At 44.7% G+C, this 122,406-nt stretch overlaps 2 protein-coding genes across 6 annotated transcripts; both read left to right on the top strand.

Annotated features, from left to right (window-relative positions):
* The first annotated feature begins 2,391 nt into the window (after positions 1-2,391).
* On the top strand, positions 2,392-72,595 carry LOC104675895 (28S ribosomal protein S17, mitochondrial). Of its 5 annotated transcripts, none has more exons than XM_030932171.1 (7): positions 2,392-2,656; positions 21,332-21,460; positions 26,579-27,029; positions 27,608-27,664; positions 36,962-37,088; positions 37,411-37,503; positions 54,169-55,317. In XM_030932171.1, exons 4-7 carry the CDS (start codon positions 27,617-27,619, stop codon positions 55,170-55,172), a joined length of 1,272 nt encoding a protein of 423 aa, XP_030788031.1. In that variant the 5' UTR covers positions 2,392-2,656; positions 21,332-21,460; positions 26,579-27,029; positions 27,608-27,616; the 3' UTR covers positions 55,173-55,317. The 5 variants fall into 5 exon arrangements, with proteins under 5 accessions (XP_030788031.1, XP_010378861.2, XP_030788033.1 ...); XM_010380559.2 differs by having other exon boundaries at positions 27,590-27,664; XM_030932173.1 differs by lacking the exons at positions 2,392-2,656; positions 21,332-21,460; positions 26,579-27,029; ... (1 more) ...; positions 36,962-37,088; positions 54,169-55,317 and adding exons at positions 68,882-69,022; positions 72,169-72,595 and having other exon boundaries at positions 37,485-37,503.
* A 7,303-nt stretch (positions 72,596-79,898) lies between these two features.
* On the top strand, positions 79,899-119,301 carry NIPSNAP2 (nipsnap homolog 2). Its single transcript, XM_030932170.1, has 10 exons — positions 79,899-80,057; positions 93,952-94,091; positions 94,176-94,221; positions 97,607-97,701; positions 98,343-98,413; positions 99,831-99,971; positions 101,252-101,283; positions 113,703-113,797; positions 116,488-116,571; positions 118,130-119,301. The coding sequence occupies exons 1-10, from the start codon at positions 79,966-79,968 to the stop codon at positions 118,192-118,194; spliced, it is 861 nt and encodes a 286-aa protein (XP_030788030.1). The 5' UTR covers positions 79,899-79,965; the 3' UTR covers positions 118,195-119,301.
* Positions 119,302-122,406: the final 3,105 nt, after the last annotated feature.

The raw sequence follows: 122,406 nt of genomic DNA, 5'->3' as shown, positions 1-122,406 counted from the left end.
AACTCCCTCCATAACACCATTAATCCATTAATGAGTGCTTAACCCAGGACCCAATCACCTGTTAAAGGCCCCACCTCCCAACACTGCAGCATTGGGAATTAAGTTTCCAACATGTGAACTTTGGGGGGAACACATTCAAACCACAGTACAACTCAAGTGGAATTTGCTAAGCAGGTACTTTGTGGAAAATATTTGGATCTGCCATAGGCTATTGAACCAACAGAGAGCTCCATTTGCTCTCGTTAACTTAGCCATTGTCAGTTTTAACTTAGCCATTGTCAGTTTCATGAATTATTGTCAGAAATAGAAGCTAAATATCCTGACTTTCGTACCACACAGCAGTTTGATGGCTTGACAGCGGTAAAGATTTATCAAGATGTTTGTTTTTAGCTCAGGGCTGAGATTAAATTTTTTTCTAAATGAAAAGAACCACCCCCAACCACTTGTAAAACACCAAATGGCTTCGGAAATTAGCTTTTGCTGCAGACTTGATAATATTATTTAATGAATTCAAACTAAAATTACAAGGCAAAACCTTGTAACCTATAACTTATACTACCATAAAGTCATTTCAATGACCACATTGAATCACAAGTAATATCAAGCTGCTTTATATACTTTCAGTGCTGTCTAAAGTTAAAACAGGAAGCAAGATCACCACCCCTACTCAAAATTAGCAGTGGCTGTATTTTCCATGCTCAATCTATAGTTCTGGTAGCATTTTTGGACCTCTATGCAAATGCAAAGCACATTTCTATATTTCAATATCCCTGTAACTGTGTAGTTGAGGAGTTCCCACCTAACCTTCAATTGGAAGTGATTAATCTGCCATATAATGACATGCTAAAGTGCAAATTTCAAGAGAAGAATATAACAGAACTCTATAATTGTCTTCCAAGCAATGAATATACTCAAGTTAAATCATATGTTCATGAATGATCAGTATTTGGCAGTATGTATCTATCTTAAAAACATTTTCAAAGATGAAATATGTAAAATCTCATTATAACTGGTATAAACAGATGTACACAATTTTGATGCTGAAGAACACTAACTCTGGGGCCTAGCACAGCACTCACGACTGTAATCCCAGCACCTTGGGGGACCTGAGGAGTAAGAATCCCTTGAGCCCAGGAGTTCTAGACCAGCCTGGACAACATAGTGAGATCCCCATCTTTACAAAAACGTTTTAAAAACTAGCGGGGCACAGTGGCTCAGGGTTGCTGTAGTCCTCGCTACCGAGGAGGCTGAGGCGGGAGGATGCTTGAGCCCAGGAGTTCAAGGCTGCAGCGAGCCATGATGGCACTACTGCCCTCCAGCCTGGACGACAGGACAGGGTCCTGTCTGAAAAACAAAACAAAACAAAACAAAAAAAAATGCCCGGGCGCGGTGGCTCAAGCCTGTAATCCCAGCACTTTGGGAGGCCGAGACGGGTGGATCACGAGGTCAGGAGATCGAGACCATCCTGGCTAACACGGTGAAACCCCGTCTCTACTAAAAAATACAAAAAACTAGCCGGGCGAGGTGGCGGGCGCTTGTAGTCCCAGCTACTCGGGAGGCTGAGGCAGGAGAATGGCGTAAACCCGGGAGGCGGAGCTTGCAGTGAGCTGAGATCCGGCCACTGCACTCCAGCCCGGGCCACGGAGCAAGACTCCGTCTCAAAAAAAAAAAAAAAAAAAAAAAAAAAACAACTCACTAACTCTCAATTCCAATTAAGCAAAATGTTAAGCCTAAAAAAAGAAAAATTCCATCTTTGCATCAGTAGCATTACTATATAATGATATAATGATAACATTATCTTTTTTTTTTTTTTTTTGAGATGGAGTCTTATTCTGTTGCCCAGGCTGGAGTGCAATGATGTGATCTCCGCTCACTGCAACCTCCGCCTCCCAGGTTCAAGCGATTCTTCTGCCTCAGCCTCCCGAATAGCTGGGATTACAGGCGCCCGTCACCACGCCCAGCTAATATTTGTATGTATATTAGAGACGGGGATTTCACCATGTTGGCCAGGCTGGTTTCGAACCTCAAGTGATCCACCAAACTCAGCCTCCTAAAGTGCTGGGATTACACGCGTGAACCACCGCGCCCGGCCAATATCATCATCATTATATTTTGAGTTTTATCAGTATGAAATTGATGGGCAGGAGGAGTGGTTCCAAGACTGAGAGCAAGGCTTGTGTCGTCACCATGGAGACGGACAGTCCAACGCTTCTGATTGGCAGGGACCAAGGGACGGGTCCTCGGCCCGTCCCCCTCGACCCTCTCGGACCGGAAAATCCTGGGAAGGCTCGAGGGCGCAGGGTCGGCACAGCCCGGATGAAAAGCAGACCCGGGGAAGCTAGTGGGAGTCAGGACCCCGGGCGATGAGGGCGGCGATGAGGGAAGGAGGCTCCGGGCGCCGCCGGCGCATGCGTATTGGGGATCTGAGGCCAGTGCCTTGCGCCGCCATTGCGGGGAGGCTGTCGTCAGAGCTGGCCTGGCGCGCGGGCAGCTGGACCGGCCCCAGGAGCCCAGTCACCGGGCGTCATTGGCTCAGGCGGTGGGGCCCTCGGCACCTTCTCCCGCCCGGGTCCACCCTGGCTGCGGCGGCGGCGGCGGCGGCGGCGGCGGCGGCGTCAGGGGGCGGAGCCTGCCGGAGCGCCCTTTGTCTGCGGAGGTGAGTGCGAGCCGGGAGGAGGCGGAGGCTGGAGGTGGGAGGCGACGGGCGGCGGGCGGCCGGCCGGCCGGCGGGCGGGCGGGCGGGGGAGGGGCGGCCGCTGTCCCCACTGTCCCCGTTTCTGTCACCCGCCCCGTGTCCCTTTCGGATTTTTGGTCTTTTATAGGACGGTCTTACCCGTTCCAATATTATAAACACATTGTCCTCTACTATCTGCGAATGCCTCTGAGGCTGAAAAAAAATCTGCAATTTATTTTTGGGCAAGCGTCCATAGGTGTCATTTTGGGGGAAAGTTTTTCCTCATCTCAGGATTATGCAAACGTTCGCCTTTATTTTCTTCTAATACGTTTAAAGAATTGAAAAAATATTTTCTTTTTCTCCTTTTTATCTGTATTTCATTGAGTATGATATTTGTGGTAAGGGGTTAGTTAGGGATTTACCTTTTTCTCTCATTGCCTTGCTGTTATCCGTTGAGTCACTTTTCCACGGAATTGCGGTGACACTTTTATTACATTTTGCAGGCGTGTGTGTACTCAGATGTGTTTCTGTTTATTTATGTTTTTGTTTTGAGACAGGATCTCACTTTATCACCCAGGCTGCCGTACAGTGACACGATCATGGCACACTGCAGCCTCAAACGCCTGGACTCAAGAGCTCCACCTGCCTCAGCCTCCCCAGTAGCTGGGACCACAGGTGCGCACCACCACGCGCGGCTCTTTGTTGTTGTTGTTAGCGACCAGGTCTCACCATGTGTCTCAGGCTGGTCTCGGACTCCTGAGCGCAAGTGATCCTCCCAGCTTGGCCTCTCAAAGTGCTGGGATTCCAGGCGTGAGCCACGGCGTACGGTCAGATGTTTCTGGATTCTTTCACTGCCCTGACAGTTTCTGCACTGAATATATATCCATATATACATACATACATACATTTTTTCATTTAAAATGTTTAGGCCGGTTGCGGTGACTCACGCCTGTAATTGCAGCACTTTGGGAGGCAAAGGCAGGAGGATCACTTGAGCTCATGAGTTCGAGACCAGCCTGGGAAATATGTCAAGAGCCTGTTGCTACAAAAGGAGCTAGAAACATTAACCGGACTTGGTGGTGTGTGCCTGTAGTCCCCAGTTACTCAGGAGGCTGAGGTGGAAAGATGTCTTTGGCCCAGGAGATGAAGGTTGCAGTGAGCCAGCCACTGCACTCCGGCCTGGGCGATAGAACCAGACCTTGTCTCAAAAAATAAATGTTTTAAGCAAATCCCGCTTAATTATGTGCTTTCATATAATGATTTATTTTTTTAGACGGAGTTTTGCTCCTGTTGCCCAGGCTGGAGTGCAATGGTGTGATCTCCGCTCACCGCAACCTCTGCCTCCTGGGTTCAAATGATTCTCCTGTCTCAGCTTCCCGATTAGCTGGGATTACAGGCACATGCCACCACACCTAGCTAATTTTTGTATTTTTAGTAGAGACGGAGTTTTATCATATTGGTCAGGCTGGTCTCAAACTCCTGACCTCAGGTGATCCGCCCACCTCAGCCTCCAAAATGCTGGGATTACAGGCTTGAGCCACCGTGCCCGGCCTGATCTATTTCTTTTAACTTAAATTGTGAGGCATTTGAAAGATACAGAAAAGTAAAATAATAATAATAATAATAATAATAATAATAATAATTTTTTAAAAGGCAGGTTGTAGCACTTAGTAGGTTGTAGCAATTAGTATGTTCTAAATAGATAGCTATTCAGTGATGAATGTTGGTTGAAAGTCACTCTGTTGCTGAAAACTTGCACGTGGCTCCCTGCTGCCATCAGGAAAATGTTCTAGTTCCTCAGTGATGCCCTCAAAGCCCTTTATGATCTTGATATTGCATCTGGCTTTGCCTTACACCCTTGCACTTTTTTTTACCCCAAAAAAGCAGTTTAATTTGAGTGCAGATTTGTATGTGAATTTCATTAGAAAAGAGGACTGTATAAATCTGTATGAGTTATAGTTCTTGTAATATGTTGGTGTCATTTTCATCTGATTGGAAATATCAGCTGTGAAGAGCATGCTTTTAATTTTTACCTTAGAGTATGCATCTTGGGTGACTGACTGTCATAGCCTGCTTAGTCTGCTATACAATACTGCAGACTGAGTGCAAACACAGAAATGTGGTATCTCACAGTTCTAAAGGTGGTAAGTTCAAAATCAAAGTGCGTGCCCTGTTGGTTTCCAGTGAACCTCTCTTCTTGGCTTGCAGAAGGAACTGGCTTTTCTCTGTGTCCTCTTCTGCTGGCCTTTGCACTGTGTGCATGCACTCTTGGTGTCTCTTCGTCTTCTTATGAGGACACTATTGCTATTGGATTAAGACCCCACCTTTATGACCTTATTTAACTTTAATTACAGGCTCACGCCTGTAATCCCAGCACTTTGGGAGGCCAAGGCAGGTGGATCACCTGAGGTCAGGAGTTTGAGACCAACCTGGCCAACATGGTGAAACCCCATCTCTACTAAAAATACAAAAATTAGCAGGGTGTGCAGCACTTTGGGAGGCCGAGGTGGGCGGATCATAAGGTCAGGAGATGGAGACCATCCTGGCTAACATGGTGAAACTCCGTCTCTACAAAAAAAAAAAAAAAAAAAAATTCAGCCGGGCATGGTGGTGGGTACCTGTAGTCCCAACTACTCAGGAGGCTGAGGCAGGAGAGTGGCGTGAACCCAGGAGGCAGAGCTTGCAGTAAGCCGAGATCACGCCACTGCACTCCAGCCTGGGCGACAGAGCGAGACTCTGTCTCGAAAAAAAAAATTAGCCGGGTGTGGTGGTGGGTGCCTATAATCCCAGCAACTTGGGAAGCTGAGGCAGGAGAATTGCTTGAACTCATGAGGTGGAGGTTGCAGTTAGCTGAGATCACGCCATTGCACTCCAGTCTGGGCAAGAGAACGAGACTCTGTCTCCAAAAAAGAATACAACCTTTAAGGCCCTATTTCCAAATAAAGTCACATTGGGGGTTAGGACTTCAACATATTAATTTGGGGGAATATATTATATGGAATTAATTATATGGAATATAATTTAGTCCATAACAGTTACAATATCAAAATGAGTTGAAAATTCTAATCTTCTGTAAGATTAAAACTGCCTCAAATCATTATTACAAGAAGAAAATGTATCCCTTAAGGGAATTCTGTATAAAGATCTAAGAATTGTCCTGGTATCACAGATACACAGGAGAATCAAATATTAAGGAGAGGCTGGATGTGGTGGCTTATGCCTGTAATCCCAGCTACTTGGGAGGCTGAGGCAGGAGAATCGCTTGAACCTGGGAGGTGGAGGTTGCAGTGAGCAGAGATTGCGCCATTGCACTCCAGCCTGGGCAGCAAGAGCGATATTCTGTCTCAAAAACAAAACAAAACAAAAAGAGGAGTTGAAGGGCCCTCACATTTTACTCCATATATTCCCAAGTTTTTTCCCTTGTGAGTTTATATAAAAAATGTGTGGAACTTGAGTTTAAAAAATAATGTGTTTAACTCATATAAAGAATAAAAGAAGAAAACCCTCACGCACGCTTAGGACCTCTACAGAGAGGAAAAACAAATTTTACAATGCAGACCTTTTACAAATTAACTCCTTTTAGAAAGCAGCAAAAATAAAAGACAAATGGTGGAATGGAGACTATATGTGTATGTGTGTTTGACAAGGGAGTCGTTGGTTACTGTCTGTGTTCTTGGGTCCCCAATACCACCCTCTGGTTCAGAGATTTGCTAGAACTCCTAGAATTCAGCAAATACTGTGTTGCATTTATGGTAGAGTGTTAGAGTGAAAGGATGCAGATTAAAAGCCAGCAACATGCTGAGCGTGGTGGCTTACGCCTATAATCTCAGCACTTTGGGAGGCCGAAGTGGGTGGATCACCTAAGGTCAGGAGATCAAGACTAGCCTGGTCAACATTGCGAAACCCCATCTCTACTAAAAATACAAAAATTAGCTGGCCATGGTGGCAGGTGCCTGTAATCCCAGCTACTTGGGAGGCTGAGGCACGAGAATCGCTTGAACCCAGGAGGTGGAGCTTGCAGTGAGCTGAGATTCTGCTACTGCACTCCAGCCTGGGCAACAGAGTGAGACTCAATCTCAAAAAAGAAAACAGCAACAGAAAAAAGCACATAGAGCAAGCTCCAAGGTCCAGGAGAGACCAAGTGCAGGCTTCCCATTGTCCTCTCTCTCTGTGGCATTTTACTGATAACCTTTAAATCTCCCAGGAACAGGCCGGGCGCAGTGGCACTTTGGGAAGCCGAGGCGGGTGGATCACCTGAGGTCGGGAGTTTGGGACCAGCCTGACCAACATGGAGAAACCCTGTCTCTACTGAAAATGCAACATTAGCCGAGCGTGGTGGCGCATGCCTGTAATCCCGGCTGCTCGGGAGGCTGAGGCAGGAGAATCGCTTGAACCCAGGAGGCATGGGTTGCGGTGAGCCGAGTTCACACCATTGCACTCCAGCCTGGGCAACGAGAGCAAAACTGTCTCAAAAAAAAAAAAAAAAAGGAAAGAAAAGAAAAAATCTCCCAGGAACAATGTGTGAGAGATTTGTGTTTGTGCCATACGGAACCAGGGAAGCTCACTCTAGCTTGGTGTTCAGGGTTTTACTTGGGGGCTGGTGTAGGGGTGATCCCGTTTCTCCCTATCATAAGGATCATGACAGAAAACCCTGTAACAAAACACAGGTTAACAAGAGAAAAGCATAGCAAGTTTATTTGGTAATAGTTTTATAACTTCCCCTTTGCCCTCTGAAGGTTTGCTGAAAAGCACTGACATATACGCACACACACAAAAGCAGAATAGCCTGGGCGCGGCGGCTCACGCCTGTAATCCTTGCACTTTGGGAGGCTGAGGTGAGCGGATCACCTGAGGTCGGGAGTTTGAGACCAGCCTGATCAACATAGAGAAACCCCATCTCTCCTGAAGATACAAAATTATCTGGGTGTGGTGGAGGGAGCCTATAATCCCAGCTACTCGGAGGCTGAGGCAGTAGAATTGCTTGAACCTGGGAGGTGAGGTTGCGGTGAGCCAAGATCACGCCATTGCACGCCATTCTGGGCAACAAGAGTGACACTGTTTAAAAAAAAAAAAGCAGAGTAATAGGAGACAAGGCATACAAGTTTATTTGATTATAGAGTTTTTTTGTTTGTTTGTTTTTTGAGACGCAGTCTTGCTCTGTCACCCAGGCTGGAGTGCAGTGCCGCGATCTTGGCTCACTACAAGCTCTGCCTCCTGGGTTCACGCCATTCTCCTGCCTCAGCCTCCCTAGTAGCTTAGACTACAGGTGCCTGCCACCACGCCCGGCTAATTTTTTGTAGTTTTAGTAGAGGCGGGATTTCACTGTGTTAGCCAGGATGGTCTTGATCTCCCGACCTCGTGATCTGCCCGCCTTGGCCTCCCAAAGTGCTGGGATTACAGGTGTGAGCCACCATGCCCGGACTCTTTGATCATAGTTTTATGTGACATGGGAGCCTTCAGACTGAAGACCCAAAGGTATGGGGAAACATAAACATACAGTTTATGTTTAGGTGTGGACATCCGTGTAGAAATATGATTGGACAAAAAGGGTATGATCTCATGCTATAGGTTGAATGGGGAAATGCAGCCAGGCCTGGCTGTTCAGATTCTTCTTGTTCTCTTTGGGAAGTATTCCTTCCTACCCAGTGTGCGGTAGGACCACTCTGGAATGAGGGTCTTATGACCTACAATGAAACAAAGTAGGTCAGATAATTTATTTATAGCCAGTTATGATACAGAAAGCAGGGAATTAGGGTAATATTTTTAGGTTTTATGACTGGCTTTGGAGAAAAAGCGTTCCTGTTTTTTGTTGTTGTTGTTTTGTTTTGTTTTTTGTTTGTTTGTTTTGAGACTGAGTTTTGCTGGTTGCCAAGGCTGGAGTGCAGTGTCACGATCTCGGCTCACTGCAACCTCCGCCTCCCATGTTCAAGCCATTTTCGTGCCTCAGCCTCCCGAGTAGCTGGGATTACAGGCACCTGCCACCACACCTGACTAATTTTTGTATTTTTGGTAGAGACAGGGTTTCACCATGTTGGCCAGGCTGGTCTCAAACTCCTGACCTCAAATGATCTGCCCACCTTGGCCTCCCAAATTGCTGAGATTACAGGCATGAGCCACCACGCTTGACCAAGGGTTGTTGTTTCTATGACCTGCCTTGGGGAAGGGGTATTCTAGTTTCTAAGCCTAGTCTTGGGGGAGAATGAGGGGTGACAGAAAGGAGGGCAGGAGAAGGCCAGAGAGAAATTTGTGCTTTTGAGGCCTTTAATTTGCAGTATCATTTTCTGAGCCCCAACGCTAGTCATATAGGCTTGGCTGACCACCCTTGTGGCTGATCTTCACTCTCCAGCCCTTTCAGAGGAGGAGCTACCACACGGCCTGCGGTTCTCAACATAACAGGGTCCGTTTGTTAGCATTAACATCTGGACATGTCCCATGGCCTCAGGCAAACAAAGACACCCTTAACTGGTAGGATATTCCAGGGCTTTAGAGGTTGTCTCACAAGGAGGCAGGCCAGGGTACCTTTCCTTGAAGTGTTCAGGTTTTGGACCATCCAGTTCTGCTGAGTTAATCCCCTGACTTCATGCTATCTTCTGTCTAAAGACCTCTTGCAAATCAGTAAGAAAAAGACAATAGTGGAAAAACGGACAGATGACACGAAAGGGTAATACATTTAAAAAATAAAGCTAAAAATATAAAAATTTCTGTCTCAGTGTAAATATGTTTATGAATTTCGAAAGAACAAAGCCTGACATGGTTAATGGTCTCATATATCAGTGATGAGTATATAAATTGATACAACCTTCCTGGACAGTGCTTTGCCTTTTCTTTGACCCTACAATGACACTTTTCCTAAGGAACTAATCAGGCAAAATCATTCAAAAACTGTATGTCTAACAAGTGTTTGCTATTGTCTATAAAAGCAAGCAAGCAAGCAAGAAAACAACCCAAAGGTCTATTAATAATGAAATAAATTTTGGTTATTCCATGCAAAGGAATATATTATGAATCTATTAAGAAAATGAATGTTTTCACTTTTGTTTTCTGTCATGAAGTGAGATCCACAATATTGTCAATTAAAATGTAGATTTCTAAAAAGAAAATTATACATTTAATAATATATGCATGTGTATCCTTGTGTGTGTATACATGGAAAAAGCCTGAAAGGATAAATCCTGAAAATAAGGTAACTGGTTATCTCTAGGAGATATTATAGGTGATTTTCATTTTTTTTAATATTTACTAAAATTTGTGTTTTAATATTTGCCAAAAAGTAAAATGAGGATATTTCCATGATAGAGAGGGGTATAGGAAAGATCACTCTGGCTGCAGTATGACGAAAAGGTTAGACTAAAGTCAAGGAGACAACTTAGATGGGAATGGCAGTAATCAAAGTGAGAGATGATGGTGGCTGAACCAACGTACTAGACATGAAGATTAAGACCAGAAACATTCACGAGATACTGAAGGGAATACATATACCAGAATGTGACATTGATTAGATAGAGAGCCTAAGGAAGAACGAGGGAGCTCAGGATGCCATTCAGGTTTCAGGCTTGGTGTTGCTATTCACTGAGATGGGGAATATGATAGAAGAGTTAGAATTAAGATATATCTCTCTATCTACTGCTTGTTATGTGGTGTTATATTCTTTTTTTTTTTGGAGACAGTTTTGCTCTTATTGCCCGGGCTGGAGTGCATTGGCATGGCCTCGGCTCACTGTAACCTCCACCTACTGGGTTCAAGCGATTCTCCTGCCTCAGCCTTCTGAGTAGCTGGGATTACAGGCATGCACCACCACGCCTGGCTAATTTTCTATTTTTAGTAGAGACGGGGTTTCTCCATGTTGGTGAGGCTGGTCTCGAACTCCCGACCTCAGGTGATCCACCTGCCTTGGTCTCCCAAAGTGCTGGGATTACAGGTGTGAGCCATTGCGCCTGGCCTGTGCTGTTATATTCTAAATATTTACACATTTCGCTCTTCCTTAATCCTCACAACAAACCCACGGGTAGATACTATTATTCCTAGTTTTATAGATGAGGAAATGGAAGGCTGGAGAGGTTGAGTAATTTACCCAACCAGACTCATACAGCTAAAGTCATGGAGCTGGGAATCAAACCCATTTGGTTTGGTGTGGAGTCACCATTCTGACCTGCCTTACTGCATGGCACATTAATGGCAAGAGACTTGAGAGACAATGAGTTTTGGATATGTTAGGCTTGAGAAATATGAGGGACATCTACCTGGGGTTGTCCAGGAGGGTGGTTACATTTGTATGTTTTTCTGTAGCTCAGAAAGGATGAGCAGTGAAACCAAGGCAATGAGAGAAACCACCTGAGAATAAATACAATAAAAAATAGAGGAGACTATTAAACACTAATAAATTGGACCTAACTGCATTACAAAGGAAGGATGTAACCACACTGAAAGAGGTGAGGAAGAAAAGAACTAGCCTTAAATAACTTCAGGAAACAGTATCTTAGCTGGGTACTGTAAGGCTAAAGATGAAAAGAATTCCACATAAATGCTGTAATCAAGTCAGTAATTGTGTTTCTCACAAGGGTATGAGTTAGCAACTCTATTATAAAACTATGTTATATGTATATCACAATTGAACAAATAAGTAGATAATGAGAGCCACCAATTTTTTACTGTTGAAGAAGGAAGTTACCAGTAAGGAAAAAGGGAAGACTAAAGTGAACCTTGTGGTATTAGATTGGAATCAGATATCAGTATGAACTCATGGTATTTAATATATATGTATGTGTATATATATACGTATATACACATAAACACACATGTAATCGATGTGTGTATATACATGGTTAGTATGTGCGTGTGTGTGTGTATATATATATATATATATATACATTATATATTTCCTAGCTATGTCTGCTAAGAGGGCCTAGAAGCAATGATACCCCAGTAGCAATAAGCACACCTAGCACCCAAATCTTTGTTTCTAAGTCCTCTTCTCCAGTAAAAGGAACCAGGGCACTTTGGAGAAACGGTTGATTCCAGGGCTGGGCAGGAAAAATGCAAGAGCCTGAAACATCTTACATTGCCAGGAAATGAGAAAGTGCTTAAGAATGGAGAAATCCTGGTTGAAATAACACATGAGTCTCGTAATGGCCAAAGCTGGAACAATTTGTGCAATAAAATAAATAATAAAAGTATTTGACTTTTAACTCATAGAATATAATAAATATTCATGAGTCTCTATAGATATAAACAAATAATCTAATAAACAAATGAATAGGGGATAAGAAGCAGCTTTTCCTTATGGAAAAATTCCAATACTAAATTAGTAAGAGGGAAATAGAAGAACACCATTAGGTAAACACCACATTAATAATTGTTGCAGATGAGATGAGATACACTGATGATGTAATTAATGGGTTTGAGAAGCAAGATGTACACATAATCTTTTTTCTTTCTTTTTTTTTTTTTTTTGAGACAGGGTCTCACTCTTTCACCGAGGGTGGAATGCAGTGGTGTGATCATGGCTCGCTAGAGTGCAGTGGCATGATCACAGCTCACTGTAGCCTCCACCTTCCAGGCTCAAGCAACCCTCTCACCTCAGCCTCCCAAATAGCTGGGACTACAGACACTCACCACCAAACCCAGCTATTTTTTTCTTTTTTTTTTTCATAATGAAGGTCTCACTATGTTGCCTAGGCTGGTCTCAAACTCCTAGGCTCAAGCCATCCTCCCACTTCCACCTCCCAAAGTGTTAGAATTACAGGCATGAGCCGTCCGTCCTGTAGGTAGCCTTAAAGTATCTTCCCCAGGATATTTATTAGCAACAAAAGGAAAGATAGTAACTTTTACCATAGAGAAACCTAGTAGACACCACCTTGACCAAGTGATAATGGTCAATATTACCGTTAATGAGACATATTGCCATTAATGAGCCATATTACCATTAATGAGACATATTGATATTGTGAACATGTTGACATTGTAAACATCGTAGACATATTGACATCGTATAGAGTAGATCTTCATGTCCAGTTCCTGCCGCAGAGCTCCTAAAACCCTCATCATTTTCTGAGTGATAGGGATGATAGAAGCATCTTTTGCTATTCATAACCAATGAGATGACTGGTGACTCCAAGTTCCTACGTAGCTTCAGGATGGAGGCTGGTGGCTAAAGGAACTTACCTTGTAATTAGAGGGTTGAACTTGAAGTCCCAACCCCAAACCCCACCCCACCTCTGAGGAGAAGAGAGGGGTTGAAAAATAGAGTTAATCACCAATGGACAATCAACTCAAAATGGACTAAGGACTTAAACAGAAGACCTGAAGCTATAAAACTACCAGAGAGGAAAATGCTTCATGACATTTGTCTAGACACAGATTTCTTGCGGATATGACCACAAATGCAAAAGTAAACAAATAGGTTTGCGTCAACCTAAAAAGCTTTACACAGCAAAGGAAACAATCAATAAATGAAGAGAAAAACTGAAGATTGGGAGAAAATGTTTGCAAATGATACATCTGATAAGGGACTGTATTAGTCTGTTCTCACACTGCTAATAAAGAACTACCTGAGACTGAGTAATTTATGAAGAAAAGAGGTTTAATTGACTCACAGTTCCATAGGCTGTACAGTAAGCATGACTGGGAGGCCTCAGGAAACTTACAAGCATGGCAGAAGGCCAAGGGGAAGCAAGGACCTTCTTCATGTGGCGGGAGGAGAGAGTGCAAAGTGCCACATGCTTTTAAACCATCAGATCTCATGAGAATTCACTCATCACGAGAACAGCAAGAGGGAAATCCACCCTGTGATCCAGTCGCCTTCCAATTCAACATGAGATTTGGGTGGGGGACACAAATCCAAGCCATATCCGGGACTAATATCCAAAATATATAAGGAACTCAATAACGAGAAAACAAGTAACCCAATTTTAAGATGGACAAATGTCCTGAATAGACATTCTCATTCATAGAAAATTAAATTCAAATTTTCCCATTTATTTCTAAAAAACGACAACATACAAATGGCCATCCGAGATATGAAAAAATGCTTATCACTGATCATGATGGAAATGCAGATTAAAACCACAATAAGAGAGCACTTGCCCCTTTTAGAATGGCTTATTATCAAAAAGACAGAAGATAACAAGTATTGGTGAGAGTGTGGAGAAAAGGGAACACTTATGCACTGTTTGTGGGAATGTAAATTAATACAGCCATCACAGCAAACTACAGGAGTTCCTCAAAAAACAAAAAATCAGAGGCTGAGATGCAGAATTGCTTGAACCAGGTGGTGGAGGTTGCAGTGAGCTGAGATGGCGCCACTGCACTCCCGCCTGGGTGACAGAGCGAGACTCCATCTCAAATAAAAATAAAAGTAAAAACAATCAAACTACCATATGATCCAGCAGTTCCACTTCTGGTTTTTTTTTTTTTTTTTTTTTTTTTTTTGAGACAGAGTATCATTCCATCAGCCAGCCTGGAGTGCAGTGGCACGATTTCAGCTCACTGCAACCTCTGCCTCCCAGGTTCAAGTGATTCTTGTGCCTCAGCCTCTCAAGCACCTGGAATTGCAGACATGCACCACACCACACCCCGCCAATTTTTGTGTTTATATTAGGGATAGGGCTTCACCATGTTGGCCAGGCTGGTCTTGAACTCCTGATCTCAGATGATCCACCCCACCTCAGCCTCCCAAAGTGCTGGGATTACAGGTGTGAGCCACCACACCAGGACCTGAGTATATATTCAAAGGAATTGAAATGGGTATGCCAAAGAGATATCTGTACTCCTATGTTTATTGCAACATTATTCACTGTAGTCAAGATATGGAAGCAACCTAGATGTCCACTGGATGAATGGATTTAAAAAATGTGGTCACCGGACGGGCGCGATGGCTCAAGCCTGTAATCCCAGCACTTTGGGAGGCCGAGACAGGCGGATCACGAGGTCAGGAGATCATAACCATCCTGGCTAACCCGGTGAAACCCCGTGTCTACTAAAAAATACAAAAAACTAGCTGGCGAGGTGGCGGGCGCCTGTAGTCCCAGCTACTCGGGAGGCTCAGGCAGGAGAATGGCGTGAATCTGGGAGGCAGAGCTTGCAGTGAGCTGAGATCCGGCCACTGCACTCCAGCCTGGGCGACAGAGCGAGACTACGACGTGTCAAAAAAAAAAAAAAAAAAAAAAAAAAAGTGGTCACCAGGCACGGTGACTTAGCCCTATAATCCAAGCACTTTGGGAAGCCAAGGTGGGTGGATCACGAGGTCAGGAGTTTGAGATCAACCTGACTAATATGGTGAAACCCCGTCTTTACTAAAAATACAAAAATTAACTGGGCATGGCAGCACATGTCAGTAATCCCTGCTACTCAGGAGGCTGAGGCAGGAGAATTGCTTGCACCTGGGAGGTGGAGGTTGCAGTGAGCCGAGATCGAACCACTGCACTCCAGCCTGGGCAGCAGAGCGAGACTCTGTCTCAAAAAAAAAAAGAATGTGGTATATATACACAATGGAATACTATTCAGCCTTCAAAAAGAGGGAAATTATATTATTCATGACAACATAGATGAACCTAGAGGACATTGTATTAAGTGAAATAAGCCAAGCACAGAAAAACAGAAACTGCATGATCTTACTTAAAACGTGGACTCTAGGCCGGGCGCGGTGGCTCAAGCCTGTAATCCCAGCACTTTTGGAGGCCAAGACGGGTGGATCACGAGGTCAGGAGATCAAGACCATCCTGGCTAACACGGTGAAACCCCGTCTCTACTAAAAATACAAAAACTAGCCGGGCGAGGTGGCGGGCGCCTGTAGTCCCAGCTACTCGGGAGACTGAGGCAGGAGAATGGCGTAAACCTGGGAGGCGGAGCTTGCAGTGAGCTGAGATCCGGCCACTGCACTCCAGTCCGGGCGACAGAGCGAGACTCCGCCTCAAAAAAAAAACAAACAAACAAACAAAAAAAAAAACGTGGACTCTAAGAATGTTGAACTTGTATAGAGTGGAATGGTTGTTACTAGAATCTGGGGCTGTGTGGCAGGGGGCTAGAGAGATGTTGACCAAAGGGTACAAAGTTTCAGTGAGACAGAAGGGATAAGCTTTAGTGATCTATGCCACAGAATGATGACTAAAATAATAAAATAACAATGCATTGTTTTCTTTTCTCTTTCTTTTGGTTTCTTTTGTTTTCTTTTCTTTCTTTTCTTTTCTCTTTGAGATGGGGTTTCAACATGTTGCCCAGGCTGGTCTCAAACTCCTGACCTCAAGTGATCCGCCCACCTCGGCCTCCCAAAGTGCTGGGATTACAGGCCTGAGCCACTGCGTCTGGCTGATAATGCATTGTATATTTCAAAATTACTAAAAGAGTAGATTTTAAATGTTTTCACCACAAATAATTGAAAAGTATATGAGGTGACAGATATGATAATTGGCTGTTCCACAATGTGTATTAGTCTGTTTTCACGCTGCTGATAAAGACATACCCAAGACTGGGCAGTTTACAAAAGAAAGAGGTTTAATGGATTTACAGTTCCAAGTGACTGGGGAGGACTCACAATCATGGTGGAAGGCAAGGAGGAGCAAGTCACATCTTACATGGATGGCAGCAGGCAGAGAGAGAGAGAGAGAGAGAGAGAGAGAGAGAGAGAGAGAGAGAGAGAGAGAGCGCGCGCTTATGCAGAGAAACTCTAGCTTGTAAAGCCATAAGATCTCATGAGACTTATTCACTATCATGAGAACAGTATGGAAAAGACCTGCCCCCATGATTCAGTTACCTCCCACTGGGTCCCTCCCACAACATGTGGGAATTCAAGATGAGATTTGGGTGGGGACACAGCCAAACCACATCAACAATGTAAATATATATTAATGCATCACATTGTACTCTATAAATATATACAATTACTATTTGTCAATTAGAAATTTAAAAAAATATTAAAGTTACCAATGTCCAGTAGTTTAATCAATCTTGACTATATAATGCAGCCTCGATAGAAACACTAAAAAAAGGAGTCTGGAGAACTTCCAGATTGGTGAACACATACAGGTCTGGAGGTTGCCATGCCCAGAGAGGGCATGGAAGCTCTGCACCCACCAACCCTCCACCCCTTGCCCAATTTACCTCTTACATTTGGCTGCTCCTGAGTTAAGTGAACACAAGGGATTTAACCTTCATTAAACAGATCACATATTATGATTTTACTGCAGCCATGGTGCAGCTTATTATCTACAGAGCAAACCTTTGTATCACTTACTAACACATGACATGTAGTTTGCTGCATCAACTGACATGACAATTACGAATGTCAATATGACTGAGCACAGTGGCTCATGCCTGCAATCCCAGCACTTTGGGAGGCCAAGGCAGGCAGATCACCTGAGGTCAGGAGTTCGAGACCAGCCTGGTCAACATGGCAAAACCTCGTCTCTACTAAAAATACAAAAATTAGCCAGGCTTGGTGACGTGTGCCTGTAATCCCAGCTGCTCAGGAGGCTGAGGCAGGAAAATCACTCGAACCTGGGAGGCAGAGGTTGCAGTGAGCTGAGGTTGCACCACTGCACTCTAGCCTGGGTGACAGAGTGAGACTTCATCTCAAAAAAATAAGAATAAAATAAGAATGTCAATATATAAAAAGGAATAGAAAACTGATAGGATTTTACTCTTTTGCTAAAATACATTATATTGTATCTTTGAGATTATTCTAGTACAAAGTGTAGTAAAACTAGGTGTTTATTAAACCATTTAAATCATTGGTAAGTATACAAGGGCACTGAAGCATTTAATAGACAAAGTGTAATGTTAATCTATTGGTTACTTGCTCCTGCATTGTCATGCTGTTATAATTTACTTCATCACCTTGCTATTTGAAACATAAGTGTGTGAATTTCTCTTGTCACCCCAACTATAGACAAATTTTCATCTTACTACACAATCAAAATGGCATTGATGGGAATGAACTCCAGAGCCTGGGCCTGAACAGGGAGGTGGTCTCTCAGGCTTGATGCTCAGGCATATAACCTATATCTCTCCATTTTTGCCCTATCTCTTAAATATATGTAACATCTTAAAATGCTTTTCAATCTTTTTAAAAAGTGTCAAGCTCATGAAAGACAGCCTAAGAAACTATTACAGATTGGAGGAAACTAAGGAAAAATAAAACTGAATGCAGTGTGTATTCTAGATCAGAGAAAGAACATTAGTGGAGAAAGAACGTTAGTGAAATGTGAATAATTTCAGTTAATAATGTTGTACCCGTAGCCAGGTGTGGTGGTGGGTGCCTGTAATCCCAGCTACTTGGAAGGCTGAGGCAGGAGAATCTCTTGAACCAGGGAGATGGAGATTACAGTGAGCCAAGACCGTGCTGTTGCATTCCAGCCTGGACAACAAGAGCAAAACTCCATCTCAAAAAAAAAACAAAGTTCCAGTGTTAATATCCTGGTTTTGCACATGATACTGTGGTTTTGTAAACTGTTAACATTAGGACAAGCAGAGTGAGTGGTATACAGGAACTCCACTATTTTGCAACTTTCCTGTAAGTCTAAAATGGGTTTAAAATTTAAAGTTTTTAAAAAATTAAAAAAAGAAAAGGAAACACCAGAATCCTTTCATTTACAAATGTAGCAAATATTTATTAAGTGCCTTTTATGTGCCAGGCACTGGACACTGAAAATATTAATAGAATAGTTAACCAGATAGACCAGGTTCCTACCGTCATGGGGATTAACAAAACACAGTGGTGAGGTATAAAGATGGGTTATTAGACAAATAATTACAGCGATGAAAAAAAAATGCTACCCATGGCCAGGTGTGGTGGCTCACACCCGTAATCCTAGCACTTTGGGAGGCCAAGGCGGGAGAATCACTTGAGGTCAGGAGTTCAAGACCAGACTGACCAATATGGTGAAACCCTGTCTCTGCTAAAAATACAAAAATTAGCCAGGTGTGGCACACACCTGTAATCCCAGCTACTCGGGAGGCTGAGGCAGGAGAATCGTTTGAACCTAGAGGCAGAGGTTGTAGTGAGCTGAGATTGCACCCCTGCACACTAGCCTGGGCAACAGAGCTGGACTGTGTCTAAAAAAAAGAGAGAGGAAAAAAATGCTACCTGGAAAAGGAATATGTAAATGAGCAACCTCACCTGGTCTATGATGTCAAAATCTTCCCTGAGACCTGAAAAAGAAGTAGATGTTGTCATGGGGGTGGAGGGAGGGCGCATGGCACGTTTCAGCACCTAAAAGCGGGTCAGTGTGAATGAAGCCTCGAGCAAACAGGAGAGTGACTGCAGAGAGCAGAAAGCAGTCAGTCATAGGATTCTTTATGGCTTTCTACTCCAACCTAAGAGTGGCAGGATGCCCTGAATAATTTTAAGTTGTGGGACTGATACAATCAGGTTTTTGTCTTTTTAAGATCCCTGTAAGTCAACTACAGAGAAACAAGAGTAGATCTTGGGAAAACCTAAGAAGCAGCAACACGGAAAAGGCAGGCAAAGGAAAAGAGATTAGATCACAGCTCCCTGAGAGAGACAGTGAAAGTAAAGCAAGAGTCACCAGTCACCAGTATCAGATACTGTCTTGGAAGCAGTAATGAGGTCAGGCCAGGCCTGGTGGCTCACACCTGTAATCCCAGCACCAGGCTGAGGTGGGTGGATCACTTGAGCTAAGGAGTTTGAGACCAGCCTTGGCAACATGATGAAAACTCACCTCTACTAAAATTAGCCAGGTGTGGTAGCATATACCTGTAGTCCCAGCTACTTGGGAGGCTGAAGTGGGAGGATGGCTTGGGTCCAGGAGGCAGAGGTTGAGGCAGAGGTTGCAGCGAGGTAAGATCACACCACTGCACCCTAGGCAGGACAACAGAGCCAGACTCAAAGAAAGAAAGAAAGAGAGAGAGAGAGAGAGAGGGAGGGAGGAAGGGGAGAAAGAGAGAGAAAGAGAGAGAAAGAAAGAAGTAATGAGGTCCATTGCATGAACAACATAAAGGTTTTTGGTGGTCATAACCAGAGCAGTTTCAGCAGAGTACTGAGGGCAGAACAAAAGCCAGATTATAGAGAACTGAGAAATGGGTGATGAGGAAGTAGAGAAAGTATTGACAATTTTTTGAAGAGTTGTGACCTTGAAAAAAAGAGAGGATGGTAGTTGCAAAAGGTGTGTGTGGCCAGTGAGTTTTTAATGTTGGAGAGATTAAATTATTATTATTTTGAGACAGGGTCTCACTCTGTCACCCAGGCTGGAGTGCAGTGGCTTGATCTCTGCTCACTGCAATCTCCACTCCCTCAGCTCAAGCATTTCTTGTGCCTCAGCCTCCTGAGTAGCTGGGATTACAGGCATGCACCACCATACCTGGCTAATTTTTATACTTTTAGTAGGGACGGGGTTTCACCATGTTGATCAGGCCGATCTTGAACTGACCTCAATGATCCGCCCATCTCATCTTCCCAAAGTGCTGGATTACAGGTGTGAGGCACCGCGCCCAGCCTAATTTCTTTCCTTTTAAGCCACTCTTGTCTTCTTTCTTCCCTATCCATCCAGTCTAGATCCCACTGTCTAGTGCTTTCTAAGGTAAGAAAGATTTCAGAAGGGGCGTGACCTCCGAAGTGGGTGACTGAAGTAGAAAGATAGTGAAAAACATTGAGGTTGAGGAAGTCAAGGAAATGAAAGGCTCCAGTAGTTGTTCTGAACTCTGGCTTGGATCAAAATCACTTGTGGGGCATTTAAAAAATATGTAGATGGCAGATTTCACCTCTGCAGATTCTGACTTAAGAGCTCTTGGGTGGAACCTGGACGTCTATGTATTTACATCTGTGTATTTTAAAATCACTGCAAGTGTGTTTAACCCACAGCTCAGACAGAACTACTGCACAGGCAGTGAGCTTCACTGGTATTCCTTAGGCATGGATTTTGGTATCCATGGGGGTTCTGGAACCAATGTAACAGATATAAAATACTAATTTAGCACGCTTTGGGAAAACTACAATTAGATAATCTCTGGAGCCCTCTTCAGTTTGTACTGAAAAGAAAAATGGATCAATCTGAGCTGTTCTGCACCCTGGGTGCAGAACATCGCCCCACTGCACCCATGCAGGGCGCACTTGTTTAGAGTCATTTTGTTCCAAACTCACCCATTATCTTCACATTCCTGGAATTTATGATGTAAAAACAATGTATAGCCAATCAATACCTTATGTGATTTTGATGTAGATTTTTGGTAAACAACTCAGGAACTGCTCGTTATTTTCCTTTAAAAATCCACTTAGGGCCGGGCGCTGTGGCTCATGCCTGTAATCCCAGCACTTTGGGAGTCTGGGACAGGTGGATCACCAGGTCAGGAGTTCAAGACCATCCTGGCCAATATGATGAAACCCCGTCTCTACTAAAAATACAAAAATTAGCCAGGCGCGGTGGTGCATACCTGTAGTCCCTGCTATTCAAGAGGCTGAGGCAGAAAAATCGCTTGAACCTGGGAGGCAGAGGTTACAATGAGCCGAGATCGCACTGCATTCCAGCCTGGGCGACAGAGCGGGACTCCGTCTCAAAAAAAAAAAAAAAAATCATCCACTTATAACTGCTGTTAATCAGAGTGTATATTCATGGCAACTTGAATCTGTGCTCCCAAGTTGAAGTCCTCAAGCTTGGCCCAAATAAGCTGTCTACTTAGATTAACTTTGCCTCAACTTCTTCCTTTTAGGTCAACATACCTGGTGTAAGGAGGCAGGATTGAGAGTGACTCTCACCCACCACTGGTGTTTCTCTTTGAAAGTGGCGCTTGGCACCAGCATGAACTCCCCGCCTTCAGCAGTCCCACCAGGTATTTTTGGTAAGTTCTCCTGAATTCAGACCTCCCACTATTTGGGTGAAGTTGTAGACATTATTTGGGCTGTTTTTCAAATCTTCCCTTTTCCTTAAGAGTGAGGGCTTTGGACAGGAGATTCAGGTCAAGATATCTGCAGAGAACTGCCTTCTTTTTTTTCTGCTTCTGTCACAGCAGAAAGTTTGGGTCAAAGTTTTTCTGCCTCTGCCTCGGGACAGGAGGTTGGAGTAAGGGATTGGCAGTGTGGCACCTATGGTCTCATTTTATAGAGCATGCTTTTAAGATTGCAGCTGTGTTTTATTTTTGGGGATTGGGACTTGGTTTTACATTTGTGACCATCACCAGCTGGGTTTGTGTATGACACTTATGGGGCATCCTCTTGTAAATATCTGGGAAAGTGGACCCACCTAACACGCGGTGGTCATAAGCAGCAGTAGCCAAACCGGGGTCCTTTGAAATGTAAAGTAATTCATTTGCATGCACAATTAGGGGGGAAAAGCTGGTTTTAGAACCAGACAACCTGAAGAGGAGACCTATTTTAGGTTTGTCCCGGCTGAAATCTGCTAAGAGATTTGGAAAGACTTTTTATGTTAGAGCTCTGTGGTCAGAAATCAGCTTAATTAAAAGCCTATATTTAGGTTATCACGTTTTCTGGAGCAAGGAAATCTTCTCCACTTTTTTTCTCTTTTAGATCCTGTTTCTGGGAATTTTTTTAGCCAGCCCTTTTTAAATATGTTCTTTCCCTGTTTGCTTCCTATGTTGGCATTTTTGCTGAGAAAAGTGTAAAACTTCATTGGCCTTTTTGAAAGCGTTTGTAGCAAGGAGCACTGTGGATGCATTGCATAGCCTGGTATTGTGGTGTTTCCTTCTTTTTGGGGACTGGGGATTAAATATAGAAGTGAGATTTTTGATTTTTAAATAACTAGGTATACTGCCTTCCAGTTGTGCCTGCCTTTCATGTATTTAAATATTAGGCCCTGGAAACTGCAGATACTTTCTTTGTCCTGTGTTCATTAAAGGGCTTCATCCTGAAGTCAGTTCATTCATGTTTCTGCAGAAGATATGATTTCATTGTTTTTTGTGGCTGTATGGTATGCCACGTGCAGGTTTGTTACATAGACATGTTGCATAGCGATGAGGTCTGGGTTTCTGATGTACGCATCATTCCAGTAGTGAACATTGCACCTGGTAGGTAATCTTTCAACGGTAACCCCTGTCCCATCCTCCCTCCTTTTGGAGTCCCCAGTGTCTATTGTTCCGCTCTGTATGTCCACATGCACCCGTTGTTTAGCTCCTACTTACAAGTCAGAATGTGCAGTCTTTGATTTTGTGTTTCTGCGTTATTTCACCTAGGATAACGGCCTCCAGCTCCATCCATGTTGCTGCAAAAGGCATGATTTCATTATTTTTTATGACTGCCTAGTATTCCATGTTGTATATATATTACATTTTCTTCATTGAATCATCCATTGGTGGACACTGAGGTTGATTCCATGACTTTGCTGTTGTGAATGGTGCTGTGATAAACATACAAGTACAGGTGTCTTTTTTTATGTAATAATTTATGTATATTTGGATAGGTACCCAATAGTGGGATTGCTGGGTTGAATGGTAATTCTATTTTTAGTTCTTTGAGAAATCTCTGTGCTGTTTTTCATTGAGGTTGTACTAATTTACATTCCCACCAGCAGTGTGTACATGTTCCCACTTCTCTCCATCCTCACAAACATCCTTTTTTTTTTTGAGACGGAGTCTCTCTATGTCGTCAAGGCTGGAGTACAGTATTGCAGTCTCAGCTCACTGCAACCTCCATCTCCCGGGTTCAAGCAATTCTCCTGTCTCAGCCTCCTGAATAGCTGGGATTACAGGCATGCGCCGCCATGCCTGGCTAATTTTTGTATTTTTAGTAGAGACGGGGTTTCACCATGTTGGTCAGGCTGGTCTCGAACTCCTGACCTCATGATCCACCTGCCTTGGCCTCCCAAAGTGCTAGGATTACAGGCGTGAGCCACCATGCCCGGCCAACATCTGTTGTTTTTTGACTTTTTAATCATAGCCATTCTGACTGGTGTGAGATGGTATCTGCTTGTGGTTTGAATTTGCATTTCGCTGTTGATGAGTGATGTTAAGCATTGTCTCATATGTTTGTTGGCTGCTTGTATGTCCCACTTTTTGATGCGATTGTTTTTTTTTTTTTTCTTGTTGAGTTTCTTATAGATTCTAGATATTAGTCCTTTGTCAGATGCATGGTTTGCAAATGTTTTCTCCTGTTGTTTATTGTGTTGAAAATTTCTTTTGCAGTGCAGAAGCTTCTTAATTTAAGTCCCAGTTCTTTATCTTTGCTTTTGTTGCATTTGCTTTTGAGGTCTTAGTCATAAATTCTTTGCCTGGGCCAATGTCCAGAAGAGTTTTTCCTAGGTTTTCTTCCAGGTTTCTTATAGTTTCAGGTCTTATGCTTAGGTCTTAATGTAATACATCTTGAGTTAATTTTTGTAGATGGTAAAAGATAGGGGTCCTGGCTGGCGCGATGGCTCATGCCTGTAATCCCAGCATTTTGGGAGGCTGAGGCGGGTAGATCACGAGGTCAGGAGATTGACACCATCCTGGCCAACATGGTGAAACCCTGTCTCTACTAAAAAATACAAAAAAATTAGCTGGGCATGGTGGCATGTGCCTGTAATCCCAGTTACTCGGGAGGCTGAGGCAGGATAAATCGCTTGAACCAGGGAGTCGGAGGTTGCAGTGAGCCGAGATCACGCCACTGCACTTCAGCCTGGTCAACAGAGCAAGACTCCGTCTTAGGAAAAAAAAAAAAAAAAAAAGATAGGGATCCAGTATCATTCTTCTACATGTGGATATCCGAGTTTTCCCGCACCATTTATTGAATAGGATGTCCTTTCCCCATGTATATTTTTGTTAACTTTGTCAAAGACCAGTTGATTGTAGGTACGTGGCTTTACTTATGGTTTATCTATTCTTTTCTGTTGATCTGTGTGTCAATTTTTGTACCAGTACCGTGCTGCTTTGTTTACTGTAGCCTTGTAGTATAATTTGAAGTCACATAATGTGATGCCTCTAACTTTGTTCTTTTTGCTTACGATTGCTTTGATTATTCAGGTTCTTTTTTGGTTCCCTATGAATTTTAGGATTGTTTTTTCTAATTCTGTGAAAAATGACATCGGTAATTCGATAGGAATTGTGTTGAATCTGTAGATTGCTTTGAACAGTGTGGCCGTTTTAATGATATTGATTCTTCAAATCCATGAGCATAGAATGTTTTTTCATTTGTTTGTGTCATCTACCATTTCTTTCATCAGTGTTTTGTAATTCTCCTTATAGAGATCTTTCACATCTTTGGTTAAATGTATTCCTAGGTAATTTTGTGTGGCTATTGTAAATGGGATTGCCTTCTTGGTTTGGTTCTCAGCTTGAACGTTATAAGTATATTGAAATATTACTGATTTTTTTACATTAATTTTTTTCTTATTTTTCAAATATATATATGTATGTGTGTATATATGTGTATGTATTTTTTTAAACAGAGACAGGGTGTCGTCATGTTGCCCAAGCTGGTCTTGAACTCCCAGGCTCAAGCTATCCTCCCACTTCAGCCTCCCAAAATGCTGGGATTATAGGCATGAGCCACTGTACACTCATTTGTATCTTGAAACTTCTACTGAAGTCATTTATCAAATCTTTAGGGTTTTCTAGGTATAAGATCATGTCATCAGCAAACAGAGATCATTTAACTTACTCTTTTCCAGTGTGAATGTCCTTTATTTCTTTCTCTTGCCTGATAGCTGTGGCCAGGACTTCCATTACTATGTTGAATAGGAGTGGTGAGAATGTGCATCCTTGTCTTGTTCCAGTTCTTAGGGGAATGCTTTCAACCTTTCCCCATTCAATATGATGTTGGCTGTGGGTTTGTCATATATGGCTTTTATTATTTTGAGGTATGTTCCTTTGATGCCTGGTTTGTTGAGGGTTTTTCAGTTTTGTTTTTGTTTTTTAAGACAGGGTCTTACTCTGTCGCCCAGGCTTCAGTACAGTGGCATGATCTTGGTTCACTGCAACCTCTGCCTCACAGGCTCAAGCGATCCTCCCACCTCAGCCTCCCAAGTAGCTGGGACTACAGGTGCAAACCACCACACCCAGCTAATTTTTGTATTTTTTGTAGAGACAGGGCTTCATCATGTTGCCCTAGCTGGTCTCAAACTCCTGGCCTCACGTGATCTGCCTGCCTCGGCCTCCCAAAGTGCTGGGATTACAGGCATGAGCCACCACGCCTGGCTCCACTGTGCCCCAGATTCTACCCGTGGGTTCTCTGACAGGTTCCAGCACTCTTCCCTCGGCCTTCCCCTCCAGCCACAGTCATTCTCACCTGTAACTTTGGTTCTTTCTACAGACAACTGGCTCTGCCATCTCTAGTCGCCCATCTTGGGGGAAAACCCGTCTGCTTCTCCTGACTGTGGGGCTTCTTCCAAGCTTATGCTTGGGGAATGAAGAACCTATTTCTTAAAGTGCTTTTAAATCACTCCTGAAAGGTCTGCCTCTTAATGAAGGGGTTTTGAAATGTTAGATTCCTGCCATGCTTGGGCCATGAATGGCTGCCTCATCTCACAGGACCATTTCACTGGAACTGCAGTTTTCTCTTTTAAAACATTGCTCCTCAGAATGGCTTCTTTCTTTATTTCCATCATTCAACATTTTAAAATAGATTTCTCAGGTCAACCTTTGCGAACAGAAAAAGAATGATTCCTTCATGATTGTTAGCAAATAATAATACAATCTTACTCTGTTGTTGAAACACATGATTTTCCATCTTTCTAAAGAAAACAGTCACTGTTTTTCAAGGCAGGGAGCATGTGTTCTCTGTTCTGGAAAAGGTTAGGAAAAAGGACTGAGGCTGAATTTGTTGTCATTGACACATGTACACATCTCTGCCTTTTGTAATGTGTGAATCTGAGAAATTCTAAAAGTGCTTTTTGATTAAAGAAAATGCCACACCTAACTGTGCTCTGTCTGTGTGAAGAATAGTTTGTATGTCTCTTTACAGACTGTGTAAGCCCCTAGGTGGTGAGACTGCTGGATTTCTTCTGCTGACCCTGGTGCATCTCATTACAGGTCTTCAACCCAAAATTCTATCTTGCAAGATCCCTGCCAGGATACAGATTTGAATACCATAGTGAAGTCTGTACATGAGGAAGTGATGCCTTTAGGGAGGGGAAAAAACGGTAATAACAACCTTCAAGAGCCCCTACATCTCAACTCGGCATAAACAAGGCAAGATTCTGAGAGTGGCCACCCCTGGAAGCAGAAATCATTCTTGTGCCTATCCATTGGCTCCTGAGGCTCTCATCAGAGATGGGGCACCTTTAGTACCAGGGAGTGGCTGTTCCCCATAAGGTACTGGAAATCAACTTTCAAGAGCAGCCCCAGCTGCTGAAGCTACTGGTCCTGGTGCGTCTCCTGACTGTCATGTAGAAGATAGCAGAGCTTTGGCAACTTTACAACTAAGAACTGCAGAGAGGTGTAATCCCAGTGGAAGACTGAATCCAGAGACTCAAAAAGGAAGGTAAACACGTGGAAAAATGAGAATAGTGACGTCTCCTTTGTATATTGGAAGGACCACCTTAGGGGAGAGGAGAGGCAGATCTCTGGAGTGTTCGCTTTGGGGTGAATTCATTCCTTGTGGGGGTAAAGAGTAAGAATGGGCCCTCACCCATGACCTCTCCATCGCCTCATCCTACTAGTTCTCATATACACTTAGAGTCACTTGGAGACTTTACAATTTAAAATGCTGTTGCTCAGACCCACCCTAGATCAATTAAATCCATATCTCTGAGTGTAGGGCTTCTTTTCAAGTTGCCACCAGTATTTAGCCAGGGCTGAAAGCCCCTGAGCTCCCCTATGCCACAACACAAGGAGTTGCACCCCAGAAGAGAGACAGTTCTGCATTGAATTCCCCCATGTCATAGAGAAGTAGAGACGTCACAGCCTTTAGGCTTATGTCTTAGAGGGCTTCTCAGTACTGTCTGCCATACCTACACAAAGCAGAATCTCCAGGATTAAATTTAGCCTTCATGTCATGTATTAACAAGATGCTTCTTTTTTTTCTTGGTTATGCCTTCTCAGAATGCTGTTTTTTCTCAGGAGGGGAACATGGAGGAGAAAGAAATGAATGATGGCTCACAGATGGTGAGATCCCAGGTAAGTTCGGTTTTCCTCTCCTCTGAAATTCCATTGCAGTTCTCAGAATGTGGGCACTTTTACTTTTTCACTTCTCAGAAGTACTGCGTCCCAAAAATCCAGAGCCCGGGAGATTCATGTGACAGATGATACACTCTCCACAGCACGTTTTCCATTCACCTGTGTAGCTCTTTCTAGCTCTTCCCTCCTTCCAGCATTTTCACCAGACTCAATTTCATGGATTCGTGCCTGTGCTGGACGTTGTGAAGAAAACAAAAGAAAACAATGGACTGTCTTTTAATCATCGTTAAATAGCTCACTAAAATTTAAACAATGCTTGCATTCTCTCTGTAAACACAGTGACTGATGCCCAGGCCCCTAGGACTGCTTGGAGCTAATGGGATTAATAAGTATGCCTGAGGGTAACATCAATCACAAATTAATGTTTCTCAAGCCTCTGTTGTAACCCTTCCAAAACCTGTTTAAGTCTGTTATGATTCCTGTTTTTTTTTTTTTTTTTTGAGACGAAGTCTCACTCTGTTGCCCAGGCTAGAGTGCAGTGGTGTGATCTTGGCTCACTGCAACCTCCGCCTCCTGAGTTTAAATGATTCTCCTGCCTCAGCCTCCCAAGTAGCTGGGACTACAGGCGCCCGCCGCTACACCCGGCTAATTTTTTGTATTTTTAGTAGAGACAGGGCTTTCACTGAGTTAGCCAGGATGGTCTCGATCTCCTGACCTCGTTATCCACCCACCTCAGCCTCCCAAAGAGCTGGGGTTACAGGCGTGAGCCACCACGCCCGGCCTAAATCTGTTATGATTCTATAATCTGATTGGGTATTATGTAAACTGATGAGTATGAGTGCAACAAGAATTGTTTCTATGAAAATTAGTCTAATGCTTTGGAAGGAATTGATAAATGCTGTCACTTTTGAAAAATTGCTTTCAAATTAGGTGTTAGCAATACTACATCACTGAAGAAAAATCATAAAACTCTCAGGATTCCTCCACAAGTATCATTTCCCATGTGTCAGTTGCTTATTCCAACTTCATGAAACAAACTGTTTCTTTATAGATATGAGTACCCAGTCTTTAAAATCACGCATAGAAAAGGCTTAGCTGACTGAGTGCAGTGGCTCATGCCTGTAATCTCAGCACTTTGGGAGCCCGCGGCAGGCAGATCACAAGGTCAGGAGTTCCAAGACCAGCCTAATATGGTGAAACCCCATCTCTACTAAAAATACAAAAATTAGCCAGGCATGGTGGTGAGTGCCTGCCGTCCCAGCTACTCGGGAGGCTGAGGCAGGAGAACCGCTTGAACCCGGGAGCCAGAGGTTGCAGTGAGCTGAGATCATGCCACTGCACTCCAGCCTGGGCAACAGAGCAAGACTCCATCTCAAAAAAAAAAAAAAAAAAAAAAAAAGGCTTAGTTTTATTTCCAAAGATTTTGAGAAAATGAATGCACATTTATATGTTTTAAATTAAAATAAAATGTTTAAGATCTATTTTATGGATTGCTAATTTAGCCATCTTTTTAAATTAACACATCAGATACCAGTCTCAATTGCTTCAGATAGGATTTCTATCATTCCAATAATGTGTGATACCATTATTCTTATGTAGCCAATAAACTCATTGAAGGGGATTTTTTTGGTTTGTTTTTTGTTTTTTGTAGAGACAAGCTTTCACTATGTTGCCCAAGCTGCTCTTAAACTCCTGGGCTCAAGCCATCCTCATACCTCTCCCTGCCGAAGTGCTGGAATTGCAGGTGTGAGCCGCCACACGCAGCATGGCGGGGCTTGTTAAAACCCACATCATACAACTAATACTCAGAAATGCATGATGTTGGATGCTGCTGTGAATGCAAAAGAAAACAAATACAACAGGTGCTGGGAGAAGGGAGAAGTCTGAGACTGTAGGGATGAGGGAAGACTTCATGAAAAAGGCAGAGTTTGAATTTGTGCCAATACCAGCAGGTAGGGTTTGAAGATTAGAGAAAATGGGGTACCACTGCAGACAGGAAATAAAACTTGAGCGAGAGCAGGGACAATAAGGAGACTGCCAGCTAGAGCTGAGCTTTTATTTGGTGTATATTAGTGCTTTGGGGTCTTTGGGTTTCAAGGGATAGATTCATTTGGTTTATTCTTTTTTTTTTTTTTTTTTTTTGAGACAGAGACTTACTGTGTCACCGAGGCTGGGGTGCAGTGGCACAATATTGGCTCACTGCAACCTCTGCCTCCCAGGTTCAAGTGATTCTCCTGCCTCAGCCTCCCAAGTAGCTGGGATTATAGGCACACGCCACCACGCCCAGCTAATTTTTGTATTTTAGTAGAGAGGGGATTTCGCCATGTTGACCAGGCTGGTCCACCCACCTCAGCCTCCCAAAGTATTGGGATTACAGGCATGAGCCACCGCACCTGGCCCATTTGGTTTATTCTTAATTAACTGTAAGACTCCCCAAAGACAGGAATAGAAAGACATTTAGAACTAAGATGGTATGTCTGCTTTTCCATATTCTAGCCCAAGGAGTTAGTTTTAATTTTCTGGAACCATTTATTATGTTTAGAAGGAAGATGATTCATTCAATGAATATTTTTTGAGCAGCTAGTATGTAACAGAAATTTTGTTTCTTTTCCTTTTTTCTTCTTATGGTCTACTGGTTATTTCATATGTGACAAAAATTACGCTTTTTGGCAGGTAGACATCACTGAGAAAAAGAGACCTGACCCCAAACCCACGGAGCTTATGGAAAGACATTTAGCAACTATACTAATAAATTGCAAAAGAGATGTTTTTTAAACAAAATGAAAACAAGGTGCTATGAATACACATTAGGGAATCAGGGAAAAACTGTGGGGAAGTGAAATTTAAGATGAGAAAGAAAAGATACGTAGAACCTACAAAAAGTAAGTGGAAAAGAGCATTTTGGACATATGCTAAAAATCACCTGCAAAAAACATGGGTATATTTGAGAAATTAAAAGAAGGCCACTGTGGTTGGCGTGGAAGGAGGGAGAGAATGACTTGAAGTGAGCTTGGAGAAGTGAGCAGGGATTAAATACACAAAGCCTGTGGCCATGAAAACAGATCTGACTTTTACTCTGAGTGCACTGGAAAGCCTTTGGGGGAATTTAAGCAGAAAGATAACATAATAAGTAATCCAGTTCTACATTAAAAATCATCCTGGTGCTATATATCTTAACTGAATTTGTGAGAGGCAGAAGTTGAAAGGGGAAAAACCAGTTAAGCTACTGTAGCATTCTCAATGATAGAAAATAGTATAGTCATTGGAGGAAAGGAGGGAGATTTGAGTGCTTTCCTTTAGAAACAGCAGAGGTTAGCTAAGGGGTAAAAACAAAGGAAGAAAAAAGATGACTTCTAAGAATGGAACCCAGGAAATGGCACTATTGGTAATGGTAAATCAGATCATGTCATTCCTCTGCTTAAAGCACATGGCTCCCATTTCACTCAGAGTAAAACCCAAAGTCCTTATGATGGCCTAAGCAGTCCTGTAGAATCTGGCCCTGTTACCTGTCGAATTTCATTATTTACTTTTCTTCCCCTTACTCCATTCTGGCCATCCTGGCCTCATTCTTCTTCCTTAAACTTGGCCCTGGGGCCTTTGCACTGTTAACCTGTCAAGCTTCTTTCTCAAATGTCACCTCTGCAGTGCCATCTTTCCTGACCACCCTATTTAAATTTGTAACTGCCCCATACCCACATTCTCAAACCGTTACCCTACTTTACTTTTATCTTCTGACATACTATATAATTTACCCAGTTATGCTGTTTGTTGTCTTACTTTCTTTTCTAGAATATAAGCTTCATAAAGGCAGGGAGTTTTTGTCTCTTTTGTTCACTGGTACATCCCAAGCACCATGCCTGGCATATATATAGGAAGCACTGAATAACCATTCATTAAACACATGGGGAATTTAGCATATGATAAAGGTAACATCTCAAACCAGTGATAAAAAGCTGCTTTGTTCAATAATTGATGTTGGGATTTCTGGGGAAACATTTGGAAAAAGATAAAGTTGGATCTCTACCTCATACTTTACATCAGAATAGTCTTCAAATGGATCAAAGATTTAAATATGAAAAATGAAACCACAAAAAGTTATGCAAGAAAAAAATGGGAGAATTCCTTTATAACTTTCACCAAAGAAAAACTTTCTAATTACAACTGAGAATCCAGAAGCCATAATTAAAAACACCAAAAGTGGCCGGGTGCGATGGCTCATGTCTGTAATCCCAGCACTTTGGGAGCCCGAGGCGGACAGATCACAAGGTCAGGAGATCAAGACCATCCTGGCTAACACAGTGAAACTCCTTCTCTACTAAAAATACAAAAAATAGCCATGCGTGGTGGCAGGCGCCTGTAGTCCCAGCTACTTGGGAGGCTGAGGCAGGAGAATGGCGTGAACCCGGGAGGCGGAGCTTGCAGTGAGCCGAGATCACACCACTGCACTCCAGCCTGGGTGACAGAGTGAGACTCCGTCTTAAAAAAAAAAAAGCATCTGCATGGAAAAAAATTTAAAAACTATAAGCAAAGTAAAAACACGTGTCAAATAGAAAAAAATATTTTGCCACTCAAATCACAGTGGTCTAATCTTTCTAACATATAAAATACTTCTCTAAATCAGCAAGAGATTAGGAATCCAACAGAAAAAGGTACAAAAGGCCAGGGACAGTGGCTCATGCCTGTAATCCCAGCACTTTGGGAGGCTGAGGTGGGCTGATCACTTGAGGTCAGGAGTTTGAGACAAGTCTGACCAACATGGTGAAACTTCATCTCTACCAAAAATACAAAAATTAGCTGGGGACTAGTGGTGGTGTGTGCCTGTAGTCTCAGCTACACAGTAGGCTGAGGTCAGAAGATACTTGAACCCAGGAGGTGAAGGTTGCAGTGAGTCGTGTTTGTACCGCTGCACTCCAGCCTGGGTGACAGTGAGACCCTGTCTCAAAAAAAAAAAAGAAAAAATTTTGTAAAAAGACAGTTCACAGCAAATAAAGTTCAAATGGATCTTAAACACTGGAAAAGTGTTCATCTGTACTGAAAACAAGAGGAAATTTGTATTAAAACTAGAGAAAGCTGGATATTTTATCGTCAGGCTTGATATTTGCCATGAGTTTCATATTTTCCGCAAGTGTAACATATTCTGTTAGCAAAGCTGTGAGGAAACAGACACTCTTACACTGCTGGTGTGAATGTGACCGATTGCATTTTCAGAAAAATGGCCAAAATACCTCCCATCCCAAATGCTTTCTTTGCAAGTGACTTTGACACTCATCCCATTATAGATATGGAGGTCTGTGTGCCCTCCATTGGATCTCAGCAAGGCTATGACTGGAAGATGCAAAGCTTTGTGACTTTCAAGGCAGATCATAAATGGCAGTAAGACTTCTACCTCATTCTGTTGGGATGTTTACTCTAAACCTGGCCACCTTGTTAGGAGGAAACCCGGACAGCCCATGGAGAAGCCCATATGGAGAGAAGCCAAGGCCTACAGCCCTAGCTGAGCTCCCAGCTGAAAGCCAGCACCAATTTGCCAGCCTTGTGAGTAAGCCATCTTGAAAGTGAATCCTCCAGTCCCCAGTCAAACCTTCCCACCTGGTCCTGCCCAAATTGCAGATTTATGAGTAAAGTAAATGATACTTGCTATTTTAATCCCCCAAGTTTTCGGATGGTTTGGTATGCAGCAAGATAATTATTAGGGATTTTAGTACCTGAAAGTGGAGTGCTGCAAAAACAAAAACCTAAACCATAGGGCACTAGCTTTGGAACTGAGCACTGGGCAGAAGGTAAAAAACGAGTGGAATCATAAAGGGCCTCAAGGAGAGTTAATGGAAGCCCGAAGGGCCTTTGTCAAAACTCAAAGGATAGTAAGGAGAATGTTATTAGAAGCTGGAGGATAGAAGACCCTCAAAGAAGAAACGTTGGATAACATTGTTACCTTCCGTAACAAGGAAAACAGAGGCCAGGCACGGTGGCTCACACCTGTCATCCCAGCACTTTGGGAGGCTAAGGCGGGTGGATCGCTTGAGGTCGGGAGTTTGAGACTAGCCTGGCCGACACCGTGAAACCCCGTCTCTACTAAAAATACAAAAATTAGCCGGGCATGGTGGCTTGCACCTGTAAGCCCAGCTACTCGGGAAGCTGAGACAGGAGAATCACCTGAACCTGGGAGGCAGAGGTTGCAGTGAGCCAAGATTGCACCACTGCACTCCAGCCTGGGTGACAGAAACTCTGCCTCAAAAAAAAAAAAAAAGGAAAATAGAGAATATAGTTAATGAACTCAATGATCTACTAAGGAGATTCTCAAGTAGAAGATTGAAAGTGCCAACTGGCAGTTTCTGGCTGCCTGAAGTAAAATGTGAGGAAAAAAGATAAACTCAATGAAGAACTGGTAAATATAAGTGAACAATGAACTTCTGAGTTTGGAAAGAAAACTTTCTCATTCACATCTGTCCAAGCAGCAAATAATAACCAAATTCAGAAAGGGATTCACACCAAAGATCTAATCCAGGGTGGACTATAACACCCTGTGTCACAACTTCAGAAGGATCCAGGGCAGTGCCTCAGAGGACCTGTCCTCTCTTAAACACAAGGTTTCTAAGAATGGTTAAGGTGACGTGCCACTGCAGTCTCACAGGGAACCCAAAGGAGAGAATGGCTGATCTCAAAGAGATTTATGGGTGTGGTATTTGTATTGTAGTGTAGCTGGATTATAAATTGGTAAACACTCCAGTTTGGTTTTTGTTTTGTTTTGTTCTGTTTTGTTTTTTTGAGATGGAATCTTGCTCTGTCACCATATAGGTCTGTGCCACCATGCCTGGCCAATTTTTTAAAAAAATTTTTACACTTTTTATTGAAGTAAAGGAACATACAAAAATACACATACTATGTGTTAAAAACTCAATTATCACCAAGTGAATTCATCCGTGCAATCTTCATCCAGATCAAGAAACAGAACATTACCAGTATCCCAGAAGATCCTTCTGTGTGCTCTCTCCTCAAGTGTATTATTATTATTTTTTAATTATAGTTAATTATACTTTAAGTTCTGGGGTATGTGTACAGAAGGTGCAAGTTTGTTACACGGGGACACATGCTATGAACAGTACTCATATAAAACAGCAACCTTAATTGATAAATGTTGTGTGTTCTGACTGCTCCACCATCCGTCTGTTCCTCCATCTCCCTCTCCCCCAGCTTCCCTATTCCCTGAGACACAGCAATATTGAAATTAGGCCAAGTAATAACCCTACAGTAGCCTCTGAGCATTCAAGTGAAAGGAAGAATCACATTCTTCACTAAAAGGAACCAGGGATTTTTTGCCAGTTATGGATGAGCAAAGAAAGTGGTTTCTTTTTTTTTTTTTTTTTTTTGAGACGGAGTCTTGCTCTGTCACCCAGGCTGGAGTGCAGTGGCTGGATCTCCGCTCACTGCAAGCTCCGCCTCCCGGGTTTACGCCATTCTCCTGCCTCAGCCTCCCAAGTAGCTGGGACTATAGGCGCCCACCACCTCGCCCGGCTAGTTTTTTGTATTTTTTAGTAGAGACGGGGTTTCACCATGTTAGCCAGGATGGTCTCGATCTCCTGACCTTGTGATCCGCCCGTCTCGGCCTCCCAAAGTGCTGGGATTACAGGCTTGAGCCACCGCGCCCGGCCGAAAGTGGTTTCTTGAGATGGAATCTACTCCTGGTGAAGATGCTTTGGACATTGTTGGAATGACAGTCAAAAGCTGAAAATGATTAAGATTAATGAGAAGAGCATGTCAAATGTATTTGAAATAGGCCAAAAGCTTGACCTCTTGGGCCAAACAGCCAAGTCATGTGTACAAAGGAAAAGCTATTGAAAAAAATTAAAACTGCTACTCCAGTGAACACGCGAATGATAAGAAAGCAAAACAGCTGTGTTGCAGATATGGAGAAGGTTTTAATGGATTGGATAGAAGATCAAACCAGCCACAACATTCCCTTAAGCCAAAGCCTAATCCAGAACAAGGCCCTACCTCTCTTCAATTCTCTGAAGGCTGAAAGAGGTGAGGAAGCTGCAGAAGAAAAGTTGGAAGCTATAAGAGGTTTAAGGAAAGAAGCTGTCTCAGTAACATAAAAGTGCTAAGTGAAGCAGCAAGTGCTGATATAGTAGCTGTGGCAAGTTATCCAGAAGACCTAGCTAGGATCACTGATGAAGGTGGCTATACTAAACAACAGAGTTTCAGTGCAGATGAAATAGCCCTATATTGGAAGAAGATGCCATCTAGGACTTTATTTATTTATTCATTCCTTTTATTTATCAGTAGAGACGGGGTTTCACTGTGTTGGCTAGGTTGGTCTCGAACTCCTGACCTCAAGTGATCCTCCTGCCTGTGCCTCCCATAGTGCTGGGATTACAGGCATGAGCCACCGTGCCCAGCCCAATCTAGGATTTTAATAGCTAGAAGGAGAAGTCAATGCATGGCTTCAAAAGACAGGCTGACTCTTGTTAAGGGATAATGCACCTGGTGACTTTAAGATGGAGCCAATGTTCATACTATTCTAAAAATCCTAGGTTCCTTAAGAATTATGCTAAGTCTACTTTGCCTGTGTGCTAGAAATGGATCAACAAAGCCTGCATGACAGCAAATCTGTTTACTGCATGGTTTACTGAATATTTTAAACCCACCGTTAAGAACCACTGCTCAGGAAAAAAAAAAAAAAATCCCTTTAAAAATTACTGCTCATTGACAATGCACCTGGTTACCCAGGAGCTCTACTGGAGATGTACAAGAAGACTAATGCTGTTTTCATGCCCACTAACACACCAACCATTCTGCAGCCCACAGATCAAGGAGTAATTTTGACTTTCAAGTCTTTTTGTTTGTTTATTTTTGAGACGGAGTCTTGCTCTGTCGCCCAGGCTGGAGGGCAGTGGCATGATCCCAGCTCACTGCAAGCCCTGCCTCCCTGGTTCATGCCATTCTTCTGCCTCAGCCTCCCAAGTAGCTGGGATTACAGGCACCTGCCTCCACGCCCAGCTAACTTTTTTTTTTTTTTTTTTTAGTAGAGATGGGGTTTCACCGTGTTCTCCAGGATGGTCTCGATCTCCTGACCTCGTGATCCGCCCACCTCGGCCTCCCAAAGTGCTAGGATTACAGGCGTGAGCCACCATGCCCGGCCCTAATTTTTTTAAAAGAAAAGTTTGACTTGAATGACTCAGAGTCCTGAAGACTATCAGCACAACAGCTTAGATATCCTGGTGCTACACTTTCACCCTCTCCCCGAGGGTCCCTGTAAGAACCGTTTTTGCCTGAGCAGGGATGTGCTTGATGTTTCAGGAATCACTGACGTTTCAGGATGTGGCCGTGGACTTCACCAAAGAGGAGTGGGACCAGCTGTACCCTGCCCAAAAGAACCTCTATCGAGACGTGATGCTGGAGAACTACAGGAATCTGGTTGCACTGGGTGAGGATGGCATCCCTGTGAAACTGGAAGCCATTCATGTGGGTTTATTTCCTGAACTAGTGGAAGCCTCCAAAGCTTTTGTGAATATAGTTTAGGCTGGGACAGAAGAACACTAAGCAGTTTTGGAGTCAGAGACTTTTGTTTTCTGCTCTTTCTCCTCTGATGGAACGTCTTGATTGAGTTTGAGATGGGTAGCTTTATTTTGCTGCCTCTGAAGTCTCCCCTCCAGAGGCTCTAAAGACTGAAAAGGTTGGGAATGTGTCTGAGAGAGAATTTTGTTCCCAGTACAAACTCATAAGATGTATGTTACTCCCATGAATAGGGTATCAGCTTTATAAGCCAGAGGTAATCGCACAGTTGGAGCTAGAGGAAGAGTGGGTGATAGAAAGAGACAGCCTGCTGGACACTCATCCAGGTAAGTGCACGCTCTTGGGCACTGCTGCTTAATAAGGGAAAACAGCCACTTCTGAACCACTCAGTGGAGTGCTCCAAAAATCTGCCCTGGGATTTAAGGAATACTAAGCCTTTTGAAAAGAATCAGTTCATATTTGATATTTTTCTGAAGTTGAAATGGCTGCCTTATTTTTTCTCATTGAACAGATAATATATACTTAATTGTTTTAAAAATGCACACAAAACAGAGGTTATTTTGAAGGTATCCATTTAAACACCCATAAATACCTTGATATTGCAGATATCCACACAGCACTTTCTTCATATTTTTTATTTACACATCCCCTCTCAGTATTCTTTAAATCTTTCTTTTCTATGAGAAGTAATCCAAGAATAAATTTTTTAAAAAGCTTTCTTTTCCATGTCAAAAATCTTCTGCCATTTTAATCTATTTTTCATCTTTTCTTTTTCCTTTTATCATCAAACTCTTGACACTTGTCTATAACCCACAGCCTAATTTCCAATTCTCTTGCTCTCCTTTGTGATACTACCCTGATTCCTACCTCTGCTACTACCATTGTTTTCTTGGAGATTACCACTAATTTCCTTCCAGTCAAATCCAGTGGCTACAAAGCCAGTTAGAATTGTGTTGACTTTCCCTTCTTGAAATGTTCTTCCACCCTGGCTTGTGATGCACACGATTCGTGTCTCTTCCAGCCTCTCTCTGTATCTCCCCCTGCCCCTTTTCTGCATTTTCTTCCTCCTTACTCTCCTAAAGATATGTATCCCTATGGACTGGCTGTTCCACTCTGCAGTAAAATGCTTTTAAGTAGCCCTTTTGTATCATTTTTCCATTTCTCCATTTCTAGTCCCAGTATTTCATCCACATTCTCCTGTCAGAATTGAGATTATGACTGGGCGCGGTGGCTCATGCCTGTAATCCTAGCACTTTGGGAGGCCTAGGCAGATGGATCACCTGAGGTCAGGAGTACGAGACCAGCCTGGCCAACATGGTGAAACCCACTCTCTACTAAAAATACAAAAATTAGCCAGGTGTGGTGGCCTCGCCTGTAGGCCCAGCTACTCGGGAGGCTGAGGCAAGAGAATTGCTTAAACCTGGAAGCGGAGGTTGCAGTGAGCCAAGATCGTGCCACTGCACTCCAGCCTGGGTAACAGAGCAAGTCTCCATCTCAAAAATAAAAAACAATTTAGATTATATTTTTGTTTATTAGTGTCATGCTGTCATTTTACTTAAATATTTCTTTTTTTGTTTTTTTTTTTTTCCTGAGATGGAGTCTCGCTCTGTCGCCCGGGGTGGAATGCAGTGGCGCGATATTGGCTCACTGCAAGCTCCACCTCCTGGGTTCACGCCATTCTCTTGCCTCAGCCTCCTAAGTAGCTGGGACTACAGGCGCCGGCCACCACACCCAGCTAATTTTTTGTATTTTTAGTAGAGACAGGGTTTCGCCGTGTTAGCCAGGATGATCTCGATCTCCTGACCTCGTGATTCGCCCGCCTCGGCCTCCCAAAGTGCTGGGATTACAGGCATGAGCCACCGTGCCCAGCCTACTTAAATATTTCGAAACCTGGATCTGTTGGCTTTATACTGTCTTCTTTAAATCATTCCCTTAAATATGGGATTTCTTGACCAAAAAAAAAAAAAAAAAATCCCAACCACGTTAGTTTCTTATTGCTGGCATACCACCTACAATGTTCTGCTTGACTGTTTTAACAAGGAGTGGACTGCTGACTGTACACGAGATGCTGAGTTAGGTAGTTTCTACTCTGGTCCATGACACCAGGTGAACCTACCCCATCTCTGTGAGTTCCCACTCTGGCTCTTTGCTCTGGTATCTGGCTTCATCATTTGGACTTGGTTTTCTGTCATTCAGACTCTTTGGCTTTTCCAAGTTGACTTTGACTTGGCTGTCCTTCTTGCTTTTAATGCTCTAAGTGATCTTAGGTAGAAAACCTTGTTTCTGGCTGGGCACAGTGGCTCACGCCTGTAATCTCAACACCTTGGGAGGCTGAGGCGGGCAGATCATGAGGTCAAGAGATTGAGACCATCCTGGCCAACATGGTGAAACCCCGTCTCTACTAAAAATACAAAAATTAGCTGGGCGTGGTGATGTGTGCCTGTAGTCCCAGCTACTTAGGAGGCCGAGGCAAGATAATCGCTTGAACCCAGGAGGCAGAGGTTGCAGTGAGCCGAGATCGCACCACTGCACTCCAGCTTGGCAACAGAGTGAGACTCCATCTCAAAAAAAAAAAAGAAAAAGAAAAGAAAACCTTGTTCCTGTTTCACCCTCTCTGGGATCTCTCAGCCCCACTGAACCAGAATTTTCACCTAACCAGTGCTCACATTCCATGAATAGAACTGGTAATTAAGACATTTTGTCAAGAAGCCCGGGCCCCTTCCCTGACAATGCTGAGACATATTTCTACAGCCTTCCACATCCCCAAACCTGGGGAGTAGGAAACTAAAGGAACAAATTAGAGAACTCCCTTTTCAGGTAAATTTCCAGGACAGGGACCTACAGCAGAGAGCAGAGCTATTCCTTCCCCCAGGCACATATGCTGTCATCAGTAGGACCCACACTATCTCCTATTGTGTCCCTCTCCACAGACCCCTAACTCGAAAAAATAATTGCTAACTTAGGAAAACTTCCAGATTTTGGCCAGGCGCAGTGGCTCATGGCTATAATCCTAGCACTTTGGGAGGCCGAGATGGACCATCACTTGAGATCAGGAGTTCAAGACAAGCCTGGCCAATATGGTGAAACCCCATCTTTACTAAAAATACAAAAATTAGGCACATGTGGTGGCATGTGCCTGGAATCCCAGCTACTCAGGAGATGGAGGTAGGAAAATCGTTTGAATCTGGGAGGCAGAGGTTGCAGTGAGCCAAGATTGCGCCACTGCACTCCCGCCTGGACAACAGAGTGAGACTTTGTCTCCAAACAAATAAGCAGAAAACTTCGAAATTTCACTGTGCACCTATATGTGGATGCCCAACGATCTTGGTTCACAGATAAGCTTGAGCAAGTGTTTTTTTTTTTCACATCTCTTATCAGGGACAGGCTGCCTAACCTCTTCTCTAAAGAGACTGCTTGCATTTCTTCAGTATCCTGTGAAACAAAGTCAGTGGTTCCCCTGAGAGGATGTAGTAAAACATTTGTTTGTCAGGAGGCTAAGAGAATGACAGAGCTTATGCAGCCTAATTCTGCACGCCCACTAGGGTACTGCATGCCTCAATGTTATTGACATTTGCTGGTGCTTATTTATCTAAAATCTTTTCTTAAGCTGAGACCTGGAAAATACCCAGTAGATTTAGCAGCAAGAAGATTGGGAATTATATTATTGAGAGAAGTGACGGGGTATGATTAGAAAAACAGTTAGTTTGTACATTGTTGCATGAACAACAGGGGGAGGTTTAAAAAGAAAAAATTAGAGCTAGCAAGTGTGTAATATTCTTATAAGCAGCTAGAGTGAGAGCTGGGCACAGTGGCTCATGGCTCACACCTATAATCCCAGCACTTTGGGAAGCCAGAGCACATGGATCACAAGGTCAGGAGTTTGAGACCAGCCTGAGGTTCACCAACATGGTGAAACCCCATCTGTACTAAAAATATAAAACTTAGCCAGGCGTGGTGGTAGGTGCCTGTAATCACAGCTACTTGGGAGGCGGAGGCTGAAGAATCTCTTGAACCTGGGAGGCAGAGGTTGCAGTGAGCTGAGATTGCGCCACTGCACTCCAGCCTGGATGACATAGTTAGACTCTGTCTCAAACAAACAAACAAAAAAGAAGCAGCAGCTAGCTAGAGTGAGGAGTGGGAAGGGGAAATAATAAAGAGGGTATTAGCAGCCAGAATAAAAGGTAGTGTCAAAACAGGATTGTTCTAGGCCAGGCTCAGTGGCTCATGCCTAGCACTTTGGGAGACTGTGGAAGGATCCCTTGAGCCCAGGAGTTCAAGACCAGGCTGGACAACATAATGAGACCCCTGTCTCTACAAAAAATTTAAAAGTTAGCGGGATGTGGAGGTATGAGCCTGTAGTCTCCACTACTTGGGAGGCTGAGGTGGGAGGATCATGAGCCTAGGAGGTCGAGGCTGCAGTAAGTTATGATGGCATCACTGTACTCTAGCCTGGGCAATAGAGCGAGACCTTGTCTGGAAAAAACACAAGAATTGTTCTAAGGAACAATTTTACTTGTTTATAATGCTGACGGGAAAGAACCAGTAGAGAGGATAAGTTAAAAATAGATACAGCTGGGTGCGATGGCTCACACCTGTAATCCCAGCACTTTGGGAGGCCAAGATGGACAGATCACTTGAGGTCAGGAGTTCAAGACCAGCCTGGCCAACATGGTGAAACCCCGTCTCTACTACAGGTACAAAAATTAGCTGCATGTGGTGGTGTGTACCTGTAATCCCAGCTACTCGGGAAGCTGAGGCACTCAAATCACTTGAACCTGGGAGACGGAGGTTGCAGTGACCCAAGATTGCACCACTGTACTCCAGCCTGGGTGACAGAGCAAGACTCTGTCTCAAAAAAAAAAAAAAAAAAAAAAAAAAAAAAAGCTACAAGAGATGGAGCAAGGTTCTAGAAGAGACGGGAGTGGGATTAGCGGGAAGGACTTTAGGGTGACTATATATATCAGTAAATTTGTCGATGGAAGATTTGGGGGAGCTCACACATGATGACTTCTGTTTTCTTGGCAAATTAGGAAGCAGTGTCCTTTGTTGAGTGTAGGGGAATTGGGAAGGCAGGTAGAGGACTCATGGTGCATTTGCTGAAGCTTAAAAGGGTCAATGGAAGCTGACCAAAGACAAGCAGAGGCAGCAGTGAGCAGCGATGAAGGCCCCAGTGAGACTCTGCCCCATACAGCTGGGGTTTCTAATTTGCATGAGTATGCTCTTTCTCCTGTTTTATTTAGCACTGGAAAGGGTTTATAGGACAGGGGCTGAGGGTGTTAGATTTTGGGGACTACTGGAGGAAAACTGTGTAAAACTGTATGAGAGTTAATTCAAGTGATTTGACAAGTCTAAGAAGTGACAGGAAGTAGAGTGAGGCCTGAAGAAGACTTAAAACTAGAAGACCAAGAGAGTCAAAGAAATGGAGATGTAGAAGAGGTCAGAAAGAGGCAGAATGTGAGTAAGGCAGGAGAGTGTTACAATGAGTTGGATATTTCTTACATGGAGCAGGCAAGGTCCACAATATGAATGTATTGCCATATAAGTAGACTGTTGAAGGTGGAACAAAGGTGAAGGCCCAAACAACTACCAGTTAGATTACAAGATGGGGGCTGGGCGCGGTGGCTCAAACCTGTAATCCCAGCACTTTGGGAGGCCGAGACGGGTGGATCACGAGGTCAGGAGATCGAGACCATCCTGGCTAACCCGGTGAAACCCCGTCTCTACTAAAAAATACAAAAAACTAGCCGGGCGAGGTGGCGGGCACCTGTAGTCCCAGCTACCCAGAGGCTGAGGCAGGAGGCGTAAACCCAGGAGGCAGAGCTTGCAGTGAGCTGAGATCCGGCCACTGCACTCCAGCCTGGGCGACAGAGCGAGACTCTATCTCAAAAAAAAAAAAGATTACAAGATGGAAGAGAAGCACCCATGTAACAGCAACTGAAAAAACACCTGGGAATAAACTTCAACAAGAGATAGGCAATACCTTCATAGAAGAAACTTAAATACTTCTGACAGACACAAAAATAAACTTGAATAAATAGGCATGCCAAGATGGCAGTGTCCCTACTATACATGTAATACAATTCCATAAAAAGTGCCTGCAGGCTGCGTGCTAGGGTTCACACCTGTAATCCCAGCACTTTGGGAGACCGAGGCAGGTGGATTGCTTGAGTCCAAGAGTTTGAGACCAGCCTGGGCAACAAGGTTGAGAGCCCATTTCTACCAAAAAAAAAAAAAAATTAGCCAGGTGTGGTAACGCACGCTGGTAGTCCCAGCTACTCAAAAGGCTGAGGCAGGAGGATCAACTGAGCCCTGGAGGTCGAGGCTGCAGTGAGCTATGATTGCACCACTGCACTCCAGCCTGGGCAACAGCATGAGTCCATATCAAAAATAAACATGCCTACAAGAGTTTGAGAGGAAAGCTAGGTAAGCTTATCTAAAGTTCATGTGGAAAATCCAAAGCACAAAAATTATTAAGAAAATTCTGAAAAGGAAAATCAATAAGGGAGATTATTCCTACTAGATATTTAAAATATACAGTAAAATTTCATTAATGAAGTCAGACCAACTGAACAGAATAGACAAGTCAGAAGTAAACCCAAATACTTGTGGGCATTTAATAAAAAGGCATTATTTTAAATAATGGCATCATTTCAAATTAGGAGGTGAAAAGTGGGCATTGTAGTAAAGTGTTGAGACAACTTATGCTTTTGAAATGTGCACCTCTTCATATATGGTAGGTAGCCATCTAGAGAGAGACAAAATTGGATCTATAGCTTACCCCTTGAGCCAAGATAAGCTCCAAAGGAAACAGATTTTACACATAAAACATGAAACTATAAGAGATCTGGAAGAGGCTGGGTGCAGTGGCACACACCTGTAGTCCCAGCTATTCAGGAGGCTAAGGCATGAGAACCACTTTAGCCTGGAAGATGGAGGTCACAGTGAACTGAGACTGTGCCACTGCACTCCAGCCCGGGTAAGAGAACAAGACTCTCTCAAAAAAAGAGAGAGACCTGGAAGAAAACATGGGAGAAATCTTTTATAACCTTGAAATGGGGGAGTTTTTTCTGTCTATGATTTAAAATCCAGAAGCCATTAAAGAGGAGATTCATATATATTCAATACACACAAATCCAAAAATTCTGCATGGTATAAAATAATAATTCTGGATGAGGTAAAATAATAAACTAAGTAAAAATATAAACAACAATGGAGGAAAATATTTTCAACTTATGTCAAAAGAGCTGATCATCCATTAATGTTATAAAATGCTCCTCTAAATTAATAAGAGGCCAACAGCCCAATAAAAATAATATGAACAGTTATTTTTCTTTTTTTGAGACGGAGTCTCACTCTGTTGCCCAAGCTGGAGTGCAGTGACATGATCTCCGCTCACTGCAACCTCTGCCTCCCAGGTTATGAACAGTTCTTAAAGGAATTCAAATACATTTAACATATGAAAAAATGTTCAGGGCCAGGCGTGGTGGCTCAAGCCTGTAATCCCAGCACTTTGGGAGGCCGAGACGGGTGGATCACGAGGTCAGGAGATCAAGACCATCCTGGCTAACACGGTGAAACCCCGTCTCTATTAAAAAATACAAAAAACTAGCCGGGCGAGGTGGTGGGCGCCTGTAGTCCCAGCTACTCGGGAGGCTGAGGCAGGAGAATGGCATAAACCTGGGAGGCGGAACTTGCAGTGAGCTGAGATCCGGCCACTGCACTCCAGCCTGGGCGACAGAGCGAGGCTCCCTCTCAAAAAACAACAACAACAACAACAACAAAAAAACATTTTTCTTGCCATCCATAAGATCTGTATAATCTATGAAATCGAGGCCTGGCGCAGTGATGCATGCTTGTAATCCCAGCACTTTGGGAGATGAGGCAGGTGGATCACCTGAGGTCAGGAGTTTGAAACTAGCCTGACCAACATGATGAAACCCTGTCTCTACTAAAAATACAAAAATTAGCTGGGTGTGGTGGCAGGCACCTGTAATCCCAGCTACTTGGGAGGCTGAGGCAGGGAATCACTTGAACCTGAGAGGTGAAGGTTGCAGTGAGCCAAGATGGCGCCATTGCACTCCAGCCTGGGCAACAAGAGCAAAACTCTGTCTCAAAAAAAAAAATTGAAACAGAAGTGTTACCCAACAGTATTTATCCTTATCACTGTGTCTGATGAACACTAACATTTTCTGTCCTTTTTTAGCATATTCTTTTTGTTTCTAATTTGAATTTACTAAAGTCATAGCCCACTATAAATTGTGACACATTTTTAAATTAATAAGAGAACCAAAAATATGATGATGCTTTACATGTAAAAAGGATTAATATTTTTTCAAAAAAATTGTTTTCCCCCTTCCCTTTCTCCCTAATTCTCTCCTTCCTTTCCCTCTCTCCTTCTCTCCCTCCTTCTTTCCCTCTCTCCTTCTTTCCCTTCTTACTTCCTTGTTTCCTTCCTTCCTGTTTCCTAAACAATTTAGTTCAAAAGGCATGGATGGGCCTGAGCAGGGAAAACATCTGCTCAGCAAGGCATGCCCTGGTGCGGAGGCCCTGCAAGATGTTTTTCAGGTTGCCCAGTTGTCCCGACCTGCAGGACAGTCGAACAGACCCTGGAAGGGGGAGTGGGAATGGAGGAGACAAGAAAACACGAGAAATGGAGACAAGACAAATAGCCTGATCAAGTCTCGTTTAATGGTGGCAGTGCAATGCCTTACATAGGCTGGCAGAGGAAGAGGTTGGGCCAGGGCGGTGACAGGAGGCTGGGCTTACTCAAATTACAATCGCGCATGCGCCGTGGGTTTGTACTTTTCCCGGGCGCGGGATCGCGCCTGCGCCCTAGGCTGCATATCTTCCTGAACGGGAAAATGTTTGCGCTCGCGGGAAAGGTTGGCGCGCGCAGGAACAGTTTAGGCGCGCGCGGGAAAAACTTAGGCTCGCGCGGGAAAAGCTTTGGGCGCGCGCCGGAACAGTTTAGGCGCGCGCGGGAAGGGTCCGCAATAAAGAACCCGGAAATATGCCGTCTTGTCTCCGCTTTGCGGAGATCAAGCAACAGAGGTCGGCTAATTCCGGGCCTCATGGCTCCGGACACCCAGTGGCATCACAGCATGCTCATACTGACCACAGGCCTGTCTAGAAGGTATCCATTCTTAGATACAAAGGAGGTCATAGGTGCCCCAGACATCTGATTTTACTAAAGACTCATACCCCTAAAGTGGATCCAGGGAATATAGAGTCAGTGGGGACAGATAACGGGCAAAAATAGTAGAGACATTGAGACTACAGTAATCTGTGCCAATCCCCAGTTTTTTGTTATTTTTTTATAAAGAGCCCTCAGGCACGATTAATGGAAGCCCGATGAACACCTGCCATAAGCCAGAGGGCCTTAGTCTGTAGCTATGCCCGAGGTCTTACAATCACTTAACTTGGGATTTGGACACAAGTTAGATTTCATGTCATTCTCACTGTGGGCAAGGGAAGTTCCTCTGCTTCCACGTCTGAAAACAGTTTCTTCCCAAAGAGCACTTTGTCTATAATCTTAGACAACAGGCAGGTAGGTAGCATGAGATCTGATAGCAGACTTAGGTGAAAGTACAAAGAAGGGCTTGGAGGTTTCAGTGAATGATTGGGCCTCTAGCCAGGTGAGGCCAAACCAGGAAGGAAGTAGACAGTGGATAATGAGTGACCAGTATTTCTGCATGCTCCCTTATGCATGGGTTGGTGGGGGCTTTATCCTCCTCAATGCCCACCTTCCTTTTGAAAGCAGTTATAATCGGGGAGCTAACACAGGGGACCTAGATTAGCTGAAGAACTGGGGCAAATAGAATACAGTTTGTTCCTCAAAGCTGCCTAAAAGCCCAAGGCAGTCTTTGCCTCAATCTGCAATTTGGTGCTGGGATGTAGATGGGCCGCCCTTTGATTAAAGATGTGAGTATGCCTTGGGACCGTCCTCAGTGAGTGATCAGCATCTCTACAGTGCATGCACAGGCTCTCCTGGTATCATAGATAGCAAGTGTGTCAGGCAGCTGCAGGAGTTTTTCCATTTCCCTCACAGAGGCAAGATGTGGAAGGAAGGAAATCAGCAAAAGTGGCCATGATCATGGTGATACAGCTGCCATGTTTCCAGGGATAAACTAAAGTTCTGGAAGCTAGAGCTTAGGCAATGAATGCCTTGAACTCCAGGCTCCTGGGCAGTAGGAGCCTAGAGGACCATACCTCCCTGTGGGTTCAGGAGCCAGGTCCACAGGCTACAGATTCAGTGCTAAGAGACCATGAGAGGTAGTCTGTAGAGCTCCAGCCATCATTTCAAACACTCAGGAGTCAAAGTCCATGTGCAAACAAGCCTTTTGGCTGAAAAGAAAGTGTTCCAGTTGATAGTTTGGTTGAAATAATACATTGGTTTAAAATTAATCTTCTCAATCAGGTATAACTGTAATCACATGTACTTTTAATTTTTCCACATGTAATTTAATCTTAGACCATAGTCATTTGTATATATTTTGTACATCTATTAATCTGTTTTCCATAACTTTTTGACTTGGACTTTTTTTTTTTCTTTTAAAAATTTGTGGCCAGGCACAGTGGCTCACACCTGTAATCCCAGCACTTTGGGAGGCCAAGGCAGAAGGATCACTTGCGCTCAGGAGTTTGAGACCAACCTGGGCAACGTAGGGAGACTTCGTCTCTACCAAAAAAAAAAAAAAAAAAAAAAAAAGCTGGGTATTATGGCACGTGCCTGTGGTCCCACCTACTCTGGAGGCTGAGGCAAAAGGATCACTTGAGCCCAGGAAGTCAAAGCTGATGTGAGCTATGATCACACCACTGCACTCCAGCCTGGGTGACAAAGCAAGACCCTGTCTTAAAAAAAAAAAAAAAAAAATCTAATATATGTTTGGCCAACTAACTACTCTTGCTGTGCTATTTGTAATAACAAGAAACTACAACCTAAATGTGAATCGGTTAAAAATACTTTGGTACTGACGGGGCGCGGTGGCTCACGCCTATAATCCCAGCACTTTGGGAGGTCGAGGCGGGTGAATCACAAGGTCAGGAGTTCAAGACCAGCCTGACTAACATGGTGAAACCCCATCCCTACTAAAAATACAGGAAATTAGCTGGGTGTGGTGGCAAGCGCCTGTAATACCAGCTACTTGGGAGACAGAGGTCGCAATGAGCTGAGATTGCACCACTGCACTCCAGCCTGGGTGAAAGAGTAAGACCCTGTCTCAAAAAAAAAAAAAAAAAAAAAAAAAAATTCACACATAAGATCTTAAGTTCTACTTTTACTCCTATAATTTTTGTTTGTTTGTTTGTTTGTGATAGAGTTTCACTCTTTTTGCCCAGGCTGGAGTGCAATGGCACGATCTTGGCTCACTGCAGCCTCCGCCTCCTGAGTTCAAGTGATTCTCCTGCCTCAGCCTCCTGAGTAGCTGGGATTCTTGGCTAATTTTTTGTAATTTTAGTAGAGACAGGGTTTCACAGTGTTGGCCAGGCTGGTCTCAAACACCTCAGGTGATCTGCCCGCTTCAGCCCCCCAAAGTGCTTGGGATTACAGACATGAGCCACTGCGCCCGGCCTCTTACTATAATTTTATGCTTGAATTTACTTATTTGACTTTACTGTATTAAATGAGTAGGAATAATTTGTTGGCCATGCATAATCTAATTTTTGTTTTGTTTTGTTTTTGTCATTGTTGTTTGTGAGACAGGGTCTCACTTTGTCACCCAGGCTGAAGTGCAGTGGCACAATCACAGCTCACGGCAACTTCTGCCTCCCAGGCCCAAGCAATTCTCCCACCTCAGCCTCCCCAGTAGCTGGGGCTGTAGGTGCGCACCACCACACCCGGATAATTTTTGCATCTTTTTGTAGAGACAGGGTTTTGCCATGTTGCCCAGGCTGGTTTTGAGCTCCTGGGCTCAAGCATTTGCCCACCTTGGCCTCCCAGAGTGCTGGGTTTACAGGAAAGAGCCACTTTACCGAGCCTAATTTTTTGTTAAGGATAATTTAAAAGGGTTGGGGCTACCAGATTTTGTGTGGGTGAACATGATGAAATCAATGACTTAGGAAGAATAATTTGGTTTTATTATGCTGAATAATGAAATAGGAGGAAAGACTGTTGGCAAAGAGACTAGGATATCCTTAAAACAGAGGCTCTTAAACTTTTTTTGAATCTTGAACCCCTTTGAAAATCTAATGAAAGTTATGGTTCTCACTCTAGAAAAATATATGTAGGTACTTGCCCACAAAACTTTGTGTTCAATTTTAGCAGGTCTACAGATCCCCAGTACTACCAAAACATTCACAAAAGAAATAAACCAGCCCATAAATATATGGGGAAATGTTCAAGCTAACATAATGAAATAAATAAAAATTAAAGCATGGATGAGGTACCATTTTTCACCCATCAAATTGGCAAAATCAAAATGTTATCACATCCTATGTTGGGAATGATGTGGGTGAAATGAGTTACATTTCACGCTGTTAGGTACATTTGGTAGAGCCTTATGTGTGTTTGGTCACCCAGGCTCAGGTGCAGTGGCACAATCATGACTCGCTGCAGCTCTAGCCTCCCTGGGCTCAGTGGTCCTCTCACCTCAGCCTCCCTAGTAGCTAGGATGGCAAGCGCATGCCACCACACCTGGCTATGTTTTTTGTATTTTTTTGTAGACACGATTTCGCTGTGTTGTCCAGGTTGGTCTTGAACTCCTGGCCTCAAGCAATCTGCCTGCTTTGGCCTCCCAAAATGCTAGGATTACAGGCGTGAGCCCCTGTACCCAGTCATGGTAGAGACTTTTAAGAGAACAATTTGACAGAATTTATCAAAATGTATACTGTGCAAACCCTATGATCTGGCATTGCTTTTTTTTTTTCTGAGATGGAGTCTTGCTCTGTTGCTCAGACTGGAGTGCAGTGGCGCGATCTTGGCTCACTGCAACCTCCGCCTCCCAGGTTCAAGTGATTCTCCTGCCTCAGCCTCCCGAGTAGCTGGGATTACAGATATACACCACCACACCTGGCTAATTTTTTGTTTGTTTGTTTTTTGAGATGGAGTCTCGCTCTGTCGCCCAGGCTGGAGTGCAGTGGCGTGATCTTGGCTCACTGCAAGCTCTGCCTCCCAGGTTCACGCCGTTCTCCTGCCTTAGTCTCCCGAGTAGCTATGACTACAGATGCCAGCTCCTATGCCTGGCTAATTTTTTTTTTTTTTTTTTTGTATTTTTTGTACAGACAGGGTTTCACCGTGTTAACCAGGATGTTCTCAATTTCCTGACCTCGTGATCCGCCCGTCTCGGCCTCCCAAAGTGCTGGGATTACAGGCATGAGCCACCACGCCCAGCCTAATTTTTGTATTTTTTTAGTAGAGGTGGGGTTTCACCATGTTGGCAAGGCTGGTCTTGAACTCCTGACCTTGCGATCCACCTGCCTCGGCCTCCCAAAGTGCTGAGATTACAGGCATGAGCCACTGCACCTGGCCTGGCATTGCATATTGTCTGTCATATTGAAATACTAACTTAGGTCCATAAGATGTTTGTGTAAGGATGTTCATTGCATTACTGTATGAAATAGCAAAGAAAATTGGAAACCTAAAACTTAACAGCAGGAGAAAAGAGTTTTTAAAAGTAGGATATGCCCTTTAAAAAGAATGAAGTAGATATATATATATATATATACACACACACACACACACACACATATATACACACACTCATTTAGAAAGAATATTGTTGAGTAACAAAGTTACATAGGCAATACATACATTATCCTGTTTTGGTTTAAAAATAAATTAAAACTATGTATGTATAAATACATACATATAGTTACTCATATATATGTGTGTGTTAGAAGGGACTCTTCCTCCCTGAGAGTTGACAGACGATACCTGCGTACCAAAGTAGGTGTAGGAACCCTCACCCACATCTCCATGAGCATAGTAAATGACTTCATGAACCTCATCCCTCGGCCAGCCAGAGCAAGGCTATAAGAAAGATCTGAGAGAGGCCAGGCATGGTCGCTCACACTTGTAATCCCAGCACTTTGGGAGGACGAGGCAGGCAGATCATTTAAGGTCAGGAGTTCAAGACCAACTTGGCCAACATGGTGAAACCCTGTCTCTACTAAAAATATAAAAATTAGCCAGGCATGATGGTGTGGACCTGTAGTCCCAGCTACTCGGGAGGCTGAGGTGGGAGAATCACTTGAACCTGGGAGGCAGAGGTTGCAGTGAGCTGAGATCACACCACTGCACTCCAGCCTGGGCAACAGAGTGAGGCTCTGTCTCAAAAAAAAAAAAAAAAAAAAGAGAGATCTGAGAGGGACTTCTGTGAGGAGACTGGGTAAAGAGTAGAAAACCATGTTGTGAGTTCCTAACCCCCTTTTGAGGGAAGAGGTAGAAGGATGCATATTAAGGGCTGAGCCAAGGTGGAATGGTTAGAATTTTCCCTACCCAGTTTCCCATGACAGTTCCTGCAGAACTAGTGATGATACTGCCATCAAGTGTCCCAATTAAGACAACAATTATCTGGTTACCCAGGTTCAAGGGGACCACTCTGGCAGCTGTAATGTCTGTTCTCTATGGTTGGAAGGTGAAGACTGGTGTGGACCTCATGTCTAAGAAAGCTGAAGCTGACCCGCTCAGAAAGTCCAAGACCAGGAAGAGATGACTTAAATGGCCTTTGTGGGTTAGCCAGGAGAAGCTGCTGAATTGGGATGAGTCTGTACTGCCCAGCTTTGTTGGGGCAAGGTATCATCAGTGTTTCCTGTGGGTCAGCCAGCGTGGTCTTGGATCTTGTCAAGTAGGGTACATGCCCAAAGTAGAGATCTATCTGTCTAGGTTATGGAAATGACAAGGGGTGAGGGGAAGATGTCTAGCAAGAGCCTCCCAAAAGTGGTAAAACTTCTCCAAAATGAAGCCATTTTAACCATCTGCCAAGCTGAGAATGTGAAGCCACTCAGCCATACAAAAACAAGCCATTCTCTTAATCTCTTCTCCCTCCACACAGTCCCTAATCCCTAACTCTTGTTAGAAACTAAACTACAGTGAGTGGGCTGAGTGCGGTGGCTCATGCTTGTAATCCCAGCACTTGGGGAGGCCAAGGCGGGCGGATTACCTGAGCTTGGGAATTCGAGACCAGCCTGACCAACGTGGCAAAACCTTGTCTCTACTAAAAATATGAAAGATTAACCAGGTGTGGTGGTGCATGCCTGTGGTCCCAGCTACTTGGGAAGCTGAGGCACGAGAATCGTTTGAACCCAGAAGGCAGAGGTTGCAGGGAGCCTATAGCACACCACTGCACTCCAGCCTGGCCACAGAGCAAGACTGTCTCCAAAGAAAATTTAAATTTAAATTTAAAAAACTACAGTGAGAGAGTGAGGACAGGGGTGAGCAGGGAAGTAGTAAAGTGGGGAAAGAAGCAAGAGAGTAAAGGCAAAGAGACTCATGGGGAGATGGTAGAGTGGGGGAGCAACTCAAGTAGGGAGAAAGATAGAACATGACCCTTTCTATAACCCATCCAGGGGAAGGGAAAGGAATTACTTTTGGGGTTTTGACTATTACCCAGGACTGATCATTTTAATTATTGCGTAGATACTGTGTTTGTGACAATGTAACAGTAGGAACATCTGTTACCTAAGAATTAAGGGGAGGCTAGCAGCAGTGGCTCACACCTGTAATCCCAGTACTTTGGGAAGCCCAGGCAGGAGGATTGCTTGAGGCCAAGAGTTCCAGACCAGCCTGGGAAACAGTGAGACCCTGTCTCTAAAAAAAAAAAAAAATCAAAATATTAGTCAGGCATGGTGGTACACACCTGTAGTCCTAGCTACTTGGGAAGCTGAGGTGGGAGTATTGCTTGAGCCCAGGACGTGGCTGCAGGGAGCTATGATCATGCCACTACACTCCAGCCTAGGTGACAGAGTGAGATACTTTCTCAAAAAATAAGAATTAAGAGGCCGGGTGCGGTGGCTCATGCCTGTAATCCCAGCACTTTGGGAGGCTGAGGCAGTCAGATCATCTGAGGTCAAGAGTTCGAGATCGGCCTGGCCAACATGGTGAAACCCCGTCTGTACTAAAAATACAAAAATTAGCTGGGCGTGGTGGTGCACGCCTGTAATCCCAGCTCCTCGGGAGGCTGAGGCAGGAGAATTGCTTGAACCCAGGAGGTGGAAGTTGTGGTGAGCCAATATCGCGCCCGTGCACTCCAGCCTGGGTGATAGAGTGAGACTCCCATCTCAAAAAAAAAAGGAAGGGAAAGCCATGGGACCTGTTGAAGTCTTCATCTAGAAGCAGAGGAAGAATACCTCCACTAAGTAAAGTTTAAAGAAGTTGTGGGAGACTAAAATGAAATTTAAAAATCATAATCCATAGGTCATGCTTGTCCAAAATATGGTTTTCATATATACCTGTGTGAACATAGGGAAAATCTGACAAGACAGGCTCCGAACTATTAACAAGGATTTCCTTTAATGGATGAGATTCTTTCTTTACACTTTACACATTCTCACATTATTTGAATATGTGTCTATCAGCAAGTATTAGTTTTATCATTTTAAACAAAAGATAAAAATAGGAAGAAATACTGTTTAAATGAACAAGTAGCTGGCATTACAATCAAGTTCATCTGCATACGAGATTTATAAAGGCCTGGCCTCAGATCAGCCTTCTCTAATTAATCATTCCTCTGTCTCCCACCACTGATCAGAGACTTTTCCCTGATACACCTTATTCTTGTGTCCATCTGCTTTCAAGCATGGATACTCCTGGATGATCTCTTCTTTCTATGATTACTGCACATGTTTAAAAATTCCCTCTGCTCCTTGCTTCTTGTGACTTCTCATAGTCTTTCCCTTTGTGACGTGGCGACATTGGAAAACTTTCAATGCCACGTATGCCTTGTACACATTACTGTCAGTTTTATTTGGTAATTTGCTGTGCAATAATTTCTTCTTGCAATCATAGATAACATGAGAACATCGGGAAGTATTTGTATGTTCTGAATTTCTTTTAGATGGAGAAAACAGGCCGGAGATCAAAAAGTCAACCACAAGCCAGAATATTTCTGATGAAAATCAAACCCATGAGATGATAATGGAGAGACTCTCTGGAGACTGCTTCTGGTACTCCATCCTAGGAGGACTCTGGGATTTTGATTACCATCCGGAGTTTAACCAAGAAAACCACAAGAGATATTTAGGACAAGTAACTTTGACCCACAGAAAGATCACACAGGAGAGAAGCCTTGAGTGTAATAAATTTACAGAAAACTGTAATCTGAACTCAAACCTTATGCATCAGAGAATTCCTTCTATTAAAATACCCCTGAATTCTGACACACAGGGAAACAGCATCAAACATAATTCAGACTTGGTTTACTCTCAGGGAAATTATGTAAGAGAGACACCCTATGAATACAGTGAGTGTGGAAAAATCTTCAATCAACATATTCTTCTTACTGATCATATTCATACCACAGAGAAACCCAACCACAACTCATCTTTTACCCAGCCTCAGATGGTGCTTACAGGAGAGAAACCCTATAAGTGTGATGAATGTGGAAAAAGATTCAGCCAGAGGATACATCTCATTCAACATCAGAGAATTCACACGGGAGAAAAGCCTTTTATATGCAATGGATGTGGGAAAGCCTTCCGTCAGCATTCATCCTTTACTCAGCATCTGAGGATTCATACTGGAGAAAAGCCCTATAAATGTAATCAATGTGGTAAAGCTTTTAGCCGCATCACATCCCTTACTGAACATCATAGACTTCATACTGGAGAGAAACCTTACGAATGTGGTTTCTGTGGCAAAGCCTTCAGTCAGAGGACACATCTGAATCAACATGAAAGAACTCATACAGGAGAGAAACCCTATAAATGTAATGAATGCGGGAAAGCCTTTAGCCAGAGCGCGCACCTTAATCAACACAGGAAAATCCATACTCGGGAGAAACTATGTGAATATAAATGTGAGCAAACAGTTTGCCACAGTCCTTCACTTAGCAGCACATAACTTGTGGTGGGGGAAATAGATAAATAAATAAATGTAGGAGATTTTTTGGTCAGACCTTTTTATCCCATTCAATATAAAATTATTCATAGTGGAGAGAAAGCTTATACATAAACTTTCTTTCTTTCTTTCTTTTTTTTTTTTTTGAGACAGAGTCTCACTCTGTCACCTAGGCTGAAGTGCAGTGGTGCAATCTCGGCTCACTGCAACCTCCACCTCCTGGGTTCAAGCAATTCTCCTGCCTCAGCCTCCTGAGTAGCTGGGACGACAGGTACGCACCACCACACCCAGCTAAGTTTTTGTATTTTTAGTAGAGACGGGGTTTTGCCGTGTTGGCCAGGCTGGTCTCGAACTCCTAACCTCAGGTGATCTACCCACCTCAGCCTCCCAAAGTGCTGGAATTACAGGCGTGAGCCACTGCACCCGGCCATAAACTTTCAATGCATAGAAACCAAATTAATTTAAACCTTAAACGAGCAGCATATTACATTCCCAGGAGGGGTTATAAAAAGGAAAAATAATTTATTTTACAAATGAGATTATATTTGGAGTCATGTTCCAAATCTGATATAAAACTTTTTTAAAAATCAGAATTCCGGCCGGGCGCGGTGGCTCAAGCCTGTAATCCCAGCACTTTGGGAGGCCGAGACGGGCGGATCACGAGGTCAGGAGATCGAGACCATCCTGGCTAACACGGTGAAACCCTGTCTCTACTAAAAAATACAAAAAACTAGCCGGGCGAGGTGGTGGGCGCCTATAGTCCCAGCTACTTGGGAGGCTGAGGCAGGAGAATGGCGTGAACCCGGGGCGGAGCTTGCAGTGAGCTGAGATCCAGCCACTGCACCCCAGCCTGGGCGACAGAGTGAGACTCCGTCTCAAAAAAAAAAAAAAAAAAATCAGAATTCCTTATCCAGGCATGGTGGTGCACAACTGCAATCCCAGCTACTCTGGAGACTGAGGCATGAGAATGACTTGAACATGGGAGGTGAAGGTTGCAGTGAGCTGAGATCATGCCACTGCACTCCAGCCTGGGCAACAGAGCAAGACTCTGTTTAAAAAAAAAGAAAGAAAGAAAAAAAGAAATCCTATAGGCAACAACTTGTAATTACTCACCTGTAAGTTTTATGGTATAAATCTTTTTTTTTTTTTTTTTTTTTTTTGTGAGACGGAATCTTGCTCTGTCACCCAGGCTGGAGTGCAATGGCCCAATCTTGGCTCACTGCAACCTCCGCCTCCCAGCTTCCAGCGATTCTCCTTCTTCAGCCTTACAGGTGCGTGCCACCATGCCCGGCTGACATTTTTTTTCTAATTTTTAGTAGAGACAGGGTTTCATCATATTGACTAGGCTGGTCTCGAACTCCTGACTTTGTGATCCACCTGCCTCAGCCTCCCAAAGTGCTGGGATTACAGGTGTGAGCCACTGCACCTGGCAGTTTATGGTATAAAACTTTTAAATCTGAAATTTTGATTAATTAAAGACAGTGCTGGCTGGGGGCGGTGGTCCATGCCTATAATCCCAACACTTTGGGAGGCCGAGGTGGGGTGATCACCTAAGGTCAGGAGTTTGAGACCAGCCTGGCCAACATAGTAAAAACCCCATCTCTACTAAAAATACAAAAATTAGCTGGGTGTGGTGGTGCACACTTGCACCACCTCCCAGCAGCTTGGGAGGCTGAGGCAGGAGAATTGCTTGAACCTGGTAGGCGGAGGTTGCAGCGAGCCAGGACCGCGCCAGTGTACTCCAGCCTGGGCGACAGTGAGACTCTGTCTCAAAAAAAAAAAAAGTTGGCCAGGCGCGGTGGCTCAAGCCTGTAATCCCAGCACTTTGGGAGGCCGAGACGGGCGGATCACGAGGTCAGGAGATTGAGACCATCCTGGCTAACACGGTGAAACCTCATCTCTACTAAAAATACAAAAACTAGCCGGGCGAGGTGGCAGGTGCCTGTAGTCCCAGCTACTCAGGAGGCTGAGGCAGGAGAATGGTGTAAACCCAGGAGGCGGAGCTTGCAGTGAGCTGAGATCTGGCCACTGCACTCCAGTCCGGGCGACAGAGCGAGACTCCACCTCAAAAAAGAAAAAAAAAAAAAAAAGTAAAATTTAAAAATAAAGGCAATGCTGTAGTGCAACCAGTCACATTAACTTGAAATAAACATAAAAGAGCAGTATTTCACAAACATCAGTTATTTGTATGCTCTCTTTACAGTTTTTACCATATCTACTATTTACCTAATATTCTTTATAAAGGGATGCAAAATTTTTAGCCTTCTCTTAGGAAATACTATTTAGCATATAAAACTAATAAGTTATATGCTAGTTTTATATGCTAATTAAATTTATTCTACTCTTCATCAAAATAGATACATAACCTTGAAATTAAAAATATTCATTGATGTACCACCCAAAATCTTGTGTGCCATTGTTTGAGAAACAGTGTGATAGTTTGTGGCAATATCCTGTGATGATTCTTTTTGCAATCTTGACATTATTTTCATCAAATGAATCCTAGGAACACTTTGAGAAGAACCTTGAGGGAGACTTGAGGGTGCTATTGATGAACTTTGAAATACTGATTCAGAGAAGTCTGCTTTTCTATTTTGTTTTAGCTTTAAATTTCTCTGTGGCAAGTCTAGATTTTTTCAGTTAAAATTATTTCTGCTGTATTTGTAGGATAAAAGTTTTGGGTTTTTGTAAAATAATGACCAGAGGCTAAGAATCCCATGCCACCCTGTATCACTGTGGAAGATGCAGAAGTGAGGAACTGTATCTGCGGGTGAGCCCTGGTGCCATGTTGAGGGTGGGAATCAGGGGAGAGCTGCAGTGGCTTATATAAACACCTAAAGAAGTAGTCTAATTGGCTTAATCATTTATTTTATTTATTGAAATATATATCTGGGCCGGGCGCAGTGGCTCACGTCTGTAATCGCAGCACTTTGGGAGGCTGAGGCAGGTGGATCACTTGAGGTTAGGTGTTCAAGACCAGCCTGGCCAACATGGTAAAACCGAGTCTCTACTAACAATACAAAAATTAGCTGGGCGTGATGGTGTGCACCTGTAACCCCAGCTAGTTGGGAGGCTGAGGCACGAGAATTGCTTGAACCTGGGAGGCGGAGGTTGCAGTGAGCCGAGATTGTGCCACTGCACTCCAGCCTGGGCAATAGAGTGAGACTCCATCTCAAAAAAAAAAAAAAGAAAAAGAAAAAAAATATATGTATCTGTAACACTTTTTTCCAAAAATAATTCCTATTAGTTTGTTTGCATTGCTATAAAGGAATACCTGAAACTGGGTAGTTTATAAAGAAAAGAAGCTTTATTTGGCTTATAGTTCTGCAGGCTGTCCAGGAAGTATGGTGCTGGTGTCTGCTTCTGTTGACGGCCTCAGAACGCTTCCAATTATGGCGGAAGGTCAATGGGAGCCAGCATATTACATGACAAGAGAGGGGTCAAGAGAGATGGGGGAGGTTGCAAGCTCTTAAACACTCAGCTGTCACATGAACTACCAGAGTGAGAACTCATTCAATAACACAGGGAGGACACCAAGCCATTCATGGGGGATCCACCCCCATGCCCCAAACACCTCCCACCAGGCCCCACCTCCAACATTGGGGATCACATTTCAACCTGAGATTGGAAGGGACAAATATCCAAAGTATAATATATCAGAATTTAAGGCGATTTCATTCAGCCTCCCAAGTATCTGGGATTACAGGTGCGCATCACCACATCCGGCTAATTGTTGTATTTATAGTAGAGACAGGGTTTCACTGTATTGGTCAGGCTGGTCTCGAACATTTAATCTCAGGTGATCCACCCGCTTCAGCCTCCCAAAGAGTTGAGATTACAGGCGTGAGCCACTGCGCCCAGCCCCACATTTGATGTTTTAAAGCATTGAAAATGTAAACGGTCATAAACCATGAATGACTGCAAGTATAGGGACACTTCAGTTTCCTGGTTTTCAGGTTTCCTCTGTCTTCTCAGGCATGGTTGAAAAAACCATAAGGTTAAGGCAGGAGTGCAGTCTGCTTGCTTTCTCACCTTTCTTCTAACTTGAGCCTGGCTCAAGACTTCCCTGATTTCTTCTCCCCAAGAAAGGACTAGATTTTATAGGCCCTGAATCAAAGCTGAAATGATTTAAAGACTTTAAAAAATGAAAACACTGGCCGGGTGCGGTGGCTCAAGCCTGTAATCCCAGCACTTTGGGAGGCTGAGACAGGCGGATCATGAGGTCAGGAGATCGAGACCATCCTGGCTAACACGGTGAAACCCCGTCTCTACTAAAAAATACAAAAAACTAGCCGGGCGAGGTGGTGGGCGCCTGTAGTCCCAGCTACTCGGGAGGCTGAGGCAGGAGAATGGCGTAAACCCAGGAGGCGGAGCTTGCAGTGAGCTGAAATCCAGCCACTGCACTCCAGCCTGGGTGACAGAGCGAGACTCCGTCTCAAAAAAAAAAAAAAAAAAAAAAAAAAAAAAAAAAAAAAACGAAGACACTAAAACCCCCCAAAAACCTCATTTCATTGTAGAAATTAAACTTTTCAAAAGCATTTTTGTCCCATGCAACAGTAGGTATGAAATAGTTAATGAAACCTTGAGTTGTTGTAGTCAGGGAGGATTTCTAATAGTATTTTGTCCAAACATCTGTGCAGTGGCAATGCATTTTCAGGGCAACTCAATTCTGGAAGCATCCTCGCCCCAAAAAAGCCACATTTAACATTCATTTGCCATAATGAGGCAGGATATAAGGCACTCAGATTTCAGGAAGGGAGAGAGTGAGCAAAGGTGAAGTCTCAGCAGAGGTATGTACTTTTTTTCTTTTTCTTTTCTTTTTTTTTTTTTTTTGAGACTGAGTCTCGCACTGTCTCCTGAGCTGGAATGCAGTGGCACTATCTTGGTTCACTGCAATCTCCGCCTCCTGGGATTCAAGCCATTCCCCTGCCTCAACCTCCTGAGTAGCTGGGATTACAGGCGCCTGCCACCACACCCAGCTAATTTTTTGTGTTTTTAGTAATGACGGGATTTCACTATGTTGGCCAGGCTGGTCTTAAACTCCTGACCTCATGATCTGCCTGCCCTCGGCCTCCCAAAGTGCTGAGATTACAGGCGTGAGCCACCGTGCCCAGCCACGTATGTTCTTTTTAAAAGTAATCATGCCTGTCATCCCAGCACTTTGGGAGGCTGAGGCGGGCGGATCACGAGGTCAGGAGATCGAGACCATCCTGGCTAATTTGGTGAAACCCTGTCTCTACTAAAAATACAAAAACTTAGCTAGGCGTGGTGGTGGGCGCCTGTAGTCCCAGCTACTCGGGAGGCTGAGGCAGGAGAATGGCGTGGACCCAAGAGGCGGAGCTTGCAGTGAGCCGAAATCATGCCACTGCACTCCAGCCTGGGCACAGAGTAAGACTCCATCTCAAAAATAAAAATAAAAAATAAAGTAATGGTTAAGGCCGGGTGTGGTGGCTCATGCCTGTAATCCCAGCACTTTGGGAGGCCGAGGCGGGTGGATCACGAGGTCAGGAGATCGAGACCATCCTGGCTAACATGGTGAAACCCTGTTTCTACTAAAAACACAAAAAATTAGCCAGGCGTGGTGGCGGGCGCCTGTAGTCCCAGCTACTTGGGAGGCTGAGGCAGGAGAATGGCATGAACCTGGGAGGCGGAGCTTGCAGTGAACTGAGATTACCCCATTGCACTCCAGCCTGGGCAACAGAGCGAGTCTCAAAACAAAAAAGGTTAATTACTCTTGGTAAAATCTTTGATCAAAGCTTGATTTTGTGGCTGGGCGCAGTGACTCATGCCTATAATCCCAGCACTTTGGGAGGCCAAGGCGGGCAGATCATGAGGTGAGGAGTTCGAGACCAGCCTTGCCAGTATGGTGAAACTGTCTCTACTAAAAATACAAAAATTAGCTAGGTGTGGTGGCACACACCTGTAGTCCCAGCTACTGGGGAGGCTGAGGCAGAAGAATCACTTGAACCCGGGAGGCGGAGGTTGCAGTGAGCCAAGATCATGCCACTGCACTCCAGCTTGGGTGACAGAGTGAGACTCCGTCTCAAAAAAAAAAAAAAAGAAGGTTTACTTTTGAAACCAGGAAAAAAAAATTTTTTGCAAAGAGTTCTAAAGGCTCCAGTACAAGGCAGTGTATCTGTATCACAGCACAGGTGAAAAACAGGAACAAGATGGAATTCTCAGTAGAGGATGAGCAGAACTTGGACATCCCAGAAAAAAAAGGTGTCTGGACTGAACCCAACCACAGTTGGCCAAGGACTTTCACCAATTCTTCATACATAGGAATTGTTCATTAGAATCCTATTATATATTCCTTAGGGTCATAAATGATTCTGTTTATGTTAATTATACAGTAAACTTGGTGCAGATTCATTCTCATGTTGTCCTTTGTTCTCTTCAAAATGTTCCAAGTTAAGGAGTGAAGCCTAAATATGAATACTGGTACTCCCAGTATACTGGAACCAGAGGTGTACACATTTCAGTACTTGTTTGTTATGACTTGTTTCTATCTAGGAGAGTAATATATTACCGTTTCACATGTATTAGTTTCTTTGGTCTATCCAACCAAGTGTTGTTGTCCTTTTTCTATGAGAAGAAATACTTAAGCTACACATAGTAGTAGATGACTTATTATTCAGGGTTTCTCTGACTGAAATGTCACTATAACATCAGTCATTTTACTCCTAATCCTGTAGATACAAACAGTGCCTGGAACAGTCTTTTATAACACTCTGAAAACATTTGGTAAATATATGAACTTTAATAAAAGGAAAGATTGCTGCTCAACACCAAAATCTGTGTGACTATTTCTCATAACCTCAGAGTATTAGTAAAGAATTGTCCTGTTGATTGGTTCTTTTATGTCCAAAGAGCTTGTTAGCATGGAGAAAAATACTGATATGATTTGGCTTTGTGTCCCCACCCAAATCTCATCTCAAATTGTAAATGCCAGCATGGGCATTTTCCCCCATGCTGTTCTTGTGATAGTGAGTGAGTTCTCATGAGATCTGATGGTTTTATAAGGGACTCTTCCCGCTTTGCTCACTCACACTCTCTCTTGCCTGCTGCCATGTAAGACATGCCTGCTTCCCCTTTTGCCATGATTGTAAGTTTCCCGAGGCCTCCCCAGCCATGTGTAACTGTGAGTCAATTAAACCTCTTTCCTTTATAAATTACCCAATCTTGGGTATTTCTTTATAGCAGTGTGAAAACTGACTAATACAAATACTCATTAGAATTTGTATTTTGATTAATGTTTGATGTATTTTTTTTTTAGACAAGAGTGTCACTCTGTCGCCCAGGATGGAGTGCAGTGGCACAATCTCAGCTCACTGCAGGCTCCACCTCCCCTCCCGGGTTCACGGTATTCTCGTGCCTCAGCCTCCCAAGTAGCTGTGACTACAGGCGCCCACCACCACATCCGGCTAATTTTTTGTATTTTTAGTAGAGACGAGGGTGTTAGCCAGGATGGTCTCGATCTCCTGACCTCGTGATCCACCTGTTTTAGTGTCCCAAAGTGCTGGGATTACAGGCATCAGCCACCGCACCTGGCCTTTTTTGTTCTTTTTTTTTTTTAGAGACAGAGTCTCATGCCCAGGCTGGTCTTGAACTCCTAGGCTCAAGTGATCCTCCTGCCTCAGCCTCCCAAAGTGCTGGGATTACAGGCATGAGCCACCGCACCTGGCCTTTTTTGTTCTTTTTTTTTTTTAAAGACAGAGTCTCATGCCCAGGCTGGTCTTGAACTCCTAGGCTCAAGTGATCCTCCTGCCTCAGCCTCCCAAAGTGCTGGGATTACACGCATGAGGTATGACACCTAACCCCGTGTATTTATTTAAGAAACCAGTTGACATTCTTTAAACAGTCAGCATTCCTCTACTTATTTGGACATTTGCAACTAATAAATAAAAAATTAAGAATTTCTAAAATTAGATATGCCCACTCTTTTAAACATTAACTTCAGATTTAAACAGATCTTAATGTTTCATTATATCCAAACCTAAACTGTCAGATTCTATTAAATGCTTTAAACACTTTAAGAAACAGAAAAGATACAACCAGAATGTCACAATCATTATACCAAAACCAGTTATAAAAATGTTAACTGTGTAGATTTCATTTTTTTTCTTACCTTTATTTGAACACTGTACCAGGGTTCCAGTTTTCCATATATTTCTAGGTTTATGTTATTCTTTTTTTGTTTTTTTTTTTTTGACAGAGTCTCGCTCTGTTGCCCAGGCTGGAGTGCAATGGTGTGATCTCGGCTCACTGCAATCTCCACCTCCTGGGTTCAAGCAATTCTCCTGCCTCAGCCTCCCAAGGAGCTGGGATTACAGGTGCCCACCACCATGCCCAGCTAATTTTGTGTATTTTTAGTACAGATGGGGTCTCACCATTTTTGGCCAGGCTGGTCTCGAACTCCTGACCTCAGGTGATCCACCTGCTTCGGCCTCCCAAAGTGCTGGGATTACAGGCATGAACTACTGCATCCGACCTTTTTTTTTTTTTTTTTTTGAGACAGAGTCTTGCTCTGTTGCCCAGGCTGGAGTGCAGTGGCATGATCTCAACTCACTGCAACCTCCGCCTCCTAGGTTCAAGCAATTCTCCTGCCTCAGCCTCCCTAGTAGCTGGGATTACAGGCATGAACCACCAAGCCCAGCTAATTTTTTTTTTTTTTTTAGTAGAGATGGAGTTTCACCATATTGGCCAGGCTGGTCTCCAACTCCCGACCTTGTGATCCGCCTGCCAATCTTACCAGACCCAAAATAATTATACTCTCTCAAACTAAATTGTAGCATATGCATTAGCAATGCCTCATCCTTGGTCACGTCGTCATAAGACCTTGTATGGATGAAATAACTCTTCTTCGGTCTCATTTTGTAACAAAATGTCACTTGTAATGTTGTGGGACATTTTAAGACCTTTTGTATAAACTTTAAGTTTTTGAGACTTGAACTTTCCCAAAAGCATCTAGCCATTGTCCGGTCATTTTTATGACAGGACATAATGATATTTTTAGCTAGCATTATTCCAAAGCCTTTATATTCCTTATTTGTATAATTAAAAGGCCATCCAGCTCCTTCTTCATGAAGAATGCAGTTTTTGTAGTCAGCTTTTCATTGTAGAACATTTGGCTGCTTAATCATTTTGAAACACACTGTTGAATCCTGCTTCTCCTTGGTTATTATTGTATGTAATCATTAGAGCTGATTAACTGTTAGATCCTCTTTCTACTTTATTGAAGTAACTATTTTAACCGTTAGAACATCTTTCTACTTTGTTGAAGTAACTTTTTCCAAGATTACTGGACTTGCCTAGCACCCCTGTGTTTATTATTTCCTGATTAAACAGGAACAAATTTATATACACATACATATATGTGTGTGTGTACATATGCTCGTACCTAGTAAGAAAAAATAGATATTTTTTAGGCCAATAATGAATGAGGCTGGGTGCGGTGGCTCACACCTGTAATCCCAGCACCCAGGGCAATCACCTGAGGACAGGAGTTCAAGACCAGCCTGGCCAACAAGTTGAAACCCCGTCTCTACTAAAAATACAAAAATTAGCCGGGTATGGGAGCACACGCCTGTAATCCCAGCTACTCAGGAGGCTGAGGCAGGAGAATGGCTTGAACCCGGGAGGCAGAGGTTGCAGTGAGCTGAGAGTGTACCATTGCACTCCAGCCTGGGCAACAAAGCAAAAACTCCATCTTAATAATAGGCCAGGTGCAGTGGCTTACGCCTGTAATCCCAACACTTTCGGAGGCTGAGGCGGGCGGATCACCTGAGGTCGGGAGTTCCAGACCAACCTGACCAACATGGAGAAACCTCATCTCTACTAAAGTACAGAAATTAGCCAGGCAAGGTGGCCCATGCCTGTAATTCCAGCTACTCGGGAGGCTGAGGCAGGAGAATCCCTTGAACCAGGGAGGCAGAGGTTGCAGTGAACCGAGATTGTGCCATTGCACTCCAGCCTGGGCAACAAGAGCAAAACTCCGTCTCAAAAAATAAAAAATAAAAATAATAATAATAATAATAGGCCAGGTACGGTGGCTCTCACCTGTAATCCCAACACTTTGGGAAGCCAAGGCGGGCAGATCACCTGAGGTCAGGAGTTTGATATCAGCCTGGTCAATGTGGTAAAACTCCATCTCGACTAAAAATACAAAAATTAGCCGGATGTGGTGGCAGGCGCCTGTAACTCCAGCCACTCGGGAGGCTGAGACAGGACAATTGCTTGAACCCGTAAGGTGGAGGTTGAGGTGAGCTAGGATCGCACCACTGCAGTTCAGCCTGGGTGACAGCCTGAGACTCAAAAAAAAACACACACAATAATAATATCTGCCAATGAGTACCAAAATGTTTCCAGATAGATCTCAACCTCCCAGTATGCTAATAAAGATGGATATTTCTTAGGTCCGTGTGTGGTACTTTTATATTCAGGATCAGATAATTAGGTGAACACCTACCTACATTACATAATTCTAACATTTCAGCTAGGGAGAAATGTGAAAACAAAACTTTTTTTTTTTTTTTTTTTTTTTTTTTTTTTTTTTTTTTGAGACGAGTCTCGCTCTGTGGCCCAAGCTGGAGTGCAGTGGCACGATCTCGGCTCACTGCAGGCTCCGCCTCCCGGGTTCACACCATTCTCCAGCCTCAGCCTCCCGAGTAGCTGGGACTACAGGCGCCTGCCACCACGCCCAGCTAATTTTTTTGTATTTTTAGTAGAGACGGGGTTTCACCGTGTTAGCCAGGATGCTCTCAATCTCCTGACCTCGCGATCCATCTGCCTCGGCCTCCCAAAATGTTGAGATTACAGGTGTTAGCCACTGCACCTGGCCCAACATTTTTTTATTTTTTGAGACAGAGTCTCACTGTGTTACCCAGGCTGGAGTGCAGTGGCATGAGCATGGTGCTCACTGCAGCCTCAACCTTCTGGGCTCAAGCGATCCTCCTACCTCAGCCTCCTGAGTAGCTGAAACTACAGGCATGTGCCACCACCAACCCTGGATAATTTTTTTTTTTCTTTTTTGTGGTTAAAATGGAGTCTCACTCTGTCGCCCAGGCTGGAGTGCAGTGGTGCGATCTCGGCTCACTACAACCTCTGCCTTCTGTCCTGGTTCAAAAGATTCTCCTGCCTCAGTCTCCCGAGTAGCTGGGACTACAGGCGCACACCACCATGCCTGGCTAATTTTTGCATTTTTTTTTAGTAGAGACAGGGTCTCGCCATGTTGGCCAGGCTGGTCTCGAACTCCTGTCCTCAGGTGATCCACCCACCTCAGCCTCCCAAAGTGCTGGGATCACAGGCGTGAGCCACTGCGCCCGGCCTAATTTTTATATTTTTGTGTATGTTTCACCATGTTGCCCAGGTTGGTATGGAACTCCTGAGCTCAAGCAATCCACTCACCTCAGCCTCCCAAAGTAGAGCTAAACATTTTAATAAAAAAGGGAACAAAATTTTTCATTCAAAGACATCATCCATAGAAAATAAAATAAACAGCTGGGCACAGTGGCTCCTGCCTGTAATCCCAGCACTTCGGGAGTCTGAAGTGGGGTGGACTGCTTGAGGCCAGGAGTTCGAGACCCGCCTGGCCAACATGGTAAAATCCCATTTCTACTAAAAATGCAAAAATTAGCTGGGCATGGTGACCCACACCTATAATCCCAGCTACTCAAAATAATAATAATAATAATATAAAATAAAATTTTAAAAAAGATTTCCAGAATGAAATAATTACAGAATACAATAGAGAAGAGAGGAGAGACAATAAATTAAAGGACGGAAAGGAGAAAGGAGGCAGGAAAGGAAGGTAAGATAGAAATTTATCTGCACTGGCTGGGCAGGGTGGCTCACACCTGTAATCCCAGCACTTTGGGAGGCCAAGACAGGCAGATCACTTGAAATCGGGAGTTCAGACCATCCTGGAGAACATAGCGAGATCCTATCTACAAAAAATGCAAATACTGGCCAGACATGGTGGCGCGCCTATGGTCCCAGATACTCGGGAGGCTGAGGTAGAAGGATCGCTTGAGTCCAGGAGGTCAAGTTGCAGTAAGCCACGATCACACCGCCACTGCACTCCAGCCTGTGCAACCGGGCAAGACACTATCTTAACAACAACAACGAAGAAAAAAAATGAGGCCAGGCGTGGTGGCTCAGCCTGTAATCCCAGCACTTTGCGGGGAGAGTCGGGCGGATCACCTGAGCTCAGGAGTTCGAGACCAGCCTGGCCAACAAGGCGGAACCCCGTCCCTACTAAAAATACAAAAATTAGCTGGGCGTGGTGGCGCGTGCCTGTAATCTGTAATCCCAGCTACTTGGGAGGCTGAAGCAGGCGAATCGCTTGAACCCGGGAGGCGGAGGGTGCAGTAAGCAGAGATGGCCCCACTGCACACCGACCTGGGCGACAGAGCGAGACTCCGTCTCAAAAATAAAAAAAAGAAAGAGAAAAAGAAAGAAAAGAAAGAAAGAAAGAGAAAACAAAAGAATGAAAAAGAAAAGTCCGAAACCTCCTGCTCCACTGTCCGCTCGATAGGCGCGTTAGAAAAGGAGAGGTCAGCGAGCCCCGCACGGCTACCGCCCCGGGTCCCTTTAAGGGAGAGTTCCGGAGGGGCGGGTCCTGCCTTTAACTCCGTCCGCGGCTAAGGAGACGCCCGGCCTATGAGAGGGGCGGTGTGGGGCGGAGCCAATGCGCACGGCGTGACGCCATCCCGCTGCGACCGGCGCTATCCAGGGCAGGTGGCTGCATAGTAGTGGCTGAGGTGAGCTGGGGATCCGGGGTGTTGCTGCTGGGGGAGGAGTTGCTGGGGACCCTCGCGTGAGAGCCCTGCGAGGGAATGGCGTCGTCTGACCTCCGGGTTGTCTGGGGCGAAGGGATGAATCACCCCAACCTTTCCGAAGCCCGGTGGAATGGACTCATTATGAACTGATCCCAAAAGCAGCCCAAGTCATCCATCGCTGGGGCGGGGAGAGGGATACCGCGGCGGCTCCTCCGAGTGCTACCCGGTCAGTGAGCCTGTCGGGAGAGGAGGCCCAGCGGGGTGGAGAGAGATAAGGGACCAGTAACGGCCAGCGTTTATCCGTGGTATTGAGCGTTCTGTGGGTCAAAATTCTCAAAGCACTCCTGCGAAATAGGCCCGCCCATTTTGCAAAAGGTGAACGTGAGGCTTCGCGAAGTTACCGCTTTGTAAGCGCTATAAAGACGAGAGGTTGGGTAGTGGGGAACATGTAAGCATCTCTAAAATGGTGATTCAAGCCGGCGCGGTGGCTCACGCCTCTTAATCCCAGCACTTTGGGAGGCTGAGGCGGGCGGATCACCTGAGGTCAGGAGTTCGAGACCAGTCTGGCCAACATGGCGAAACCCGGTCTTTACTAAAAATACAAAAATTAGCGGGGCGTGGTGGCGCAGGCCTGTAGTCCCGGCTACTCGGGAGGCTGACGGAGGAGAATCCCTTGAACTCGGAAGGCGGAGGTTGCAGTGAGGCGAGATCGGGCCACTTCACTCCATCCTGGGCGAAAGAACGAAACTCTATCTCAATAAAAATAAATAATAAAATGGTGATTCAAGAACGCTAAGAAAAAAGCTGTTTCTGGGTGGAGGGGGGAACCAAAAAGAAAAAAACTGTTTCTGGACTAACTTCGACAGTTCTTGTGAAAAAATTCATTTGGCATCATAACCACCAGAATATGAGACTTTGGAATTTGCTTTTCAGGTGACCAAAGCCACAGTAATGTCTGTAGCTCGTTCATCCGTCCATGCCAAATGGATTGTGGGGAAGGTAATTGGGACAAAAATGCAAAAGACTGCCAAAGTGAGAGTGACCAGGCTTGTTCTGGATCCCTATTTATTAAAGGTGAGAAACATTCTTGTTTCCGGGTGGCTTTGGTAAATCACCAATATGTCCTTGGTCCTGAGCAAAAAAACATTTCTCTCTCACTAAAGATGTCTTGTCTCTCATCTGCTTTGAGCTAGGCATTCTGCTGGTCTGTGGGTATAACATGGTTCACACATTCCAAGAAAACAGAGTTAATGTCAATCCACTCTAACTGTTGTAGTCATTCTGTATGCAAAGTACTGGCCGGATGAGGTGACTCACACCTGTAATCCCAGCACTTTGGGAGGCTGACGCAGGTGGATCACCTGAGATCACGAGTTCGAGACCAGCCTGGCCAACATGGTGAAACCCCATCTCTACTAAAAATACAAAAATTAGCTGGGCATGGTGGAGCACACCTGTAATCCCAGCTACTCTGGAGGCTTAGGCAGGAGAATCGCTTGAACCCAGGAGGCCGAGGTTTCAGTGAGCCATGATTGTACCATTGCACTCCATCCTGGACAAGAGCGAAACTCCGCCTTAAAAAAAAAAAAAAACAGTACTGTGGGAGCAGAGAACAGAGCATCTCGTTCTTCTATGAGTGCTGTAGGAAAGCAACCTTGATTAAGGGACATTTTAGCTGAATCTCAAAAAGGATTTTATCCAGCCGGGCAGTGGCTCACACTTGTAATCCCAGCACTTTGGGAGGCTAAGGCAGGCAGATCACCTGAGGTCAGGAGTTCAGGACCAGCCTGGCAGCCTGTCCAACATGGCAAAACCCTGTCTCTGCTAAAAATATAAAAAGTAGACTGACGTGGTACCAGGTGCCTGTAATCCCAGCTACTCAGGAGGCCGAGGCAGGAGAATCACTTGAACTTGGGAGGCAGAGGTTGCAGTGAGCTGAGATCATGCTATTGCACTCCAGCCTGGGTGACAAGAGTGAAACTCCATCTCAAAAAAAAAAAAAAAAAAAAAATATTTCATCCAAAGGACTGGGTGGGGGGAAGTCATTTCAGCTATGATTGGTTTGTGGAAGTTCATTTAGCCATGATAGGGCATGACATTATACGGGAACATAGTGGTTTGGCAACATTGAGCCTAGAGCTTGGCATTTAGTAGGCATTCTTAAATGAATGACAATGACAGTTGGGCTAGACTATGAAGGGTCTTTTGTGTTTTAGATTTTATCCTTATTTTTTTCTTGAGACGGGGTCTTGCTCTGTCACCCAGGCTGGAGTTCAGTGGTGCCATCTCAGCTCACTGCAACTTCCTGGTTCAACCAATTCTTATGCATCAGCTTCCTGAGTAGCTAGATTTCATCCTTTAAGCCAGCAGTCCTCAACCTTTTTGGCACCAGGGACCAGTTTCATGGAAGACAGTTTTTCCACAGAGGCAGGGTGAGGGGAGGATGAAACTGTTCCACTTCAGATCATCAGGAGTTAGTTAGATTCTCATAAGGCGTGCACAACCTAGACCCCTCCCATGCACAGTTCACAATAGGGTTTGTGCTCCTATGGGAATGTAATGCTGCTGCTGATCTGACAGGAGGCGGAGCGCAGGTGGTAATACTCATGCTGGCTCAATGCCGCTCACCTCCTGCTGTGCGGCCCTGTTCCTCACAGGCCACTGAATGGTATCAGTCTGCTGTCCTGGGGGTTGGGGATCCCTGCTTGAACCCAAAGAAAGACAGACTTGGAAACACGGGTAGGGATGAAGACTGGAGGAAAGGGAATGGGCAAAGAGGCTGCTGCAAAAGTCTAGGATGGAAATAAGGACCTGAACTAAAGTTGATGTAGTGGGGATGGAGTGGAAAAAATATTTCAGGAAGAAAGGACAGAGTCATTGATTTGTTTGCTGTGCCAGGGGGCGAATAGGTGCCGAGATGGTTTCACATCCAAAGTTCGGCACACAGGTGGGTAGAAATGCTGTTCATTATCAGGGATTAGAAACACAGGAGTAAGCTGAAGAATGACTGCGTGATCCTTGACCTTTGGGAGACCTTAGTTTGAATACTGACTCTTGTTTACCAGCTACACACATTGCTTAACCTCCCTGAACTTGTTTTCCTCGTATGTAAAATGGGAATACCTGCTGCAGCAGGGTTGTTATAAAGAATAGGGGGCGCAGTGGCTCATGCCTGTAATCCCAGCACTTCAGGAGGCCGAGGCAGGTGGATCACCTGAGGTCAGGAGTTAGGGACCAGCCTGGCCAACATGGTGAAACCCCATCTCTACTAAAAAAAAAAAAACCCAAAAAATTAGCTGGGCATGGTGGCAGGCACCTGTAATTCTAGCTACTTGGGAGGCTGAGGCAGGAGAATCTCATGAACCTGGGAGGCGGAGGTTGCAGTGAGCCGAGATCGTGCCATTGCACTCCAGCCTGGGCAACAAGAGCAAAACTCTGTCAATGAATCAGTCAATCAATATAATAGGTGATTCTAGTTACCATTTGTAGTTTATTTGCAATACTTTGAGCTAAGCATAGAGCTAAGTGCTTGATGTATATTATAACGTTGAATTGTCTTGATAACTTTAGAGGTACAGGTATTATAGCCTCATTTTATCGTGGAAAACACTGAGCTTGGAGTGGTTAAGTGACTCACAGCTAGTGGTGAGGGTAGCATGCTTATAGGCTAGAGGGAAGGCTCCAGTGGGAAGGAAGAATATAAACAATATAGGAAGAGATGGTAACTGATAGAGCAAGGGTACTGAAGGGAATGACCTGGAGTGCTTAGTGAGAAGATCAACTCTGGAAATGTCAATGTTTTCCAAAATTAAGCATTAAGCATAACATTTTCCAAATGTTTTCCAAAAATTAAGCAGCTAATTTTGTGGGGTTTGTTTTTGACACAGGATAACTGTCACCCAGGCTGGAGTACAGTGGCATGATTCTAGCTCACTGCATCCTCAAACTCCTGGGCTCAAGCGGTCCTCCTGTCAGCCTCCTAGGAGGCCGGTGCTAGAGGCATGTCACCATGCCTGGCAGTTTTTTTTTTTTTTTTTTTGGTAGAGAAGGGGTGTCACTGTATCACTCAGGCTCTAATTTTTACACTGGAAGACTCCTTAAGTATCTTATCTTTTCCTAAGTCCTGGCTTGTTTTCCGTGCATTACTTTTTCATATTACATATTACATTACCAGGTCACAGATGGGAACTACTGATTTGCTTCTCTCCCTCTCTCAACAGTATTTTAATAAGCGGAAAACCTACTTTGCTCATGATGCCCTTCAGCAGTGCACTGTTGGGGATATTGTGCTTCTCAGAGCTTTACCTGTTCCACGAGCAAAGCATGTGAAACATGAACTGGCCGAGATCGTTTTCAAAGTTGGAAAAGTCATAGATCCAGTGACAGGAAAGCCCTGTGCAGGAACTACCTACCTGGAGAGTCCGTTGAGTTCGGAAACCACCCAGCTAAGCAAAAATCTGGAAGAACTCAATATCTCTTCAGCACAGTGAAGGGGGAGTGGAAGAAGGAGCTAAAGGGAAAAATTGACATGTTTATGTTATGGAAAAAGAAATTTTTCTAAGTTTCATCACAAACTGTCCATTTTCTCTGTGGTGTTCGTGAAATAGCTAAAAGCAAATGAAGTAAAGGGCATATTATGGTTTTTCATAAAAGTTTATGGTCATGTTTCAGATTTTCATTTCAGTGAACATACTTCCACATTACACTAAGTGTGCCTAGCAGTCTGTTGCATTTTGTGAGCTCACTGTTATAGAAGGTTTTGTTTTTGTTTTTTGAGACAGGGTCTCGCTTTGTTGCCCGGTCTGGAGTACAGTGGTATGATCTTGGCTCACTGCAGCCTCGACCTCCCTGGCTCTAGCATCTTTCTACCCCAGCCTTCTGAGTAGCTGGGAACACAGGAGCATGCCATTACACCTGGCTGATTTTTTGTAAATTTTGTAGAGACAAGGTCTCCCTGTGTTGCCCAGGCTGGTCTCGGAACCCTGGGAGCGATCTGCCCATCTTGGCCTACAAAAGTGCTGAGATTACAGGCCTGAGCCAGTGTGCCCAGCCGGTTTCCTTATTTTCATTCAAAGGAATTTTGAATTTATCTTAGAACCTTTATTTTGAAGGAAGGAAGGAAGAAAGTTTGTTTGTTTGTTTGAGATGGAGTTTCGCTGTTGTTGTCCAGGCTGGAGTGCAGTGGCATGATCTTGGCCCACCACAATCTCCGCCTCCCAGGTTCAAGTAATTCTGGGATTACAGGCATGTGCCACCATGCCTGGCTAATTTTGTATTTTTGGTAGAGACGGAGTTTCTCCATGTTGATCAGGCGGGTCTTGAATTCCCAACCTCAGGTGATCCACCTGCCTTGGGCCTCAAAGTTCTGGGACTACAGGCATGAGCCACTGCACCCGGCCAGAAGAAAGCCTCTTGATACAAACAGATGAGACCACATTAAGTGATTATTGTTGATCCTATGTAGGCAAAATAAATATTTTATTTTTCTGATTTCACCAGTTCCAAAGAGAAATAACATGCTTATGGTCAGAATTCTTTCAATCAAGCTGTGTTAGTAAGAATGTTGATGTGTGGAAAATAAAATTTTACAATTCTGTGTCACTTTTCTTATATCCTACGCTAGATTAAATAGGTATAAATTCTTAAAATCTGACAGATTAAGTTGTAGGACTTCTCCCACATGCATTTGAGATGGAGAGTGAGTTTTGTTGCTATTCATTAATGCACCGCGATAACTTACATTTGCCCAGGCTGGAGTACAGTGGCACAATCTTGGCTCACTGCAACCTCCACCTCCTGGGTTCAAGCAATTCTGCCTCAGCCTTCTCAAGTAGCTGGGACTACAGGAGTGCACCACCACGCCCAGCTAATTTTTTTTGTATTTTTAGTAGAAACGAGGTTTCACCATATTGGCCAGGCTGGTCTCGAACTCTTGACCTCAGGTGATCTGCCCAACTCAGCCTCCCAAAGTGTTGGGATTACAGGCATGAGCTGCTGCGACCAGCCAAAAGGGGAATATTTAAATCTTAGCTGATACATGTTTGTTTGTTTTGAGATGGAATCTTCGCTGTTGCCCAGGCTGGAGCACAATGGCATGATCTCGGCTCACTGCAACCTCTGCCTCCTGGGTTCAAGCGCTTCTCCTGCCTTTGCCTCCTGGGTTCAAGCGCTTCTCCTGCCTCAGCCTCCCAAGTAGCTGGGATTACAGCCACCTGCCACCATGCCCAGCTCATTTTGTATTTTTAGTAGAGATGGGGTTTCAGCATGTTGGACAGGCTGGTCTTAAACTCCTGACCTCAAGTGATCTGTCCGCCTCAGCCTGCCAAAGTGCTGGGATTACAGGCGTGATAAACTCCTGACCTCAGGTGATCGTCTGCCTCAACCTGCCAAAGTGCTGAGATTACAGGCGTGAGCCACCGTGCCCAGTCTTGATACATGTATTGTGTCAGCACAGGGTTTCCAGGATAATCACAGGCCTTCCCCGCCTCAGGGATCAATCTAGTTGGGGAAGTATGCACAGGTGCCTCCATGGCAAACAGGATATGGGTGAGGGTGAATTGAAGGTCACTTCCCAGGAGAGATGAGTTGGTGCTAGAAGTAAGCGTTGAAGCAAGAGTCTGCAGGACAGAGATGATGGGGTGGAAAGGGCATTTGAGGCAGAGGAAAGGGAATGTAAAATCCACAAAGTGAATGAAAGTATAACCAGGGCTTCTGGAAGCAGATAATTGCTACGACATTTTCAGCAGTGGTGGAACTCAGAAATAGGTGAAAGTAACTGTAAGTAATAGTGGTTGAACGTTTTAAAGAATGATAAAATTGCATTTGCATTTTAATAAAAGTGCATGATTGTAGAGAACGGACTGGAAGGGGACATGTTAGAGATGGGGAGGCTGCAGTTCAAAGACTGGTCCTAAGACCCAAACTGAGTTGTGCAGGGAAGGACTGAATAACAGCAGTGAGGGACTGAATAACAGGTTCCAAGGTAGAAATGGTGCCAGGGTAGGTGAGTGAAAGGGAAGCATCTTAGACTGTCCAGATCTCCAGCAGGTGGGGCTGTGGGACTGCTTAGCCCGGAAGGGTACAGGGAAAGTATCAGGTATCTCCCACAAAAAAGAATGAGTTTGGCTGGGCACGGTGGCTCATGCCTGTAGTCCCAGCACTTTGGGAGGCCGAGGCGAGCAGGCCATAAGGTCAGGAGTTCGAGACCAGCCTGATCAACATGGTGAAATCCCGTCTCGACTAAAAATACAAAAATTAGCTAGGCATGGTGGTGGGCGCCTGTAATCCCAGCTACTCTGGAGGCTGAGGCAGGAGAATCACTTGAACCTGGGAGGTGGAGGTTGCAGTGAGCATTGCACTCCAGCCTGGGCAAAAAAAAAAAAAAAGGCCGGGTGTGGTGGCTCACGCCTGTAATCTCAGCACTTTGGGAGGCCGAGGCGGGCGGATCATAAGGTCAGGAGTCGGAGACCAGCTTAACCAACATGGTGAAACCCCGTTTCTACTAAAAATACAAAAGTTAGCCGGGCATGGTGGTACACGCATGTAATCCCGGCTACTCAGGAGACTGAGGCAGGAAAATCGCTTGAACCTGGGAGGCAGAAGTTGCAGTCAGCCGAGATCGCACCACTGCACTCTAGCCTGGGTGACAGAGCGAGACTCGGTCTCAAAAAAATAAAAATTAAAATAAAATAAAATATAAATGATGTATAAGCACCATTGAAGTATTAAAATAGTACCATTGAAGCATTAAAATATAAGTGATACCTAAGTGTCATTGAAGTATTAAAATAGAAATGATACTTAAGTACCATTGAAGTGTTAACATATAAAGGATACTTGTTTATATTTTAACATATACTTTTTCCTGAGAGTCTTTGTATAAAACTTATGCTCCAGGAAGACTTGCTATGTTTATTCTATGGCTTCAAATATCTGAAGCCACACAGCTGTGAAATTGGAGTACCCTCCTTTTCCCCAGTGAAAAGTCCTGAATGAATGGAACTCCACAGCAAAATGATAGTGGAGAAAAGCAATGCAGCCTAAGCAGCCTAATACTAAACGCAAAAGCAAGGTCAGCAAAGAAGTGTCTAGCTACACTATATTTCAGAATAAATTTAAAAGCAGGTGTCTCACGAAACAGAGCTGAGAAAATGGGGGCATGTGTGACAGTCACAGGAGCTCATCCACCCTTAAAGAGGCCTGGCCTCCTGCTCTGTAGGGCTGGGCCAAGTCCTTGATACCCTGGAGAGAGCTCACTTCTGCCTCTCCTTGGAGTGTGAGAAACACACTCACCCATCCAAACCCAAAGAATGGACTTAGAGGCATGAAGAACAGTGAAAGTGAGACTTTTTTTTTTTTTGAGACAGAGTTTCCTTCTTGTTGCCCAGGCAGGAGTGCAATGGCACGATCTCAGCTTACCACAACTTCTGCCTCCGGGGTTCAAGCAATTGCCCTGCCTCAGCCTCCCAAGTAGCTGGGACTACAGGCATGCGCTTATCACGCCTGGCTAATTTTGTATTTTTAGTAGAGACAGGGTTTCTCCACGTTGGTCAGGCTTGTCTTGAACTTCCGACCTCAGGTGATCTACCCGCCTCGGCCTCCCAAAGTGCTGGGATTACAGGCGTGAGCCACCGTGCCTGGCTGAGCCTTTTTTTTTTGAGACTTAGTCTTGATCTGTCACTGAGGCTGGATGGAGTGCAACGGTGCGATCTCAGCTCACTGCAACCTCCGCCTCCCAGGTTCAAGTGATTCTCCCGCCTCAGCCTCCCGAGTAGCTAGGATTATAGGCATGCGCCACCACGCCCGGCTGATTTTTGTATTTTTAGTAGAGATGGGGTTTCACCATGTTGGCCAGGCTGGTCTTGAATTTCTGGCCCCAGGTGATGCACCCGCCTCGGTCCCCCAAAATGCTGGGATTATGGGCAAGAGCCGCCGCACCTGGACAAAAGTGAGACTTTTTATTAAGGGTCTTGCCAGATTGGATGTGTGATGGGCAGGCCCACCCAGTGCAGTTTCAACAAGCAATTTATCCCCTAGAGCACAGGTCCCTCCCCCGGTTCCTCACAGGCTGAGTAACATGGGGTTGCAGTCTTCCTGGACATCACCTAAGTTTCATTATCCCCTTATTAGGTTATATCTTGTCCCCTTCCCTACTTGAAGTTTCGATTTCCCAGTGGCGAAGCTTTCTTTCCTTTTATGGATTAGCCACCCCCGCCACTTTTCTCCCTCCCCTCTGACTTCTGTGAGTTTTATTACTCTTCCCAGATGTCTGTACCGTGCGGCTCATCACATCCGAAAGGCAGCTGCCCAGACTTGCCCGCCTGTTTTTTGAAAATGGACCACTTAAAAAGTACTCCTTACGCCGGGCGCGGTGGCTCAAGCCTGTAATCCCAGCACTTTGGGAGGCCGAGACGGGCGGATCCGAGGTCAGGAGATCGAGACCATCCTGGCTAACACGGTGAAACCCCGTCTCTACTAAAAAATGCAAAAAACTAGCCGGGCGAGGTGGCGGGCGCCTGTAGTCCCAGCTACTCGGGAAGCTGAGGCAGGAGAATGGCGTAAACCCGGGAGGCGGAGCTTGCAGTGAGCTGAGATCCGGCCACTGCACTCCAGCCCGGGCGACAGAGCGAGACTCCGTCTCAAAAAAAAAAAAAAAAAAGTACTTCTTACAGAGTTCTCCACCGTTCTACTAAGCATACACTAGTTGAGGCCAGGAGGTCCTCAGCCACACAGCCTCTGGCCTCCTATCCCTGTGTTCCTTGGCCTCCATCCCACTGGCCTCCAAGGGACAGGTGCCTCTCCCTGCTCTGGGACAAAGCCCTCCTACATCCACAGGGTCCACCTCTGTCCTCCCTGGTGGCTCCTGACCATATTGACATGTTCAAATTCTACCCCAGTCAGAAAACTGCACCCCTTGAACCCTGATGCTCCCTTGGCCACCAAGATTACCAGCTTCAGGGAACCTCCCAGTTCCTACCCACCTTATGACCTCCAAACAACCCAGTCCTGAGGGCACTTTCCTCTCTGCCTCTGCAGCCCCGCACGGGCCTGGAAATGGCTCCCTTTGGTGGCCAGAGCCCCTATTCCTCCTGGGTTCTCCCCCACCCCCAGGGTCCAGCCCCCTTCCTCCTGCCCTCGCCTTGGTTGCAGTATTCATGGTTATATTTGTGGCTTTTTTCTTTATCTTTTTCTTTTTTGAGATGGAGTCTCACTCTGTGGCCCAGGATGGAGTGCAGTGGCGCCATCTCGGCTCACTGCACCCTCCACCTCCCAGGTTCAAGCGATTCTCCCACTTCAGCCTCCTGAGTAGCTGGGATTACAGGCACCCAACATCATGCCTAATTTTTGTACTTTTGTAGAGATGGGATTTCACCGTGTTGGCCAGGCTGGTCTCAAACTCCTGACCTCAGGTGATCCGCCTGCCTCCTCGACCCAAGCACCCAAGGTGCTGGGATTACAGACATGAGCCACCGGGCCCGGCTACATTTGTAGCTTTTTTTTTTTTTTTTTTGTCTTCCTGGAGGATACATTTTTCCCTCTACAGTGTCAGCCACCCAGATCCACAGGTTTGTTTAAGTTATTTCCTCAGCCAGGAATGCCCTCCCTTCTTTCCCTGGGACTGATATGTCCTGCCAGCTCCTTGGGGAACTTTTCCCCGTCTATCCTCTAATTCACAGCCACCCCCAGTTACATGCTCTCTTTTCGTGCCTCTTTCACGTCTCATGAACCTGTCCATCTTGATACTTACAACACACTCGGTCCAATCATCATTGTCATTCTGTCACCACTAGACCCGGACAGCCTTGAGGGTAGGTACCAAGGACTCCCATGGCCAGTGCCCACCGGTGCTGAAATGAATGGGAATGATGCTGTCCCAAGACCTAAAGAGAACCCTCCCAGTCCTTTCTCCTTAATTTTTTTTTTGTGTGTGTATGTGTGTGGTGGTTTTTAAATTTTTTCCTCACTTTAAGGAAGGAGACCACTACTACTGCTGCTGCCCTCCTCCCCCCACCTTGCCTAGTTCACAAGACAGGAGGAAAGAGAGAAAGAAACAAAAGATAAATAGCCAGACAACCTTGACACCACCACCCAGCCCTAGGAGTTAAAAAAAAGTAATACTAATAACATCAGCCCCTGACCTAAACTACTTGTGTTATCTGTAAATTCCAGACACTGTATGAAAAAAGCATTGTAAAACTTTTTGTTCTGTTAGCTGATTCATGTAGGCCCCAGTCACGTTTTCCACGCTTGCGCTATTTATCACGAACCTTTCATATAGACCCCTTAAAGTTGTAAGCCTTTAAAAAGGCCAAGTATTTCTTTATCGGGGAGCTCCCCTCTTAAGACGTGAGTCTGCCGAGGTTCCCGGCCGAATAAAAAACCTCTTCCTTCTTTAATCTGGTGTCTAAGGAGCTTTGTCTGTGGCTCCTCCTGCTACACTTTCTTTTCTTTTTGCTTTCTCCTTCCCTTTCCTTCCTTCCTTCCCTCCCTTCCTTCTGTCTTTCTCTCTCTCTCTCTCTTTTTTTTTTTTTTTTTGTGACAGGATGTCCCTGTGTTGCTCACGCTGGAGCGTTGTGGGGCTTTTTGAAATGACAACATATTCATATACTACAAAATTTAAAAGATATTGGCGGGGTGGTGTGGGGGGGAATTCCACTGCCCTTGCCCCGCCCCAGGACCTGGATTCCCCTAGGCACAGTGTTACTCTTTCCTTGTGGAGTTTTCCCTGATCACTGAAGCTATGCCCTTGTCCCTTCTGCACCCGCGCTTCTGAGCACCGAGCTCCTCTCGCTGGAAGTGATCGGCTTGCACTGACCGCTTGGGCTTCGCGCTTTCCCGCAGTGGCCGGACCTCGGCGCCGGGACAACCAACCGACCCCCGCGGCCGGGCGCCCTGCTCCCCCTGGCGGCCGCGCCCCGCACTGCAGTGGCCGCGTCGGGGCCCGGCCGGGGGAGGGGTCGCGCGGCGGCGGCGTCAGCGGCGGCGCCCGGGTGGTGGGAGCCGAGGCGCCGAGCAAGATGGCGGTGCGAGTGCTGCGCGCTCGCGGAGCGGCCTGGGCCGGTGGCCTCCTACGGCGGGCGGCCCCCTGCAGCCTCCTGCCCAGGCTCCGGTGAGCAGCGCCGCCCTTTCCGGGAGCTGTCGGGGAGGGGCCGCCGGGAGGCGGAGGGCGCGGGGTTCCCCGGCGCGGGTCTCCGCCCTGGCCCTGTCCCCACCGCGGGTGGCCGCCCGGTCTCGGGACGGTGGGGCCAGACCTAGGGCCGGGTCGGGGCGCCCTCGGGCTCAAGGTCACGGCGGGGACGGGCCGCGCTGCGGCTCCGCCCTCGCCCGAGAAGGCTCCCGAGGCTCGGCGCGGAGGCCACGTCCTCCCCGCGGCGCTGGCCTGGCCTGCAGGGCCCTGACCGGCGCAACCCGGGGCCGGGGACAGGGACAAGGCGCGCCTGAGGCCGCAGGCCCCAGACGCCGCCTGCTGGGTCCCCGCCGAAGGCTGCTCCAAGCCTGGGTGACCGCCTCTGCTGAGGACGTTGGTGACCCTGGCCTCTGAGGTGCTGTGAGTAGGAAATAAAAGCTTAAAGCATCGTCCCGGGCCAGCCCTACGCGGAGGGTGGAGGAAGTCAACGCTTGGAGGAGGTCAAAGCACTCAGGTCTTTGACTTGAAATTTAAAGCCGGCCGTGGATCTAAAAGTACTTAGAGTTACCAGCACTGAGTGTTCAGGCGTGGGGCTCTTGTGTAAACTTTTTTTTTTCTCCTAACTTCAGTGGATTGGACGTTTGGTTGTCCAAATTCATCACCTTGACGTTTGCGTGTGCTGTTTTCCACATTCAAACAGCAAAGCCTATCCTAACTTACCCAGAGTTGCTTTCTCATATTCATTGCTTTGGGTAGTTTAAATTACCAAAGGAACTGTGTGTTAAACTTGCCATGGGCCAGGGAGCTTTCAATAACATGGTTTATTTATTTATTTATTTTTTTGAGACGGAGTTTTGCTCTTGTTGCCCAGGCTGGAGTGCAATGGCACGGTCTTGTCTCTCTGCAACCTCCGCCGGGTTCAAGTGATACTCCTGCCTCGGCCTCCCAAGTAGCTAGGATTACAGGCATGCACCACTACAGCCGGCTAATTTTTGTGTATTTAGTAGAGACGGGATTTCACCATGTTGGTCAGGCTGGTCTCGAACTTATGACCTCAGGTGATCCACCTGTCACGGCCTCCCAAAGTGCTGGGATTACAGTCGTGAGTCACCATGCCAAGCCTGATCTTTTTTAAATGATGAGTCTGACGTGGGAGAGGGGGCAGAATTAAGGGTCGTGGCCAGCTGAATGGACGCTGGCACTGAGAGTTGAGAGTTTGCTGAGAGTTGTTTGTTCTGCCAAAATATGAGTGCCTGCCATGTGCCAGGCACTGTTGACAGTTGAGAGACGTCAGTGAATAAGGCATGCAAGACCATCCGGGAGCTTACTAGTAATTCAGGAGCGCTGGGGAAGAAGAATTCAGAGCAGTTTAAGACCTGGTAAAGTTTGTGAAGGCTGTGTGCTATTCAAGTGGAAAAGCAAGCAGACAGTTGGCTGTATGACTCCTCAAAGGAGGTGTCTGGGCTACAGGTTACATTTGGGAGCTGTCAGTATATAGGAATGCTAAATGTTAATAGACACATGGATTTCATTATACTGTTTCATATTTGGTTTACATTTTTCACAATAAAGGCTGGGCGCGGTGACTCACACTTGTAATCCCAGCACTTTGGGAGGTTGAGGCAGGAGGATTGCTTGAGCCCAGGAGTTTGAGACCAGCCTGGGCAACATAGTGGAACTCTGTCCCTAATAATAAATAAGTACATAAATAAAAATTTGTATAATGAAACTTTTTTTAAACCATAGGAAGTCAGGTGCAGTGGCTCAGGCTGTAATCCCGGCACTTTGGGAGGCCGAACTGGACTGATCGCTTGAGCTCAGGAGTTCAACACCATCCCTGGCAACATGACAAAACACATCTCTACAAAAAATACAAAAATTAGCCTGGCATGGTGGCACGCGCCTGTAGTCCCAGCTACTTGGGAGGCTGAGGTGGGAGTATAGCTTGAACCTAGGAGGTGGAGGTTGCAGTGAGCTGATCATGCCACTGCATTCCAGCCTAGGTGACAGAGCCAGACCGTCTCTAAAATAAAATAAAAAACCATCAGAATGTGTGAGATTGCTTGAGGCGTGAGTGTGGCGAGTGAAGGGCTGCAAAGCAAGCCCTGGGACTTGCAACATATACAGGTTGAATGTAGGAGGGGGAACTGGCTAGGTCATTGTTATGTGACAGTGGCCAGGAGGAGGGAGGGAGTGCCATCTGCTGCCAAAAGGTTAGGTAAAATGATGGAAGAAAACAGAATTTGCCAACAGGGGTGTTGTGGGTGACCTTGCCGGATCAGTTTCAGCAAGCAAGAGGGGCATCCTACCGGGAGCCTCATCCCTGCCTATACATTAGCCAGCATATTTCACTTAGCGCTGCTTAGCAGCAAACTTGGAATCCCTAGCCGCTTCCTGGACATTGAATGTCTCACAGGTGCTCAGAACACTACTGTACCCAGGATTTAACTCCTCTTCCTTCCACGAAGTCTGCTTCTTTTGGATACTTTTTCTTCAGTCATGAAACATTTTCCATGTGGTGGCCCAGGCCGGAAACCAGACTCTCTTCCCCAAGCCCATCCATCTTTTTCCTCCCCATCTATCATTTACCAAATCTGTCAGTTCTGCCTCTAGTATGTCTTGAATCCACCCTCTCCGTCGCCACTGCCCTAGCTCAACCCTCAGCAATACACGTCTGGATTCCTACGAAGAATGTGGGCTCGGACCTGTTAGTGAAGGGGACGACTAAAGAATTTTTTTTTTCCTTAGATGTAGAGTCTTGCCCTTTGCCAAGGTTGGAGTTTAATGGCATGATCATGGCTCACTGCAGCCTTGACCTTCTAGGCTCAAGGGATCTTCCCACTTCAGCCTCCCAAGTAGCAGGGACTACAGGCCCACACCACCATGCCCAGCTATTATTTATTTATTTATTTATTTGAGACAGTGTCAGTCTGTTGCCCAGGCTGGAGTGCAGTGGTGCGATCTCGGCTCACTGCAGCCTCCACCTCCTAGGTTCAAGCAATTCTCCTGCCTCAGTCACCCGAATAGCTGGGACTTACAGGTGTGCACCACCATGTCTGGATAATTTTTGCATTTTTAGTAGAGATGGGGTTTCTCCGTGTTGCCCAGGCTGGTCTCAAACTCCTGACCTCAAGTGATCCTCTCACCTCAGCCTCCCAAAGTGCTGGCATTAGAGGGATGAATCACCACACCTGGCTAAGTTTTTTGTAGTGGGGAGGTCTTGCTCTGTTCTCCAGGCTAGTCTCGAACTCCTGGCCTCAAGCAGTCCTCCCACACTTCGCCTCCCAAAGTGCTGGGATTATAGGTGTGAGCCATTGTGTCCAGCCACACGTCTAAAGAATTCTATCATTGTCTTCATTTTCTTAATAGAAAGAGCTCTGTAACACAAACCTTGACTGGATCCTAATCCCTCCCTGTTTGCCCTCATTCCCCTACCCAAAAGAACAATGAAAGACATTTTGGGGAGAACTGGGGACATTTTAATAGGGAGTGGATATTAGATATGATGGAATAATTGTTTTTCTCAGATGTGATGATAGCATTGTGGTTCTGTCATTGTGTTTTGGAGATGCATGCTGAAGGATTTACGGGAGAAGTATCATCATGTCCAAACTCTACTTTTTTGTTTTTTGTTTTTTTCCTGAGACAGAGTCTTACTCTGTCATCCAGGCTGGGCGATCTCGGCTCACTGCAACCTCTGCCCTCGGGTTCAAGCGATTCTCCTGTCTCAGCCTCCTGAGTAGCTGGGACTACAGGTGTGCGCCACCACAACCAGCTAATTTTTTTGTATTTTTAATAGAGATGGGGTTTCACCATGTTGGCCAGGATGGTCTTGATCTCCTGACCTCGTGATCTGCCCGCCTTGGCCTCCCAAAATGCTGGGATTACAGGCGTGAGCCACTGCGACTGGCCTAAAACTCTACTTTCAGTTGGTTCAGTAGAAATTAAAACCAAATATAGGGCCGGGTGCGGTGGTTCACACCTGTAATCGCAGCACTGTGGGAGGCCAAGACTGACGGATCACATGAGGCCAGAAGCTCAAGACCAGCTTGGACAACATGGTGAAACCCTGTCTTTTCTACAACTACAAAATTTAGCTGGGCGTGATGGTGCAGGGCTGTAGTCTCAGCTCTACAGGTGGCTGAAGCAAGAGAATTGCTTGAGCCCACGAGATGGAGGCTGAAGTGAGCCAAGATCACGCCACTGCACTCCAGTTGATGCGAGAGAACAATGCCCTGTCTGAAAAAAAAAAAAGAAAAAGAAAAAAATTAAAAAGCAAATATATATAGAGAGACAGAGAGAAAAAAAAACTTTTAATGGTAAAATGTTCATTTTTAAAATCTAGATGCAGGGCAGAAAAGTCTTCATTGTCGTGGTTAAACTCTGGGTTTGAAGTTTCTGGAAATGAAAGGTGTGGGAACAGGTCTCTGGAGCAGCAGTGTGGAAGACAGGGGTACTAGGGCTGGAGGGAGTGTGGTGGTGGGGAGGGGAGTCAGGGAGCTGCTGCTTTAAGGCAGGACTCTTCTTGGCATGGGTCTGTCAACCTCCTTTCTCCCCCAGGCCTGTGCTTCCAAATGCTGGTGCTATTTGCACACTTGTGGTTTTGTGGTCACTGGTTCTGCTTAGAATCTCCTTTCTTCCATGGGTATCCACCTGACCATCTGTTCCTCTTCTTTCCAGTCTTCCACTGAACTCATACTTCGTTAGTACTGGTCGCCAGGCTGCCCTTACCCCTGCCACAACAGCTACCTACTACCTTGTGTCACCATTAAAGAGCTTGTCTCTGTTTGGGTTGTGATCGTTCATGTTTGTCTGTCTGCCCTCACCAGCAAACTGAGCTCCTGTGAAGTCAGGGCCAGGTTCATCTGTGCATCATCAGTAGCTGACAGGTGTAGTGCACAGTCTGTAAATAACAATGATCGTATGAATGAAGTGCAGCGTGCTCCTGCTGCCTCATCCTGTGGTCTCAGCATTAAGTCCCTTCCCTTCTTCAGTTTCCTCTTCCCTGCCTGATGGGTACCCACGAGCTTCTTTGGAATACGCTCCTTTCTCTTCATCCCCAGTGCCATCTTAACCCCATACCATCCAGTGAGTGTTTATTGAGTGCCTTCTGGATACCTGGTGCTGCTGGGCATGGCAGCCAGGGCACCCAGGAAGCATGTTCCTGGCCTTTGTTGCTGCAGCCATATACCACGCCCCTGCCAGGCTGCTTTTGACACTTAGATTTTTTTTTTTTTTTTTTTTTTTGAGACAGAATCTCGCGCTGTTGCCCAGGCTGGAGTGCAGTGGCGTGATCCTGGCTCACTGCAACCTCCACCTCCCGGGTTCAAGTGATTCTCCTGCCTCAGCCTCCCGAGTAGCTGGGACTATAGGATGTCCACCACCACACCCGGCCAATTTTTTTGTATTTTTTTAGTAGAGACAGGGTTTGGCCATTTTGCCCAGGCTGGTCTTGAACTCCTGACCTCAGATGATCTGCCTGCCTCAGCCTCTCAAAGTGCTGGGATTACAGGCATGAGGCACTGCGCTCATCCAAAACTTAGATTTTTTTTGAAAACTTGACAGCATCTCACCCTGCATGGGATAAAGTTGCCCTTGTGTTGCCCTCCAGTTGTATCTCGCTGTCCTCCCACACGCCCTTCTGCCTTGCTAAACAACTTGCCATTCCAGACATGCCATTCAGTATCATGACTCCATGTCCCTGTACATGTTGTTCCCATTGACTGGAATTAGCACCTGCCTTGTCCACCTGTCTTGCTTGCCCTCTAAACAGAGCCAGAATGCCCCTACTGGAGTCCCTGCAGCACCTCCCAGGCCAAGCTGATGGTGGGTTCACTTGAGCTCCTGCATTGTATTTTTAAGTTTACAGCATCCGTGGCTACTCTGACTGTTTACCGATAGGTTTTTCCTGTGAGACTGAACAGGCTTGGCGTCTGGTTTATCTTTGTATCCGTAGAGCCCGGCATAGAATGCTGACTCGATTTCAAGTCTAGTGTTTTGCATAGTGCATCCTTCCTTATCCTCTGGAAAGTGCCCCCTAACATCTTGGCGATGGTCACTGTCAGTTAAGAACCCAGCCCCAAGCCAGATCGTATCATTTGGGCAGCCGCTGGCATAGCTGCAACTCGAAAGACTAGATGGGCTGGGTGTATTCGGCAGCTTTGATCACCTGACACTCAAAGATTTCAGTCTGATGGTTGGAGTAGTTCTGGGCCGGCTTGTTTTTCATTTGTCAAGACGATTGCTGCCCAAGTTCACAAGCAGATGCCACTCAGGTTCTCGTGTGTGTGCTGTGTTGATTTAGTCTCACCCCCTGCTCTGCATTTTTCTATTACAAAGCATTTTCACATCCGTTACCTCGTTGTACCCACCCAAAGGGGAATCTCCCCTTTGGTATTATTATTTGTTTGTTTGTTTATTTTAGAGGCAGGGTCTTGCTCTGTTGCCCAGGCTGGAGTACAGTGCACGATCATAGCTCACTGCAGCACTGAACTCATGGGCTCAAGCGATCCTCCTGCCTCAGGCTCCTGAGTAGCTAGGACTATAGGCATGAGCCACCATGCCCAGCTACTCTTTTCTTTTTTTTTTTTTTGTAGAGACAGGGTCTTGCTATGCTTCCCAGGCTGACTTTGGTGTTACTGAAATATGAAATAAATGCTCAACTGGGGAGATTTCTATTTCAAAGGCATCCTTTATTATTGAAAATATTATCTGTCTGTCTATAAATATACATAATTATGTTTGCTTCTGTATTTCTGGAAGGATATAATTAGAACTATTAGTAGTCATTGCTTTAGTATTTCTTATTTTATTTTATTTTATTTTATTTTTTTTTTTTTGAGGCGGAGTCTTGCTCTGTCGCCCAGGCTGGAGTGCAGTGGCCGGATCTCAGCTCACTGCAAGCTCCGCCTCCCGGGTTTACGCCATTCTCCTGCCTCAGCCTCCCAAGTAGCTGGGACTACAGACGCCCGCCACCTCGCCCGGCTAGTTTTTGTATTTTTTAGTAGAGACGGGGTTTCACCGTGTTCGCCAGGATGGTCTCGATCTCCTGACCTCGTGATCCGCCCGTCTCGGCCTCCCAAAGTGCTGGGATTACAGGCTTGAGCCACCGCGCCCGGCCAGTATTTCTTATTTTAAATGAAACTCCCTAGTCAGTAGTTTTAGAAACTTTTTATTATATCCCTTTCTTAATTGTTCATAATTATTATTCCTAAGCTTTTACAATTTATTTAACAAAAAAAATTGTAGACACAATTTCTGTTTAATGAACTTAAAATCTAAAGTAAACACAGGAATTGACTGGGCACAGTGAGTGGCTTACGCCTGTAATTCCAGCACTTTGGGAGGCTGAGGCAGGCAGATCACCTGAGGTCAGGGGTTCAAGACCAGCCTGGCCAACATGGTGAAAACCTACCTCTACTAAAAATACAAAAATTAGCTGGGTGTGCTGGTGGGCGCTGGTAGTCCCAACTGCTTAGGAAGCTGAGGCAGGAGAATCGCTTGAACCCAGTAGGTGGAGGTTGCAGTGAGCTGAGATTGTGCCATTATTGCACTCCAGCGTGGGCAATGAAGCAAGACTCTGTCTCAAAAAAAAAAAAAAAAAAAACCGCAGAAATTATACATAGTCCCATAAACAAATCTTAAAACTTTCTACTTAGTATATCACTGATTGTATATGATTGCCTTAAAGTAATGGGTAAGTTTCTTTTTTCTTCTTTGAGACAGAGTTTCGCTCTTGTTGCCCAGGCTGGAGTGCAGTGGCATGATCTTGGCTCACCACAACCTCCACCTCCCAGGTTCAAGCGATTCTCCTGCCTCGGCCTCCTGAGTAGCTGGCATTACAGGCATGCGCCACCACACCTGGCTAATTTTATATTTTTAGTGGAGACGGGGTTTCTCCATGTTGGTCAGGCTGGTCTCAAACTCCTGACCTCAGGTGATCCACCCACCTCGGCCTCCCAAAGTGCTGGGATTACAGGCATGAGCCACTGTGCCCAGCCCATGATATTGTTAAACAGATAACTCTAAATGTAGTATATGTAAAACACTTCAAACTGACGAAATGTGCTTTCATTTTTATTGAAATGTGGCTGGGTGTGGTGGTTCACGCCTGTAATCGCAGGACTTTGGGAGGCTGAGGCAGGCAGATCACTTGAGCTCAGAAGTTCAAAACCAACCTGGGCAGCATGGTGAAACCCTGTCTCTACAAAAAAACACAAAAATTAGTAGGGTGTGGTGCTGGGCACCTGTAGTCCCAGCTACTTGGGAGGGGTTGAGACAGGAGCATAGCTTGAACCCAGGAGGTTGAGGCTACAGTGAGCCAAAATCACGCCACTGCACTCCAGCCTGGGTGACAAAGTGAGGCCCTGTCTCAAGAAAAAAAAAATACAGAAGAGAAAAGCACAATATAGACATTATATGGAGAAAGCTGTGTGTCTTTCCCCTCTATCCCTTTAAACCCTCTATCATTGTCTTAGGGAAACCACTGTTAATGCTTTCTTAATTTTTAGGAATTTTATTATATAGTAAACGCAAAATGGAAGCATCTTCAACTTACATCTGCAAATGCCACTTAATACTATATGTTTTTATCTTATGCACTTTCAAGGAAAATTGCATTTACTGGTATTGTTATTTTTCTTGTTTAGAGTGAGTTTGCTTCTTTTTAATCTTTGAAGGATGTGAAAAAGTGCTTTTATGTTTCTTTATCATTATTTATAGAGTATGCTTTATTAATTTCTTTTTCTTTTTCTTTTTTCTTTCTTTTTTTTTTTTTTTTTTTTGAGATTGAGTCTTGCTGTGTTGCCCAGGCTGGAGTAGAGTGGCGTGATCTTGGCTCACTGCAATCTCCACCTCCTGGGTTCAAGCGATTCTCCTGCCTCAGCCTCCTGAGGAGCTGGGATCACAGGCATGTGCCACCACACCCAGCTTTTTTTTTTTTTTCTTTTTTTGTATTGTTAGTAGAGACATGGTTTCACCATGTTGGCCAGGCTGGTCTTGAACTCCTGAACTCAGATGATCCGCCTGCCTCGGCCTTCCAGAGAGTTGGGATTTACAGGCATGAGCCACCACTCCTGGCCAATATATTTGTATTTTTTATGTTTGTAAGTTCACGTCATTCAAAAATCTTGATATCCGGTTTCTACCTATTTGAGATCATATCCTATGAATTGGTTTTTAAATTAAAAAAAAAATCATATTGGGGAGAAAATTGTTCTGTAATGTTTGTTCAAGAAAGCAGCAAACTAGACTGGGCACAGCGGCTCACGCCTGCAGTCTCAGCACTCTGGGAGGCTGAGGCTGGCGGATCACTTAAGGCCAGGAGTTCAAGACCAACCTGGCCAACATGACAAAACCCCGTCTCTACTAAAAATACAAAGATTAGCCGGATATGGTGTCGTGCACCTGTAGTCCCAGATGCTCAGGAGGCTGAGGTGGGAGAATCGCTGGAACCTGGGAGGCAGAGGTTGCAGTGAGCTGAGATTGCACCACTGCACTCCAGCAAATGCAGTGAGACCCTGCCTCAAAAATAAACAAGTAAAGCAGCAAACTGATTTTTTTAAGCAAAAAAAAAAAAAAAAAGAAAAGAAAAAGGCTGCCAGTATCATGTGAAATTTAGAGCCCTACTTCTAAAATACCGTTGCTGCATAAGGATAGGAGTTTGTATTATTGTATTATGAAATCCATATGTTCATTTCATGAAGTACTGGGGAATTTGCTCTCATGAGAGTTTCTCTTGTCCCTTGTTTAAATTCCTGGTCCCCCCCCTCTTTTAATACTTAGAGTTGCTCTCTGTTTTCCTCTTAATGTTTACCTGGTGGTATCTGGGTCCTTAAGCAAGTCTGCCAAGCAGATTAGAAATACTGTTGTAGGAAATCATCTAGTTTTTCTAAAGAGATCCCCAAGAATAGGTTCACACTAGCCCATCAGCATCTGGACCTTTATGTCCAGAAGCACTAAGATTCTGGGCATTTATGCTAGCCATTTGGAATCCCAGCACATTACTGATCTCAGAGAAGGCAAAAAAGATCTATGTGTAGGTCAGTTAGAGAGCAAAAGTAGCTGGGCACGGTGGCTCACGCTTGAAATCTCAGCACTGGCCGGGCGCAGTGGCTCACGCTTGTAATCCCAGCACTTTGGGAGACTGAGGCGGGCGGATCACGAGGTCAGGAGGTCGAGACCATCCTGGCTAACACGGTGAAACCCCGTCTCTATTAAAATACAAAAAATTAGCCGGGCGTGGTGGCGGGTGCCTGTAGTCCCAGCTACTCGGGAGGCTGAGGCAGAAGAATGGCGTGAACCCGGGAGGCGGAGCTTGCAGTGAGCCGAGATCGCGCCCCTGCACTCCAGCCTGGGCCACAGAGCGAGACTCCATCTCAAAAAAAAAAAAAAAAAAAGAAATCTTAGCACTTCATGAGGCCAAGGCGGGAGGATCACTTGAGGCCAGGGGTTCAAGGCCAGCCTGGGCAACATGGCAAAACCTATTCTCTGCAGAAAATACAAAAATTAACCAGTTATGGTGGTGTGCATATGTGGTCCCAGCTAATCTGGAGGCTGAGGTGGGGGAATCGTTAGAGTTCTGGGGGTCAAGGCTGCAGTGAGCGGTGAATTTGAGGCTACCGTGAGCTCTCCAGCCTGGGCAACAGAGTGAGACCCTGTCTCAAAAATAAAAAGAGAACAAAAGTATAAAGGGTATGCTGTGATAGAACTGGCCAGAGGTAAGATAACCAGTTATAAAAGGGATTGTGCAGAAAGAAGGGACAGGAATTCAAAAGGCTACCTTCTGTATGATTCCATACATACGATGTTCTAGAAAAGGCAGAACTGAGGGACAAGGAACACAGCAGTGGTTGCTAGAGGTGGGGAGAGCGGTTGATTATAAAAGGAGGAACTTCAAGGGGTGAAGAAACTGTTGTGGTGGTGGTTACATGACTTTAGGCATTTATCAAAACTCATAATACTGTCTGCCAAAAAAGTACATTTTATTGTACATAGATGTGAACAAAAACCAAGAAGATGAAGGAAATGCAGTTTGTCATTTGATAATGGTTACATAAAGCTCAGAAGAGGGCTGAGCGCAATGGCTCACACCTGTAATCCCACCACTTTGGGAGACCAAGGCAGGCAAATCACTTGAGGTCAGGAATTCAAAACCAGCCTGGCCAACATGGTGAAACCTCATCTCTACTAAAAATACAAAAAATTAGCTGGGTATTGTGGTGTGCGCCTGTTGTCTCAGCTACTAGAGAGGCTGAGGCAGGAGAATTGCTTGAACCCAGAAGGCAGAGGTTGCAGTGAGCCGGGATTGCACCACTAAACTCCAGCCTGGGCAACACAGTGAGGCTCTGTCTCAAAAAAAAAAAAAAAAAAGTTGAGAAGAGAATGAGTCTCATCCAGGTTCTGTTCTTTAAAATCTTATTTTCAGTGGTTATAGGGAATTACTTTACCTGTAGAGGGATAGTAAAACATGCACTTTTAGATATTTTGGCTGTTTTTCAAATATAAAAATAGGCCAGGTACAGTGGCTCACACCTGTAATCCCAGCACTTTGGGAGGCCAAGGTGGGCAGATCACTTGAGGTCAGGGGTTCAAGACCAGCCTGGCCAACATGGCGAAACCCTGTCTCTACTAAAAATACAAAAATTAACCATGCATAGTGGCACACCGTGTAGTCCCAGCTACTCAGGAGGCTGAGGCAGGAGAGTCACTTGAACCTGGGAGGTGGAGGTTGCAGTCAGCCGAAATGGTGCCACTGCACTCCAGCCTGCGTGACAGAGTGAGACTTTCTCAAAAAAGTGTGTGTGTGTAGAAATTGTTCAGATAGTTCAGAAGGTTATACAATGAAAAGAAAAAACCTTTACTCCCACCCAGGTCCAGTCATGTTCCCCAGATGTCATCATTCTTTAACCGCTCCCTCTGTATACGTATATATAGTGCTGTTCTGTGCCGGCTTTTTTTACAGAATTTATCTCGGAGATGTCAGTACATCAGTGCATGTAAATCTACCTCATTCTTTTTATTGAGTGCATATTTTCTGACGTGGAGTATTTCCTAATTTATGTGAGCAATCTGCGTTAATGGCTATTCGAATGGCCTATGCCAGGAGAAAACTGAAAACAAGACAGCAATGAATATTTGTGTGCATTCAACTTTGTGCACCTGTCTAAATATAGCTGGCCATAGGACATAACTGCAAGTGTCATTATTGGGCTGAAGTCATACACGGTTTCCATTTTGATATGGATGATGCCATACTGCCCTCTAGGGAGGTCAACAAATTTGTATTCCTATTAGCTGGCATATGGGAGTTCAACATGCTCATAGAAATTTGTGAGAAGGGCCAGTTGCAGTGGCTTACACCTATAATCCCAGCACTTTGAGAGGCTGAAGTGGGAGCATTGCTTGAGGCCAGGAGTTTCAGACCAACTTGGGCAACATAGCAAGACTCCATCTCTACAAAAAATTTTAAAAAATTAACCGTGCAAGATGATGTATGCCTCTAGTCCCAGCTTCTTAGGAGGCTGAGGTGGGACAATCACTTGAGCCCAGGAATTTGAGGCTACCGTGAGCTCTCGCACCACCACACTCCAGCCTGGGTGACAGGATGAGACCCAGTCTCAAAAAAAGAAAGAAAAAAATTCATGAGTAAAGTATAGTTTGTGACTTGAGTCAAATTTATCCTCACTTTCTGAAAGCATTCACAATAGAAATTTAATTGTAAGATGAAAATTAGCAAATTATGTGTTAATAAAGTTGGTATTCTGAGGTTTGTGGGGGCAGCTAAAAAAATCTTGATTTTTAAAGTTAATTTTTACAAATCTTGATTTTTTTTTTTTTTTTTTTTTTTTTTTTTTTTTTTGAGACGGAGTCTCGCTCTGTCGCCCAGGCTGGAGTCTGGAGTGCAGTGGCCGGATCTCAGCTCACTGCAAGCTCCGCCTCCCGGGTTCACGCCATTCTCCTGCCTCAGCCTCCCGAGTAGCTGGGACTACAGGCGCCCGCCACCGCGCCCAGCTAGTTTTTTGTATTTTTTTAGTAGAGATGGGGTTTCACCGTATTAGCCAGGATGGTCTCGATCTCCTGACCTCGTGATCCGCCCGTCTCGGCCTCCCAAAGTGCTGGGATTACAGGCTTGAGCCACCGCGCCCGGCCACAAATCTTGATTTTTAATTTACTTGAGGAGTAAAATTTTTTTAAAGAAGTTATTTCATTTTCCCTGTATTTTTTAATATTTTTATTGTGGTAAAACATGTAAAAATATACATAAAATTTGCCATTTAAACCATCTTAAGTGCATAATTCAGTGGCATTATATTCACAATGTTGTACAATCATCACCACTATCTGTTTCCAAATCAAGCAATATTTTTTAAATTATGGCAAAATGTGCATAACATAAAACTAACCATTTTAACCATTTTTAAGCATACAGTTCACTGGCATTAAGTATATTCACATTTTGGGAAAACATCACTACCATTCATCTTGAGAATTTCTTCATCTTCCCAAACTGAAACTCCTTACCCCAACCTCCCCTTTCCTCACCTCCTGGCAACCTCCATTCTGCTTTCTGTCTCTGTGGTTTTATCTACTTTAGGTATCCATGTATATTTTTTCTATGTCAAAAATTGCTTTGAAAAACACATAGCACAGATTGCAAAGATAAATGTGGGCTCTCTTACAGGAATGCCACAAATTTTGCATTTTTCTTTGCTTCTGCTTCTTGGAGTGCATGCTGTTGTCATGGAAAGCAGACGTTCTGTGGTAGCCCAGGTTCTGGAACAGAACCTAGAATAGCTGCTCACCGTGTGTTTGCCAGGTGAACTGATGGATATATGAAGACAGTGTACTGTGTGACAACACTTTTGTTATTCCATAGGACGTGGACATCTTCCAGCAATAGATCTCGAGAAGACAGCTGGCTAAAATCCTTATTTGTCCGGAAAGTTGATCCAAGAAAAGATGCCCACTCCAATCTCCTAGCCAAAAAGGAAACAAGCAATCTATACAAATTACAGTGTGAGTGACAGGTTTGCTATCTTCATAGTTGACTTTTTTTTCCGTTTGTTCCTAAGTTTATCGTCGAATTTTCTTTTGTTTCAGTTCACAATGTTAAACCGGAATGCCTAGAAGCATACAACAAAATTTGGTGTGTATACCAAACTCTCCTTTCCTTGGGGAAAATAATGACTTTATTTGTGAGTTAATTCCACTAACACTTGATAGAATAGAGAGAGATCTTTTCATCTCTCTCTTTTGAAGTTGAACATCAGAGGCTCTTGAACTGAGCTTCGTGTGGGATTGCCAAAGGCATTTTGATTTTAAGCACTCACACAGCTAAATCATCACATAGGCTGTCAGACTTTAGAATGTTACCAGACTCTTATGTTTGGAGGAACTTTGCTAGGCTGTCTAGTCCATCTGCTTATCCAATGCTGGAGTCCTTTCCGCAGACCTTCCTCACTGCCTGTCCTAAAGTAAGTTCCATCTCTGGACAGCTCTGAGTGTTAGGGATAAGAATTCACATCTCTGAGTCCTGCATTGATTCCCCTTAGTAAAACTGCCCTGTGAGAGTACTGTGTGTATTTGAACATAGCTGCCATTTCTTCCCAACTCCTCTGTTCTCCAGGATCCAAGTCCCTTCTGCTGATTCTCCTATGATTTGAGATCTAAACCTGCTTACAGAATTTGTAAACTTAAGACGAAAGGGAGAACTAAGCTTACTGGCTTTTAAGTTAACAGAAATAGTATTTTAATGATCCATTGGGAGCAAATGTGAAGAAAAAGGTTTTTTGGTTTTTTTTTTTTTAACCTTTAATATCTACTACTTTCATAAGAAAGCAAACAATTTTGTCCCTATAATTAGCATACTTTTTAGAAGAAAAACCTTTTGTTGTTTATTGTTTGTTTTTGAAGATAGCTTATGAAATGTAATAATAGTATTGAATTTCTTACTCATTCCAGCACCTCTTTATTAAAAAATACCCTTAAAGCAGATGTTTATTTCTAAGTCTTTTCTCATAAAATGGAATTTTTCCCTGTGCTGATGTTTTCCTGGATTTTACCTTTTCTGTCCTGTTTTATCACTTCATCTCCTGTCTTGGATTTCTGGCTGTCTGTTCATATTTCTATTTGATGTCGTGCTCTCACTTCACACTCAGCACATGGAATCATCTTGCTCTTCCAACTTCCCTGTCTGTGCCACTCACCTTGTTTTACTCAGCCCGTTCCTTAGTTCTCTGTGTTGAGTCTGTCACCTAGAGCCGTGCATTCTTCATCGGACATGTATTTTGGTTCTCTTGTTTCCTTCTCCATCTCCCTCTCCAAGCCTCTCGAGCCCCATTCTCAAGTGCCTTTTTTCTGACTACCTTTCTGGGCTCCAAGCTATACCTGTATCTCTTCCCTGCCCTGCAATACATTACCCCAAAGTTTGTCAGATTGATCTGCTTGAGTTCCGCTTTCTTTTTTCATCACATTTTTTTTTTCTCTGAAACTTTCAGCAGCTCCCTGTTTCCAGAACATAAAGACTTAACTCCTGCCTGGTTTTTAGGGGTCCCAATAATGGGATTCTGCCCAACCCATCCAGTTCTGGGTACAAGTACTGCCTGCCTTACAATCTCCATTCAGGTAAGGCCAGGACTCCCAAGAGCAGGTTTGGGGTCCCCAGCAAAGAGGAGTGGCTTCAAATCCATGTGTAACTTTGTGTTGGTGAAAAACCTAGGCCCCGTTGCCAGACCCCTCTCTAGACCCCACCTGAGTCATGTGTACTGGGCTTCCTTCCTGGGCACTGCCTCCAATGCAGGGTTGTCTCTTCCTGCTCATGTCATGCGACCAAAGGGAAATGTTGGACGTACATTGCCCTAGCAGAATCCCTCTTTCCCTGTCTTCGATTTTCATGGATCCCATGTTATTTCTTTTTTTTTTTTTTTTTCTTTGAGATGGAGTCTCGCTCTGTCGCCCAGGCTGGAGTGCAGTGGCGTGATCTCAGCTCATTGCAAGCTCTGCCTCCCAGGTTCACACCATTCTCCTGCCTCAGCCTCCCGTGTAGCTGGGACTACAGGCACCCGCCACCACGCCCGGCTAATTTCTTTTTGTATTTTTAATAGAGACAGGGTTTCACCATGTTAGCCAGGATGGTCTCAATCTCCTGACCTCGTGATCCGCCCGCCTCAGCCTCCGAAAGTGCTGGGATTACAGGCATGAGCCACCGTGCCCGGCCGATCCCATGTTATTTCTGAACATTCATGAGTCATGCATCAGATACATTTAATATCAGATCCTAATTTAAAAAGTAAAATGCTACTCTTCCAAAAGTACACATGATGTGGTCACTATACTGGGTCATAAAGATGTATGGGTTTTCAGTTAGTTAGACGTAGACCATTTGGAACTTTTCTCTGTTAACCATTTATATATCCCTGGTCCTACGGAGGTCTAGTGGCGCAGTCGGTTAGCACGTGGTACTTATATACTCTCGGTCCTGTAGCCCCAGCGTCTGGTGGTGATCACTAGCTAAATATCAGTGTCAGCATATAATGTGAACAGGTTCCATTTCTTGCCCTTGATCCCCTTTTGCATCCATTGTTGAATTTGTATGATACTTTTTCATCATAATTTTTCTATTCAAAAAGTGTGCAGGTTTTAGCTTTTCTCTTGGTATAAATCAGTTACACTCTTCCCTTTGCCTTTCCCTGTACATTAGAGTCTATACCATAAGAAAGCTTCTGTGGAACCAAGCTCCACTCTGATACCCTTGTTAAATTCATACACTGCCGTGACCTGTCATGGCTTTGCCCCTGTCCCTGCACAATGAGTGGGAATGAGTTCGTGTGTTTGGTGCGAGACTATGTGACACTCCACCCATCTCCTTGGCCCATTGAATTGAGCAGAACGTAATTTATGCTTCGCGTTGTATCTTTAATTTTTATTCTTCTGCCATGTTGATGCCCTTGGGGACTGTTGGAGGTTAGGGTCGCTTCCAGACTGTTGTGTTCCAGCTCTGTCTTCTTGCTCCTTCCTGAAGGCCAGCTTGTTTTCTGCTCTTGTTACCTCTGCCTGCTGATGCTGCTTGTGTTGTCTGCCTCTGTCTTGAACATTACTTTCTTCCCTTTCCATCTTTCTTATTTCTTCCGTGTTCTTTTCTACTATTTCCCTCTCATTCTTCCTGTCTTTGGAACCAACAGAATTTTTTTTAGTGATGTTGTTTTTTTTTCCCCCTCAAATGGAAAATAGTAGCCACGTAACTCCCAAAATCCTGGGACCTTTGGTTTTTCTTTATCATCTTTATACTGGTTCAGCAACTCTTCTAGATAGTTGGGGTATCAGAAACCCAAGCTTCTGATCAGCAGGGTGTTGGAGTACAACAGAATTCAGCCAAAAGGTTAATTCCACATGCCGTTTTATCATGAGGATGTGCTAAGGTCAGTTGTTAGAACACAGAGTAGGTGATCTTTTTCCTGTTACTGATCAGGTGCTGTCCACCTGGTCAAATTTTGCTGGTTGTTTAATTAGTGTTGCTGTTTCTTCTCTTTAAGTCAAGAGGTGTTGCCAAAGATTCACGAAGATAAACACTACCCTTGTACTTTGGTGGGGACTTGGAACACGTGGTATGGCGAGCAGGACCAAGCTGGTAGGAAGCGAAGTCTTTGGAATAAACACTTCTTAAGCCTTATGTAACACTTAAGTAATTTTCTAATTTAATGCTTGTTCTTATCATCAAAGCTTTCCAAGTCTCAGTCTAATTTTATGATTAAAGTAGTTTCTTCAACAATTCATTGCAAAAACAGTTTTAAAATTGTTTTTAATGTTTGAATCTATTATTGAGTCATTATGATGTAACTCATAGGCCAAACATGGGGTATTACAGTTTTTTTGGTTTTTTTGTTTTTTGAGATGGAGTCTCGCTCTGTTGCCCAGGCTGGAGCGCAGTAATATGTATCTAGGCTCACTGCAACCTCTGCCTCCTGGGTTTAAGCGATTCTCCTGCCTTAGCCTCCCAAGTAGCTGGAATTACAGGTGCCCACTACCACACCCAGCTAATTTTTGTATTTTTAGTAGAGACAGGGTTTCACCTTGTTGGCCAGGCTGGTCTGGAACTTCTGACCTCAAGTGATCTGCCTGCCTCAGCCTCCCAAAGTGCTGGGATTATAGGTGTGAGCCACTGCACCCAGCCTACCGTTCTGTGCTGTGTTAACATTATACCTATCTAGAACATTTTCAAGTAGTATCATGAAATTCTAAATGTATACTATCTTTTAAAATGCATTTCAGTCCACCTCTGGAGGTATGAAGGAGGCTATCCAGCCCTCACAGAAGTCATGAGTAAACTCAGAGAAAATAAGGTAATGATTTTGAAAAATGTTTACAGACTAATGATATATAGATGTTAGTATGGAATTAAATGACTTTTCTGTCTTCAGTTTTTGTTAATAAACTTTTTGTAACAGAAATTTTATTGTTTGGACTCCTGAAGTTGTATTTAAACATAAACAGTTGTAATACTATTCAAATAACAATTCTGGCTGGGCGCGCTGGCCCACGTCTGTAATCCCAACACTTTGGGAGGTCAAGGCAGGCAGATCACAAGATCAGGAGATGGAGGCCATCCTGGCTAACACAGTGAAACTCCGTCTCTACTAAAAAAATACAAAAAAATTAGCCGGGCATGATGGTGGGTGCCTGTGGTCCCAGCTACTCAGGAGGCTGAGGCAGGAGAATGGCGTGAACCCGGGAGGCAGAGCTTGCAGTCAGCCTAGATTGAGCCACTGCACTCCAGCCTGGGCGACGGAGTGAGACTCCGTCTCAAAAAAAAAAAAAAAACTTATTGTTCTTATTATAAAAGTCAATTATACTTTGAAACTGATAAGGTGGTACTTTGAAACTGGTGACTGGGCTGGGTGCGGTAGCTCACGCCTGTAATCCCAGCCCTTTGGGAGGCCAAGGCAGGCATATCAGTTGAGGCCAGGAGTTCGATACCAGCCTGGACAACATGGCAAAACCTATCTCTACTAAAAATACAAAAAGTAGCCAAGCGTGGTGGTGCACACCTGTAATCCCAGCCACTCGGGAGGCTGAGGCACAAGAATTGCTTGAACCCAGGAGGCACAGGTTGCAGTGAGCCGAGATCACACCACTGCACTACAGCCTAGGCAACAGAGTGAGAATCTGCCTCAAAAAAAACAAAAAAACTAGTAACTGGTGTATCAGTCAGCATGGGAGACACAATTAGCCCTGGATGACCTAAAACTGTCTACTTCAGGAACTGTCTATCACACACATAGAGTTTATCTTGGACTGACTTTGCTTTCCACCCACCCTTCACTAGCAGGTGCTTGTCAGTAGGGAGAAATTTAAAAGCCACACATCATTAAGAAAGAAAATCTTTTGTATAGATTCCCAGACAAATATAAATAGCTTTTGAATTATCTGCTCTTTTGTAGTCTGCATGCCACTTCTATTGATGTGCCATCAAACACTGTTAGAAGAATCTAAAAATATAGCAAGTTACATTTGTTTGCATTGCCACCTAAATCATTAGGATGACCAAGTAATTTGTCATCTAAACCTGGACACTTTTGAGAATGAAAAGGAATGCTGTTAATGATTATGCAAGTTCAACAGATATAAACTGGGACTGTCTCAGGCCATCTGGGACCTGTTGATTACCCAATTATAGTATTCTGTAGGAACATAAATGTTACTGAAATGGATTTACGTAAGTATCAGAAGATTTCATGAGCATATTTTTTTCACTCAAAGGAATTTTTGGAATTTCGTAAGGCAAGAAGTGACATGCTTCTCTCCAGGAAGAATCAGCTCCTGTTGGAGTTCAGTTTCTGGAATGAGCCTGTCCCACGATCAGGCCCTAATATATATGAACTCAGGTCTTACCAACTCCGAGTAAGTACACAAATAGAAGTTTTTCCTTTTGCTTTTCTGTGAAGAAGCACAAGCACTTTGTAAGGCTGACAACAGAACTTGTGTGTACATTCTGTGATGTGTGTTTAGCATTCTATATATATATATTTTTTTAAGACTGGTCTCACACTGTCACCAAGGCTAAGCTCTTTTGCTTTTTATGGCCTTACACATAATGCTTATTATTTGAGATTTTTCTAAATAACATTTCTGTTTTTAAGAAGAAGAACTGGCCGGGTGCAGTGGCTCACACCTGTAATCCCAGCACTTTGGGAGGCCGAGGCGGGCGGATCACGAGGTCAGGAGATCGAGACCATCCTGGCTAACACGGTGAAACCCGTCTCTACTAAAAATACAAAAAATTAGCCAGGCGTGGTGGCGAGCACCGTGTAGTCCCAGCTACTCGGGAGGCTGAGGCAGGAGAATGGCGTGAACCCGGGAGGCGGAGCTTGCAGTGAACCGAGATTGCGCCACTGCACTCCAGCCTGGGCGATGAGCAAGACTCTGTCTCAAAAAAAAAAAAAAAAGAAGAAGGACCTAAAGTGCAGGATAAGGTACAATATGTAACATCTATTGTGGTTAAATGAGAGCAGCTAATAAACACTGTGACTGTTGAACAAATTATACAACATGGTAAGAGTAAAAGGCAATAATGTTTTATAACACTTTCTAGAAATTTTCGTACTGAGAGCTGGAAGGAAAGCCCCAGGTAGCAGCATTATTAAAGTGGCCAATGCCTGTAATCCCAGCACTTTGGGAGGCCAAGGTTGGAGGATTGCTTGAGCCAGGAAGTTTGAGACCAGCCTGAACAACATAGTGAGACCCTGTCTCTGTTAAATTAAAAAGTAAAGGTTTGGCTGGGTGCGGTGGCTCACGCCTGTAATCCCAGCACTTTGGGAAGTCAAGGCAGGTGGGTGACTTGAAGTCAGGAATTTGAGACTAGCCTGGCCAACATGGTGAAACCCCATCTCTTACTAAAAATACAAAAAATTAGCCAGGCCTGGTGACGGGTGCCTGTAATCTCAGCTACTCGGGAGGCTGAGGCAGGAGAATTGCTTGAACCTAGGAGGTGGAGGTTGCAGGAGCTGAGACTGAGCCACTGCACTCCAGCCTGGGCAACAGAGCAAGATTCTGTCTCAAAAAAAAAAAAAAGAGTTTTTGAAGTTAGTTTTGTCACTTAATGTTTTTTCTACTGCAGTTTGCTATTTCTGTATTTTTTTTTCACAGAAGAACTAACAAACCAAATCTAAATCTGTTTTCAGCCAGGAACCATGATTGAATGGGGCAATTACTGGTGAGTATATTACTGAATGGTGACTTTTTAAGTCTTGTGAATAGATTAGTTTAGGCCATAGTGTTAATTCTAGGGAAAAAAATCTGAGGATGATACCATGACTTGACAGTACACTAATGTTTTGTTGGATGTTTTTATTATGAGATTTTTCAAACATACAAAACAAGAGAGAATAATGGGGCTCCCCTTCCACATCCATTGCTTAGCTTCAGTAGTTAACACATGGCCAATCTCGTTTAGGCCTAACTCTTTCAACCCAGATTGTTTGGAGTTAAATCCCAGACAGCAATCTGTTTATTTCATAAATATTTCAGTACTGTATTTATTTCTAAAAGGTAAGCACCTTTTTTTAAAAGCAAAACCAATATTGCATAAAGTTAGTTTACATACTTATTGGATATCATCTTTTCTGAAACATTACTTTTGTCACAAATACATACCACATCAGTAATAGTTTCTTTTTTTTCCTTGCTAGTTTGAGTAGAAAAATAGCAATTTTTCCACAAGTCGATCTGTAGATTCAACAGAATCCCTATCAAAGTCCCAGCAGGCTTTAGAAATGCAAAAGACTAGTCAGGTGCAGTGTGGCTCATGCCTGTAATCCCAGCACTTTGGGAAGCCAAGGCAGGAGAATCACTTGAGTCCAGGAGTTCAAGACAATCCTGGGCAACATAGCAAGACCCCACCGCCTCTACCAAAATAAATAAATAAATTAAACTAGCCAGGTGTGATGCCACATGCCTGAGGTCCCAGCTATTTGGGAGGCTGAGTGGGAGAATTGCTTAAGCCCAGAAGATGGAGTTTGCAGTGAGCCAAGATTGCACCACTGCACTCCAACCTGGACAACAGAGTGAGACCCTGTCTCAAAAAATAATAATAATAATAATCCAGGCATGTTGGCTCACACCTGTAATGTCAGCACATTGGGAGGCTGAGGTGGGCAGATCACCTGAAGTTAGGAGTTCGAGACCAGCCTCACCAACATTGCGAAACCCCATCTCTACTAAAAATACAAAAATTAGCCAAGCATGGCAGTGCACTCCTGTAATCCCAGCTACTTGGGAGGCTGAGGCAGGAGAATTGCTTGAACCCAGGAGGCAGGGTTGCAGTGAACTAAGATCGCACTACTGTGTTCCAGCCTAGGTGACAGAGTGAGACTCTTTTTCAAAAACATAAAACTAAAAAGGCTGGGCATGATGGCTCATGCCTGTAATTCCAGCACTTTGGGGAGACTGAGGGAGGAGGATTGCTTCAGCCCAGATGTTTGAGACTTTGAGACCAGCCTGGACAACATGACGAAACCCTGACTCTACAAAAAAAATACAAAAAGTAACCAGGCATGGTGGCGCACACTTGTAGTCCCAGCTCCTCAGGAGGCTGAGGTGGAAGGATCACCTGAGCCTGAAAGGTCAAGGCTGCAGTGAGCCATAATTGTGCTAGTACTTTCCAGCAGGGAGAGAATAAGACTCTGTCTCAAAAAAAATAAAAAATTAAGGCAGGGATGGTGGCTTACACCTGTAATCCCAGCAGTTTGGGAGGCCAAGGTGGAAAGATCACTTGAGGTCAGGAGGTTGAGACCAGCCTGACCAACTTGGTGAAACCCTGTCTCTACTAAAAATACAAAAATTAGCCAGGTATGGTGGTGTGCACCTGTAGTTCCAGCTACTCAGGAGGCTGAGGCAGGAGAATCACTTGAACCTGGGAGACACAGGTTGTAGTGAGCCGAGATCACCCCATTGCACTATCGCCTGGGTGACAGCAAGACTGTCTCAAAACAGCACAAAACAAAAAATGCCTTACTCTCAGTGATACAAAAAAACTTTTTTTTAATTAAAAACACAGGCCAGGCATGGTGGCTCACACCTGTAATCCCAGCACTTTGGGAGGCCAAGGCAGGCGGATCACAAGGTCAGGAGATCAAGACCATCCTGGCTAACACAGTGGAAACCCCATCTCTACTAAAAAATAAGCTGGGCGTGGTGGTGGGTGCCTGTAATCCCAGTTACTTGGGAGGCTGAGGCTGGAAAATGGTGTGAACCCGGGAGGCAGAGCTTGCAGTGAGCCGAGATCGTGCCACTGTACTCCAGCCTGGGTGACAGACCAAGACTCCATCTCAAAAAAAAAAAAAAAAAAAAAAAAGACAAGTCATATGCTGGAATAAAATATTTGCAAATCATATCTCTGATAAGCAAATTAAATTCAGAATATATAAAGAATTCTTACAACTCAAGAATATAGATAACCCAATTAAAAATGGGTAAAGAACTTGAAAAGACAGTGGCTGAGTGTGGTGGCTCACACCTGTAATCCTAGCACTTTGGGAGACCAAGGCAGGAGGATCTCTTGATCCTGGGAGTTGGTGACCAGCCTGGGCAACATGGCAAAACCCTGTCAAAAAAAAAAAGAAAAAAAAAAAACTTGACGGGCGTGGTGGTGGCACATGCCTATAGTCTCAGCTATTCAGGAGGCTGAGGTTGGAGGATTGCTTGAGCCTGGGAAAGTGGAGACTGCAGTGAGCCATGATCATGCCACTGCACTCCCAGTGAGACCCTATCTCACAAAAATAAATACATAAATAAATTGAAAATAGAACCAGGCGTGGTGGCTCACGCCTGTAATCTCAGCACCTTGGGAGGCAGAGGTGGGCGGATCACAAGGTCAGGAGAGTGAGTCGAGACCATCCTGGCTAACATGGTGAAACCCCGTCTCTACTAAAAATACAAAAAAAAAAATTAGTCGGGCGTGGTGGCAGGCGCCTGTAGTCCCAGCTACTCGGGAGGCTGAGGTAGGAGAATGGTGTGAACCCAGGAGGCAGAGCTTGCATTGAGCCGAGATCGCGCTACTGCACTCCAGCCTGGGCGACAGAGTGAGACTCCGTCTCAAAGGAGATAAATAAAATAAAATAAAATAATAAAAATAAATAAATTGAAAATGGAATTCAGTGTGATTCAGCAGTCCCACTTCTGGGTATATATCTAAACGAATTCAAAGCAGATCTCAAAAAGATTTGCATACCCATGTTTATCATAGCTTTATTTGCAGTAGCCAAGAGGTGCAAGCAACCGACATATCTATCAATAGATGATAAAGAAATTGTGGGCTGGATGCGATGGCTCCTGTAATCCCAGCCTGTAATCCCAGCACTTTACACCTGTAATCCCAGCACTTTGGGAGGCCGAGGTGGGCTGATCACCCAAGCTCAGGAGTTTGAGACCAGCCTGGCCAACATGGTAAAAGCCCATCTCTACTAAAAATTAAAAAATGAGCCGGGTCTGGTGGCATGTGCCTGTATTCCCAGCTACTTGAGAGGCTGAGGCAGGAGAATCGCTTGAACCTGGGAGGCGGAGGTTGCAGCAAGCTGAGATCATGCCACTGTACTCCAGCCTGGGTGACAGAGAAACCCTGTCTCAAAAAAAAAAATAAAAAGAAAGGGAAGTGTGGTCTGTACATAGAATATTACACATCCTTAAAACAGAAAGAAGTCTTAGATCGGGCGCAGTGGCTCACGCCTGTAATCCCAGCACTTTAGGAAGCCAAGGCAGGCAGATCACAAGGTCAAGAGATCGAGACCATCCTGGCCAATGTGGTGAAACCCCGTCTCTATTAAAATACAAAAATTAGCTGGGCCTGGTAGCGTGTGCCTGTATTCCCAGCTACTTGGCAGGCTGAGACAGGAGAATCACTTGAACCCGGGAGGCGGAGGTTGCAGTGAGCCGAGATCATGCCACTGCACTCCAACCTGGTGACTCCATCCCCGCAAAAAAACAAGGAAGTCCTGTCATGTGCTGCAATATGGTGAACCTTGAGGAGGATGTGATGCTAAGTGAAATAAGAGGACAAGTAGTCTATCATTCTCCTTATGCGAAGTATCTAGTGTCGTCAAAATCATAGAAACAGAAAGTGGAAAGGTGGTTGCCAGGAGCTGGGCAGAGAGGGAGTACGGAATTGGTGTTTAGTGAGTATAGAGTTTCAGTTTTACAAAATGTTTTGGAGATGTGTGGTGTAACAGTGTAAATATACTGGACACTACATAAAAATGGGTAAGATGGTAAATTCAATGTTATGTGTTTTTTACCACGATAAATATGTTTAAAAAATTTTTAGGCCAGGTTGCTCACAGCTACTTTGGGAGGCTGAGGTGGGCAGATCACCTGCGATCAGAAGTTTGAGACCAGCCTGGGCAACATGGTGAAACCCTGTCTCCACAAAAAATACAAAAATTAACCAGGTGTCGTGGTACATGCCTGTAATCTCAGCTGCTCGGGAGGCTGAGGCACGAGAATCACGAACCTGGAAGGCAGAGGTTGCAGTGAGCTGAGATTGTGCCACCGCACTTCAGCCTGGGCTACAGACCCTGTATCAAAAAAAAAAAAAAAAAAAATCATAAAATAAATTTAAAAAATGTTTAACAGGCAAAGGATTTGAATGGGCATTTCACCAAAGAAAATACATGAATGCCCATAAGCTTATGAAAAGGGACTCAACCTCCTTCGTCATTATGGAAATGCAAAGTGAAACTACAATGAGATACCAGTTCCTGCCCAGTGGGACAGCTATAACTTAAAAGAGAGAGATAATAACGTGTTAGTGAGGTGAGGAAAAAGTGGACCCTTCCGATATTGCCGATGGGAATGTGAAATGGTGCGGTCACTTTGGAAACAGTCTAGTAGTCCCTCAAAATGGTAAACATGAAATTACGTGTGGGCCAGACGCAGTGGCTCACGCCTGTAATTCCAGCACTTCATGAGGCTGAGGGGGCGGATCACCTGAGGTCAGGAATTCGAGACCAGCCTGACCAATATGACAAGACCCCATCTGTGCTAAAAAATACCAAAAACGGGCCGGGCGCGGTGGCTCAAGCCTGTAATCCCAGCACTTTGAGAGGCCGAGACAGGCGGATCACGAGGTCAGGAGATCGAGACCATCCTGGCTAACACGGTGAAACCCCGTCTCTACTAAAAAAGCTACAGAAAACTAGCCAGGCGAGGTGGCGGGCGCCTGTAGTCCCAGCTACCCAGGAGGCTGAGGCAGGAGAATGGCATGAACCCGGGAGGCGGAGCTTGCAGTGAACTGAGATCCGGCCACAGCACTCCAGCCTGGGTGACAGAGCGAGACTCCGTCTCAGGAAAAAAAAAAAAATACCAAAAACGTAGCCGGGCATGGTGATGGGCACCTGTAATCCCAGCTACTCAGGAGGCTGAGGCAGGAGAATCGCTTGAACCCAGGAGGTGGAGGTTGCAGTGAGCCAAGATCGTGCCTCTGCACTCCAGCCCGGGTGACAGAGCAAGACTCCATCTCAAAGAAAAAAAAATTACATATGACCCAACAATTTCATTCCTGGGTGTCTACCCAAAAGATATCATCCACATAAACACTTACACATATGTGTATAAGTGAATTTTTCCTTCTCGGATCATCAAAGGCTAAATAATGCAAGTTAGAAAGCAAACATCCATGTAAACACTTACATAAGTGACCATAGCAGCATGTTTTATAATATCCTGCAAGTAGAAACAACTTTGCCCATCAACAGAGGGTGGGATTAGCCAGACGGCCAGTTTACTAGCCCTGATTTAAATGATAAAGCTCTCCATGTCCTCCCAGCAGCTACCTTAAATTCAAACACGAGACACACAAGAAGCATGCTGATTACAATTATAACAAAATACCACCTTTCACCATTATGATTTAATACTGTTTTTGGAAATCCTGACTATTATGAGAAAAGACAGAGACATACAAAGCCTCAATAGGCCGGGTGCTGTGGCTCACACCTCTACTCCCAACACTTTGGGCGGCTGAGGTGGGAGGATCCCCTGAGTCCAGGAGTTCAAGACCAACCTTGGCAACATGGTGAAAACTCATCTCTACAAAAAATACTAAATTAGCCAGGTGTGGTGGTGCTCCTGCCTGTAGTCCCAGCTACTCTGGAGGCTGAGCAGGAAGATCACTTGAGCCCTCGCTGTTGAGGCTGCAGTGAGCCATGATCATGCCACTCCAGCCTGGGCAACAGAGCAAGACCCTGTCTCAAAAAAGCCTGAATAATTAAGAGGGATGCAAGAATAAATTATTGGCCATTGGTTAGCTGGTTAGTGCCTGGGACAGGAAATGGAAAGAAAAATGCTAGTGACATTTAGGGTTCTGTGATGGTGAGATTGTTGGTGTTTTCTTTTTACCAGTTTCCATACTTTCTTCATTATGGGATTTCTTTGGAAGCTAAAAGTATTGCCTGGGCATGGTGGCTCACGCCTGTAATCCCAGCACTTTGGAAGGCTGAGGCAGACAGATCACTTGAGGTCAGGAGTTTGAGACCAGCCTGGACAACATGGTGAAGCCCTGTCTACTAAAAATACAAAAAAGAAAAAAAAATTAGCTGGGTATGGTGGCGGGCACCTGTAGTCCCAGCTACTCAGGAGATGAAGGCTGCAGTGAGCCAAAATGGCACTGCTGCACTCCAGCCTGGGTGACAGTGAGACTCCATCTCAAAATACATATATGTAATTTTGAAACATTGGGATAGTTTCCTAAAATAATCTGAAGCATACATCTATATCTAATTAAACAAAAATATTTTGAGCATTTTTTTCTTTGAAATGACGTATTTCTGTACCTTAAGTTTTGCTGTTTTTCTTCCTTTCTTTTTTTTTTGAGACGGAGTCTTGCTCTGTCACCCAGGCTGGAGTGCAGTGGCACGAACTCGGCTCACTGCAAGCTTCGCCTACCGGGTTCTCGTCATTCTCCTGCCTCCGTCTCCTGAGTAGCTGGGACTACGGGCGCCCGCCATCACGCCCAGCTAATTTTTTTTTTTTTTCTAGTAGAGATGGGATTTCACCGTGTTAGCCAGGATAGTCTTGATCTCCTGCCCTCGTGATCCACCTGCCTCGGCCTCCCAAAGTGCTGGGATTACAGGTGTGAGCCACTGCGCTCGGCCTTCTTTTCTTTTTCGCGGGGAGGTGTTTGTGTATATTTCTTTTAAGTAATTACGTGAACTCCTACTTTTCTTTGGCAACTTGCTATTTCTGTTTCCTAAGCTGACATTTCATAACTATTTACCCACAAAGGGGAGGCCACATGGTGCTGAGAAAAAGCTCTGGGTTTGAGTTACTTGACAACTCTCACCTTTAAAAGAGGACTTGTACCTTTGTGCCTTTTTTTTTTTTTTTTAACTTCAGCTTATATCTTCTTTCTTTTCCTTTTTCTTTCTTTCTTTCTTTCTTTCTTTCTTTCTTTCTTTCTTTCTTTCTTTCTTTCTTTCTTTCTTTTCTTTCTTTTCTTTCTTTCTTTCTTTCTTTCTTTCTTTCTTTTCTTTCTTTTCTTTCTTTTCTTTCTTTTCTTTCTTTTCTCTTTCTTTTTTTTTTTTTTTTTTGAGACAGAGTCTTGCTCTGTCGCCCAGGCTGGAGTGCAGTGGCGCAGTCTCGGCTTACTCCAATCTCTGCCTCCTGGGTTCAAGTGATTCGCCTGCCTCAACCTCCCGAGTAGTTGGGATTACAGGCGTGCACTGCCACACCCAGCCATTTTTTTGTTTTTAGTAGAGACAGGGTTTCGCCATGTTGGCCAGGCTAATCTGGAACTCCTGACTTCAAGTAATCTGCCTGCCTCAGCCTCCCAAAGTGCTGGGATTACAGGCGTGAGCCACCGCGCTCGGCCCCCGTTTTTCTCTTTTTTCGGTTATGAAATTTCCTGCTGTGGCCGGGCGCGGTGGCTCAAGCCTGTAATCCCAGCACTTTGGGAGGCCGAGACGGGCGGATCATGAGGTCAGGAGATCGAGACCATCCTGGCTAACACGGTGAAACCCCGTTTCTACTAAAAAATACAAAAAACTAGCCGGGCGTAAACTAACCGGGCGTGGTGGCGGGCGCCTGTAGTCCCAGCTACTCGGGAGGCTGAGGCAGGAGAATGGCGTGAACCCGGGAGGCGGAGCTTGCAGTGAGCTGAGATCTGGCCACTGCACTCCAGTCTGGGCGACAGAGCAAGACTCCGTCTCAAAAAAAAAAAAAAAAAAGAAAGAAATTTCCTGCTGTGCATGAAATAATTTCTAAGATCCCTTCTAGCTCCAACAGATAGTTCTGTGATCTTTATTTCTAATGAATTCTTTCCTCCTCAGATCATCAAAGTCTAAATAATGCAAGTTAGAATTTCTTTTCATTTGAAAACTAAGAAATACATATTTGGTTGTATGCTGCTATTATATACAATTTTTGCTCTTTTGTTTTTGGACTATTGCTGTTAATCATGTAGCTATTCACAGAATAGGATCACTCACTAGTTCAATTTTTGCACATTACTGATCAAGACTCGCTTGCTGTGGAATCCACAGGGACATACTGGGGTTATTCAGTTATTTAAAAAATTATTTGGCTGGGCGCAGTGGCTCACACCTGTAATCCCAGCACATTGGAAGGCCAAAATGGGCAGATCACCTGAGGTCAGAAGTTCGAGACCAGCCTGACCAACATGGAGAAACCCCGTCTCTACTAAAAATACAAAAATTAGCCGGGTGTGGTGGCACATGCCTGTAATTCCAGCTACTTGGGAGGCTGAGGCAGGAGAATTGCTTGAACCTGGGAGGCGGAGGTTGCAGTGAGCCAAGATCGCACCATTGTAATCCACCCTGGGCAACAAGAGTAAAACTCCTTCTCAAAAAAAAAAAAAAAAAAAAAAAAAAACATTGTTTATAAAGCCAGTTTAGCATTCAATTTATATTTTGGCACATAGGTAACTAAGATGGTGACCACCTCGTCTGTACAGGCTTCTGATTGTTACCAGGCTCAGGCAAGTATGTTTTCTTTGCCTACCATAACTAAATTACAAAAATTCAGAATGAAATGAATAATCTGGAATATTTACCACTATCAATAAAAGTCAGGTTTTTTTTCTTCCAAATAGAGTTAGAGTGCACGTTGAAGTGATTTGCTTAATTTCAATAATCAGATTTGTAATTTCTGTGAAGATACTGATCACTTTATTCTCAATGTAAAGATTAAAGATGTCACCTTATTTGTGGATAATCCATGGGGGCAATAGCAAGAAGTCCCTTTTTCACCATAAAGAAACCCAAGCACTTGGGTAAGGTCCCCATCGTGGCATTGAGACCATGGTGGATTAGAGCAGAGGTGCAGAGTGAGTTTAAGGACACTGGATTGCTTGAGCCCAGGAGTTTGAAACCAGCCCAAGCAATATAGCAAGGCCCCGTCTCTTAAAAAAAAAAAAAAAAAAAAAAAAAAAAAATTGGCTGTGCTTAGTGGCGCAAGCCTGTAGTTCCAGCTACTCAGGAGGCTGGGGCAGGAGGCTCCCTTGAGCCCAAGAGTTCCAGGCTGCAGTCAGCTAAGATCATGCCACTGTACTCCAACCTGGGTGACAGAGTCTCCGTCTTAAAAAAGGAGACTGGCTTCATCACTCACAGGAAATCACTCTTACTTGGATTTTTTCCCCCTTTTGAGTTATCATTCAGTATATATGAGGTTTGCCTCCAGGAAGAGAATGCTCAGCCAAGCCAACTCAAGCATCTTGTGCCTTGAGTGTGACATCTTTCACTGTCACTATTAGTAGGTTGCTATCCTTGTTTGTATGCTGCCAGCTCTTTTGAATGAATTAGAATGAATCTGTCTTCCCAAGTCTTGTCAACTGTGGGAACCTGATGTGACTGAGACTTCAGGCTAGAGCCTGGGCGGTGTGGTATGGATTTACTGGGTAACACATGGTGTGTCATCTCCTGATCTCCTGATAGACCTTAACTGTGCATCTTCTGCTGACCTCCCTACATCATTTGAAGCCCCTTCCTTTTCACCTTTGATTCCAGAAGACTGCTTTTGAAAAAATAGGCACATTTTAAAACATTTTAAGGAATTCAGATGCATCACTAATTTTTTTTTTTTTTTTTTTTTTTTTTTGAGTCGGAGTCTCGCTCTGTCGCCCAGGCTGGAGTGCAGTGGCCGGATCTCAGCTCACTGCAAGCTCCGCCTCCTGGGTTCACGCCATTCTCCTGCCTCAGCCTCCCGAGTAGCTGGGACTACAGGCGCCCGCCACCTCGCCCGGCTAGTTTTTTGTATTTTTTAGTAGAGACGGGGTTTCACCGTGTTAGCCAGGATGGTCTCGATCTCCTGACCTTGTGATCTGCCCGTCTCGGCCTCCCAAAGTGCTGGGATTACAGGCTTGAGCCACCGCGCCCGGCCCACTAAATATTTTTTTAAAGTGTCTGGTGCAAGTATGAAAGGTGCTTAAATTAAAGGACTCTGAGCTGGGTGCAGTGGCTCACACCTGTAATCCCAGCACTTAGGTAGGCTGGAGTGGACAGATCACTTGAGGTCAGGAGTTCAAGACCAGCCTGGCCAATGTGGTGAAATCCCATCTCTACTGAAAATACAAAAATTAGCTGGGCGTGGTGGTCCACACCTCTAATCCCAGCTATACAGGAAGCAGAGGCAGGAGAATAGCTTGAACCTGGGAGGCAGAGGTTGCAATAAGCCGAGATCCCGCCACTGCACTCCTGGATAGCAGAGGAAGACTCCATCTAAAAAAATTAAAGGGCTGTAGGCTGGCCTGGTGGCTCATGCCTGTAATCCCAGCACTTTGGGAGGCCAAGGCGGGGCAGATCGAGACCAGCCTGGCCAACATGGTGAAACCTCATGCCTACCAAAAACACAAAAAATTAGCCAGACGTCATGGTGGGCGCCTGTAATCCCACCTACTCGGGAGGTTGAGCAGGAGAATCGCTTGAACCCAGAAGGTGGAGGTTGCAGTGAGCCAAGATTGCACCACTGCACTCCAACCTGGGCAACAGAGCGAGACTCCATCTAAAAAAAAAAAAAAGCAGGGCATGGTTGCACATGCCCGTAACCCCAAGTACTCAGGACGCTGAGGCACAAGAATAGCCTGAACCTAGGAGATGGAGATTGCAGTGAGCTGAGATCGCACCATTGCACTCCAGCCTGGGAGACAGAGGAATACTCCGTTTCAAAAAAAATTAAAGAGCTGATACCTTTTGCAGTGGGAAATTCTTAAAAAGGAAAGTTTTAAGCCAAATGCCAATTTTTAATTGATCACAATGTGATGTTGTCCATGGAGGCACAATGTATATTAGTACTTTCTTCCATATTTAGTACATAATGAATGCCTTTGGTACTCATTTTCTGAATGGTTTGCTCTGGTAAGAAAGAAAAAAAAGCAAGAGGCAGCTTTGCCTGCACTAGTGATGGCAGCGAGGTTGTACCACCAAAAAGCTTCATTCCCATGGTTCCTCCCTCTGGCATCCAAGAAGTTGCAGAGTGCCTTGTGTAGTTCAGAGAGCAGGGGTGTTTCTCAGGATCTCAGAGTCATCAGCTGCTTTGAAGGTGTGCTTCCTTCACCTGTGTTTTAACGCCCTGCCCCAGGGTGGTCCCTGTCTCCCTTGGGTACAGTGCCCTGTGGCACCTTGGGTGCTCTAGTTCCAGGTTTGCCTCGCTTCCCCTCTCGGTGTTCTGGAGAAACAATGCTTTTTAAGTTGACGGGTCCCATCCTCTGCCAGTTCTAGATTTTATTTCAAGAATCACCAGTGCAACTATATATACATTCTTAGATTGCTGTTTTTATTTTTAATAAGTATCATTAAATACTGTACATTTTCTCACAGAAATTAGTATAGCTACAGAAAAGTACGCTTACATTTCATATACATTAAAATGACTTTTAGACCAGGTGTGGTGGCTCACGCCTATAATCCCAGCACTTTGGGAGGCTGAGGCGGGCAGATTACTTGAGGTCAGGAGTTTGAGACAAGCCTGGTCAACATAGGGAAATCTTGTCTCTACTGAAATTACAAAAATTAGCTGGGCATGATGGTGGCTGCCTGTAATTCCAGCTACTCAGGAGGTTGAGGCAGGAGGATGACTTGAACCCGAGAGGTAGAGGTTGCAGTGAGCTGAGATCCCACCAGTGCACTCCAACCTGGGTGATAGAGTGAGACTCTGTCTCAAAAATAGGCCAGGTGCAGTGGCTCACGCCTGTAATCCCAGCACTTTGGGAGGCTGAGGTGGGCAGATAACCTGAGGTCAGGAGTTCGAGACCAGCCTGGCCAGCATGATGAAACCCCATCTCTACTAAAAACACAAAAATTAGCCGGGTATGGTGGCGGGCGCCTGTAATCCCAGCTACTTAGGAGGCTGAGGCAAGAGAATCGCTTGAACCCAGGAGGTGGAGGTTGCACTGAGCTGAGATTGTGTCACTGCACTCCAGCTTGGGTGACAGAATGAGATTCCGTCTCAAATAATAATAAAGTAAATAAAATAACTTTTGATTTGCATTAGATAACTTGATACTAATTTGATAAACAATTAAGTCTTCATTTTAAACAGCCTGCCCTGAGTATGGCAAAGATTTAGTCTACTGATTCTCGTTGGTGTATCTAATTCAGTGTCTTAAACAAACATCACCTACTCTTACAGGGCTCGTGCGATCCGCTTCAGACAGGATGGTAATGAAGCCGTTGGAGGATTCTTCTCTCAGATTGGGCAGCTGTACATGGTGCACCATCTTTGGGGTATCTGTTTTTTCCTTTTTGAGTTACTGGGATTTAAGAGTTCATTACTAAGTTGTATTGGGCAGTAGAGCACATCTTGAGTCAGTAACCTTAACCACTACAGCAAATCCAGACGTCACACAGGGACAGTCTGTACGGGGCTGTTCGGAACTAGCGAGGTCAACAGTACAAGTCCATAGATTGATGGCGTTAGTGAGCTGAAAGTGAGTGGGGATGATGGGGAAAGGAATAAGGGGTGAAGCAAGCACCCCTGGAAGAAGGAGGCCAGGGAAGTCAGAGTGCCTTCCACAGAGTGGTCCCAGCCTTTCTTTGTAGACTGACTTCTTAATTCCTTGGCAGAGGCAGGCCTGCATTTTACCCAGAGCGGCAGCTTCCTGCACATACTCACTGCCTGCCTTTGTAGACGTTCCACTGTCTCAGGACATGGACTCCCTCACCTTTTCCATCCCCACCCACTTTTGTTTGGCACCATCTTTGGTGTCTTTCCCGTCCTGCCCTAGATGTCACCCCTCCCCAGTAGTGAACATCATCACTCCTCCTGAGCCCCCAGAGCCCTGTGTGGTGCTGGTTATTACTGTTGCACTGTGTATGGTGTGCAACCCTCTCAGGCATCCCCATCTATGAACAAGCACAGGTGCTAGAAGGGCCGGATTGGATGAAGTTTCCATCCCTTTGGCTGTTGGGCCGAGGTCAAGCCAGGTGCATGCTCCATTCACATCAGCACCTGTAGCTGCTCGCAGAGGGCCTCCCAGATGCAGGATCCTGGAATTGCAAACAGGCAGGCACCAGAGTGTGAATGGCAGAGCTATCACAGAGGCTGTGGGGAACACAGGGCAGACCTCCTGTCTGCCCTGTGGGGAGGACTCAAGGCTTCACAGAGCAACAGCAGGATGAAGAGGATTGCTTGAGGCCAGGAGTTTGAGGCAGCAGTGAGCTATGACTGTGCCACTGCACTCCAGCCTGGGCAATACAGCAAGACCCTGTCTCAAAAAAAAGGTAATGAAGAAGATATTGGCTGGGCACAGTGGCTCATGCCTATAATCCCAGCACTTTGGGAGGCCAAGACAGGTGGATCACCTGAGGTCAGGAGTTAAGAGACCAGCCTGGCCAACATGGTGAAACCTCATCTCTACTAAAAATACAGAAAATTAGGCATGGTGGTGCATGCCTGTAATCCCAGGTACACAGGAGGCTGAGGCAGAAGAATCGGTTGAACTCAAGAGGTGGAGTGAGCTGAGATCATGCTACTGCACTCCAGCTCGGGAAACAGAGCGAGACTCCGTCTCAAAAAAAATAAAAAGCCGGGCGCGGTGGCTCAAGCCTGTAATCCCAGCACTTTGGGAGGCCGAGACGGGTGGATCACGAGGTCAGGAGATCGAGACCCTCCTGGCTAACACGGTGAAACCCCGTCTCTACTAAAAATACAAAAAACTAGCCGGGCGAGGTGGCGGGCGCCTGTAGTCCCAGCTACTCGGAGGCTGAGGCGGGAGAATGGCGGGAACCCGGGAGGCGGAGCTTGCAGTGAGCTGAGATCCGGCCACTGCACTCCAGCCTGGGCGACACAGCGAGACTCCGTCTCAAAAAAAAAAAAAAAAATAAATAAATAAATAAATAAATAAAAGGAAAGTAAAAAAGAAAGAAGGCATCTGGATGAGATACGTGTGAATTGTACCACGACACAGGTGATCCCCCTCCACCTGAAGCGCCTTTCTTCCCATTCCTACGTCAGTGATGTCCTTTTCAACTTCAACACCCACCTGGTCAACTTGCACCTTCCCACAGCTCTCCCATTGCTTGCCCTGCTCCCCTGTACACCGTGTCCTTGCATGGGCCACAGCACTCTCCACGGCTGACCTGGCCTGTCTCCTGTCCTGGGGCTTCACCACATGGAACACACCCGCTACCCAGATCAGTGTAGTGCGAGATAAATGTTGAGTAAAATTGATCTGACGTTGCTTATCTGTGGTCTCACAGTTTCTGGTCATAAATTTAACATGTTATTGGAGAAGTTCACTTGGTTTATAAAGGTATATCTTAGATTCACTAGATTTTAAAGCTTAAGAGGGAATTGTGGCCAGATGTGGTGGCTCACGCCTCGAATCCCAGCTGTTTTGGAGGCTGAGTCGGGAGGATCACTAGAGTCCAGGTGTTTGAGACCAGCCTGGGCAACATAGTGAGACCCCATCTCAAACAAGCAAATAATTTTTTTAACTTAAGAATGGGCCAGGCGTGGTGGCTCACCCCTGTAATTCTACCACTTTGGGAGATTGAGGTGGTTTGATGATTTGAGCCCAGGAGTTTGACGTCTGCCTGGTCACAAAAAAAATACACAATTAGCCAATGTGGTAGCACTTTCCTGTAGTCCCAGCTATTCAGCGGGCTGAGGTGGGAGGATCACTTGAGTGTAGGAGGTCAAGGCCGTGGTGAACCATCATCGTGCTACTGGGCTCCAGCCTGGCTGACAGAATGACCCTGTCTCAAAAAAAAAAAAAACAAAAAAAAAACTGAAAGTGCTTTTCCCACATGGCCTAATATAATTTTGCTCAGTGTTTCCCCAGCCCAGTATATTACACACCTGAAGTAGTCCCTGAGAAAACTAGATGCCCTTGTGAAGCAAGACCTTAACGTATGTATGGGTAGAATGCAGGGTATATGTTTTAAGTCTGCTTCTCTGTGTGGTTATTTTTAAGCTTACAGGGATCTTCAGACCAGGGAAGACATACGGAATGCAGCATGGCACAAACATGGCTGGGAGGAATTGGTATATTACACAGGTAATCTCTTAACAGCCATGAAATAACGCTTTTTGTCTTACTGTTTCAATCATGTTCTTTCACCCTGACACTAATAGGTGGCTTTTGTAATAGTATGTTACTAGGATAGTGAGTCATCAGGTTGGGCGGGGAAGGGAGATAGTCAATTTTTCTCTAATACTTACATGACTTTTTTCAATAAAGCAGAATATCCATTCTTTCAAATATGTTTATCATCTGTTACAGTTTTCAGACCCTTGGATGTTGTAAATTGTACATCATTACCTTTTTTTGTAGATTTCTGTATTGTCTGAAAACTTATTACAGAAATAAAATTTTTTCTAAGCTTTCCTTTTCCATCAAAATTGTTAGTATCCCAAATCAGAACTTAATATATCAATTAAAGAGTGATTTTGAAATTAGATAAATTAAACTTCCTGTATGTACAGTATGTATACATGGGTACATAATACATGCATGTGCACATACATAAGTATATTATGAAACGCTGTTTGCTTGATTTTTATAAGAAAACAGTTGGCTGAATGTAACCCAGTGGCATTGGTAGAGGTAATCAGTACCAGCCATGTTGCATGGCAAGTATATTTCTGGCCGGGCGCAGTGGCTCACGCCTGTATTCCCCGCACTTTGGGAGGCCGAGGCGGGCAGATCACCTGAGGTCGGGAGTTCGAGACCAGCCTGACCAACATGATGAAACCTGTCTCAATTTGAGAGGCTGAGGCAGGAGAATCGCTTGAACCTGGGAAGTGGAGATTGTGCCACTGCACTCCAGCCTGGATGACAAAGCAAGACTCCGTCTCAAAAAAAAAAAAAGTATATCTCAGCCCATATTGTACCAAGAAAATAAAAGAGTAATTTGTCCTAGAAAGTAGATGTTACCTTGTCTTTCAGTTCAAGAGATTATATAACGTATAATTGCATGTTATAATTATATAATTTTATTTGATTTTGCTGCTTACTCAAAGAACGTTTGAGAAGTCACCATTCTTCCTCACAATAAGACAATACAGACTTTCCCCACCTCCTACAAATAAAACAAATCTCCAGGTAGCATCTGTTGTAATTTTTTCTTCCTTTTTTTTTTTGAGATGGAGTCTTGTTCTGTCACCAGGCTGGAGTGCAGTGACGCGATCTCGGCTCACTGCAACCTCTGCGTCCTGGGTTCAAGCGATTTCTCCTGCCTCAGCCTCCTGAATAGCTGGGATTACAGGCAGGCACCACCACACCCAGCTAAGTTTTGTATTTTTAGTAGAGACGGGGTTTCACCCTGTTGGCCAGGATGGTCTGGATTTCCTGACCTTGTGGTCCACCTGCTTTGGCCTCCCAAAGTGCTGGGATTACAGGTGTGAGCCATCGCGCCCAGCTGATGTGTTGTAATTTTAATAGCATCTTGTAGGATGCCAGCTGACACAGGGCCCACTTCTGTATTTCTGCCCTTGAAGTTAATCCTGTATATTATGACATTCTCGTTTTCAAGCAGCACAATCTGTCTGTTAGTGTCATTTACCATAATGTGTTTAGAAAAGAACAAGTGCAGTAACCCTGATCCTATTTTCAGTTCCCCTTATTCAGGAAATGGAATCCAGAATCATGATCCCACTGAAGACCTCGCCCCTCCAGTAAAGCTGTAGAGTTTCTATGTGCCTACATACATTTCTGTGACAAGTATTTGTCATAAATTAATTTTAATTGTATATCAAGTAAAAAAGAAACACTGAGGTTTAAGCTGCTGTATATAGCTTGTGAGAAACCTCTTTTCTTTAAAATTTACATAATCACAAGAAAGGAAAGAATTACAGTTGGACTGATTGTGACAGTGCCCTGTTGTCCTCTTTGAAACACACCCGTGTTGTCCAGTGTACCTTATAACACTTAGCCACTTCTCCCCACCCTCCAGGAGGGGTCCACATTGAATTCTGAATCATCTTAAAAATAAGATTCCAACCACAAAAACAATTAGCCATTTCTTTACTAAAAAACAAAAAACAAATCTGTTTTATAATTACAGATTTTTAGACAAATTTCTTGTATCAGGAAGAAATACAAATTTTGTCATGTTTCTCAAGCAGTTTTTCTGAGTAGTTTCTGAGGAGGAACAGATTACGAGTGTGCCCAATAACTGAAAATGTTTTAACTCACTCTCATTTGTAAGCAGTCCACATAGTAGACAATGGGTTTTCCAAGCTGGACAAGGTACATTTAATCAGTAAATCAGTTTCCCATCATGTATCGTGATGTTTCAGTGTGAGATACAAAAACAATGGCTTGAAACTTGTGTATCATATATGATTTTGAAATGAACACCTTGAATAGCACTAATTTTTATTTGTGATATTTTTCTATAACAAAACAAGTAGCACTAGGAAAAGAGGTTTTATTTTGTAAACGATCGTTTGTGACCTCAGACACTCTCTGGCTAATATTTTAATAAGCTCACAGCAGATCATTCTGAGATCATGGATGAGGGGTGGTGCATGTTGAGATTTAAATTGGCATAAAGCTGCATCCTTTTTGTCTAGCTGTTTGATTTCATTGTTTAATATGGTGTGCCAATTTCGTGACTGTTACCATGTGAAAGTCCTGTTGAAATGAACAATCATGTCTGCCCCACAATCAAGGATGCCTGTGTGAAGTGTGAGTCAATCTCATACCCAATGTCAGACTTTTACATGTCAATGATTTTCTCCAAGAACATAGAAAAGTCAATAAAATCCTCTTAATTTTCACATATCACGTTTGGATTTTTGTTTTTTTTAATTTGTTCTGAGAATGACAGACATGCTGTGAATGACCCTGTCACTCTTGCAAAATAGCTTGTCACAAAGGATTGAAGGAAGTGAGGAAGTCAGCTGGCTTCTGGGGAAAATCCCTCCAAAGGAACAAAGTATGAGGCCCTGGGCAAGGTCATGCCTTGTATGTGCCGAGGGCAGCAGAAGCCAGTGGCGGAAGCAGAAGCCAGTGGCGGAAGCAGACATAAGGGAGAGCGTGGTGGGACATGAGCTCAGAGCTCACAGGGCTGGATCCCTTGAGTGTTGGAGGCCATTAGAAAGACCCTAGTGGCCAGACCCAATGGCTCACACAGGTAATTCCAACACTTTGGGAGGCCGAGGCCCAAGGATCCCTTGAGCGCAGGAGTTTGAGACCAGCCTGGGCAACATGAATGAAACCTCATCTCTACAAAAAATCGAAAAATTAGCTGGGCATGGTAGCATGTGCCTGTAGTCCCAGCTACTCAGGAGGCTGAGGCAGGAGGATTGCTTGAGCCCAGGAGGTCGAGGCTGTAATGAGCTGTGATCACGCCACTGCACTGCAGCCTGGGCAAGAGAGCTAGACCTTGCTCAAAAAATTAATAAGGCTGGGCACAGTGACTCACACCTGAAATCCCAGCACTTTGGGAGGCCAAGGCAGGCAGATGACTTGAGGCCAGGAGTTTGAGACTAGCCTAGCCAACGTGGAAAACCCCATCTCTACTAAAAACACAAAAATTAGCCGGATGTGGTGGCACATGCCTATAATCACAGCTACCTGGGAGGCTGAGGTAGGAGAATTGCTGAACCTGGGAGGCAGAGATTGCAGTGAGCCAAGAATGTGCCACTGTACTCCAGCCTGTGCGACACAGCGAGACTCCATCTGCAAACAAAAAATAATAAAAAGACCTTGGCTTTTATTATAAGGGAGATGGGAGATGAGATCCGCTGGAGGCTTTCAAGCAGAGGAAAGGCATGATCTGACTTACATTTTCCTTTTTTTTTTTTTTGAGATAGAGTCTCACTCTGTCACCCAGGCTGGAGTGCAGTGGCACAATCTCGGCTCACTGCAACCTCTGCCTCCTGGGTTCAAGCGATTCTCCTGCCTCAGCCTCCAAGTAGCTGGGACTACAGGCACGTGCCACCACACCTGGCTAATTTTTTGGTGTTTTTAGTAGAGACAAGGTTTTACCATGTTAGCCAGGATGGTCTCGATCTCCTGACCTCATGATCCTCCTGCCTTGGCCTCCCAAAGTGCTGAAATTACAGGCGTGAGCCACCGTGCCCAGCCCTGCATTTTCAGTAGTAACTTCAATAAGGAGTAGCAGTAAAAGTAAACAGAATGGGCCAGGCACGGTGGCTCATGCCTGTAATCCCAGCACTTTGGGAGGCCAAGGCAAGGCAGATCACCTGAGGTCAGTTCAGGACCAGCCTGACCAACATGCAGAAACCCCATCTCCACTAAAAATACAAAATTAGCGGGGCACGGTGGTGCATGCCTGTAATCCCAGCTACTTGGGAGGCTGAGGCAAGAGAATCACCTGAACCTGGGAGGCAGAGTTTGCAGTGAGCCAAGATCGCACCATTGCACTCCAGCCTGGGCAACAAGAGTGAAACTCCATCTCAAAAAATAATAATAATAAGTAGGCAGAATGGCCAGATTCTAAATATATTTTGATTGTAGAGCCAACGTGAATTCCTGAACAAGTGATTGTGGAGTGTGAGTGAAAGAAAAAAGTGATTTTAGTTTTTGGCCCAAGCACTTGGAAGGCTGGGGAAGGTGGAACAGATTTGGGGGAATGAAGATCAGATATTCTATTCTACTCATGCTGAGTTGGAGATATCTCTGCACAGATCCAGGGGGAGATGTCAAGTAGGTCTTGGTTATGAGTCTGGAATTTAAGCGAGCCTTCTGGCCTGGAGATGCACATTTGCAAATTGTCCACATAAGTTGAAGTGAGGCAGCCAGATGTGGTGGCTCACGCCTGTAATCCCAGCACTTTGGGAAGCCGAGGCGGGAGGATCACCTGAGGTCAGGAGTTCGAGATGAGCCTGGCCAACATGGTGAAATCCCGTCTCTACTAAAAATACAGAAATTAGCTGGGCATGGGGGTGGGCACCTATAATCCCAGCTACTTGGGAGGCTGAGGCAGGAGAATCGCTTGAACCCAGGAGGTGGAGGTTGCAGTGAGCTGAGATTGCACCACTGCACTCCAGCCTGGGTGACAGAGCGAGACCCTGTCTCAAAAAAAAAAAAAAAAAAAAAGACGAGCTCACCAAGTGAGTGACTATAGTCAGATGAGAGGATCAAGGTGAGGAGGAACCTGCAAAAAAGACTAAGAAACCACCAGGGAACTCAGCAGACAAGCAAGCAGAGTGTCATGAGTGTCAGGAAGTCGAGACCAGCCAGGCCAACAAAACAAAACCCTGTCTCTACTAAAAATTCAAAAATGAGCCGGGTGTGGTGGTACACACCTGTAATCCCAGCCACTTGGGAGGCTGAGGCAGGATAATCACTTGAACCCGGGAGGCAGAGGTTGCAGATATTGCGCCACTGCACTCCAGCCTGGGGGACAGAGTGTGATTCCATCTCAAAAAAAAAAAAAGGAGGAAGATTTTTAACTCAGTGTCTCAGAGGCAGTAGCCTCCCTCTGGGACAGCCCATACCACAAGATAATCAGTTACTTTCCTGCCCTTTTAGTGTTCTATAAGTAAAATTCTTAGAATGGCTTGTATTTCTAGGTGACTAAAACTACATAGATAGATAGATAGATAGATAGATAGATAGATAGATAGATAGATAGATAGATAGATAGAGATATTCTTCTCTTTCTTTGGATATTTACCTGACAAGCTTCTGCTGATATCAAGTAGTGGTTTTGTTTTGTTTTAGAGACAGTCTTGCTTTGTCACTCAGGCTGGAGTGCAATGGCGTGACCTTAGCTCACTGCAGCCTCGACCTCCTAGGTTCAGGTGACCCTCCCACCTCAGCCTCTTGAGTAGCTGAGACTACAGTGCACGCACCATGCCTGGCTAAGTTTTAATTTTCTGTAGACACAGGGTTTCCTTACGTTGCCCAAGCTGGTCT

The sequence above is a fragment of the Rhinopithecus roxellana genome, chromosome 6 (assembly GCF_007565055.1).
Source record: "Rhinopithecus roxellana isolate Shanxi Qingling chromosome 6, ASM756505v1, whole genome shotgun sequence".
In the NCBI taxonomy this organism is placed as follows: domain Eukaryota; kingdom Metazoa; phylum Chordata; class Mammalia; order Primates; family Cercopithecidae; genus Rhinopithecus; species Rhinopithecus roxellana.
The sequence above is the reverse complement of the archived record's forward strand: the minus strand, read 5'-3'. Positions and strand labels throughout refer to the sequence as shown.

What these genes read in the sequence shown, in the direction of transcription:
- NIPSNAP2 (XM_030932170.1), top strand. Translation starts at nt 79,966, where the DNA reads ATGGCGGTGCGAGTGCTGCGCGCTCGCGGAGCGGCCTGGGCCGGTGGC. An exon ending in AGCCTCCTGCCCAGGCTCCG is followed by an intron (nt 80,058 to 93,951) that starts GTGAGCAGCGCC and finishes GTTATTCCATAG; the next exon opens with GACGTGGACATCTTCCAGCA. An exon ending in CATGGTGCACCATCTTTGGG is followed by an intron (nt 113,798 to 116,487) that starts GTATCTGTTTTT and finishes GTTATTTTTAAG; the next exon opens with CTTACAGGGATCTTCAGACC.
- LOC104675895 (XM_030932171.1), top strand. Translation starts at nt 27,617, where the DNA reads ATGGAGGAGAAAGAAATGAATGATGGCTCACAGATGGTGAGATCCCAG. An exon ending in CACAGATGGTGAGATCCCAG is followed by an intron (nt 27,665 to 36,961) that starts GTAAGTTCGGTT and finishes TTGATGTTTCAG; the next exon opens with GAATCACTGACGTTTCAGGA. An exon ending in CAGGAATCTGGTTGCACTGG is followed by an intron (nt 37,089 to 37,410) that starts GTGAGGATGGCA and finishes TCCCATGAATAG; the next exon opens with GGTATCAGCTTTATAAGCCA.